A 144,179-nucleotide genomic window follows, 5' to 3' on the forward strand; every position below is an offset into this window, starting at 1 on the left:
TATGGGGACCATTTCAAATCCAATAGACCGGCGGGGATAAAACAAAACACCTCCGCTTAAAAGGCTTGTTGGAAAAGGAAAGGCAATAGAGAGAGGGCCTGACTGCATCAGAAGGGAAGTGCTGCAATGTTAAGGCAATTTCTGGCATCATGTGGAATGGACCTTCCAAGAACAACATTTTTGTAGGATAAGAAGGGAAGATGGGCCTGCTGGATTCAACCACTGGCCCATCTAACCCTGTTCTCACAGTGGCGAACCAGATGCCCCAATGAGAAGCCCACGGGCATGACCTGAGTGCAGAAGCAGATCTCCTCCCCTGTGCAGCTGTTCTTCAGAAGCATGGTGCCTCTGTTTGGAGGCAGAACTTAACCATCACGGGCAAATAGGCATCGAGAGCGTTCTCCACACATTCGTCTCGTCCCCTTTTGAAGTATCCGAGCTGCAATCGATCGATCGATTCTATTTCTATGCCGCTTTTTATTCCGATAAATCCCAAAGCGGCTTACAAACAAAAGATTAAAAAATTACATAACGGAACACCACAAATACAGTGGACGCTCGGATTGCGAACGTGATCTGCGCATGCGCAACCTCCGAAACCCGGAAGTAACACGTTCACTTCCGGGTTTCGGAGCGTCCGTAACCTGAAAAAACGCAGCCTGAAGTGTCTCTAACCAGAGGTATGACTGCACAGTGGTACCTCAGGTTACATACGCTTCAGGTTACAGACTCCGCCAACCCAGAAATAGTACCTCGGGCTAAGAACTTTGCTTCAGAATGAGAACAGAAATCATGCTCTGGCGGCAGCAGGAGGCCCCATTAGCTAAAGTGGTGCTTCAGGTTAAGAACAGTTTCAGGTTAAGAACAGACCTCGGGAACGAATTAAGTACGTAACCAGAGGTACCACTGTACAGCACAAATCATATAGAATGCTTAACACATCATCGGTAAAACAATCCCAAATCCCAAATAAAACAATTACCATTTATGTAACACTATTAACAAAGCAACTGAAAAATAAGCTAAACATCACAGTTACACCAAAATTCGTAGGATTCACAAAGCACGGCAGAATTCATATCTATGAAACAACATTAACAAAATAGCAACATGACAAACAAAGCCCTGCTGAATTTGTACAGGTGTTCTCCCCTCCGCCATGACTCATAAACTTTCATTCTATTCAACGCATCAAAATACACCTGCACATCACCTTCTTGGCAGCAACTCCCTTCTGAAGGATCCTTGCAATGGAGGTGGTCAGCGCAAAGACGCTCAAACACGGCTTTTTATTCAGATCAGTTTTTTTACAAGGTCAGCAGCGTGTAGCTGAGGGAGAAGAGACTGCAAATGTGTTGGCCTGGGGAGCTCGCCGTGATTTAGTAGAAGGAGCTAAAACTGTGAGATGCGTTTGTGCAAAATTAATGGACATTAGAGGGATGTTGGACAGAAATTAAGTGGTTACCAGCTGTAACGTAAAGGTTGAGCAATAAGTTATAATAAGTTATAATAAGTTATAATAAGGATTTGCTGAGTTAAGAATTTGAATTGGAATACAAAAGGGGGAGGTGAGAGGAGGTCTGGGAAACAACGGAAATAAGTAATGGAAACTATATTTGTTTTAACTGTTTTTTAATTTTGTATTTTTGTCATTTTTTGTGTATTTTTTTCTTTTTTCTATTAATTTGGAAACTCTAAGAAATATTTATTAAAAAAAAAAGAGATGCATTTGCACTGAAGAAGACAGCTTCTTAAATAAGAGACACAACACAGTATAAACAGGTGCTGCCCTCAGGCGGCTTGCTCTGTGCAATGCCACAACAGGAACTTTTATTCATTCATTAGATTTACACATCAGTAAGGACAAGAAAAGGTTTTGCGGGCCCTTCAATAGCATATGTATTACAGCATAAACCAGGGGTCATAGGACGCGGGTCGCGCTGTGGGTAAAACCTCAGTGCCTAGGACTTGCTAATCGTAAGGTCGGCGGTTCGAATCCCCGCGGCGGGGTGAGCTGCCGTCGTTCAGTCCCAGCTCCTGCCCACCTAGCAGTTCGAAAGCACGTCAAAGTGCAAGTAGATAAATAGGTACCGCTTTATAGCGGGAAGGTAAATGGCGTTTCCGTGTGCTGCGCTGGTGCTGGCTCGCCAGATGCAGCTTCGTCACGCTGGCCACGTGACCCGGAAGTGTCTTCGGACGGCGCCAGCTCCCGGCCTCTGGAGCGAGATGAGCGCACAGCCCTAGAGTCAGTCACAACTGGCTCGTACGGGCAGGGGTACCTTTACCTTTAAACCAGGGGTCAGCAAACTTTCTCAGCAGGGGGCCAGTCCACTGTCCCTCAGACCTTGTGGGGGGCCGGGCTATATTTTGGGAAAAAATATGAATGAATTCCTATGCCCCACAAATCACCCAGAGATGCATTTTAAATAAAAGGACACATTCTACTCATGTAAAAACACGCTGATTCCCGGACCGTCCATGGGCCGGATTTAGAAGGTGATTGGGCCGGATCCGGCCCCCGGGCCTTAGTTTGCCTACCCATGACATAAACCTTTGCTGACTTTGGTCTGCTTTTTCTAAGCATATGCCAATGAAAACTGGCTGCGCCCTCAGAAATTTATATTCCATACACGGGACGGGGGGAGCTTTTCGGTTTGATAGCCACATTCCCTTCCACGTAATCTTACAGGGGCCACACTGGAGTGGGTGGCTCCAGTGGCAAAAGTGGGCAAGCCATGAGCATTCATTTTAGCTTCTTCTTCTTCTTCTTCTTCTTCTTATAAAAATATATATTATTATTATAGTAAAAAAGTCCAGTCAAAGGAGACTATGGGGTTGTGGCGCTCATCTCGCTTTCAGGCCAAGGGAGCCGGCATTTGTCTGTAGACAGCTTTCTGGGTCATGTGGCCAGCAGGACTAAACCCCTTCCAGCGCAACGGAACACAGTGACAGAAACCAGAGCGCATGGAAACGCCGTTTACCTTCCCGCCGCAGTGGTACCTATTTATCTACTTGCACTGGCGTGCTTTTGAACTGCTAGTCTGGCAGGAGCTGGGACAGAGTGGGTCCAACAGTCACGGAGGCAGTTTCTGCATGTGCTGTAGAGGGAAGGGAGGGCAGGGTTAGAGCAAGGTGGGTGCGATGGGTGTGCTCCTCCCTGGGTGCCACCTCTGAGGGGGGGGCGACAAAATGCTGTGAGGCAGTCAATGTCTGTAAGAGACACTGTGGGTTTAGCATGCACAGCCTTCCTGCCGTCAAACCGGTTAGCCTGCCAACTCTCCCTCAGCTCTTGGTTGGCAGGCAGCCTGTCATGGTCCAGTTTACAGGCAGTCGAAGTCCTGGTGGAGGACGTCGGGACTGGGGGCAAGATGGCGGGGTGGGAGCAGGAACAGGGGTCCAGATGCCAGGAAGCCAAGAGTCCGAGGGTCAGCGAGCCGGGAGTCAAGAAGCCAAGGGTCAAAGGGTCAGGAAACCAGGAGTCAAGGGTCCGAGGGCCAGGAAGCAAGGAGTCACAAAGTCAGGGATCGGGGTCCAAGGATCAAGAAGCAAGGAGTCAAACACAGCAAGGGAAGGGAACATATTGCTGTGGCAAAGAGCCAAAGGGAAATGCTGATCCTATATCCCTTCCCGGCTCTTGCCACCAGGTGCAGCGAGTTACCAAGCGGCCTCACCTGTGCGGCCGCGCCTTGCCTCTTCAGAACAAACTTAGGAAAGCCCCAGTCCTGCGAGGGTCCACCTCCTGAATGCACTCCTGACACAGCCTCCTCATCGCAAGGCACATGATCTCCGCCAAAGAAGTTCAACAAGGTTAAGGGGGGATATGATAGCCATGTTCAAATATATAAAAGGATGTCACATAGAGGAGGGAGAAAGGTTGTTTTCTGCTGCTCCAGAGAAGCGGACACGGAGCAATGGTTCCAAACTACAAGAAAGAAGATTCCACCTAAACATTAGGAAGAACTTCCTGACAGTAAGAGCTGTTTGACAGTGGAATTTGCTGCCAAGGAGTGTGGTGGAGTCTCCTTCTTTGGAGGTCTTTAAGCAGAGGCTTGACAACCATATGTCAGGGGTGCTCTGATGGTGTTTCCTGCTTGGCAGGGGGTTGGACTCGATGGCCCTTGTGGTCTCTTCCAACTCTATGATTCTAGGATTCTATGAACTCCCCCTGAAAAGCTGAACAACTTTGGCTCCGCCCCCAAATAAATATGAGGGGCAGATGGGGCTTGTCCACCTGGGAATGGAACCCATATAGGAGAAGGAAAGCTCCGATCCTAAACCACCTCTGCCCTGCTTGGCCCCCCTTCCCCAAATTTTTTTGCTTGGCTGCGACACATCCTTGAACCCTCATCATTCCTCTGGCTTGTCTGGATGGCGCATAGGGAGGAGTATATAGGATCCATTCAACTGTCCAAAGGTAAAATATACATGTGTGCCATTTTTGCCTTTGGCAAAGTCCATGGCTGCTGTGGATGATTGACCGGAAAGGAATGCAGTCCTCAGGCTGAAAAAAGTTCTGCACACCTGTTGTAGAAGATGCTGGCACATGAACCATTAACCTTGGAGCATCCCTCTTGGGGTGGAAGAGACAAGGATGTGCCGAAGTCCTCAGCATACATGGAGCCAGGATGCTGAAGGACAATATCATACCTCCAGAGAAATGCAGGTATAACCTTATTATTCCCTGACCTTATCCACCCCCTTCCGCCAGCCGCAACAGGCAGTAGAGCCGACAGGTAAATTTCCAGTTGAAGCTAATGGTGGGTTTTATTAGGTAGGTGGGGGAATATAATTAACTGTATTTTATCCCCCTGCGGACCAACGTGTGTGGGAGCAAGAGAAAAATGCCTGCAAGCCTTTTGCAGAGTGCAGGGCTTTTGCAGACAGCAAGCGGCTCCCTTGCTAGGAGGATTGCGCTGAATCCCTCGCGTGAACTCCGAAGACATAAGCCTGCTAAGCTCTTACTCTCAGATGCTTGGAAGCCAAGTGATTAATGTGAACAAAAGACGTGAAAACAGACGAGCGCTGCTTGTTTCGAGCTCCAGAGCACAAAATGGCTTGCCCTCCCAGCCCCAGTTGCTTTGACTGCAAGTGCAGGATTCTCCGAAGGAGGAAAGAGCTGCTATGCTCATGCCTTGCTTGGGTTTGCTGCCGTGGGAAACAAGATGGTGCTGTAGATGGGCTTCTGGCCCAATGCGCCAGATCTCCTCTTATGAAGGCTGGTTGCTGCTCTTATAGACCCAGGCTGGATGCCAGACACATCAAAGAAGCGTTTCAGTTAATCTAAGGTTACCAGATTTTTTCCAATGAATCCTTGGACACTTTTCAACTTCCTAATAAATAGATGGATTTTGTCAGGGGACTGATTTGTAAATCCAAGGACTGTCCCTGGGAAACGGGGAAGTCTGGCCACCTTAGGTTAATCGCATTGCAAAATTTGTAAGAGAAACCAGGTTGGCAAAAACGGAACTCCACAGCGCCATCTGGTGTCACAGTGTTAGAATGCATAAACAACGCATATAAAGTGATTTTTCTTTACCCATGTAGCTGACACAGCCTCTTAAGGTTTTAACAGCAGTCTGAAAGGAAGTGGGAGACCAAGCGCATGCTTACCCCATAGAGCTCCATACTGAATACGGCTTCCCTGTTAGTAAAAGAGGCACAGAGGGCACGTGCCCTATTTTTTCAGGGCCCTCCCAGGAGGCAAAGCTAGAAAACAGGAACATGTCACGACAGCTACATGGAAGCTCCAGCTTCAGTCCCTGCCCATTAAAAACATATACGAACATTAAAAACACATTGCAGAACATTGGTGATGAAAACATAATTAAAAAGCATGCTGACAAACCTGCAAAGTGTCCCAATTTTCCAAGGACAGTCTCGGATTTACAGAAGCCATCCTGGTTTCTGATTTCATCCCAGAATGTCCTGCTTTTCCTTAGGACGTCCCTATTTTCACTGGAGAAACGTTGGATGGTATGGAGTTATGCGATCCTTGAGCCAAGGAGAAAAGTAACTACAGTGGTACCTCAGGTTACATACGCTTCAGGTTACAGACTCCGTTAACCCAGAAATAGTGCTTCAGGTTAAGAACTTTGCTTCAGGATGAGAACAGAAATCATGCTCCTGCGGCGCAGCGGCAGCAGGAGGCCCCATTAGCTAAAGTGGTCTTCAGGTTAAGAACAGTTTCAGGTTAAGTACGGACCTCCAGAACGAATTAAGTACTTAACCCGAGGTACCACTGTATACAATTTTTAGAAGACATCTGAAGACAGCCCTATATGGAGGGTTTCTTTTTTGGGAATTTTTTTTTAATGTTTGAGTATGCTTTAATATATGTTGGAAGCTGCCCAGTGTGGCTGGGACAACCCAATCAGATGAGGGATATAAATAATAAAATTATGGTTGTGGTTATGACATCCCTATTTTCATCGGATAAATTTTGGAGGGTATATACCGTATTGAGAGACAGCCTAATATTAAAATAGTCACCATAATACCAGTCACCACCCACTCACTTTTACAGGAGGTGTGTTGTCAAGCTGAAAGGTGGGATATACATAAAGAAAGAAATGTGGTACTGTATAATAATAACAACACATGCAAATAATAATATTTATTGACATGATTTTTAAATGCACAATTTATAAGGGGAGCTCCCTTTAAGCAGCAAACATGTTATTGCCCTAGCGCAATGCATTGTGGGCCATAGCATCCCTAAGGCCTTCCTCTTTTGTTGCTATGGAGACGGCCTCCCTGCCCCGCTTTTGTCACGTGACAAAACATAGAGCACGTGATGCATCTTTCCACCCCCCCGCCCACCCCAGTCCGGAACGCCGTTGGCTTAACCGTCTTTCACCACGTACCCCCGTCGTCCTATCGCGAACGGCTTCTTAAGCCTTCGGTCCCGCCCCTTCCCGAGCCCGCCGGCCAATGAGGTTCGGGCTCTGACTTCGCGGCTCTCAGGGCTTTTTGACAGAGGCGGCGTTTCCCTCCTTTCAAAGCCCCGCATACAAACAGCGGCGTCGCGGACGTCGGGTGGGATCGACGTTGCTGCGGGCCAATGAGAACGCGGCGTGGCGAGCCGGAGCCCCTCCCCTCCTCCGGCTTGAGCCAATTGGCGGGCGACGTGCCTCCGTCGGCGTCTTCCTCCGCGGTTCCCTTCTCGCCCAGCGGTGTGGGGCAGGAACATGGCTCCGTGAGGGAGCGAGCTGTCGGTCTCGGGCGGTTGAGGAGGCCGGTGAGGCGTCGGCGACCGTTCCTTCCCCCCCTCCGCCGTCGTCCTTAACCCTTCCGTGCCCGACGGTGGCGGCGAGGACCCTGAGGGAGGGGGCTCAATGCGCAGGCGCGAAGGCCGCTCCCGCCGGGACGCCCCCCGCGCCCCGCCAGCATGAGCCAGACCGCCGCCGTCCTCCCCCCGCCGGGCCCGGCCTCCCGCGCCCTGCATGCCGAGCTGCCCTCTCAGCAGGTGGGTCGCCGCCCGGGGTGCGGAGGGAAGAGGGGGGGGGGTTGCGTGTCCCGCCCCCCTTCGTGGCATGGGCACCGGGCAGGAAGAGGTTAATGGGCCCCGCTTTGGGGAGAAGGGCTTAGCAGCCTTGCAAGTAAGCTGGCGAAAGGGCAGCCAAAATGGTCCAAGGCCTGGAAACGATGCCTTATGAGGAACGGCTAAGGGAGCTGGGCATGTTTAGCCTGGAGAAGAGGAGGTTAAGGGGTGATAGGATAGCCATGTTCAAATATATAAAAGGATCAAAACAAAATAAAAAAATTCCTTCCAGTAGCACCTTAAAGACCAACTGAGTTAGTTCTAGGTATGAGCTTTCGTGTGCATGCACACTTCTTCAGATACAGTTACAGATAGGTAGCCGTGTTGGTCTGCCATGGTCAAAACAAAATAAAAAAATTCCTTCCAGTAGCACCTTAAAGACCAACTGAGTTAGTTATAGGTATGAGCTTTCGTGTGCATGCACACGAGCTTTCGTGTGCATGTATCTGAAGAAGTGTGCATGCACACGAAAGCTCATACCTAGAACTAACTCAGTTGGTCTTTAAGGTGCTACTGGAAGGAATTTTTTTATTTTGTTTCTTCAGATACGTGTGCATGCACACGAAAGCTCATACCTAGAACTAACTCAGTTGGTCTTTAAGGTGCTACTGGAAGGAATTTTTTTATTTTGTTTTGACCATGGCAGACCAACACGGCTACCTATCTGTATATAAAAGGATGTCACATAGAGGAGGGAGAAAGGTTGTTTTCTGCTGCTCCAGAGAAGCGGACACGGAGCAATGGCTCCAAACTACAAGAAAGAAGATTCCACCTAAACATTAGGAAGAACTTCCTGACAGTAAGAGCTGTTCGACAGTGGGATTTGCTGCCAAGGAGTGTGGTGGAGTCTCCTTCTTTGGAGGTCTTTAAGCAGAGGCTTGACAACCATATGTCAGGAGTGCTCTGATGGTGTTTCCTGCTTGGCAGGGGGTTGGACTCGATGGCCCTTCTGGTCTCTTCCAACTCTAGGATTCTATGAAAGCCACTCGCCCGCACGGAAAGCCAAGGTTGGCTGGGCTTCAGTCGGCAGAGCAGGAAAGTCTTCATCCCACGGCCACGGGTTCAAACCCCGCTTTGGGCAATAGGTTCCTGCATTGCAGGGGTTGGGGGCTAGATGGCCCTCGGGATCCCTTCCTAACTATGCAAATCTAGTTACAGATAGGTAGCCGTGTTGGTCTGCCATAGTCAAAACAAAACAAATTCCTTCCAGTAGCACCTTAAAGACCAACTAAGTCAGTTCTTGGTATGAGCTTTCGTGTGCATGCACACTTCTTCAGATACGTATCTGAAGAATACGTATCTGAAGAATTCTTCTTCAGATTCGTATCTGAAGAAGTGTGCATGCACACGAAAGCTCATACCAAGAACTGACTTAGTTGGTCTTTAAGGTGCTATGCAAATCTAGTGGTCCTAAGTACTAAATTAGGGGTCAGCAAAGGTTTCAGCAGGGGGCCGGTCCGCCGTCCCTCAGACCTTGTGAGGGGCCGGACTATATTTTGAAGGGGGGGGGAAATGAACGAATTCCTATTCTCCACAAATCACCCAGAGATGCATTTTAAATAAAAGGACACATTCCACTCATGTAAAAACACGCTGATTCCTGGACCGTCCACGGGCTGGATTTAGAAGGTGATTGGGCCTTAGTTTGCTTACCCATGTACAGTGGTACCTCAGGTTACAGACGCTTCAGGTTACAGACTCTGCTAACCCAGAAATAGTACCTCGGGTTAAGAACTTTGCTTCAGGATGAGAACAGAAATCGTGCTCCGGCGGCGCTGCAGCAGCAGGAGGCCCCATTAGCTAAAGTGGTGCTTCAGGTTAAGAACAGTTTCAGGTTAAGTACGGACCTCCGGAACGAATTAAGTACTTAACCCGAGGTACCACTGTACTAAATGGTGCAGAACTAATCTTCCGTTGGAGATTGGTTTGTTTGATCATTGTAGGGTGAAGAAAATAAGGCTGGTATGAATGGAGGCTGCACTTGCACCACGCATTTGTTGATACTGCTTCTGCTAACTTCTTTGCAGTCATAAAAGCCTCCCAGACTGGCTTTCAGCAATCAGAAACAAGGTGATTCCTATCCTAAGGCTTGCAATCTAAAAGAGAACACGAAAAGGAAAGCATTTAGAAGTGGAGGACCAGGGTGGGAAGTAAACGTAAAGTATTCTCTATGACAAGGGGAGATGAAGCAAATTATATACAAAAACATTGTCTATGTATCCCACCCACCCCAGCTTCTGAAACATTGGGCAAAAAATAGGGGAAGGGTGTAGCCTGCTAGTAGAACATCTGGTTTGCGTGCAGAAGTACCCAGTTTAAACCCATGGTAGAGCTGCTGCTAGACAATGTGGACAACTTGTTGTTGTTCTTTAGTCGTTTAGTCGTGTCCGACTCTTTGTGACGCCATGGACAACTAGATGGACCCAATGGTCTGACTTGGTATGAGGAAGCTTCCTATTTTCATGTAGGGCTTCTTTATTATTGAATACCTTAAGGAGGTATTTTGCCTCTCAATAGGTGGTTTGTTATGAAAATGACATTTGTTTGGATGATGCATGTTCTTTTACCATCTTCAAGTGGCACATTTTTTTCTTAACCAAAATTACCTGATTATAAAGGAAATGAGAGGAGAGCCATTTTTCCTCCCTTTACACTAACATTCTTCCTCCTCCCTCTTGTTTACTTGACGGATGTTTTTGTGAAGATCTTGTTGATGTGACTTGTGTGGTGCTGTGAAGCTTGTTTGGAAAGGGACACGGAGCTTAAGCAAATCTGCAGTTCTTCTGTTTGATGGCTTACCTAAATATAGCATAGTGTGTTTGTAGCTTCAAAGCTCAGCTATTGTCAGCTATCTTTTTGAAGTTCTGCTTCAATCAGTGGTGGAAGGGCTCGGTGATCAGTGCAGTTTCTCAACACCGTCCTTTTGAGATTTATTCTGTTGGCAGACTAAAGATATCTTTTTTCCATTCTGTTGTTTGGAACATGCTTTGTGAAATAGAATCTGCCACTTAGTGCCTTCATGCATGCTTTGAGACTGCATGTGTACCATTAAAAGTTTGCCAAGAGATGAAGTAGATACATGATACCTCAGGTTACAGACGCTTCAGGTTACAGACTCTGCTAACCCAGAAATAGTACCTCGGATTAAGAACTTTGCTTCAGGATGAGAACAGAAATAGTGTGGCTGCAGCGGGAGGCCCCATTAACTAAAGTGATACCTCAGGTTAAGAACAGTTTCATGTTAAGAATGGACCTCCAGAACGAATTAAGTTCTTAACCTGAGGTACCACTGTACTGGTCAACTTACTCTGTGATTGATCCCACTTTCCTCCCTTACCTACTCCGCAGTTGCAAGGATTTCATTTAAAGCTTGGTTGAGGAACCTGTTCCTCTCTAGGTTTTTCTGGATACCAGTGTCTTTCAGCCCTGGCCAGTGTTATAGTGGTAAGGAGTGATGGAAGTTGCAGCCCAGTAACATCTGAAGAGCCCTGAGTTCCCTATCCCTGATTTAAAGGATTAGGCAGAGTCTCTCCTTTAAAGTCTGGCAAGTCAGGTGTATGTTAGCTGCTTGGGTTTTGCTTTCAGATGCAGCACCTCTAGTATTTCCCTGACTATTGCTTATTATTTATTAGCTCTATTTCTATGGCAATCGGTTTTTGGCATCCATCTGTCTCGAGTGACAATGGAGTGCGCCTCTGGGGGTGAAACCACCAAAGCAGCACCAAAGTTAGTTCCCTGGGGTGCAAGCCTGGGCAGTATGTATGGAGGTCCTGGGCTGCCCAGATGACAAAGCCTACCTTGCTGATGTGGTCCAGAGCAGAGCAAGATGTTTGGCGTCAGCAAAATGTTGGGCCTCCTTCTGGCGCCATCCAGCTATCTTAGAGGCTTCACTCTGGATTTGTGTAGGGTTTACTCCTTAGCCTTTCCTTCTCCCGAAGATAACCTGCAAGGCAGCCAGCAGAGGATTAGGATAGTAGTTTTCCTTCTTCTAGATAAGCTACCTTCCCAGGTTGACGAACCCCAGCTGCCCCTCACTTCCTTCTGCAGTGTGTGCAGAAACCACCTTCTTCACCCACCATTGGTTTTGGCTGCTCAATTTGTTGGAGCCTGTCTTCACATGCAGGGGAAGTCCCAAACTCACTGAAAGTTTGAGACCCATTGGCTTACCCTCACTTGGTTTAGCGGGCCAGTCAAAGCCGTTTCTTGGGTGTGGCCACTGTCACATGCTGGCAGCTTCTAGGAGCCACAGGTGAGAGCTGAGTGCTGGGTAGGGACCAAAGGTGGACAAGCCACCCCAGAAGGAGCCAAACATGACCCCCACCAGTGGCACTACCCCTCCCTTAACACCCCACTCAATAGCTGCTTGGTTAATATCTAGTTCTAACGATTAAGAAAAAGCTGGAATTTCTGGGGCAGGAAATAGTTATAAACAGCATAAGGAATTGAGAATAACATAACGTCCCCAATTAGCCATTAGCATATTAACCTTGATGCTCACTTTACATTTTGTTTACACTGCCAAGCAACAAGCATTACTATAAGCAGTGAAGCATTAGATGTGTCTTTATATTAAAATGAATGTGAACTTCTGAATCTTAAGAGGTAATGAGGTTCTTACAAATCTTTGTTTTCCGATTGGCTGTGACTAGGGAGCCTAGTGGAACAAATCATCCCTATAGCTGCAATTCCCCTTGGAAGGATTTCAGTACAAATGTTGGGAGCAGTCACGCTGCTGTCAGTTGATCTCTCAGAAGTTGCAGAGCTGCTTTCGGATGCTTGTTTGACAGATGTCATGCATTTCTACTTAAAAACAACCCATTCCACGCTTGCTTTCTCTTAACAAAACACATTCCTTCCAGTAGCACCTTAAAGACCAACTAAGTCAGTTCTTGGTATGAGCTTTCGTGTGCATGCACACTTCTTCAGATGCTTTCTCTTAGTTCTGGTTGAAGTGATCACAAGTCTTTGCCATCAAATGTAGTTTGAGCATAAGATGGATCTCTAAGGTTTGTTCACACATTCATCTTCACGTGTGGTAGCCATGCTATAATCAGCCAGCCCATGCTAACTTGGTTCTGAGAATACTTAAGACTCCTAAATTTTATGCTCTGCTGTACAAACTGAACACAAGTACTTATACAGTGATTGCAACACCACTATACTACACACAACATTGAGATATGCTGACTTCAAAGGCAGATACAACAGTGTAAATATACAACAGTGTAAATATTTGAGATCTCCATCAGCTGCAACTATGGACAGTGAGTAGTTCTTGCACTCAAGCAAGTTAGCTTCCTGCACTGCCTCAACATTTCAAACTGAAAGTGTTGCCTGTTATGTAAAAACCAGTACAAGTACAGTGGTGCCTCGCAAGACGAAAAGAATCCGTTCCGCGAGTCTCTTCGTCTTGCGGTTTTTTCGTCTTGCAAAGCAAGCCCATTAGCGGATTAGCGCTATTAGCGGTTTAGCGGATCAGCTGATAAGCGGCTTAGCGGATAAGCTGATAAGCGGCTTAGTGGATCAGCTGGTAAGCGGCTTAGCGGCTTAGAAAAAGGGGGGGGGAGAAAACCCGCAGGAACTTGAAAGACATTTTCGTCTTGCGAAGCAAGCCCATAGGAAATTCGTTTTGCGAAGCACCTCCAAAACGGAAAACCCTTTCGTCTAGCGGGTTTTCCGTCTTGTGAGGCATTCGTCTTGCGGGGCAGCACTGTAATGGGAAAGAGAATACTGCTTGCATTAGAGCTACTTACCTTTGGTTTTTGGTTTTTTTCCAGTTGTGGGTGGAACATGGTTTCTTGCATGTTGCAATGGATTTCATGTCCTGAGTATCTGTGGGAGTTACATGACTGTCTATTATAGAACTAGACATCTCTAAATTGATGTAGGCATAACTTTTGTGATTTTCTGCAGATATTGTTGTGGCTATTCAAGGATTGCAAAATCCTTTGGCATAGGCGTTCTATTCTTGGGGTCAGTAGGTTGGAGCAGGGAACTGTGATTGTCTGCTTAACATGGTACAGTGGTGCCCCGCAAGACGAACGCTTTGCAAGACGGAAAACCCGCTAGACGAAAGGGTTTTCCGTTTTGGAGGAGCTTCGCAAGACGAATTTCCCTATGGGCTTGCTTTGCAAGACGAAAATGTCTTGCGAGTTCCTGCGGGGGTTGTTTCCCCCCTTTCCCCCCCTTTTCCCAAGCCACTAAGCCGCTTATCAGCTGATCTATCTGTTCTACCCTGTTTTAAAACGAATGGGCTTCTTAAAAAACAACAAAAGAAATAAAACAACAAAGAAACAAAAAACCCTAAGTACAGTGGTGCCTCGCAAGACGAAAAAACCGCTATACGAAGAGCCTTTCGGAACGGATTAATTTCGTCTTGCGAGGCACCACTGTAGTTAGGGTTTTTTGTTTCTTTGTTGTTTTATTTCTTTTGTTGTTTTTTAAGAAGCCCATTTGTTTTAAAACAGGGTAGAACATTTACCTGTTAAGTCCTCCTTTTTGTCTGGTGCTTGTTGGATAACAAGACTTTCAAGATGTCATGTTGAAAGTGTTGGTGTACATGGAAGAATATAGTAAACTTTGCATTCTTGGATCTAGGGAGCTTTCATATCCCTTTATTTTTTCTGTTAACAGGAAATGAGATTTCATTCTAAATGCCTTCTGCTTGGCTGGAAATTTGCCAGTCTACTTACTTAACTTTTGAGTCCTGTAAATTTCTTGAAGCCATTAGCAGGTTTTGGACCAGAGGAGGTTTGTTTAAAAACTTAGCTTGTAGCTATGCCTGGATAGCTATGCACATTGATAGTTGTCTCAAACCTCACAATTGTACGATATCCAGACTTGTTTTGTTTTGTTTTCTGGTGTTTGTGAGGACAGCTGTCAAACTACATTGTAGGTCACAGAGAAAACTGTGTGGTTTGGCATCTGGGCAAGGGACTGTTTTTGACACAGGAAGGTGTGGGAGGCTTTTGGAATCTGTGGGATATATGAATAAACTCGTAGCTTTCTGCTAAAGCAGCTTTCCTAATTTTTCTATGAGTAAAAAGTAGGTATGACGTCCATACATACCACTTTCACTTCCCTGCTAAGGTCTTTGCTTTAACTCTGCCAGATGGGCGGGGTACAAATAATAAGTTGTTATTATTATTATTATTATTATTATTACTATTATTTATTAACTTCACTAATATTTGCATGTGGAAAATATGCAGCACAATCCTAGGCATGCTTCTACTGAAGTAGGCCCCACTCATTTAGGGTTGCATTTTGTGATAGTTCCTGCAACTTGGAGTTAGCATTTTTGAAAGCAAAAAGTGGACATTGCCGCCTTTCTGGGGAGAGGGTTCTGGCATTCCTAGTTTAGAACTGCAGCATCTTCTGTGAGTTGAACTTTCCTGCCAGTTGGGGCTTATTTGTACTTCTGTTCCTCTGGTCTGTTAAGATCCCTGGGATTTTGAAAGAAATAGTTGGGGTCGTGTTAGAAACTCAGATACATCAGCTAGGTGCCAAATACCTCCTTAAGCCAGGGTTACAGTCGCCAAAACGGAATGCTTAGTTGCCATTTTGGGGCCAGACAGCTCGAAAGTTGTATTTTTCAATTCGACTTTTTGGTGCCCGAAATTCATTCTGATTGTGCAGATGAAATATAATGGATAGAATTCTGCAGGATGTGCTGCTAGTGTGTGAAAACAGTCAAGAACCATGCACCTTCACATGGTGGAGACATCAGGTGCCACCTGGCACCTGGGCATCTTCACTTGGTTGCAAGTTGCTGATAAAAGGTAAAGGTAAAGGACCCCTGACAGTTAAGTCCAGTCGCAAATGACTCTGGGGTTGCGGTGCTCATCTCGCTTTACTGGCCAAGAGAGCCGACGTTTGTCCTGTCCTCAGACAGTTTTTCCAGGTCATGTGGCCAGCACAGCTAAGTCGCTTCTGGTGAACCAGAGCAATGCACGGAAACGCCGTTTACCTTCCCGCCAGAGTGGTACCTATTTATCTACTTGCACTTAGACGTGCTTTTGAACTGCTAGGTTGGCAGGAACTGGGACCGAACAAGGGGAGCTCACCCTGTCGCGGGGATTTGAACCACCAACCTTCTGATCTGCAAGCCCAAGAGGCTCAGTGGTTTAGACCACAGCACCACCCGCATCACAAGTTGCCGATAGGTAAAGGTAAAGGGACCCCTGACCATTAGGTCCAGTCGTGACCGACTCTGGGGTTGCGGCGCTCATTTCGCTTTATCGGCTGAGGGAGCCAGCGTACAGCTTCCAGGTCATGTGGCCAGCAGGACTAAGCTGCTTCTGGCGAACCAGAGCAGCACACGGAAACGCCGTTTACCTTCCTGCCAGAGCAGTACCTATTTATATACTTGCACTCTGACGTGCTTTCGAACTGCTAGGCTGGCAGGAGCAGGGACCGAACAACGGGAGCTCACCCCATCACGGGGATTCGAACCGCTGACCTTCTGATCGGCAAGTCCTAGGCTCTGTGGTTTAACCCACAGCGCCACCCGTGTCCCTCAGGTTGCCGATAGTCAGGTGCAAAATCTCCCTAGCGAATTCTGAATGCTGAGTTGAAGTGGACTTTGCCGGTTTCCTTACTTCTTTCTCCAGGGGAGAAAGCAAATGCTCCAACATGACTCTGATACTGCAGCAGTCAACACATTTGACACTAGTATGAGGCTTCTGGTCGTTGTCTAGCACAATTCATGAGGAAAAATGAATAGAAGGAGTTGGCTACTATGATGAGAACTTTGATTATTAATTGGCCCAAAATGTACTGCACTTTTATCAGCAAACACCTATACAAAGTAACAGTTACAGTTTTTCAAAGCTGCATTGTAAACTTTCACTTACCTCTACAAAGCCACGAAGAAAGTTTAGCAAGAATGTTTAGTAGCACAATAATAAGTGTCATTTAAACCAGTGTTTCCCAACCGGTGTTGCCTGGTGTGCCTGGTGTGCCAGACGTTGCCAGACGTTGCCTGGTGTGCCGCGGGAAAAATTAAAAAATTCGAAAGATATCCGGAGAGGCGGCCTTCGGGCGAGTTTTAATTTTAATTTTCCTTCTCCCACTTAATGCCCCACACTCGCCCGAGCAGCTTGCAGTCCTCGGTAACCACGGCGACCCGAGGGAGGGGAGGGAACAGGGAAGTCGAGGGCGGCGGCGAGCCGCGATGACGTCAGTGGGCCGCGCCGCCTCGCCCTGGCACGGTGTGAGAGCCCCGGCTCGTGGCGCGAGCTTCGGAATAAGTGGGATCCGCGTGCGCGAGACCGAGATCGCGGGTAAGGAGCTCAGCCCTGGGCAGGAGGAAGCGGGGCCGCGCGTGCGGGCCACATCCCCACAGAGAGCGAGCCTCCCCCGGCCCACCACTCCGGGCAGGTCCACTCGCATGAGGGGGCGGCGATGGCGACGGCCGGCAGCTTGCCTGCAATGCCATCCCTCGAGCAGGCGAGGAGCCCGGAGGCTACCAGATGCGAGTCCTCTTTCCCACCCTGCTCGGGAGTCCAGAGCACTTGGTCGCATTCAGGATCTAGAGTGGGGAAGCGGGGCTTGTGTCTGGGCTGGACACATTGGGCTGCCTGTGCTGCTCGACCTGCGGGGAGAAATCAGGGTGGGAGTCACGACCGTGAGGCAGGGCTGCCAAGTGTGGCAGAAGAGGACACGGCCGTCGCACCTGTCCTTAGGTAGGAGCTTCTTCCGTGTCAACCTGCTGCCCTAAAGTCTTGGCTTTTTTCTTGGCTTTTTGGCGGTTGGCACAGAAGGAAGGCAAGGGGGAGGGGGGAAAATTGAAACTTACACTTTCGTGCATCCCTCCCGGTGTGACGCTGCGCGCTGACGTCACGGGGCTGTAATGGTGGTGTGCCTCGAGATTTTTTTCATGAAGCAAGTGTGCCTTTGCCCAAAAAAGGTTGGGAAACACTGATTTAAACTAAAGCTATTTTCAGTTGGTCTAGACAGTTGTCCGTAATTCCGGGAAATAAGTTCTGCAACTCTGCAGGATTAAGTGGTAAAACTGAGTGGCATGATTTTTGTCTTATGTAGTGACTACGAAGACATTGTGGCACAACATAAAAGCACGAGAGAGAGCTTAACATTGTGGCCCAGGAATTCTTTGTGATTGCAATGGGGAAACCTCTGTGCCTTTAGGAATGGGGACCTTGTGTGCCAGTGAGAAGCAGGTTCCCTGAGTTTGGTTGGTGCATTCTGGTCTGTCTACCCTCCTTCCTTTCAGATAGTGTTTAATCAAGAGGTGCCCGGGTTGAGCCTAGCTGTCAGTCATAACCTTCAGCAACCTGGGTACCAGTTGGTGTACTGTACTTCTGCATGCTTGAATCCCTAGAAGATCTAAATATTCAAATTGTGTTGCCTTAAAAGTTGAGGGGTTGGAAACTTGTTTTTGACAACTTAAAAAAACTTTTTTGAACAGTGATTGAGGTCTTCAAACAAGCAAGGAGGTAGGCTGTAGTAGTGCTGTCCAGGCTCTGTGGGTAAATCTGCTCTATAATTCTCATGTCCAAACCTTCTATAACTGATTTAGAAAAATCACACAAAGAGATTAAGGTTAAAATACCAAATTCTCAGCATGCACTGTACATTAGAAATATTCTAACAGGCAATAAAATTAATCAGGAGTATGAAGCATAATGAAATTAATATACGCAAAGAAGGACCAGTTGAGAATATTAATATCCACGGCAACACTGGCTAATTCGTTTTTCTTCAGATGCAATCACATTTTGCACATCAAACAGAAGACAGGATAGATAATGTTCCATAATAATTGTAGCTAAACCATGCTGTACTACTTAGTTATTTGATAACCACAATTTGTGCCCTGTAGAATTTCACCATGTGTTGTTCCAGTCAGACTTCAGATTCAGGCACATTAGTTGTCAGAGTGGTAGGGAAAGCTGGTCAACCAGTAACTTGGGTAGCTTAAAGATGTCAGTCTGTGGTGTGGTGTTAGTCATGGATCAATTGCAGCCTCAGATATTCTCCAGGCTTCCCTTGTCCGGCATCCGCATCCATCCAGTGCAGAAAGAGTTTTTTGTATTGATAGCCTCTGCATTTTACAGATGATGGAACATTGTGTTTACTACGGCTGAATTACAAAGAAAGCGCTCCGTCTTAACTTTTCAGCTTCAGGTCCTCATAGCCTGCCAAATGGTGACTCTAGTGTAATATGAACAATACAGGGGAAATGCCTGGAAGAATCTGATACTTCAAGGCACAAATTGCCAAAGAAGATACCCCAGAAGCTTCTCCAGCACTTATTTTGTAAGCCTATATGTTGCTTCTGGAATCCTCTTCATGAGATTATAGGAGTTCTGAGTTCACCCTCTGCAGATCGTACACCCCACCAGCTCTCTGAAGCTGGGTAATCCCCCTTCTGTTATTCTGGAACACTTAGTTGAAACCTGGTGGTGGAAAGTGAGGACAGAGTACTTCAGGAAATGGTTTGAGGAAGTGGCAACCCCTGAAAGGAGAGCCTTGAAGCGTAGGTAGGGGATAAGCTTGAGGGGCTGAAAGGGTTTGCACTGCTTATGTGAGGTTCCTCCAGGCAAAAGTCATAGAATCATAGAATCATAGAGTTGGAAGAGACCACAAGGGCCATCGAGTCCAACCCCCTGCCAAGCAGGAAACACCATCAGAGCACTCCTGACATATGGTTGTCAAGCCTCTGCTTAAAGACCTCCAAAGAAGGAGACTCCACCACACTCCTTGGCAGCAAATTCCACTGTCGAACAGCTCTTACTGTCAGGAAGTTCTTCCTAATGTTTAGGTGGAATCTTCTTTCTTGTAGTTTGCATCCATTGCTCCGTGTTCAAAAGTCAAAAAGAGAAAGTCAAAAGAGGACTCTGTTACTTGTAGGTCACCAGTTGAGTGCGGCCATATTTAGACAATGGCCGGAGACCGCAGAGAGAAAAGGCATTCCTATCCATATTGTGCTTCTCATTTGTGTGCAGCGTCTTTCAGATCGTACCAGGTGTTCAGGGATGTGTGTGAAATACTAATCTTTTCTTACCACTGTGGAAAGTAACACAACAGCTGAAGGAGGTAGGGGAAAGTGACGGTGGTACAGTGCTGTTGAAAAAAGCTGTTAATTCCTCTTAGGGCTCAACCAGACTTCCTTCTCTGCTGTGTTTCTAGGCACAAGTCCAAGTGGGATTTTGTTGTTGTTCTCCCGGTGCTTTCTCTGGGAAAACCCGTGTTATACCACTGATTCAGAGCAAACGGCATTCAAATTTTCCATGGACTGCCATTAGCATGGTAAAATACGGAGTTTTCCTGGGAAGGGTGGTGCAAATAGAAGTCTGGATGAGCCCCTACTCTGCAAAAATCCTGGTGGTTCCATCCTTGTGTACATAGAAAACGGAGACAAAATAGTTCTTCTGCCCTTTGGCTTACTTCAGCTTCAGTGTTGGTTTGTGAGATGCACCCAGGGGTGGCTAATGTTTTCAGTAAATGTGCAGCAAGTCAAGTCCACTGGGGCTGAGAGTGCCGCTCTGATAATTGGTGCAATTCTCTAGTCTAGGGTTAGCCAGTGTGGTACCCTTCTGATGTTGCCTCACTACAACTCGCATCATTTCTGGCCCTGATAAGGAATGTTTGGCAACAGTTGGGTATGGTTGGTGGCACTCTTGAGGAACCCTAAGAAATTTGAAAACCTGTGAGAAGTTGAAATCCTGTGCTTCAGTACTTTAAGGGAAAATTAGGGATCAAAGAGGTGTACGGTGCTGTGAAACATGCTGAAGTTAAGAGAATAAAATTACGTTTTACTTGGATAAAAAATCAGTTTTTACATGTTGAATGAATTGCGTGGCGAGTTCCCGCCTCCCCCCTCCAAAAATAAAGACACGAGACACAAGAATTCGAGTTAATGGGTCAAATTAGGCCACAACTTTATTGATTACAGGAATTGAGCGGTATTGGCTTAGGCATTGGTCCTAACAACTAACCGGCTGCAACCCGTTTGCTTGAAGACCGGTAAGGGGTTTTTTTTTTTATTGATTTTCAGTTTTAAAACAAACAAAACAAACAAAACACCAACAAACAAAAACATACACACATGTATAATTTCAAATCCATAATTTCATAAACCTTCTTTCTCGGACTTCCCCATACCTCACCCTCTCTGCATCCTTATTTTACAGTTTTTCAGCAACCCCTTAGTCCAATTATATATATAACTTATTCATTCTCTATTTCATCTTGGTTCATCAAATAATTTCCGCTGCAATTCTGCATCTTCCTTTCCCTGACATTTTAGCATTCATCAATTTTACAATAATTCTTAAGATAAACTTTAAATTTCTTCCAATCTTCTTCCACCGTCTCTTTCTCTTGGTCACGGATTCTGCCGGTCATTTCTGCCAGTCCCATAAAGTCAATCACTTTCGTCTGCCATTCTTCCACTGTAGGTAATTCTTGCATCTTCCAATACTTTGCTAAAAGTATCCTTGCTGCCGTGGTAGCATACAAAAAGAAGATCTTGTCCTTTCTTGACACCAGTTGGTCAACCATGCCCAGGAGAAATGCCTCTGGTTTCTTATGAAAAGTACATTTAAGTACCTTCTTAATTTCATTATAAATCATTTCCCAGAAGGCCTTAATCTTTGGGCAGGTCCACCAAAGGTGAAAAAAGGTACCTTCAGTTTCATTACATTTCCAGCATTTATTGTTGGGCAAATGATAAATCTTCGCAAGCTTGACTGGGGTCATGTACCACCTATAAATCATTTTCATAATATTTTCTCTTAAGGCATTACATGCCGTAAATTTAATACCGGTGGTCCATAACTGTTCCCAGTCAGCAAACATAATGTCATGACCAATGTCCTGTGCCCATTTAATCATAGCTGATTTGACTGTCTCATCTATTGTGTTCCACTTCAGCAGCAAATTGTACATTCTTGATAAATTCTTAGTATTGGGTTCTAACAATTCTGTTTCTAGTTTCGATCTCTCCACCTGGAAGCCAAGTTTCCTGTCTTGTTTAAAAGTCTCCATTATTTTATAATAATGGAGCCAATCTCATACCTTGGACTTTATTTTCTCAAAGCTCTTTAATTTAAATTTACCATTTTCTTGTTCTAAAATTTCAGAATATTTTGGCCATTTAGCTTCCATATTAAGTTTCTTCACCTCCTTAGCCTCCATTGGTGATAACCACCTAGGAGTTTTATTCTCCAACAAGTCCTTATATCGAGTCCAAACATTGAATAATGCTTTCCTAACCACATGATTTTTAAAACCTTTATGAGCTTTAACCTTGTCATACCATATATAAGCATGCCAACCAAACCTATTGTCAAACCCTTCCAAATCCAAAATGTCAGTGTTCTCAAGAAGTAGCCAATCCTTCAACCAGCAGAAAGCTGCTGATTCATAGTACAGTCTTAAATCCGGCAGGGCAAACCCCCCTCTATCTTTTGCATCAGTTAATATCTTAAATTTAATTCTGGGCTTTTTGCCCTGCCAGATAAATCTAGATATATCTTTCTGCCACTTCTTGAAACAGTCTAGTTTGTCCACAATCTGTAATGTCTGAAACAAAAATAACATTCTTGGCAAGACATTTCATTTTGATCACAGCAATTCGACCTAGCAAGGAAAGCTTCAGGTTCGACCATATTTCTAAATCTTTCTTTACTTCTGTCCAACATTTGTCATAATTGTCTTTAAATAAATTCACATTTTTAGATGTCATATTGATCCCCAGATATTTCACTTTCTTAGCCACCATTAACCCAGTTTCGCTTTGGAATTTCTCCCTTTCAACATCTGTTAGATTTTTTTCCAAGACTTTAGTTTTTTGTTTATTAAGCTTAAATCCTGCAACCTGGCCAAAGAATTGAATTAGTTCTAAAACTCTTTTTGTACTAGTGTCTGGCTCTTGTAAAGTCAGTACTAGGTCATCTGCGAATGCCTTCAGTTTATATTGTTTGGCTCCGACCCAGATTCCTTTTACCAGCTGGTCCCCCCTAATCATGTTTAATAAAACCTCCAGAACTGATATAAAAAGTAATGGTGATATTGGGCACCCCTGCCGTGTCCCTTTTTCTATAGGAAGTTCATCAGTAACCACATTATTTACAATTAATTTTGCCTTTTGTTCAGAATAAATTGCACCTATACCATTTTCAAACCTTTGGCCTACCCCCATCCCATGGAGATTCTTCTTCATAAAGTTCCAAGAAATATTGTCAAATGCTTTCTCTGCGTCCACAAATATTAATACTGCCTTTGTATTAATATTTACTGTCAACATTTCTATAATGTCAATTATATTCCTTACATTATCTGATAAATGTCTTCCTGGGAGAAAGCCTGCCTGGTCCTTATGAATCTCCTCCACCAACACCCTCTTAAGTCTTTTTGCTAAAATGTCAGCAAATATTTTATAATCCACATTAAGTAATGATATTGGGCGGTAGTTCTTAATCTGATTTTTTTCAGTTTCGGACTTTGGTATAAGTGTAATGAAAGCTTCTTTCCACGATTCAGGTGCCTTTTTCCCCTCTAGTATTTCGTTACAAACCTCCTTCAGCGGCTGTATTAACCATTCCTTCAACGCTTTGTAGTATCTGGAGGTTAGTCCATCTGGTCCTGGAGATTTACCTAGTTGCATATTTTGAATGGCTCCCTCTATTTCTTGGTCTGTTATTTTCTCATTTAAAATCAGCATACTTTGTTGCGAGATTTTTTGTAATCCATATTTCTTAAGAAAGTCTTCTATATCTCCTTCGTTTTCCGGCCCCTGTGCATATAATCTTCTGAAATAACTCTGAAAGGAATTTCTGATCTCATTTGGTTTAATGACATTCTTTCCATCCACCGGTAAGGGTTAACCACCAGTAGGGGGAGTCCTGCTGAGGCACGTCAACTAGGAGCTCCCCCCGGAGTTACCAGTTGGGAGCATGTCGTGGGCCCACAACTCCATAGGCTTAGGACAAGGCCACGCCCCCCGGAATCCTTTATCAGATTACCCTTTGTTTCGGGGGAAGGTGATGGCGCTGCCTCATCTGCATAACAATAGAAAATACCCACACCAATGCCTAACCGCCAATACCGCGGAGTTGTGACAGATTGCTACGAGGTAGGCGAAAACCAAGTGGCCGGTGCCAATCTGCCAAATGGAAAAATTCCTACCAGGCCCCTTGACGGCGACCGACTGGAGTCCATAGCAACGTCAGAGAGCCTAGCCTAACGGGTGGGAGGGAAGGGGAAATAACCTAGCTGGCTGCTGCGTGGAAAAGAGGGAAAGCCTCAGCCGTGCCAGACCTAAGAGCAGCGAAGCCACGCCCCCCGGCCAGCCGATTGGCTGGCCTGTGGATGACACGCCCGAGGCTTCCCTGGAATGCGGGGGCTGAAGCCAGCCCCCGCGAGTGTGGGGAGGGGCGTGAAGCCCGCAACCTCACCTCCTCTCAGAAATGGCTTTACGTAACAAAGACTCCTAATTTTGCTATAATGTATGTTGTGCATTTTCATCATCACGCTTATGTTGCCACTTCCATTCTTAAAATTTTGTTAATGTTTCTTTTCAGCGGCGTCTTCGTCACCTGCGGAACATAGCAGCACGGAACATTGTTAATAGGAATGGCTATCGTCTCCTGGACACCTACTTCACTCTTCACTTGTGTAATAATGCAAAGATATGTAAAGGTACATGTAAGCCAATTCCCATAATTTCTCTCTCTCTTTCTTTGTCCTTATATGATCTAATCACAGTTTTCCAAACTTTTCATGTTGGTGGCGCACTTTTAAGACACGCATCATTTCGCGTCACAGTAATTTAGTTTTACTAACAAGCCGGAGGTTAAACTAACCCCTTATAAGAGCGTTCGCATGACACACCTACACACTGCAGCCGACGTGCTAACGTGTCGTGACACACAGTTTGGAAAGCTCTGCTCTAGGTTAATGCTTAGGCTGAAACTAGATAGCATGGTAATGTCTGCTGCTGCAAATCAGTTCACGTGATATGATTGCAGCATGAATTGCACCTTGCAAGGGGCAAGCAAGGAAGTAAAAGAGGAAAAACCAAAGTAGGAAAACAATACTTTATCCATCACAGGCCAGGGGAGAGCAGGAGAAGGATGTTTGGGGTGGGTGGTTTCAGCATCTCTTGTTCCTTATCTCTTGTTCAGTTTTGGCTTGACATTTATGGACCACCCAGTGACTTCTTGGCAGAGCTAGTGTTTGAATCTTGGTCTCACAAGGCCAAATCTGATTCAAAGAAGGAGGGAAAATAAGTCTCACTGTGTGTATGTGTTCCTAGGGAGTTGATGCTGTCTGGGCTTGAGAAAGTATAGGAAGTGTTGAATCCTGATCAGTGAAGTTTTAGACTTTCCTAATCTTTGAACGAGAAACTTTTTAAAAACTGAAATCCTTCAGATTCTGCTCTGATTGAATTCTGTAGTTTGCAACCCAAGTCCGTTTTACTAATCCCCAAGAAACCTTATAGCTTGATCGCTCTCAACAGCCACAGTAGTAGCTACAAAAGGATTAACAGATGCCCATATGCCGCTTAGTGTACGATGTCTTTGGGTGTTTACATCTTTTGTTTCTGTGGTCTGATGTCCCTGCCTCTGTATACTGGCAAGTAGATGAAAGTTCATCAAGCTGTTGCAGGTAGCTGCAATTTGCTTTCCTGTCTGCTGTGGACACAAAGAATTTATACCGTGCCACCCCTGTGCCTCTGACCTGTCCCCAGACTCTGCCCAGTCTTTCTTAATATTTTTCTAAGGTGCTTATCTCCATGGTAGCTAAGCTTTGAACTACCATTAAGAATCCAGAATATGACCTCAATGCTTGTGTTCATAGTCTTTGCCGCTGGATTCTGTGGCAGGATTGAGGCCTAAATATTCCCACTTACACCAGCTCTCACACTGAAGAACTGAAAGATAAGGGACTGGAGCTGCTGAGGCAGTAACCCTAGCAGTTTGTCCTTTTAAAGAGACTCTTCCTAACATTCTTTTCAATTCAGGGTGGAGGAGCTATTTTTTTCAAAGTCTCAAAAACGATACTGAAGTGAAGCTAGGAAATCATTCCAGGGACTGTTCCTTTTGGAATGCTTACTTTAAGTAGTATTTGTAGAATATGTTGCAATGCCATCGTTTGACATTTTGGATGAATTTGATTCCCCCCCCCTTCCTAAAATAAAATAATGTAGCATGCTTATATTTGGAGTTGAAAAGATTCAGTTTCTGCTCATGGAAAATGTAAATGTTTTGCTCAGAAAAAGTAGAAACAGTGTACGTTTCCCATAGTAGTGTCAGGCTCACTTGTTTCATTATAAACTCCTATTTTTATATTTATTTTTGCAGATTTTCTCACCCCCCCCCCCAAGTAGGCATGTGGTAAAACAATATGGTGTAGAGTGTTGGACCTGAAAGATCTCACTTCAGATCATATCTTGGCCATGCACTCACTCTAACTTCTGGTTCCTTAGAGAACAATCCTATGCTGCTCGTTACGATGGCTTTATATTACCTCCAGCATCAGAGACAGTATGCTCCTGAATACATAGCTGGCATGCACAAGCGGGAGACATCTGTTGCCCTTTTTCGTGGCCACTATGAGAACAGAATGCTGGACTAGAGAGGCCTCTGGTCTCATTCAGCAGAACTGCTCTTATCCATATTTACTCTTAACACAGTCCCACTGTGTTAAATGGGCATTTCTCCTAGGTAAATGTGTATAGGTTTGCAGGTTTCATCTGATTCCTCACATTAAAAAAAAGAATGTGACAAAAGCGTGTAGAGGTTTTTGTTCCTAGCAGCCAAATAATTTTAGCTTAAACTAACGTCTGGCTGAAGCAAATGAACATTCTTCTTTGAGGCACTGCCTGCCTTCTGGAATAAAAGCCAAGCAACTGTTCGGCAGTAGTATTTAAGTTTGCAGTTCAGTAGACCTAGAATGAACCTAATTCCAGTGCTCTGTGCATGCATGCCTAATTTTTAAAATTATTTTAAACCTTAGCATTTGCAATTCCTGAAATATATTTGTAAAAACAGACTCTCACTTAGGCTGCTAGTGCCCCCTTCCCCGTCCACATTGAATCCTGCAGATTTGTCTGTTTACACTGTGTTCAGCCTGCCATTTCCTTTCCCTTTTTGGTGCCATCATGATGTGGCAGTGATGGATTTTGTGGCCATCTGTGCTTCCCATTCCCCTGGCACCATGTTCCCCTTGTTCATGGTCAGGGCAGCTAATTTTCCATAAGGGTCCTTCATTATTATTTTGAATGAATCCTTATCAAATTTCTCCCTAGAATAAAATATTTTTTTTGGTAAGCGTTACCTTTCATACAAATGTGAAAATCTTTTCCCATAGCATAAGTATCTGCTCTGTATCCCAGACCTGCACAGTCTGACCTCTAATGCTCTCTTTAATTTTGTTTCCTTTTCTAGAATTTTATAAGAGTGAAGTGATAAAGAATTCTCTGGTAAGTTGCCTTCACTATGAGGCTTCAGCCAAGTTCCAGATTAATCTTTTCTCCAAAATGTCTAGATATTTGAGTGAAACATTGTTCAAACTGTCTCAATGTTTCCATTTGGCATTATGTGCAAGTTGGCAAGCAGTGTGCGTCGCTGCGTTAAACCAGAGACTGGCATTAGTTTTTTTAGGGCAGCTGAACGAGGCTTTGTTTCCTGTCATGTAAACACAGAGCTGCTTCTGGTCAGAGTTTAAAACACTGTTAAAACTTGCAATAAATGTTTGGTGACTGTGCATGCTGCAAGGAGTGATCTTCTGGCAATCTCTTCTCTTAGCTGGCCTTAGATTTTCCTTTTTAGCATGAATATCAGTAATGTCAAAGGATTGATAGGCCCTGTTCACCAATTGGAGTGTCCCACCAAGAGTGGGGGAACCCAGGATCCTGCCGACCTGCCAATCACATCCAATTCACCAGTCATACATTGGGTTACGAATGCTGTGGGTTGGGCGTTTTTGAGTTGCGGACTGCGCCGAACCTGGAAGTACCGGAACGGGTTGCTTCTGGATTTCGGCGCTTGCACTCGTGCACAAACACAAAATGACGTCACGTGCATGCGCAGAAGACCAAATCACGTCATGCATGTGCGCAGAGGGTTGTGAACACTGCGTGTTGCGAATGTACCTCCCACGCGGATCACGTTCACAACCCGAGGTGTGACTTTATTCAGGAAAAAACCCAAAACAAACACAAAATAGGCTCCAGAGAAGAAAAGCAAGCAAGCAAGCAAGCAAGCAAGCAAGCAAACACACACACACACACACACACACACACACACAGAGAGAGAAAGTTCCCTTCCTTCTTTTTCTGGGGTTGTTTGTTGCTGCCTTCCCTTTCCCTCCCCTGCCCATCTGTTCCCTCCTCTTCAGCCACCTTAATCTTTTTTTCCAGAGCATTTTCCCTCCCAGTTCGCTTTCTGCTCTAGGGCCTGTCTTACTGTAGAAAACTAGAGAGTTTTGTGTGTGTGTGTGTGTGTGGAGCGCAGAAACTTCATGGGCACTGGAAACTTTCATAGGCACCATTGCATGCCTGTGCTGAGACTGCTAGATAGAGCACATTCTTTTAAAAACATTGGACTAAATGGAACTAAGTGGAAGGAGATTGGAAGAAGTTTAAAAACTATTTACAAAAACATTGCAAAATCTTTGAATGTTGAGGACATTGAAATGAGAAGAAGAGGTTCAAGTGATTAAGATAAATTAAAAAATGAAAGAAGGGATAGATATTGGATGAAAATTTGAATAAATATAATATTTGAAGGAATTTTCAAAGGTTAAAATTAATATAAATGAATTTCCTAAATTAAATTTGAAGTGGAATACAAGAAAGGAGGGCTGGCGGAAGTCAAGAAAAGAAGGCTATGAAGGATATGTATTTGAAAGGAGCTTTTTCTTTTTTCTTTTCTTTTTCTTCTTTTTTATGTTAAGTGTTTATATTTTTCTATTTTTGTACTTTTGTGGTTTTGTATCTTTTTTGTATTTTCTCTACTTATTGTTTATAATCTTTTTATTGTGAAAATTCAATAAAATATCACTTTTTTTAAAAAAGCATTGGACTAAATGAATCAACAGTCTGTCTGTATTGGTATAAGGCAGCTTAATGCATGGTCAGGTAAAACCTTGAACATTTTCAGTATACTGTAGCTGTCTCTCTCGTTTCACAACAACAGAATCCAACATGGCGAAGTCTTGACTTTGGTCTTATGCCCGATCGCCTCGATACGTCCGTTTCCTGCTTTGTGGTGAGGATATGGGGTGGCAAGAATGATGCCCATCAGCTGCTGATAGAGTGGAAGGTCAATCTCGATGGACTCAGATATGTGGGCCAGCAGGTAAAATAAAAACATGCTGCTTTCACTAAGGGTTGGCTTGTTAGAGGAAGTTTCAGCAGACATCTGTTCTTATTGGGCTATCTCAACAGATCTCTTTTAAGAATCATTTTAAGGACAAAGTTAGTAAATGCTGGACAAAATTGTAATGGGACAGTGGGATTCTGTTGCTCATCTTGACAACTGACCCTCCGCACTGGTGAATGGTCGACTACTCATGGTTCAGTAATTTTACACTTTCCCGGGTTTCAAAAGAATAGCCTTCATGTTTACTGCAGTGTTTTGTATCATCTTCTTTTTTAAAATAAGAATAATACTTTATTTAGAATTCAACAACAACAAAGGAAAAAACCACAGTAATTGCTACATCAATTCATTACAATTAACCAATTTTAACAATATATAAATAGTAATAGAAAAATTAGACAACACCACTTTTAACTTACTGTAGTTTTCATATTTATCTCTTTATCTATTTCTTAACAAATCAAAGAAAGACCAAGAAAGGAGGCCCAAAAAAGAAAAAAAAGAGGAAGAAGAAGGGGGGGGGAGAGGAAGGGGAGGAAAGGAAAAAGAAAACATAGTAGAAATAATAACACAATGAGTCTAATTGGAAGTCAGATGTGTTTATTTTGTTTCATTTTGTATCTTCTTTTGAGACTAACCTTTTCAGTTTTGTTTTTTGGATTTAGCTTTTGTGAAGTAGGCTCGGACCCAGGAAAACTTAGGCTGCATTTCTTATTTCTTTTTAGTCTTTTAAGTTGCCACAATACTTGCTTCTGTGTTTGCATTTTGTGACATTTGGTTCGGGAAGTGAATGCCTGGGACCGTATTCCACATTCCTCTCCTCTGTTGGGCAGATGGTGACCTTGGATAATTGAAGGAAGTCTGTATACTGATTATTCCTGTAATGAATGTTACCTTAACTTCTAGGAGAACTAATGAAATTCAAAATCAAGTTCACTGAATCTATGGCACTGTTTTAATTAACAGATACATGCTCGTAGCCCCAATGAAATTATTTTTGGGCTGAACGATGGCTATTATGGAGCCTCATATGAACAAAAGGTAAGGATACATATATTGTATATGTCATTAGTGTTGTATATAGGGTTCAATTTTTCACATGGGAGCTACAGGGAAGCCACAGATTGGAACCTACATAGTAATCCCTCTAGGGACAACCACCTCAGTTACCATTAAAAAATAAGTCTGGTGGTTTGGTATGCATAAAACAGCAGCCTCTCTGGGTTACAGCTCAAAGAGCTGAATACCGTATTGGCCTGAATATAAGCCTCATTTTTTCCCCAAATTCCGACTGAAAAGTTAAAGTGCGGCTTAAATTCGCGACCTTACAAAAACTGGCTTTTACAATATCGCTGCTGAAACAGACATATGGTAAAACGGAGCGGGTGTGAGTGCTTGCGGAATTTTAAGGGAGCGGCTTATATTCAGCTATTGTCTTTTTTTCTTCCTCCCCTTGAATTTTAAAGGAATTTTAAAGGCTTATATTTGGGCCAATATGGTATTTCTTACAATTATGTGTGACGGCTACTTGATAGAAGTTTCTGTCCTTTCTACCTGAGATGTGGATCTTGCCAAAGTCACCCAATCAGTTTACGAAGGCAGGGTTAGCATAATGCGCTGTCTTCACAGCTCGCCAGGGAGATAATTTTGATCTGTTTTACCTTTTGGAAGATCATGGGTTTCAAACAGTTTTGTTGAGCTGCTTTTAATCAAAAGTGGAATTTGGAGACTTCCTACAGCTACTAATTAAATGAATGGGTGTGTATGGGAGTACTTGCTCATTACATTTGGAATCTAAAGGGGAAAGCCAAAGGGCCATGTTAAGATCTGCGGACATAGTGCACATAGAAGCATTTCTGGTTTGCGGAGTGTCAACTTCCAGTTCAAAATGCAGCTACAATCCTTGGGCAAGCTGTTCTTATTTTATAGCTCATGTAAAATTGGGGTTGGAGGAGCTGTGGGAATAAAAAGAAGAAGAAGTAGGGCTGAGTGAGCTGGTATGAGCCTCATATATAAACTGACAAAAAAAGTTGTATGATAAAGCTTGGAGTATTTTCAATAGTCTTATTTTATTATTGGATGTGTGATTCCCCTTCAAAGTGGTCCCTATCTTGTACTGAATATGGGTGTAGCCTTCTGGCTCAGCCGCATGTGGGGATTTTATCAGAAGCAGTGAGCAGTTGGGCTTTTGAGAGAGTCCTCTGCTATTGACTCCTTCATTTATGCCCTACCATTCCCAAGCGCTTTCTTCTCTGGTGGGAAAATACTTGCGGCGGGGGGAGGGGGGCAGGAATTACATCATTGCATATATTGATCAGCTAAGCAGATTAAAAAGGGAAATTCTTTCCGCGCTTTCCTTAGGCAGCATGGGAACTGCTGTTTATACTTAAGCTGCAGATAATTAAATTTTTCCCTTGAACTCCCCTTTTGGCCTGCAGGTGCCTTACAGGGCTCGTTTCAAAGAAGTGTTCTCATTTAGCAACTGAGATAAGCATAAGAGATGGGCAGGCTTAAGTAGATGACTTCAAGATACCTAGATACCCTGGTGGAAGGGGGGAAAAAAATGTAAAAAGGCCTTTAATAGGGAAATGGGACCCAATTTCAGTGTTATAAAAAGCAATTGATCAGCTACCCTGTTTGCCTTTAAGGGCCTCTCAGGAACCCAGAAGAATAACCTCCTCCAGGTGGATCAGAACTGTGTCCGCAACTCATACGACGTCTTCTCTTTGCTGAGGTAACTCTCTTTAAATCCTGAAATAGAATTGCTGGCACAGATAGTGATATAAAAAGCATCACTGTCAACAGGCTGAACGTGCATAGCTTTTCAAGAGGTTTCCCCATCATGTCCATTATTGTGCATATAGCCTTGTTGAGAAGATGCCTGGATGGTGATTCTCAACTCCTAGTACATGGTCTTGGAAGTCTAACCTTGATGCTCCTTAGGATTACTGCAGACCTGTTCCTTCTACAGTAAATCTTTTAGAGAGTTGTGCTTAGTGGTTGGAGTTAACTGGTGAAGATTTCCCCACCACTGGAAGAAAATGGAAGTGTCATACTAAAACGAACAGTGTGGTGGTGGTGGGGGGTGGCCTGTGTTAGCACAAGACCAGCTGTGCTTCTCAGATGAATAGTAGCCTTGTCTCCAGTGTTTGCCTGATGTTGGAATGATGCATATTAGTAGCATAATACTCGATTCTTTGCTGCTGTTTCTTTCTTTTGCTCCCCTCCCCCCCGTATCGAACGATAAGTTCTAGCAAATATAAGTGTTTGAGTTTGGCCATCTCTGCTACCAGTGGCTGCAAGTTCGACACTTCCGTTGCGCACTCTGGGGAGCAGAAATATGGGTTGGAATCTCAAGTGGTACTTAGGTGAGCCTTTGCACTTGAGAGCGCTCAGTGAATTTCTGCAAAAAATATATGAAAGGGCCTCTTGTTGGATCACATTATTGGCCCACCTAGCAAAGTATTGTCTGCACAGTATTGTTCAGCCTTCGCCAGCCTAATGGGCTCCACATGTTTTGCACTACGGTTCCCATCAGCCCCAGCCAGCGTCTGATAGGAGTTGTAGACCAAAACCTCTGAAGGTTGGCAAAGGCTGGACCCATAGTAACAGCTCTCCAAAGTCTTGAATCTTTCTCAGCCTTGCTTGCTACATTTTGATGCAAACAGCGTAAAGTTCAGAGGGCAAATGTCCTGCTTCTCAGCAACCGACCCCCAAACCCTTCCCAAATCAAACACACAAGTCGTAGGAAGAAGCATCCCTGTCATGGCGCTACATGTGAAAATGATGGTGGCTGTATATTCAACCACAGGATGGTGTGATACTTAGTTGCTTTAATAGACTCGTAGTTTCCAAGACATGAGAAATAATCCCACTTGCTTCTGTACTACAGTGGTGCCTCGCAAGACGAAATTAATCCGTTCCGCGAGTCTCTTTGTCTAGCGGTTTTTTCGTCTTGTGAAGCACGGCTATTAGCGGCTTAGCGGCTATTAGCGGCTATTAACGGCTTAGCGGCTATTAGCGGCTTAGCGCCTTAAGAAAAAGGGAAAAAACTCGCAAGACGTTTCGTCTTGCAAAGCAAGCCCATAGGGAAATTCATCTTGCGGAATGACTCAAAAGACGGAAAACTCTTTCGTCTAGCGAGTTTTTCGTCTTGCGAGGCATTCGTCTTGCGGGGCACCACTGTAGTCTGACCTCATCTGGAATGCTGTCAGGTTCTACATTCCTCATTTTGAGAAATACTTGGATAAATCTGAATGAGGTCAAAGGAGGGCAATGAAGATGGTTCAGAGAACAAGCCCAAGGTTGAAGGAACTTGAGTACAGTGGTACCTTGGTTCTCAAACGGCTTAGTTGATGAACAAATCGGCTCCCAAACACCACGAACCCGGAAGTAAGTGTTCCGGTTTGCGAATGCTTTTCAGAAGCTGAACGTCTGACATGGCTTCTGTTTGAGTGCAGGAAGCTCCTGCAGCCAATTCGGAAGCTGAGCCTTGGTTTTTGAACTGCTTTGGAAGTCAAACGGACTTCTGGAATGGATTAAGTTCGAGAACCAAGGTAGCACTGTATGTTAAGCCAGGAAAAGAGAAGACACAGTGACGACAGTTAGCACTTCTCAAATACCAGATGGCAGGACTAGATCAGTAGGCTTAAGTCACGAGAGAATACATTTTGGTTGGACCTTAGGAGAAACTTACTGATTCTAGGAGCAATTTGAAAATGGGATCATGTAGTGGGCAGTGGGGTGTGGCTCTTCTTCGTAAGATCCAAGGCTTACTCTGATTCATGCAAGACTGAACTTGGTGTTAGGTTTCAAAGTGCCCACTATTTCTACTGATGATCTGCCACAGTTAGGGTAACTAGTGCCCTGATTGATTGATAGACTGAGTGTACTTATATGCCGCTTTTCCACAATGAGCTGTGCTCAAAGTGGCATACAGCAAATGTTCAAAACATTCAAATACAAATACACGAAATGCAAAGCATGTCAGTATATTCAGAAGTTGCCCAACTGAGCATTGCAAGTTCTGTATGTGTGAATGGATAGACATAACTGAAGTTTGATGGCCTAATAATGAGCATAGTATGTGTTGAACTCTGCTATAGAATATGCTCTGGACACAGCCTTGCTGAACTGCTTGTCCAACTTGCTCAGGCCTTTCTCAACACCTCTCAAATAATGGGTAGCCAACATGGTGTTGTGCACTAAATCCCATCATCCCTGACCATTGGAATCACCACACTGGATTAACCCTGTCTTAAATACTCTTCAGAATTGCTTTGGAGTTCAAAAACTCAAAAGTTCTATATTGCAGCTCTACCAGAAGGTGTCACTCTTGCCTTGCAAGAATTGGGCATTTTTCTTTTAATGAATGGGTGGTAGGGCAGAGCTGAACGCTGGCTGTTTTACTCATAAAGTTGTCTTCTACAAGCAGTTTAATATTAGAGTTTTGATTCTACAGAAACATTGGCTGTCAAATTCTCAAACAACTGAGCTTATTTATATAAGTGTACTTAAAAGCAGGTAGAATGCTTGCTGCCTAAGACAAAATTAACTTGTCAGGTATATGATACAAGTACTGTATTTTTTGCTCTATAAGACTCACTTTTTCCCTCCTAAAAAGTAAGGGGAAATGTGTGTGTGTCTTATGGAGCGTAAGCAGGCTGCACAGCTATCCCAGAAGCCAGAACATCAAGAGGGATTGCTGCTTTCACTGCGCAGCGATCCCTCTTGCTGTTCTGACTTCTGGGATTCAGAATATTTTTTTCCTTCTCCAAAAACTAGGTGCGTCTTATGGTCTGGTGCGTCTTACAGAGCAAAAAATATGGTATGTCATGCATTCACTTAAATGATCACCAAGGGCTTATTTAGTCTAGCATCCTGTTTCCAACAGATAGATGTTCCTGTGAAGGATGGCACTAACTCAAGATCCCTTCTCCCAAGTTTGTTCTGCTTATTCAGCATGGATTCTTCCAGGAAGTGCTACCACAACTAATAGCCCCTGGTAGAATTATGAGAGCCTGCTGGATCAGGCCAGTGGCTCATTTTGTTCTCATAGGCTGACCAGGTGCCCATGGGAAACCCACAAGCAGGATTCGAGCACAAGAGCATCTCTCCCCTCCTGTGGTTTTCTGGTACTCAGAAGCATTGCCGCTTCCACTGTGGAGGACAGAGCATAGCCCTCATGGCTAGCAGCCTTCAGTAGACATATCCACTTCCTATCGGAGGGAGTTTCGTTGTTTAACTATTAGCTGCAGAAAGAGGTACAGTGGTGCCTCGCAAGACGAAATTAATTCGTTCCGTGAGTTTTTTCGTCTTGCGAGTTTTTCGTCTTTCGAGGCATTCGTCTTGCGAGGTACCACTGTATTTTATTTTATCTATCCTAAATCTTTCAAAATTAAGCTTCATTGGATGAACACCATAAATACCTTCCATCCCTTTTAAAAAGCAGCTGAAGCTGGGGACCATCTCCCTATGTCGTGGGAGTGACTTTCATAAGTCAACCATATATATGTGTGAAGAAGCACCTTTTTCTGTCTTTCCATGCTTAAAACAAATCAGAATTCTGGCCTCAACAATGGCTTTTGGTAAGAGGAGGGAGGGATCTTCAGATTCCCTGGATGAGGAAGACTGTCAAACACCAAATGGGCCTTCTCTGAGGCCTTCTCTCACTCCCACCTTTAAATGAACATTATATCATGCTGCGGTAATAATTTCGTATGTAAAATAGGTGTGCCACATGTGAGTGTGCCGGGAGATCAAATAGGAGGGGGGCAGGGTTGGTTGGAGTGTCTCTCTGTTAGTTGCTTTGTAGAGGAATGCTGGTGGGTCTAATGACCCCCTAGCTCCCCACAAATCAGTGTTGGCTGAGGTATACATAAGCCTTCTCCTCTCCTGCTGCTTTGAAAAATTAACAGCAGAGAGCAGCACATGGATTCAAGCTCTCGGCTAGCCAGTGCTAGAAGCTTTGTGCAGCAGCTGCATCGTAGCCAACGAGGTTAATCTGAGGCGCTGTTACTGCTAATTGAAAATTTGTTTTATATGATTTATGCTGTACTTGTGATATTCTGTTACGTTCTTATTATTTATTGTTTGGGATTCATTTGAATGAAAAGCAGCGTAGTAATACAATCTATCCATAAAGGGAAGCAATAACTTAAAGGTGGTTTTTTTTTGGGGGGGGGGGAAGCTGAGCACCAGCAATGCATCTGAGAGCATTGGGTTCCCTGAAATTAATTTCTCATCTCTTCCTCCCCACCCCACAGCTTTAAGCTGCGAATAGGAATGCCTTACCCAACTTGAGGCCTATCTCAGGGGCCCAAAACAATTCATACGTTTTTCAGAAATTGTGAGCAAATTTTGGCCTTTTAAAAATGACCCCTAAACTTACTGGGAATACTAAATTCTACATGCTTCATCTCGGGAGAAATCACCTTGCCTATATTGCAGTGACCGGCTTCGTATGTGCCAAAGAGAGGAGACTCCAAGCTGTTTCCTGCATTTCTCTTCTTTCTCGCTAATAACTCTTGACAGTGCAGTTTTCTACTGAGTTTGTGAAGGGTGACCACCTCCTGGACTTCTTGCATGGAGTTAGAGCAGGAATTTTTAACAGCTGGCAAGTGAGTGCTGAATTCTAGCCTGCGGCTGCAGACAAACCTATATGAACCATGTGCATATGTGAGGGGATTGAGAGTCACAGGGAGATGGCTTAGTTTTCCGTGGGGCTTTAATGAGAACAATATTTGCAGGTAATACTCGACACACTGAGCTCTCATACCTTAAAATAAGCCTTCAGGGGGAAAAGAGCTTCAATTTTTAGGATATTTTAAAATGCCTTATTCTGTATATACCACATTGAACACTGAAATCTGTCATTCTGGGTTGAATAACTGAACTTTCATCTAACTGAGAAATACTCTGCCTTATGACAAAGTATAGTATCTTCACAATAGTTGCAGACTGGACATGGTGATAACTAGTCTCCTGCAAGTTGCCAACATCTTGAAATGCATAACTACACATGGAATGAAATGGGGGTTCTGCCAATAATGATCTCCCCTCCAAACTAACATGCAGCACAACTTGAATAATGTCCTGGTGCTAATAGGTTCCCCTTCCCAGTATCCCTGCCAAGAAAACTCCATGGACAAAGATAACAGGTATATAAAAGTTATGACGCTGGAAGATGAACCCCTCAGGTCAGAAGGCGTACAACATGCTACTGAGGAAGAGCAGAGGACAAGTAAAAGTAGATTCAGAGCTGATGAAGTGGCTGGGCCAAAGCCGAAAGTTCGCTCAGTTGCGGATATGCCTGGAAACGAAAGGAAAGTCCAATGCTGTAAAGAAAAATATTGCATAGGAACCTGGAATGTAAGAACCATGAACCTTGGTAAGTTGGATGTGGTCAAAAATGAGGTGGCAAGAATAAGGAAATCAGCCCAGAGTGCTCACTGGAAGGACAGATCCTGAAGCTGAGGCTCCAATACTTTGGCCACCTCATGAGAAGAGAAGACTCCCTGGAAAAGACCCTGATGCTGGGAAAGATGGAGGGCACAAGGAGAAGGGGACAACAGAGGACGAGATGGTTGGACAGTGTTCTCGAAGTGACCAACATGAATTTGACCAAACTGTGGGAGGCAGTGGAAGACAGGAGTGCCTGGCGTGCTCTGGTCCAGGGGGTCACGAAGGGTCGGACACGACTAAACAACAACAACCACCAATAGCTTGTGTTCCCCTCCATCTGCTACCCTCCATCTCCACCAGCCACATGTTGCTATCGTTCTGACTTGGGACACCAGATTTCAATTGGCATCAGAGATGGTTGTGCCTATGGCACTGTAGTCATGCGGTGATGAATATTTTTCAGCTTGTTTGCCCCTGGGGACATGGGTGGGCAAGCTGCTTGAAGAGGCGAGACCAGTTGCTTTCATGCTTGACCTTCGCCCCAATCAAGATAGACTGGCAATCTGACTAGATCAGGTTTCTCAAACTTGGGTCTCCTGCTGGTCTTGAACTACAGTTCTCATCATCCCTGATCACTGGTCCTGCTAGCTAGGGATGATGGGAGTTGTAGTCCATAAAACAGCCGGTGACCCAAGTTTGGGAAATCCTGTCTAAGAGAGGTGATCAGTGCCTCAGTCAGAGAAGGCATGGTTCCTGCATGTTTGTGAGAGGCTGTAGTGAGACCCCTTGTGAAAAAAAATAAAATGTAGAGCCAAGTAATGTGAATAGCCATTGGTCCATCTCACATTAGCCTTAATTTGAGCAAGGGTTTAAGCATGTGACTGTATCTCAGCTCCAGGTAGTCCTAGGGAGACCTGATTACTTAAATCTGTTACAGTCTTGTTTGGGGTCATGGAAGCTGCCTTGCTTGCCCTGGTAGATGAGCCTGTGCTGAAAGATGCATAGAAGTGTGTGACTCTGTTGATTCTCTTAAATTTCTCGATGGCTTTTTGTTGTTGTTTTTTTGTAGCATTGGACATGGTATCTGTAATGGGAATTAGGGTTGCTTGTGCGTAAGTGGTAACTGCTCCAGACAGCGTTGTCCGGCTAACCTTTCCCTGGCTGCACAGCCCTTACTCCGTGGCTGTGTCAGTCGCTGGCAGAATCCGTCAGTGGGCGTTTCCTGAACTTCTTCCAACATAAAAGCTCCTTGACACCAAGTCTCCGCCTAGCTTCCCTGCGCGGAAGCTTTCTGCGCAGAGTGGGAGTGCCTAGCGGAGGTCCTGCGCTCTCCCCACTGGTCTCGGTGGAAGAGTCTCGGAGCCCTCCCTCCGAAGCCCACTCATGCTCCCCTTTCTTCCTGGTGTCATGCTGATTACCTTCCCCAGAGGAAGTGCTCTCTCTCTCTCTCTCCCTCTGCTGGGCTCTTCTCCTGCATCCCTGGGGAGCCTTACCTCCACTCTTGGCTCCGATGGCAGTTCCCTGACAGTATCCTCCTGTTCTTCAATGGTTCCAGACATTCCAGTCTCACAAGGTAGTTCTGGGGGATGTTGTTCAGCCCCATGACCTTTGGCTTAACAGGGTGCCAAAGTATCTGTCTTGTCTCTTACTCTGTTTCACGTCTGCATGAAACTACTTGGCGAGATCATCCAGGGGCTTAGGCCGAGGTGTCACCAGTATATTGATGGTGTGTGACTCTACCCCCTTTCCCCTATAGTCTAATCCCAGGAAGTCTGTGGAGCTGCTAAACCAGCGTCTGTCAGTTGAGTGGGCCGAGGGAGGTGAATAAGCTGAAATAATGCAGATAACCTGGAAGAATGGTTGGTCAGGGGCTCTGGCAATCTGGGGAAGGTTGTGCAACTTGCTCCAGATGTGATTGTGCTGCCTTTGAAGACGCAGGTCTCCCATCTGGGATGCCTCTGGCACCCATTCTTGGCAGACATTCTTGAATGTGTAGGTGGTGATGGTAGCTAGCAGTGGTTTTTTTTTTACCAGCTTCAGCTAGTTCACCAGCTGTGGTCTCTCCCAAACAAGATGGCCCTGATACAAATTCTTCATGCCTTCGTTGCTTCTTGGCTGATCTACTGCGATGCTTGGTAAAAGTTATTTTCTTTTAAAGTATTGAGTGATCTTTAGGTCACTTGTGCCCAAAGCAACTTACAGGTATTGACAAAGTTACTACTAAAACCAAGAACGAAAGATCCACACAAATAAAACAGACTTGGAACTTGAGCAGCATAACCGTTCTCCACCCTCCATCCAGTGAGCGAGACACAACATTACCCAGGAAAAGCCAACTGAAGCAAACGACTCTTTCAGGCCTTCCAAAAAGCCTAATGCTTAGCTGGTGTAGCTCCAAAATAATTTGGAAACTTAAATTCTCAGCTCCAGTTATGGTGCCAAATTATTGTCTGGTATCCATCGATGCTATTTTATCGCTGTGGTCCTATTCCAGCTCTGCTGGTTTCCTGTTTGTTTCCAAGCTCAATTTAAAGTGCTGGTGTTAGGTTTAAAGCCCTAACAATGGTCTTGGAAGCAGGTTGTTCTCAGGACCATCTATTCCTATATGAACCTTCCTGACCAGTTAAGATCAGGTTTGGAGGTCCTGCTCTTGGCCCCATTGATATGTGGTGTCAGGTGGATGAATATAAAAGATGGGGCCTTCTTGATTGGCGGTGACAATGTTTTGGAATGTCCTCCTTTTGGGAGCCTGTCAAGGTTCCTCACTCTTGGCTTTCAGGCGTCCTTTAAATGCCCCCTCCATGTTTCAGGAAATTTAGACTTTTTAGAGATCTTTTATCTGTTGCCATGAGCTTATTAAGATTTTATGCTGCAGTCCGTCTGTGACTTTGTTTTAAATTGCAATTTTATGGAGTTCTTTTTGGTGTGTTTTAATTTTGTAAAAAGCTTTGACTCCTTAGAAAAGATACATAAAGAATCACATCAGATTATTAAATAAGCTCTACTGCATGCTATGGAGGAGAGCGGAGGAATCTGTCCTCTTTTTGGCAGCAGATTTTGTAAGTTCTGACATCTAGTGCTGCTGTCACATTTGCTGAGAAGCTTTTATTTTGTGAGACAAGTCCTGAAGATGGCAATTTGCTGGGTAGGAGTTAGAATCTGCCAATATTTTAGTTGGTGTGCTTGTGAAAGCAATTATCTAGGTATCTGCTGGCCATCCTAACGAAGAGAAAAACAGTGATGAATTTTGAGGGGTGCATCATTAGTACTCCAGTCGGACCTCAGAAGTTGAACGGAATCTGTTCCGGAAGTCCATTCGACTTCCAAAATGTTTGGAAACCAGGGCGCGACTTCTGATTGGCTGCAGGAAGCTCCTGCAGCCAATCGGAACCTACGAAACCTGCGTTGGACGTTTGGGTTCCAAAGAACATTTGCAAACCGGAACACTCACTTCCGGTTTTGCGGCGTTCGGGAGCTAAAACGTTCTGACTCGCAAGGTGTTCAACTTCCGAGGTACGGCTGTATATCGAAGAATCCTTTCTGTATGATTAGGCGCACCAGAATGTAGTAGTTGCTCTTGAGTGGTATTGAATTGCATTTTAGTTGCGCTAAACAAGAGATGTTGTTTATTGGTCCCTAAAGGAAAAGAGATGGTGACTCTGCAACACCCAAGTGGGTTTAAGACACGTTTCTGCTTGTTGGCTTCTGAGAATGGTTATTGGACCCCTCTGGGGTTGCATCTTACTGTTTGGAAAGAGGACTGGGAAAGCTTGATCCTTAAATGTTTTTCTGCTTTGGGAGCAGAGTTCATCCAAGGGTCCCGAAAACCCTTGGAGCATTTTGTCTTCATGCACTGTCCCTTTTGTATCCTGAGCTGTTAAGAACACTTGCCTTATGTTGCACAGGAAGCTGATGGCTGGTCAGGATAGACTCGTGGAGCCCTTCTCCATTTCTATCCTCGTTCCTCTTCTTGGCTCCTGTCTTATTCTGGCGTTGACTATTTGTCACATAGCTTCAGGAACTGGGTGAGGATGGGGTTGCATGTAAACCTGAAAAGTCCATCGGATGTGTTGGTGGGGAAGGAAATTCCCAAAACAAAATGTCAGATTAGTTGTACATGTGTAGATTTGGGGGTCTGGATTGGAGGCTGCTGCTTCTTCATGGCTAATGTAGCCGGACCTCTTTAGAATCTAGTCTCTAGATAAGCATAAAGACTTGTTTGTTCAGGTTTCATATTTTTTGTTTTAAAATCTGTTTAATAGAAGCTCTTTTAATAATAGTACTGGGTGTTTGCAATTTGGGTATCCCATATCTCTCACTTTGCCAAAAAGCTCTCGCTCTGTTTTCTAAATCCCCAGCGGTCATTACTTTGTTTAAATAAACCCAGTGTAAACTAAGGTTGTTTTGGCAAATCTGACCTTCCCTGTATTTATTTCTCTTGTGAGAAATAGCTATAGGATGTGTGACTGTAGTATTTAGTCTGTGCATTCATGGCTTGTGACCAAGAATGAAATAAATGCTGTACATTGGGGGGGGGGGGGAGGAAGGAGAGGACAAAAGAGGAAGAAAGTGAACAGCATCCAGGCATTCAAGAAGATGGATGGAAAACGCTTCAGGCGATTGACCGCAATGCATGTCAAAAAGCCATAGATCTGGATTCTTTTATAAGCACCATCTGAGAACAGTGACGATTCTCTAACTGACCAGTGTTTGCTTTGTTGATTTGTGACTAACGTACCTAAAATGGCTTAAATATGCCAAACAAAGGGGCTGTGGGGCTGGAATAGATCATTTATTGCTGCCTCCTCACATTGTTGCTTCTTAATAGTGGAAATGTGATTCAACGTGCATCTTCTGCATTGTTAAATTATCAGAACTCTCTGATGAACCTAGCAGAGAAATTGGACTCCTGGGAATTGGTTTCAGTTTTAAAAGGTTCCTGGCCCTTGTGATTTTTGAGACTTTACTGAAAATGTATAGGTAATGTCTATAAAAGACTCTTAATGCCCAAGAGATGGCACTTCTGTAGCCTGCATGGCTATTGCTGCTCAGTGATTTCTGGTCATGTTTCGCCTCTATCCGAAAAGGAAAAAAGAAAAGAAAGGGGGAAGAGACTCACAATTAGCTCCAGATTCTTTGAAAATCAATCATTTAAGAATTTGTGCTTGCAGTTTAGGCTAAAGGTAGGGGAATAACACTTGGAATGTTTCCTGTTGTGGACTCCCTGTAAGTAATAATAATGATAAATTTAGCACAACCTTCTGTTTTAGTCTTCTGCATGTTAGGGTTGTTTACAAAACACTAGGAACTTTCAAAAATGTGATCCCCCTACCTGTAGAGTGAAGTGGTATTTTATCACCTCATTTAGACCTGCTGTGGGGTTTTAGAGTAAAATGGGACATTTCCACTTGAGGGGCTAGTTTGCAGCCAAAAAGTACCAAGAGAGTAACAGTGTTTGGGCACAAGCACTCCAATTAATATGCAGCAGTTCCAAAGCCTTTGTGCTAGACAACTCCGCATTTACGTGCGACCGTGCAGAAGCACAGTGCCAGGTACCCGGAAGTGAGGAGCATCTTGGAGACCCTCCCCAGAGCCCGAAAAGGACCTCTGTGTAAGCCAGAGGGGCAGCAGGGCTTCTCCAGCTGATTCGCAGGGAAGTGGCTGCTTCTGCTGCTGTGCTACCCCTTACACCAGCTGTTAGTTGGGGAGGCTAAGCAGCCCAGCAAAGCTCCGCTGCCCCTCCGGCTTGTGTGGAGATCCACTCCGAAGCCCCAAGAGATTATTCTCTTTGGGCTCTGGGGTGAGTCTCTTCCCAAGCCGGGAGGACTCTCCAGGGTGCTCCCCATTTTTTGTGATTTTGCACTTGTGTGCTGGTGCCCAAATGTAACCCCCGTGTGAATGGGAAGCCACCTGCATCTAAACAAAAGTTTCCCTTTTTGCTTGGTATACGTCAGAATTCAAGAACAAAATCAGTCATAGTTAACATAATTAACATTTCCATGTCTGAGTGGGTGCCCGTCTCTGGTTATGAATGTAAACTGTTCATTGAAAGATCTGAACTGATGTGTGCTGTATTAAATTCTCTCTTTTTTATAGAATATTTATTAAAGTTTTCAAAAAATAATACAATGTAAAATAAAAAGAAAAAATAACAAAAATACAAAAATAAAAACAATTAAAAACACATAGAATTTCCATTACTTATTTTCTTTTAACTTATTTTCCAGACCTCCTCATACCTCCCTTTTTTGCATTCCAATTTAAATTGTTAGTTCAGCAAATCCTCACCATTAGTTTTTGCTTATTTCTAAACCTTTTTTTCATATTCTCTTAAGCATTACAGCTGGAAACCACTTAATTTCTGTCCAACATCATTCTAACATTCCTTAATCTTACAATATTTCTGTAAATAGTCTTTAAATTTCTTCCAGTCTTCTTCCGCCGACTCTTTTCTCTTGGATTCTGCCAGTCATTTCTGCCAGTCCCATATAGTCCATTAAATTCTCATCCAGTTAGTATCAAACATTCTTTTTGATAGCTTCATTTTGGAGATATTTTCGCACTTTGTCAATAGATGTGAACTTAGTGAACTGTTTTACATGAAAATAAAGACAGCTCAGAACAACCTTTTGTATTCTAATCCATGCAATTAGTTTTAAATCCTGCATGGTGATAACTTTCAACTGAATTGGGTCACAGCTGGCTTGGTTCCAAGCCATCACAGTTTATCAGGGAAATCATTTATTGTCGAGAAATAGCTGGTGGAATCTGACTGTGATTGCTTGATGTTTGGTTAATAGCAGAACCTATTCCTTTAACATAAGCAGAATTGATTGAGGAACAAAATCGGATGAAATTATTCAAGAGAATATCTGGAGTGGATTTGAAAGGTTGCTTACTTAGCAGGCAATCATCTATGGCTGTGAGGAGCGGGGAGGAATCTTCTCCAAAATCTGCTGTGTATATTCGGCATTCATCATCAATCTGTTTTTCGAATTACGTTTAAAGAAAGCATTTCACTCCTCTAAGTTAAGCTCATGCCCGAAGACAGTTGAAACAAGTAACGCAAGAATTTCACGTGCACCGATGTGAGTGCATGTCCCTTTTGGGGTGGTGCAACAGCACACATTGTACAGTAGTACCTCAGGTTACATACGCTTCAGGTTACGTACGCTTCAGGTTACAGACTCCGCTAACCCAGAAATAGTGCTTCAGGTTAAGAACTTTGCTTCAGGATGAGAACAGAAATCGTGCTCTGGCGGCGTGGCAGCAGCAGGAGGCCCCATTAGCTAAAGTGGTGCTTCAGGTTAAGAACAGTTTCAGCTTCAGTACATACCTCTGGAACGAATTAAGTACTTAACCTGAGATACCACTGTAATTGTGGGATGTGTTCCTGGAGGAGAGCAGCTACCTCTGTTCTCCTGGGCTGGGCTGCAAGCAAGTTTGTACAAAATGCAGTGTGTTTCCCCATATTCCACCTGTTTTGGTCTTCAGCCACCAGATAACAACCCCATATGGGACCGCTGCATATTCCTGCATTGCATGGTCCCTTCCAACTTTACAGCTCTATGTAAAGAACTGATGTCTGATCCTCAAGCTAGCCAACATAGAAACCAGACCCGAGTGAAAATCTAGTCTCTTATATGTTGTAAATCTGTTAATGATCTGCACAAATATTGTGACAGTGTCATGTAAGAAGTGCTCTTCCAGACACAGGTGAGGCTCAGTGTATTTCTATATTTAAATGACAATTTTTTAAAAAGTGGATCCAGGAAATATGAGTTAGTCAGCTTTATGCTTCTTCCGGATAAACTGGTAAAAAGCAGTATTAAAGAGAATTAGTAAGCCTATTGAGGAAGAATGCTTCCTTGCTGAGAAAGAATGTGGGTGTTTTAAAAATAAAGCATAATGGGAAGAAAGTGAAGGCTTTATTCCTCTCCTCCTTATACTAGAATTGAATTAGGGGCTGGGAGTGGTTGTCCAATCAAGTTGGCCTGTCTTGAATTTCCATTTAGGGCTTTAAAAGTAATAATACCTGGAAAGAGACTCAGTAAATCAGCAAAGGAGCAACATGATTCCAAAATTCTCCTCTATCTGACGTCTCTAAAAGGTCTCCAAGGGCAGCCCCATGTACATCATGTTTCAGTAATCCAGCCTAGATGTAACGAATGTAGGCTTGACTGTGTCCAAGTCTGCTCAAGGAATGAACGCAGTTGACAAACTAGCACTGGTCTCGAGCCTTCAGGAGCAATGCCAGAACAAGAGTGCTTCCAAACTACATGACTTCCACGTTCAGATTGTGGATTTATGCCAGTTTCTCTCAGACGTTGGCGGTTGCTGCTGTTGCATTTGCGTCCTGCTTGTGGTCTTCCTGGAAGGATTTGGCTCAGCTGCTGTGCCAGGCTGAATGGATTTCTTTTTTCTTTCTATCTATCTGACCAAACGGAACTGCTGTTAAGGTGCATCAGCTAAAGCGTGGGTAGGCAAACTAAGGACCGGGGGCTGGATCTGGCCCAATCGCCTTCTAAATCCGGCCTGCAGACGGTCCAGGAATCAGTGTGTTTTTACATGAGTAGAATGTGTCCTTTTATTTAAAATGCATCTCTGGATCATTTGTGGGGCCTGCCTGGTGTTTTTACATGAGGAGAATGTGTCCTTTTATTTAAAATGCATCTCTGGGTTTTTTGTGGGGCACAGGAATTTGTTCTTCCCCCACAAAAAAAAATATAGTTCGGCCCCACCCACCACAAGGTCTGAGGGACAGTGAACCGCCCCCCTGCTGAAAAAGTTTGCTGACCCCTGTAAAGGGATAAACGTTTGAAAACTCTGGACACAGAGAAGTGCTGCCAGCTGGACGCAGTGTGCCATTACTTTTAGCTGGCAGGACTTCATCGTGTCCAAAGCGGCTCCAAGATGAGGCAGAGGTCTTGTAAGCCACAAGGTTCACTGGTGGTCTTGGACGAGTCAGAATCCATCAGGATGATTTGCTTTGCAAGGTTGTCATGCAGATAATGGGATGACCGTGGACACATTCAGCTTATTTGGGAGAAAGGCGGCGCACACATGGGGCGAGGGCTTTAAGGTTCGGCTTTGACTTAATTTAATCAGCCAGATGAAATGTGCATGCGTATGAATCTCTAGTGTTAGTGATTGTTTCAGTGACTGTAGTGCGCGATCCATAATCTCATTTTGCTTGGGATAATGTGCAATGGTAGAAGCAATGAGAACCCAAAGACTTGAAACATGTCCTATAGAAGTTGATTGCTTTGTGGATACTGAAAAATCTTGATCAAAATCTTTCAGATAAACAAAATTGATTTGGGCAACAAGAGAGCCTGATATATCTGGGCATCATGTTTAACATTCTTTTATATATTATGGGTCTCTGCTGGCAAAGCTTCCTTTGCTCTGCTTTAGCTGCATCTGGAATGAGGCATTTTATTTTTAGTCTTCCTGTTGGAAACATATTAGCAAATCCTATGAAAATTTTGCCAAACACGACAGGATGTGAGTGTTTTTACAAAAATTTGGGTAAATGTACACAAGTCTGATATGGCCAGATGACCACCGACTGGCCTCTTCAGTTGCACCTACCACAGAAAACCCAGATGTTTTGAATCAAACTGCACCTGTTTTCTGCATCTTTACAAGTATCTGTGCATTTGGCATTTGAGATGTGTAGTAGTTTCTGGTAAAGCACTCAACAAACTAAAACTAAGGTTTGGGGAGTATCCTAATTTTTTTGAACACTTTAGTCTTACAAATTGTTTGAATAAAATGCAAGGAAAGGACTAACAATGCCTGCTCGGGGAGTGGAGGCCATTATATAACCAGCTGTACTTCCTGTGGGGGTTCATCACTAATGGGGCCACCACCGAGAAGGTCTCTTTCTGCTGCTCACGAGCCTGGTGAGCCCAGAAGAAGGGCCCAATTTTACATACGGGCCCAATCTTACATACGCAGGCAGCATGTTTGATTTTCAGACGTATCAGCAGTAGGTGGATAACTATTTCACTCCAACATCTTGCCCTTATGCAGGATATAGTCATATGGGAGTTGTCCTGAAAGAGTAGTCCTTATTTTACATGAAGAGGGAATTCCAAATTGTTCAGCCCCCCCCCCATCTTCTCGCTTTTCTTGGTTGCTCTTGGATACCTGAGTGCTTCCAAAGACTTTTAAATTCTGTTTCCGCAACACCCTTGAGATATAATGACCTTGTTGACTTCTCCAGAAGAAAAGAAGAGCAGAGGCTCTTGATTATCTGTTGCTTGTTTTCACCTCGGCTCAACTTGGCTTCTTTGTCCATGTCTGACTGTATAATAGAGTCCTTTTCTGCAGTTCTGTGCAGAGCAAAGGCATTGGGTGGTAGGCCTAGATTGTATAGGGTCCTCCTTTTTGGCATGTAATGCTGTCAGACCTTGAGCTTCTTGGGTAAGTTGCAAGTGGAATTACCGTGCTGGAGCTGGCAGCACAGCTTTACTCTGCGCACAAATATGTTTCAGGAAATCTTGGCTTCAAAACGCTAGCTGGGCTCAGTATTTATAGGTATGTGGAGAATAATATTGTCATGATTGACAGCTAAATACAAGGAAGGCTGGCTTTAGAACTGCAGTTGCAGATCTTTAGGGACTTTTAAAAATCTTATTGAAAGCAAAAGCATTTCGGGTGACTGTGCTGCAAGAATGGCGTGTAGATAATTCTGAGGCATTCTGCAGAAAACAAGGTCTACCGGGGCTGAATATATTTATGTAGTGTTTTAAAACACGCTGTGGATGGTTTCTTGCTCTCATCTCTTTATGGCAACTCTTTCCTATCTGTTAAGGCACAGAGAGAGAGTATCATACCGATACCACCCAGTGAATACTGGGGGTGTAAATGGGGTTTGCACTCCAGTTTTCCAGCTCAAAATCCAACCCTTAATTTACTAGCAGGTTTTACAATGGTTAAGCCTTGATTCTAGTTCAGCCGCTGTGCTTTTGAAGGAAGTGGCATGTTCAATTCACATGTGGACTTTTTATAGGCTGCAACAAGGAAAGGGCAAGTGGGAAGGAGGGCACTAAGGTGGTCCTGGGTGTAGAATTTTGGGTGCAGACTTTGGAGACTTGAGTTCAAGTTTCAGCTCAGCTGTGAACTTGAGTTACCTCGAGCAAAACCTCTGTCTCAGTAAGTTCCCCACATGTAAAATGGAAATGATATTGACCCACCTCCCAGGTCGCTGAAGACAAATGAAATGAGGTTTCTGAAGCGCCCTGCACAGCTCAAGTGCTCTTTTGCATTATAAATAACAGCCTGCCTCAATGGATCAAGCAAATGAGCTGTGCTGCACAGGAAGGCCAAAAGCGCCCTGCAGGCTGACCTGCCAGACTGGCCTCCAGTGGAAAATGCCCTCAAATATGTCAGTCGTGGAGGTAGCTCTAATGCCTCTAAAATTGCTACATTTTTGGATCATTCTTTAAAAAACATCAACGACTCATTTCCTAAAAGAACCAAAATGTGTTCAGGAAACAGTAGGGAGACGTTGTATCATAAATCATCTTCTGCTAACTTCAACCTGTTTCTGTGCTCTTAAACTGCAGGGCATACACTTCTGTGTAGTGTAAGGAATGAGGTTTGAATTAGTGCTGCAGGGCTGGGCATCCCAGATTTGAAGCCTCTCCCCGTGTGTGTCACCCGGGAGAAGTCTTTTCTAGCAGAGAGTGTCTGCCTTGCATCAAATAGCTTGGGTTTGGGGAGTGACTGAAACTTACGGCATATTAAAACACTTCTGGTAACTGTTGCTGCTGCCCTTTGGAAAGTAAACCACTGAGCCTCTTGGGCTTGCCGATCGGAAGGTCGGCTGTTTGAATCCCCATGACGGGGTGAGCTCCCGTTGCTCGGTCCCAGCTCCTGCCAATCTAGCAGTTCAAAAGCACAAAGTGCAAGTAGATAAATAGGTGGGAAGATAAACAGCGTTTCTGTGCACTGCTCTGGTTTCGGTGTTCCGTTGTGCCAGAAGCGGCTTAATCCTGCTGGCCACATGACCCGGAAAAACTGTCTGTGGACAAACGCCGGCTTCCTCGGCCTGAAAGTGAGATGAATGCCACAACCCCAGAGTTGTCTGAGACTGGACTTTACTGTCAGGGGTCCTTTACCTTTTTATTGCAATATCAAAATTGGAATTTAAAACATTTCATGTTCCTTCTATCTTCCTCCTTCAAATATTTGCTCATTATTTCTGTTTTAATACAGTGCCATCACTGTACATGATGCTTTAGTTTTCCCCTTTCCCTTGCAAGGAGTCTGTGCAAGGGAGCACTCAAAAATGGTTTCTCCCACCTGCAGCCAGAAGTGATGTAGACCATTCTCTACTGCAGGCTTCCTCAAACTTGGCCCTCCAGATGTTTTGAGACTTTAGTTCCCATCATCCCTGACCACTGGTCCTGCTAGCTAGAGATCATGGGAGTTGTAGGCCAAAAACACCTGGAGGGCCAAGTTTGAGGAAGCCGGCTCTACTGCCTCCTTCTCTTCCATGTGTAGACCAAGCTTAAAACTTTGCCCAATTTGAAATTGTAATTGAAACCAGTGGCTTCTTTTCTTTTCTTTTCTTTTCTTTTCTTTTCTTTTCTTTTCTTTTCTTTTCTTTTCTTTTCTTTTCTTTTCTTTTCTTTTCTTTTCTCTCTCTCCCCCCCCCCCCCATGAGACAGAAGTATGAAGTGTTGCCTGTTTAGGATCCAGCTTTCCATATCTGGAACAACTCTTTGGGATGGGTGTCAGGGGCACTTTTAGAGAGTAGCATTGCGGGGAAACCCCTTGACCTCCTGACATTTGTGTTATGATGTGCCATGGGGCACAATTTTGTCCTCAATGCTATTCAATTATTATTGATTGATTGATTGAATTTATATACTGCCCTATACCCGGAGGTCTCAGGGCAGTTCACCAAATAAAATCAAAATATAAAACCACAAAATACATAATCGAAATAAAAACAACAACCCAATAACCCCCAAATGAAGCCATTGGAGGCACTCATTAGAGCAGGCATGGCCAAACTTGGCCCTCCAGCTGTTTTGGGACTACAACTCTCATCATCCCTAGCTAACAGGACCAGCGGTCAGGGATGATGGGAGTTGTAGTCCCAAAACAGCTGGAGGGCCAAGTTTGGCCATGCCTGCACTAGAGGATTCAGAGCAAAATGTCTCCAGTATGCTGAAGACACGCAGCTCTAGCTCTGCATAACATCTGAATCGGGCATGGACCAAGGTCTGGGTTCTGTGATGAGCTGGTCGAGGGCCATTAAACTTGAGTTGAAACCCTGTGGGTGAATTCACACCCATTTTCCAAGTAGGAGCTTAGTACAGTGAGCACGGACCCATTTGAATCCCAGTTCACCCCATTCCTTTGCTGTGTTGATACTCTGTTGATACCAGCGGGAATTGTTATTATTAGTTATATAGTCTATTTATCACCCACCCTTCTCCAAAAGGAGGGAGGGTTACAGCAATTTAAAAACACACTATCAGCATCATTTTAAAGCAAAGACAGTCGAGAGAAGCATTCAGAAAGTAGCTTCCAGCATGTTCAATGCAGCGTAGTTTATTTCCAAAGGCTGTTTTAACTCTTCTGTGTGTGTTTGTTTGTTCGCAGGCTCCACCGGGCCCAGTGTGCAATTAAACAGACTCAGGTAACTGTTCAGAAAATAGGAAGGGAGATTGAAGAGAAACTGAGGCTTACGTCGACGAGCAAGGAGCTGGTAGGTTTCCGGGATGTATTTGTTTCTCTCACTTTATTTCAAATGCCCTAAGTAAAACATTGATGGGCACATATAATCAGAGGGCTTTCAAAATCTGAAGGGAGTACCTTGTTAGAGAGGTGTGAGCAGTTGTTAGGGCGCAGGCCCTTTCTGTGCCTAGGTCTCAGCTAATGTAAGAATGATCTGGTGGACAGAACCCCACCGCTGATCATCCTATGTCCCTTATTCACAATTTGAAGCCAACCATTTATTTATTTCTGTATTTAGGTCTTGATTATCACTTAGGAGACCCGAATATAATGGAATTTGAGGTGCCTGTCTTGAGTGGGGGCAAACATGCAAACTAAAACCTGTAACCAATGAAATTCAGGAATATATTTACAAAAGTTAGGAAATGCGAACAGTAAAAGGTTTGGGGAATCCTAGTCTGTGGAGTACAGCGATTCTCAACCAGTTTTCTCTCACTTTGTGCAGATAATCTCTTCCCTGATAGTTAGGCGTGATTTGATCTGCAGTGACGAGTTTTTCACGTGCAGGAGAAATCACTCGATGTCTTCGTGTAATAATTACAGATGTATGGACTTTCTCAAGCACTGTCACTCTTGCGTGTAACTCAACCCCCTTTTTATTATTAAATGGAAATATTTGTCTGGAAAGTCCCAACGTCTTGATGTATTGGATTAAGCCTAAATTGCTGAGAGGGAAAAACCAAATTAATAGGCCTCCTAATGCTCTGCAGTTGTAAAGCATCAACGCTGGCTCTGTGGCGAATGAGCAAAAAGTGGCTGCCAGGAAAAACAAACTCTTACAGATTGGGATTAATGAGCTACCAGTGGAACGTGTGGTGAACCTTGTAATTGTTTGGGTCGAGTGTAATAGCTGAGCTTGCTGACACTCCAAGCTTTTGAGGATGAGCAAAATGCATGTAATGACTTCTTGGGCACAGTGACAAACATTTTAATTGTCAACTTAGGCTCAGTTTTTTGTTTTGTTTTTAAAAGAAGAATTTGGAACAAAGCAATCGGTTGGCGCCGACTAATGTCAAAGGGCTCAGCACGGTCTAGAATGGGGACCAGTATAGCTAGTGTCTTAATTTGGAAATTTATATTGGCACAGCCTGGCAGGCACCTGGTGCCTCGTATCAATTTTAAGAAGCCAATCTGCTTGTATCCCATTCTCTTCATGATGTTATGCTTGGTTCGGATTGGGGAGTCCTGCATTTTATTTCAGTGAGGTTCTCCAGTGAGTCTGGAAGGCTTGACACATAATGGAAAATTGAAGTCCTTCATAAAGCTGGCTTTAAATGATGAGGAACATGGGGAGTTCTGCTATCTCTCTGGCCAGAGGATTACTGTACCGTTGTGGGCCTCTTTCAGCACTGAACTAATTTTCTTCCTTCGGCCCCAGTGCCTTGTGTTGAGGCAATCAAGCCTTCTCCACTGGGTTTACATGCAAGTTGGGCACAGAGCATAGATGCATATTCACGATAAGCCCATAAATCAAATCTACAAATAACATAACAAAAGCCACATTTCCTTATCACTTTAAATAACTCTTCTCCATGTTCGCTTCGGTCCCCAAGGTAAAGTGAAGCCTGTCATCTTTATGTTGGCTTGTGAGCTGCTTGGAATGGGAACACGTCAGGCATTCTGCCTTTGTACAAGCAGGGAGGGAAAGGATATTGATAGCTTAATCTCTGAAGAGATTTGTGGACTGCAAAAGCCTCATACTTTGCTCAGGCTGCACTGGGAGAAAATGTAGTTGCAGAATGCAGCAAGAGGAGAGAGATCTCAGACTTTGCCTAGAGTTTTGTTATTAATGAAGACCGCTCACTGGGAGTGCCCAAATTGCAGGTGTGCTTGTGCAGCAGCTTTAGCACGTTGTGCATTGAGCTCTCCGTTGAGGAGCCCTGGGATTTTCTTAACCCCTTGAGGCTCCCAGTGCAGCCCTTTCAGGGACTGCATTTATTTATTTTTCAACTTGTCTTCCTGCCTTTCCATGTGGGATGCCCAGGGCGGCTTACAATAAAATAATTAAAACAGCAATATTGTAACAATCAAATAACAATGCCCAGTTAAAATCACATTAAGTTGTAATCTTAATGTTTAATTCAGGGTAAAAAGGCATGGCAGCAGATAAGAAAATAATTCGGCTCACTATGGTCTGTTTGAATGAAAAGGGGGCTGATGATGATGATGATGATGATGATGATGATGATGATGATTTTATTTACTGGACCAGGCACCCTCAACCTGCAGCCCTCCAGATGTTTTGGCCTTCAACTCCCATGATCCCTAGCTAACAGGACCAGTAGTCAGGGATGATGGGAATTGTAGTCCAAAACATCTGGAGGGCCGAAGATTGGGGATGCCTGTACCGGATGATGACATAATTGAGGGGCTAGACAGGCTTTATGATCCCGGTGTCCTTCCATCATGAGATTATTACAAGCCTTGATAGCTATTGCATTGCAGGAGGCTCTACTGCTCCCAGGCCTTGACATCTTGTAGTCCAAGTCGGGTGACTTTGGCTTTGCATGGGTGCTTTCAAGAGAGCCTCTCAAGAATTTGCTCTGATCTCTTCCTAAATGGCTCTCTCAATCCTCAAGCTTTTCTGAGCCTATCATGTTGTGTTCAGTGCAACAGTCAAACCAGAATCCTAGAATTGTAGAGTTGGAAGGGACCCCAACGGTCATCTGTTTCAACCCCCTGCAATGCAGGAATCTCATCTAGCTCATACATGACAGATGGCCATCCTCTGTGTCAACATATTTGATGAGCAGCCCTCTTATTAATTTGTTTAATAGAAAAAAGAGAGTGAGTGTTTACAGTTGAAGATTTTGGTGCTTCGGAATGAGCTAGAAAGGCAGAAGAAAGCCCTGGGCCGAGAGGTTGCCTTGCTACATAAGGAACAAAGTGCACTATTTGACAGAGGTAAGTGTGAATTTACATTTCAGTTATATATTATAACTCTATACTGCACGTACAACCAATTTAGCAGATGCCTTCCCATGAAAAGTAGGTGATCAAAGAAGGATGAGCCATCAGAGGAGCTTGATCTGTAGCTGAGCAATGGGTTACTCCTATTGAGAAACAGCTTTGTAGCATGAGGTGGGACTCCACTGGCCTCTTGTTTGCTCCCTTGATATCCATCTGCAGTGGTGGTGCTGTAGCACGGGGAGGGCAGGTCAGTGGCTCCCCCCTTTGGCAAGCTGCCACTGTGATGCAGTTCTTCATTTTAGAGCTGCAAGTCTTTCCAACCAGTTGTCTTAAGGTACCTGTGAGGTCTTCTGTTGATTTGTGAGCTCCGAAGAAGGAAGAAATCCAAGAGCACACCAATGGTGCAATTAGGAGAGATCACAGAAACTAGCAAAAAGCTTGCATAATGTCCTGGCTTTAGCTCCTTAGTGATGCATTTAGGTGTTCTCCAAAAGATGGGTTCACACTTGTGGTAATAGAGATGGTTCTAAGGTGTCTGGCAACAAGAGGCATTCCTTAAAACCATATTTCATAGTATTGCTTTCTTTGTAAATACTCCAAAAATAGTGTTGCGATTGTTGCCAGTATTTAGTGCTGAAACACACAAAAACCAATCAGATACTTTCTTCCAAAAATGTCCCTGGTAGGAAATGCGTTTGAGGAAGAATATCAGAAGCTCCGACTGGACAAAGAACCCTTGCAAGAGTTGAGAAAAGAATGCACCGCTAAGAGGTAAAAGGAGTTTGTCTTTTTGGTTGTAGTAGTTGGATTGGTTGTAGTAGTGAAATGCTGACCTTATCTTTCGTTTGTCGGATTTCTACCCTGCCCTTCCGTCCGAAAGGGAGCCAACAACATAAAAATGCTATACACAATAAGAGTTCAAACATTACTGAAAAGAACATTTTAAAAAAACAGCTGCTAGTAATAATAATAATAATAATAATAATTTATTATTTGTACCCCGCCCATCTGGCTGGGTTTCCCCAGCCACTCTGGGCAGCTTCCATAAAAACCAGAAATACATTAAAATATCACAGATTAAAAACTTCCCTGAACAGGGCTGCCTTAAGATGTCTTCTGAATGTCAGGTAGTTATTTATCGCTATAGTACCTTCACTGCAAATAGCAGCAGCAAAACTAGCTCTCAAAGGCCTAGGCAAATAAAAGGGTTTAACATTCTGCCAGAATACGGCAGTCTGGGGGAGTGTTTGACTTCTCCTGGAAGGGGCACCACCACAGAGAATGCCCTGTTTCTTGTCACCATCCTTCTGGCCACTTCAGCAAGTGTGGTCTCTCCCCCTGATAGGAAACTGTGGGTTGCAAGGTACAGTGGTGCCCCGCAAGACGAACGCCTCGCAAGACGGAAAACCCGCTAGGCGAAAGGGTTTTCCGTTTTGGAGGCGCTTCGCAAAACGAATTTCCCTATGGGCTTGCTTCGCAAGACGAAAATGTCTTTCGAGTTCCTGCGTTCCCCCCCTTTCCCCCCCTTTTCCTAAGCCGCTAAGCCGCTTTTCAGCTGATCCGCTGATAAGCCGCTTAACAGCTGATCGCTAAAAGCCACTAAACCGCTAATAGCGCTAATCCGCTAAGCTGTCAATGGGCTTGCTTCGCAAGATGAAAAAACCGCTATACGAAGAGCCTCACGGAACGGATTAATTTCGTCTTGCGAGGCACCACTGTACTGGAAAAGCAGCTCTTCACAAGTATTGGGTCCCATGCACACCAGTACTAGCAGTGAACAGATTGTAGCTAGGCATAGACATTCCTTGCCATGGAGGCTCTTTGGGCCTCCAGTAATAACTTGGAATGTCCTTGCTCTTTCATGGGGAATACTGCCCCATTGAGAGCAGGCAGGCATCACGATTGACAGACCTGAGGAATGCTTCCATAACAGCGCCGCCATTTTCTTCACGCTAACTGGAGCATTATCCCAGAGAATTCAGGAATTCCGCAGATTCGATAAGTCTCAAAGGATGGAGTGCAGTAGCAAAACCCCACACCTGAGGAGCTGTCCATGGTCAATCCAAACCTGTACCCATGAATCCTGGGTTGAAAATTACCCTGTTCAGTTTGTACTTGTTGGTTATAACACTACATATTGGGAGCTGTGGGGCCAAAGACTGGACATTTTGCAGATTCAGTAGTTGGAATGGTGATTGGAGGAGGTGAAGCAAATGAGCTGACAGATTCACTAATTCTTCTTTGCCCATGTACCGTATTTTTCACTCTATAGGACGCACCCGACCATAGGACGCACCTTGTTTTAGAGGCGGAGAACAAGAAAAAAAATTCTCCCCCTCTCTGTGCAGCGCCCCTTCAGCGAAGCGGCAGGAGAAATGGAGCCCCTTCCATTTCTCCTCCCGCTTAGCTGAAGGGGCGCAGCGCCTTAGCTGAAGGGGCACATACCCTTCAGTTTAAGGAACCCGAAGCCTCTGGAGCTTGGCGGGTGTTCCCACTGCACTCCGGAGGCTTTGGGTTCCTTTCGCAGAAGCCAGGAGAGTCTTGCTCTCCAGGCTTCAGCGAAAGGAATCCGAAGCCTCCAGAGTGCAGCGGGAGCTCCCACCGCACTCCAGAGGCTTCAGGCGGCTATCCTTAAAGCCTGGAGAGCGAAAGGGGTCGGTGCGCACCAACCCCTCTTGCTCTCCAGGTTTAAGCGAAAGCAACGTGAAGCTCCCGGAGCACGGCGAGAGCGCTCCCACTGTGCTTCAGAGGCTTCGTGTTGCTATCGCTGAAGCCAAGGAGCCTGCATTTGCGCCATAAGACGCACACACATTTCCCCTTAATTTTTGGAGGGGAAAATGTGCGTCTTATAGAGCGAAAAATACGGTATGTGTCTCGTGCATACACACAAACACACAGAAGTGTCTTGCTGACGAGTTCTCATGACTGACAGAGGGACCTAGCAGTTGCTGCCACCGACCAGGAATCTCCTCTAGATTTTATAGTTCTGTCTGCAAGTCCGCTCCCTGGGGGAAACTTGTGAAGAGTCAATGTGTTTGCTGTCCTCAAACCTGTTAAGTCAGAGATCTCACCCGGTCTAGTGGCCTTAAGATGATTCTCTGGTCCCAATGGGTGACACTGCTGCAAGCTCATTCACTCAGAAAAAACACATACCACACCCCTGGTTGTGTGAGCTTTCAGCAGCAATTAGTTCCTCTGCCTCCTCTTGTCTAGGAGAAAGTAGATACAAAGGAAGGGGATTTCATTTCAGCTGGAGGCGTTGCTGAAACAAACACCGGTCATTTTTCTCTTAATTGTGCCAATGTATCTTACACTTTTATTAAAGGTGGCTCTCCTTTTTAGTCGTGTATATATTGCACTATAATCTGGCAGTACTGTGAATGTTAAACATAATTAAAACTACTGTGAGGCATTGGGAGCAGTGTGTGTTGACCCTTCAGGTATTCATTCAATTTTTGTCTTTTTCATCAGAGAGCAATTCTTGAAGACCAATGCACAGCTGACCATCAGATGCAGGCAATTACTTTCAGAGCTTTCCTATATTTACCCTATTGATCTGGTGAGTTTCGCATTCTCCAGTAACACCAGCTTCGGAAGCTGTAGTCGGGATACCACATTCAATTGTGGAACCGTCGGCATGTCAAACCAAAGATATTGTAGTCTCCTATAGATAGGCCCCTACCTATAGCATGTGCAAGGCTCCAGCTTCGGCCTCCACCATCTCCAGATAAAAAGAACTTTGATCACAGGGCTGGAACAGAACTGTGCTCAATGCACTGGGGAACTGCGCCTGCTGAAGCAGATGCACTGAGGATCCTGAGATCAATGATCCCTCTGTTAAGGGTATGGCACGGTGTAGCAATCACCCCCTGTTGAGTGACTCTGGGGACATAGGATAGGTCCTTTAAAATATTCTGCACTAGGATTCTCCTGTAGGCCCACCTTCAGTTCTCAGAAGCAAAGAATACCTTTAGGCCAGGAGCGTGTTTATGGGGCCATCGATATAAGTAATGAAGGCAGCAAGCAAAATGCAGAGCGGTGCAGGCTGCTGTCAAATCAGGAATGCTAAAGTGAAACGTGGCTTTTGATTTCTTCTGACTCGCTTTCCCACTAAACGTTCATGGCACATATTCGAAGACCTGCCTGCTTCCATTACATGCTCAGATTTTGATTCTGTTGTTTACAATTCGGGTTTTTTATTCTCGCATGGGCACCCTTCCAACCTCACTTTCTGCTATTAAATCCACAGAATGATCAAAAGGATTATTTTATTTGTGGAGTCAAGTTGCCCAATTCTGAAGACTTTCAAGGTAATTGGCTATTTACCTGCTTGCTTTTGATACCTAATTGCCCTGTGCAGGCACGCCAGCAGAGAAACCCAGACAGCAAATTTCAGTTGGGGGGTGTGTGTGATTCCATTGTTTCTCAGGAGACAGTTTTCAAACGAATGTTCCTAACAGCTCCATGATGGGTACCCATATTTTAAGAAAACAAATTTACCGTATTTTTTGCTCTATAAGACTCACTTTTTCCCTCCTAAAAAGTAAGGGGAAATGTGTGTGCGTCTTATGGAGCGAATGCAGGCTGCGCGGCTATCCCAGAAGCCAGAACAGCAAGAGGGATTGCTGCTTTCACTGCGCAGCGATCCCTCTTGCTGTTCTGGCTTCTGAGATTCAGAATATTTTTTTTCTTGTTTTCCTCTTCCAAAAACTAGGTGCGTCTTGTGGCCTGGTACGTCTTATAGAGCAAAAAATACAGTAAATAGTGACTCACTTTGATTTCTTGCAGTAGTTTGCCCTATTTTGCAAGCCCATCATTGTTGCTACTTGGTAGCATTTCTTACTAGCCCAGATTTCCATATGAACCTTCATTACATTGCAAAAGAAAGAATAGTAGTGATTTCCCCCCTAAAACCTCTCCCCCTTGTCACATAGAAGTCATTTTTCTTATCCACGGTATAGATTGAGCATCAGTTTAGATCAGGGGTCAGCAAACTTTTTTGGCTGGTCCACTGTTCCTCAGATCTTGTGGGGGTCCGGACTATTTTTTTTTGGGGGGGGAGAATGAATTCCTATGCCCCACAAATAACCCAGAGATGCATTTTAAATAAAATGACACATTCTACTTGTGTAAAAACATGCTGATTCCTGGACCATCTGTGGGCCGGATAGAGAAGGTGATTGGGTCGGATCCGGCCTCCGAGCCTTAGTTTGCCTACCCAAGGTTTAGATGATTGAATTCTGAGTTAGCGGTGTGTCAAACATCTACCAAACATCGTGTGATGTGGCTCTTCTCTGACCTTAATAAAAGTTAAATGCTAATGTGCACCCAGATGTAGCTGTCTAATCAGGGGGTATCTTATGCACCAATTTAAAATCTTCGTAAATAAATACTATTCCTTGCTCTTTTACAATCCTGTCCAATGGCTCCCCTTGTGTCGAGAACTTTTTAACAGCCCATTTTTTAGGTTGTCACAGCTTGCTAGTGCCCGTGAAGTGATTACAGTTCTCAGCAAACTTGTCACATAGAATTAGGTGAGCCGCCCCCCACGGCATAGCTGAAAATTGAATGTGGTGAAACGAAATTGGCAGGTTGCATTGAAAAGAGTGACTTTCGTATGATTTCCTGGAAGTTTAACGCCAGACAGGTTGTGGAAATTTAAATTCAGGCAGGAGAAGATGGGGTTAATCCGTGACACCGAAATAGTTTGCTGTAATGAAATACATGTTTTTCCCCTCCCCCATTTTATATAAAGGGAGCAATCTCTCTACCCCCCCACCCCCCTGAGTTTGGATGTCTTGTCTCCGCTTACCAAAAGCTTGGCATGAGTTCATGGAAGCCGGGTGTGACTGATTCTCAGAAAGCCTAAAAAAAATGGGAAAGCAGAACCTCTTTTTAAAAACCAAATGCATAGGAGATGAGAACATCTGTAAGCCAGGATAGTTAGCTCATGTGCCCTAATGGGAAGGAGTGGGAGAGCAGGAGATATTCTCTCAGGAAAGGTGGATTCTTAAGTGTGGGCTGAAAGGGGTAGTCTCTTCTCTCCCACAGAGGAGTTCGGACATAAGGGTTAAGGTGAGAGTGAGGGCTTCAAGCTGGTGGGGAAGAGTCGGTTAGGTAGGAAGTGGGGGAAACCTCCAGTTGGTGACAGATGCGGTCTAGGCCCCACGTACCTACGGGACCGCCTCTCCTGGTATGCCCCGCAGAGGACCTTAAGGTCCACAAATGACAACACTTTGGAGGCCCCAAGTCACAAGGTGGTTAGGCTGGTCTCAACTAGGGCCAGGGCCTTTTCAGTACTGGCCCCGACTCGGTGGAACGCTCTGTCACAAGAGACTAGGGCCCTGCGGGACTTGACATCTTTCCGCAGGGCCTGCAAGACAGAGCTGTTCCGCCTGGCCTTTGGTTTGGACTCAGTCTGACCCTTATGTTTCCCTCCCCTTACGGTTTTGATCTATGGGCTACTTTTAAAATGGGGCTGCATTTTAAATTGCATTTTAACCTGTATTTTAAATTGGGGTCCCCCCCCATTATGTTTTTACTGTAATTTTACTGGTGTTAGCCACCCTGAGCCCGGCTCTGGCAGGGGAGGGTGGGGTGGGGTATAAATAAAATTTTATTATTATTATTATTATTATTATTATTAGATGTGTCGGAAAATACGGTATCAGAAGAGGTTGGGTGTGATCATCCCTGGCAAAGAATCGAGAGGTGGCTAGGAGGGTCCGGGCAACAACACAACCCTCCATAGGGTTGACCCCTCCCCATAGAATCATTGAAATGGAAGGAATCCCCAAGGATCATTCAGTCCAGCCCCATGTCTATCAGCTCATTTTTTTTTCCTGCAGTGTTAATTGCTGCGACCCATTTAAAAAAAACACACAACAGAGTTGAAGAGCTTTGTGCAGTAAGAAATAGCCAATTCAAAACATGGCAATGAGCTGCCGTTTGGACCTAAATAGGGTGAAGTGACTCTGAACTGTGTGCTTGCTCTCCTTTACAGCAAAGGATGATGGCAGCAATGCTGTCGCTTTGGGCTACACTGCTCATCTGGTCTCCATGATTTCCTTCTTCCTGCAAGTGCCACTCAGGTATCCAATAATTCACAAGGGCTCCAGGTCTGCAATCAAAGATAATATTAACGATAAACTGACCGAGAAAGAGAGAGAGTAAGTGTATTTTATTTTTGTTTTGTTTTTTTGTGGTGGGGGCTGTCAAATCTTGGTCAGAGTAACTTATTTTTCACACACAATCCAATGCACTTCATAAAATCCCTCCAAAGTTGTGGCTGACATCTTGTTTTGTTCTCTTATCTCCCATGAGATGTTGGGACCAAATAACATTAGCACCCAGACTTGGCAGAGCTGGCTGTTTCAAACAGTGTTTCCCTCAAACGTAAATTCAAGCCATTTCCTTACATACATGTTTCTCTTCAACATTTGAGCCGCTTAGAGTGCATTCAAGGAACATCTAACCTGGCTTGCTCCAGCCTGCTCAACTGTGAAGAATGTTTCTGTTGTCTTTGGACTGGACAGATTCTGGGTTCCGTTCCATTCCCAATGCTCTCATGAGGACACAACATGATAGTCCCAGGAATGCTGCCATGGGATTCTCAGAGGAAGAACAGGGTTACAAATGTGATATTAACTATTTGCCAAACGGGTGGCGCTGTTGTCTAAACCACTGAACCTCTTGGGCTTGCCAATCAGAAGGTCGGCGGTTCGAATCCCCGGCGACTGGGTGAGCTCCCATTTCTCGGTCCCAGCTCCTGCCAACTTAGCAGTTCGAAAGCACGCCAAAAATGCAAGTAGGTAAATAGGTACCGCTCCGGCGGGAAGGTAAACGGCATTTCTGTGCGCTGTTCTGGTTCGCCAGAAGTGGCTTAGACCTGCTGGCCACATGACCCAGAAAAACTGTCTGCGGGCAAACGCCGGCTCCCTTGGCCTGTAAAGCGAGATGAGTTCTGCAACCCCAGAGTCGTCTGCGACGGGACTTAGCTGTCAGGGGTCCTTTACCTTTTAAACAGTCTTTTAAAATCTATTGAACACAAAGAATGAATCAGTAAAACTGTTTATTATATTACATTATGTTTATTATATAATCATATTACTGAAGGCAACTGCAGTCTCTAAAATACTTTAAATCCCATGTCTAAAATGGCCAGATTGTGTGTGGACCCAAGGTTCAACCTATTTTCTGCCTGGCGGAATGTTTGCAAACATTCAAACTCCTCCGGAGTTAGCTTTCTGCGGGAGAGCGTAAGATCAGAGGTTGTATGTGTTGTCGAGAAAGGATAGGAAGGCACAGGGTGGGGGGGTGGAGATGATTTTAGAAAAAGTCACTTCCAATAAACCTTTCTAGAAAGGTTTCAGTCGCTTCTACTTATGTTTCATAAATCACTGATGCAGCACTATAAAGAGCAAAAGTGTTTTTGGTGTGCTTTTAGCAAAATGCTTCATTTTCATAAAATAGCACTCACCACCACCAGGCTGATTTGCAGGATTGCCTCACCCTCCGTTAAAGTGCTTTGTGTACTGTTGAGCAGAGCAAGTATCATTTTGCTGCTTATTGGCAGTCATGCTAAATATTTTCCCCCTTAGAATTGTTGGATTTCCCCTTTAACCACATACTTATAGTGAAGGCTAAAGTCAAGCGTGTGAGCCAAGGCAAGGTCATTCTTTCCTCACAACTTACACCCCGTCAACTGGGATCACCCGCCTTCCTCTAGCCTCCAATGGACTGGAGATGCATCAGAGAAAACAAATACACACCACAGAAGAAGGAAAAATTCCTAGGGTTTCCAGTCAACTTTCCTGGTGGGAAACACCTTAATAGGGTGATAAGGGACGTGGGTGGCGCTATGGTCTACACCACTGAGCCTCTTGGGCAGTTCGAATCCCTGTAATGGGGTGAGCTCCTGTTGCTCTGTCCCAGCTCCTGCCAACCTAGCAGTGCAAAAGCACACCAGTGCGAGTAGATAAATAGGTACCGCTGCGATGGGAAGGTAAACGGCGTTTCCGTGCGCTCTAACTTCCGTCACAGGGTTCTGTTGCGCCAGAAGAGGTTTAATCCTGCTGGCCACATGACCCAGAAAGCTGTCTGTGGACAAACGCTGGCTCCCTTGGCCTGATAGCGAGATAAGCGCTGCAACCCCATAGTCGCCTTTGACTGGACTTAACCGTCCAGGGGTCCTTAACCTCCAGGGTGATCCTGGAGTTTGGGAGAAATGCATGCACTGAGTTTTCCAAGAGGGAATCTTTGGAGCTCTATGCTAGTCTTGTGTTTGAAGATAGAGTAGCCCTCCTGATGTTTTTGGACTGAAACTCCCATCATCCATCACCATTGACCTTGCAGACAGGGTCTCATGGGAGTTGGAGTCCAACAAGATCTGGAGGGCATCACATTGACTATCCCTGTTTTAAGAGCCTAAGAGCCTTTCTGGTTCAGACCGAAGGCCTACCCAGGCCAGAACCCCGTATCCCAGAGTGATTAACCATATGTCTCATTAGGGTAGATCTTGATGGCCTGAAGCGAGTGGAGAAATGCAATGCACGTTATCTGGAAAAGTTGCTACCTTCCCTGTTATATGTTACTAACCTGAGCTCTTAGCTGAGCAGCATACTGTGATGACTGGCCTTGTGTTTATCTCGAGCCCAGTCCATGTTGCAGCATGATGTTACTGCACCGTGGAAAGTTAGGAATGAAAAATGGCATCAAGAGAATCGATAAGGTCTATCAGATGCTTGTCTTGAATACCAGCCACACATGGCAGCAGAATGTCATCGTGTGAATAGCAAGCTTGGTGTTGTTCAGGTTTGGTGGGCAAAGGCTGAGCAGTGCCTTGGCCAGCATGGTTAAAAACATCAAAGGAAAACCTTCCAGACCCTCCCACGTTCTGGCCATAGCTGTCAACTGCCCCTTATTTGGCGGGAAACTCCCTTATCCCAGCGTCGTTTCCCGCTGCTGTCCCGGATTGATGATGTCCCTTAAATTTCCCGGGTTTCACGCTCGCCCGGCTCGGGAGGGAAGCAGTGGCTTGGGGTCCTCCGCCTCGAGAGAGCACGTGCATGAGCTGCCGCATTTCCGCTCTGCCTTTCCCCCCTCAGGGGCGCGTTGTGAGGAGACGGGTGGCGGCAGGCGGGCAGCCCCTCTCGCGCGAGACTTCCTCAGCGCTGCCAGGGGAAGCCGGAGGTGGCAGCGGTGGCGCCAGCGGCTGAGGAGGTGGCCTGAGGGAAGAGGAAGGGGAGGGGATGGGGAGGGACGCAGAAGGGTGGCGCTTCAGCGGCCGCCGTGGCGCTGCAACCGCCTCATGCCGTGCTGGCGGGTGGCGTGGGTGAGAGTCTCTCTCCCTCCCTTTCTTTTGGGCAGGGAAGGGCCAATGGAACTCCTGGCGCCAGGACAACGGCGGCCCCAACGTGCTACCCTCCAACCAGTGCAGCATCTTAATGTAGTGATTTCCCACTCTGCATCCCTTTCATAACTCTGTTTTTATAAATCATTTGTCCATCCATGGTTCAAATTTTTACTACAAGTTTTCTGTCAATCCTACCAATGTATGTAACTCTTTACAATAGCTTTTCAACTAAATTATAAACTTTCCCCATTCTTTATTAAAGAGGTCCTCTTCCTGGTTTCTAATTCTGCCTGTAAGCTTTGACATCTCGACGTCGTTCATCAGTTTTGTCTGCCACTCTTCTTTGGTCGGAGTTGTAGACCCTTAGGATCATCTAGTCCAACCCCCTGCAAAACACAGTCAGTCGCAGCAAAAGCAGCCTGGCTCCATCAGTGCCAGATTTCTGTATAAGCTAAGCAAAATCTCTTATTTTGGCTGCTGATCCCTTATTTTCGAGGCTGCTGGTCCCTTATTTTCAAATCTGTAAGTTGACAGCTATGGCTCTGGTCAAGAGCAGCCACTCTACTCTAGAGAGCAGCTTGGTGGCCGTCTTTAAAGCAGAATGTTTGGGCTGAAAGCTCTGATGGCACTTTAGCAAGGTTGGGCAATAAAGCGAGTGAGAGACTATACTTGGGGTCTGTTGCTTGCAAATCTCTGTAACTTCTAGAGATGGAATATGGTATGAATTATTGTGTGCTACTGGTTGCTGTACAGCCCTCTCAGATCATATGCAGAAGTTTAAGATTCCTTAATGGGCAATTCATGATAAAGTTAGCTGCAAGCCTGGCTTCCATTTTTATATTGCATGTCTGTTGATGTAATATTACAAGGCTAATTTCTTTCATAAATTTCTCAGCCTCTCCATGTTCATGGCCCACTATGTGCCTCGGGGAGGGGGGGAGTCATTTTCATCAAGTACTTTACACATATATATATTTACTATATTTCCTTGTTAACGGCCCCTCATAAACTCTAGGAAATTTACTTAAGACTACACCCTTGCTGCTAGTTGATTGGGCGTCTTTTCCACAGCTGAATTTTTGTCTCAGCTTGTCTACAACCTACTTTGTTTTTGTACTGGCAAAACAAAAAACTACTTTGTTTTTGTACTGGCAAAACAAAAAACTAAACAACAAAAAATGAGCTAGAAGTGGAATTTGGTGCATATGCACATTGTTTGCATTGGGTTAAAATGGGGGGGTAGCTCAACTTTAACTCTCCAGATGTTTCTGGAATACAATTCCCATTGCCTCTGACCATTGGTCATGCTGGTTCAGGCTGATGGGGGTTGGATTCTAGCAACATCTTGTTGGTTGGCCAGGAAAAAAAATGGTATCATGAAAAGATAATTCCCTGGATGTCAAGATCCAGGTTTGGGGCAAATACTCTTAGGTGAGAGAACCCTAGCAGAGATGTAAAATCACAAAATATGCAGCAAAGTAAAGTGTGGAAATATAGGCTTTTAAAATATGTGCTTCAGAGTTCCAATTAAAGTTTCCCTCTTCCCCTAGTATAGAAAAAGACCACCTGTTTGGTAAGTTAAAAACTGGTTTACTTGTAAACTCTTCAAAGGTCAGGTTCATGTGCTTTTCCATTCGTCAGTCAGAAAACACAGATAGTAAAACTTGGCTTAGTTATAATGGTGAAAGCTCCTAAATTATTGGTATAGGAACACAAGGACGGCTTATAAGAGCCATGTGGTCTGAGCCGCACTAACCAGCTCAAAACCTCTTCACTTGCTGAGCTGCTCAGATAGGCAAAGGTACAACAATAGGCTTGATTATCTTCCCCTCATGCTGATGAAGAGTGACCTAGCTAAGCTTGGCAAGGACAGCTTACTCTGTGTTATTAACCCCTTCATGCATTAATTAGACTTAAGCATGTTGGTTATATGAGGCTGGTTACCCCACATATCTGTAAGACTACAAGTTAGTCCCTCCTGTGTTAAAGTTCGACGATGTGGCAGGATGCAATGGCACAAGCAAGGGATTGCAAAAGATCCTCTCTCCGCAACAGAATCTGCATTGTTGGTTGTAGTACTCTGTTCTCTTGGAACGCAAGGGGATATGGCTCTGAAGGCACAAGATGGAGCATTATGAATCTCTAGGGGACGCTTCCTTTACAGAACATGTGTCACAGCCAATTCACTTCCCAGTCTAAGGAGGTCTCTGCCACTCTGGCCTCCAAGCTGAGTGGTGTCCAGTGGCTATCCAGTCCATCAGATTTATTTTCCAACCAAAAGAGTGAGGAGTTACCCGTCCTCAGGTATGATGCAAAACATCTCATCTAAGCTGCCAGGAATAATCAGATGACAAATAGATTGCCCAGGGGCAGTATTATAGTGGACTAACATGTACCATATTGGCCTGAATATAAGCCGCACCCACAAATAAGCCATACCTTTAAAATTCAAAGGGGGGGGGGAGAGAAAAAAAGACAATACCTGAATAAAAGCCGCTCCCTTAAAATTCTGCAGGCATTCACACCCGTAAATGGCAGGTGTAGAAGAAAATCCTACAGCGATATCGTGAAAGCCAATTTTTGTAAGGTTGCAAATTTAAGCCGCACTTTAACTCTTCATGGTCAGAATTTGGAAAAAGTGTGGCTTATATTCGAGCCAGTACGGTAATATGTGGCATAAATACATCTGAGTAACTTAAGATTCTCCTTGTTCTAGTTTCAGACTTCATAAAACCTTTCCTAGTCTGAGAGGTAGATGTGCATTGTGGTGATTCTTCATTCTTTTCTAGTGTTTCTCATTCTGGGACTGAACTTTTTCTTCTGTGAGGATCTCTGTCCATATCTTCTAGTCTCACGTTGCTTCATCTCCAGTGTGCGGAGGCAAACCCTAGCTTGACTATTCCTGCCTTCTGTCTCTGTCACCCATATAGCACCTATTTCACAAGACACTTCTCTGGTTTGCTTCGTACGTTACATTTTTTTTTTAGAACCAATTTTTATTTCCGTGTTTGGAAACACAGTGTGCGGCGCCATGATTGGCATCTAGGAACAGATGCATGTGTTGGTTTAGGTGACTGAACACTCATGTGTCCGACTACCTTTCCAACTGTTACGGAAATTACCGGGGGGGGGCACATCTTTAAAGTTAAATATTACAAATATTATGCCTGAATGTATACTTTCAACTTGACAGCTCAGGGAAGTCACCTAGCTTTAAAAATAATATAAAATCATCTCCTTTCCCAGTTTCCTCCATTCCAAAGCTATTTTCCCCTTGAAAAAGGACTCCAGGAAGTTCCCAGAGGTGACAATTGCTGGGCTCATTGTTAGCCAAAGGAAGCCAAATCTCATCACCTGACTCGTCTCAGGCTCCAGACATGCAAAGGAACTTCTTTCTTTTTTTTATAAGATATTTATTGAAATTTTCCAGAATAATACATTATAGAACAACAACAAAAAACACAAAAATGCAAGAAAAAATATATAAAAACAACTAAAAACACATAAAATTTCCCTTTACCTATTTTCTTTTAACTTATTTTCCGGACCTCCTCATACCTCCCTTTCTTATATTCCAATTCAAATTATAAATTCAGCAAATCCTCACCATTAGTTTTTGCTTATTTCAGAACCTTAATTTCCTTATCTCTTAAAGCATTACAGCTGGAAACCACTTAATTTCTGTCCAACATCATTCTAACATTTCATTAATTTTACAATATTTCTGCAAATAGTCTTTAAACTTCTTCCAATCTTCTTCCGCCGACTCTTTTCCCTGGTCTCGAATTCTGCCAGTCATTTCTGCCAATCCCATATACTCCATCATCTTCATCTGCCATTCTTCCAGAGTGAGTACATGCAAAAGAACTTCTATTGTACTTTTGGGTGGTGGGTACTTGTCTATGCAAATCTTATACCTGAGTCTTGCCCTGCCATGTCTGCTTATGCTAATCTTGTACCAAGGATTTGTCTGGGCATGTTTGCCAAGGTTAACCCCTCCCCTTTTGTGACATGTCAGTGATGTAGCAATGATGCTGTATGAACTGTATTCTGGGATATGGCGGGAAAGTTTTAAAAGTCTTTGTCACCCCATCCTCGGGGTTCAAATTTGCTCTTTGAACCTATTGCGCAATAAACTTTGGTCTACAGCTATTTGCTCCAGTTGACTGGACTCCTTCCTTTATTCCGCAGGGACCCGCGGGCTCTGCCCGACCAGCTGGGGGACTGAGCAGCCTTGCACCTAGATTTTTTTCCTTAACACTACCCATTGATCTGATGCATCATGAGAGCACCAGGGCACACATCTCCATAGTAGAAGGGGAATTGCTGATGGAGTTTATTCTGAGTACAAGTAGCTTCAAGTTACTTGAGTCAGCTCTGGAAAATGTTACGGAAACCTAAGTCTTCTGCTTAATATTTTTATTATGTATTAAAATAATAATACACTTTAACTCTGCTATGGTAATGGAAGTATTCTTTCAGTAGTTCTGAAATCTCAGGGGGTGGGGAGCGTGTGTAAAATAATACGCCTCCAGCAGACGATGCTCAAGGGCACATATAATATATCAAACAAAAAATAACGTGACTGTGGCCTACTTAACCCTAGTTTGTAAAATTCTTCCATAATCTAAGCAATCACTCACAGTATCAATACTACTAATCAGGAATTATAGCAATTTTCAAGTGAGTCCAAATTTCGCACTTAAGTAGTTTTAACCCTCGTGACCTTTCAGGGATTAGGTATTTCAACTATATCCGGTCTCTTGTAGACTTGAAATGAGCCCAGGCTTTCCCAAGCTGCATGGGTAATTAGGTCAATTGGCCGAGGCCCCAGAATTCGCCCATTCTAATTGGTATAATTCGAGCGTGTGCTAGTGAGTATTCCTGAACTGTTGGCTTCTCAGTTAGAGTTGAGGGCTGGCTCCCTTTTGCTGCAGGGGTATTAACTAGTGCTGCAGCTTACGAATACTATGACATCTTATGAAGAACAGTTTTTAAATTTAAGTGGAAGGCACTGTTTTTAGAGGAAGTCAAAAGGATTGAAACAAAACAAATTCCTTCCAGTAGCACCTTAATTTGTTTTATTTAATTTGTTTTGTTTTGACTATGGCAGACCAACACGGCTACCTATCTGTAACTCAAAAGGATTGCTTTGCCTTTGCCATTCAAGCTAGCCACCTAGTTGCAGACTGCATGCCTGGGCAATATGCTGATATGTGAATAATGACCCACAACTAAGTTGACTTGTTATAGATAGATGTGGATTGAGCATGATTTTGGCTGTGGTGCAACAGTTTTGGGGCTAGAGGGCCAGAAAGGAGGCTCCACATCCAGTTTTCAAGCTAGAATTACTTAAAGCAGCTGCTCTAAAATACTCTGTAGTCTAGGGTGAGAATGAACAATCATCCCTTGCCGGTGACCTTGCTAGCTGGAGCTGATGGGAGTCTAGAGGACTACAAGTTGCCCACATTCTAGTCACTGAAGAGTAGCTGTTGAGGCTGGATTTGTCCTACCTATTTTGTGAGCTTGCTTTGTGGCCTTGGGGTAGGTCACAAGTTTCAGCTCTAGATTTCTACCTGTATAATGGAGACCAGCACGAGACAAGCAAGATACAGTGGTACCTCAGGTTAAGTACTTAATTTGTTCCAGAGGTCCGCTCTTAACCTGAAACTGTTCTTAACCTGAAGCACCACTTTAGCTAATGGGGCCTCCCACTGGCAGAACGCGATTTCTGTTCTCATCCTGAAGCAAAGTTCTTAACCCGAGGTACTATTTATGGGTTAGCGGAGTCTGTAACCTGAAGCGTATGTAACCTGAAGCGTATGTAACCTGAAGCATATGTAACCCGAGGTACCACTTTACAGACTGCAAAGCATTTTACAAGTGCAAAATTACTAAATAATGACTTGGTAGTGTTTGGTGCAGTGAAGTTCAATTGCTTCCAGTTCACCCAGCTCTAAATCTGCTTTGGGTAAGGTTTTCCCTTCCCAGCTTTTTAAAACTATATATTTTGCAGCTGGGGAAAAAAATTGCTATGCAGGTCTGATATGGAACACTTTGATAATTTTGGGGAGCTCTTTAAGTTCTTTAAGTGTTAGGTAAGGAAGGGAATAAATTTTAAACCCCTAGTGGGAAGTTCAAATCAGAGTTGGAAGGGACCTTGAGGGTCATCTAGTCTGACCCCCTGCCATTCAGGAATCCTGCCCACAGCCTTCCCTGAGTGGGCTCAAACCACCAGCCTTCTAGTTAACAGCCAGATACATGGACCCATTTGAGGATGAGAAAGAGAAAAGGCAGGAAGACTCACCAGGCAGAACAGGAGGAGCCAGCCCAAAATGACACAGATAAATTATGGTGCCTGGTGGCACTTGCTAGAACAGGAACAATCTCCTGCGTTTCTTCCTCCCTTCCTCCCCCCCCCCCCCCCGTTAGCCAGTTGGGTGTCAAAAGCAAACTACAGTCATACCTCGTGTTGCGTCTTTCCGCGTTACGTCCCGCGGCAACCCGGAAGTAGCGGAATGGGTTACTTCCAGGTCTCAGCGCATGCGCAGAAGCGCTAAATCGCACTTCGCGCATGCACAGAAACTCCAAATCGCGCTGTGTGCCTGCGCAGACACAGCACTTTGAGTTGCAGGCATTTCACGTTACGGACGGGCCTCTGGAATGGATCCCGTCCGTAACACGAGGTACCACTGTACTTGTTTTCCTGAAGCACAGTAGATGTTGCAGATATATAACTCATGGGGCTACAGCTGGGAGACAGGCAAGGAAACTTGCTACTAACGTGTACCTTTTTCCACTTGCAGAGGGATGAATTGCTAGCCATGAGACTACCCAGTCTTTGCACTTTACTGAATCCCAAATACCTCAGGTTGAGGAGGCACCCTAGAAAAGCTCAGTCTAACCATTTTCACCTGGCAGCTCTTACCGTGAATTGGAATGTAATCCCTTCTTTGAGTGCACAGGGCTTCAGTTGCTGAAGCTTTCTTTTCAAGATGTGACTGGAAACATTACATTTTCAGCCATTCCACCCCTCGGTTTTGTGTGTGTGTGTGTGTGTGTGTATATTTGCAGCTCCTTACTGGGGTTTCTTCAATTCAGTTTGAAATGCAAGCAAAAAGTCTGATTAGAGGAAAATCAGGATCTAAACCACATGTTTTTCATGTCAGATTAGAAACAGGTGGGTACAGTTAAAAATCAATCATTTCCTTAAGCTTAAAAAAAATAGTTTGGATTAAAGGCAGGTGGCTATACATGGACATATGAAAAACCAGTCACCAACTTATTGGTACATATGAGATTGATCTCTCTGAACACAAAGAAGTTCATAAATCACAGAACTTGGCAATAAAGATGTTTAGGCTTGAGAACCTGGAAGAGCAAACCTTTGTATCTGAAAGGGTGTTTTTTGTTTTTGTTTTAAAAAAATAGCACCTAGATCCTTTTTAGCTTCACTTTAACAGTTAACATCTGAGTGACCTAAGAGGCCTGTGGAGACTCATTACAGCCTTTTCAAATATTGAAGCTGTCCCGTGATGCTGAACAGGTCGAGATTAGCCCAATAACATCATGTGGCTATGAAATGAAATGAGGGTGTGATTTGGGAAGTGCTTGTCTAAGGTCAGCATAAAAAAAAACAACCTGGGATAGGAGAAGTGAGCTTAGTTAACAGGAGATGGATTGTACCAAAGGTATCCTTTTGTAGTCATTCTTGGCTTTAAAAGTGTGGCGGCTTAAAAAAGAAAGATTGCAGGATGTTCTTAGTTAATTTCTGCTGCTATGCTAAACTGTTAAGGAATCCTCCTACATTTCTGTTAACACTGAGCTAAGAAATACCGAGCTTATAGTTAATGAATCGCTACGCTGCCAGGACAATGCTATTATCCACAAAGTAATAATCCACGAGAAGGAGGAGAAAAAATGAGCCAGCCTAGTCCCGTTGACTTCACTGAATATTTCTCAGGTGAAGTAAGCTTTTTAGATCTTCTGTTTTTAATATTTGGAGCTTGAGAACGCTCCTGGACAAAACACATCGCTTTTTAAGGGGAAGCAAGTTGTTAGGAAATTGGCTCACCGCTTCTGCTTCGCATGTGATCCCAGCGGCTGGAGGCTTCAGCTGAGATATTGTCTATTGCCGAAGTTTTGACACTTGATAACGGTTCAAGAATTTGGTATTGGGTTGTACCATAATCATGGGAAGGGATGAGAGATAGGAGAGTCGCATGCTTGCCCACCATAGTGGGCTTTTTTAAAGAAATTAACCAAGAGAAGGAATCAGTAGTGGGGTTTTGTGTGTGTAGATAGATAGATAGATAGATAGATAGATAGATAGATAGATAGATAGCATTGGAACATTATCTTCCTTTGTGTTGTCATTCAGCTCCCACCAATGTTAGAAACTCAGATATAAAACCTGGGTGCCAAATGGCTCCTTAATCCAGGGTTCCAGTTGCCAGAACAGAATGCCTAGTTGCCATTTAGGGACCAGATGGCTCGAAAGGCGTATTTTTCAACACGACTATTTGGTTCCTGAAATTCATTCCGATTGTGCAGATAATTAAAGCCGATATTCTTAAATTCACTGGTTTTCCCCTCACGTGTTTGATGAAGTGCGGAGGGTCGCTAAAATAGAGAAACTAAAAGGATTTTTTTAAAAAACTTAACAATATGAAGCTATCTTAAAATGAAGTAGGAGGAAACGGTTGAGCCCTCTGTATCGTTCGACCATTACGTGTTCTTTTTTTAAAAGCTTTTTGTTTCTAATTGTAGCAAATACCACTCTTCCCCCGGCAACATAATGAAATACTATCACGTAACAAATTGCACAATGTTTTTAAAGGGCATATTTATTGTCCAGGCTGAATGAATTTTGTGCTATTAATTGTAATTGTATCCTTTTATAATCCAAATCCTGCTATAGTTGGATAAAGTAACTCAGTAGATATAGAAACAAATTCCATGTGATTTATACAACAACAGCAGGCAGTGGAATCTCGTATGTTCATTTTAAAGTGTGTTTTATTTTCCTGCACTGCAGACAGCTTGGATTTATAGAACTATTAAGTAAGGCGAGCTTAGATATATGGTGGTTAGAGTGATTTTATACTTCTCAACTTGAAGTGACCCATTAAGAATTTGAAGTATTGTAAAACTGAGACCTTGACGTTTTGGTGTACTGTAATGACGTCTGTTAAACCTTTGACTTTAATGGCTCTTGTTAGAAATAATATAGTTTTTGTCTTGGTTGCTGTAAAGAAATTGTTTAATAACACACAACTTCTGTCATGCATTACGATCTCATTTCAGAACTGAATTTCTGTTTTAAATTGTAATCCTGCTCTGTCCTGAAGACTCTTAGTAGAATCTGTTGATCAGTAGTTTTCTGATGTTTGTAGATATTATTGTTCAGCAAAATTAAAAGCCACTGCACTGAGGACAAAAGTAAGCTTTAGCAATCATGGAATAAGAGGGGAGGTTCTTTAATGGATCAGTAACTGGTTAAACCAGGAAGCAGAGAATAGGAATAAATGGGCAGTTCTCCCATTAAGGACTCTGGGGTTGCGGCACTCATCTCGCTTTATTGGCTGAGGGAGCCAGCGTACAGCTTCCAGGTCATGTGGCCAGCATGACTAAGCTGCTTCTGGCGAACCAGAGCAGCGCACGGAAACACTGTTTACCTTCCCGCCAGAGTGGTACCTATTTATCTACTTGCACTTTGATGTGCTTTCGAACTGCTAGGTTGGCAGGAGCAGGGACCGAGCAACGGGAGCTCACCCCGTCGCGGGGATTTGAACCGCCGACCTTCTGATTGGCAAGTCCTAGGCTCTGTGGTTTAACCCACAGCGCCACCCATGTCCCTCAATGGGGTTTGCTGTTGCGTAAATAGGTATAAGATTGCATCTTAATAACTTTATGCAATGGTCTGTTCATTTATTTACATCTCTTTCCCACCTTCCTTCTGTAATTCATAACACTGACTCTGCGTGTGTCTTGTTTTAAAAATCTGCAATCGCCCTTAGTTCAGAGCTGGGCTGAGTTGGTTAAATTTTACCATTTCTGGATTTATTTGTTTTTTTAAAAAGTTTGAATGCACATGTACTGGAGGAGAAGCTTTTATGGAAGGCAGTGGAAACAGCCGCCATAAGTCACTAATCTTTGGGTTGGTTGCGTAGACAAGTGTGCTCATGTTTTCCCCTCTTCCCATTTTAGATTTCCGTTGTATCCAAAGGGAGGAGAGAAACTGCAGTTTGACTATGGCGTCTACCTTCTCAACAAAAATATTGCACAGGTATGTAAGCTCAGAAAAGTACCCTTCCATAGCAGAACTACATGCATCCATCGTCGGGGACGACAGTAATGTAGTTACTACTTTATCTGTATTGCACACTTGTGGGAGACCATCCTAATTCACATGATCACTGATTCCCTGCATGCCTTGCAGAGAGTGTGTACACATTTGGACAGATTAACACACCCAACAATATAGGCCATCCCCATTTCCATCAGAAGACAAGAATCTGACGCCCTTCTTAGACTGCCATTGATGCCATAGGTAAGTTTTCCGGGAGCAGCCATATTAAGCTGGGCATAGGGAATCAGTAGATGGTCAGGCTGGCTGTGTGAGTGGTTCTTAAGGTCAGGCAGGAAGCACTTCATCCTGGATTTCCGTGATCTGTATCTTTCCCACAGACTCCGGGGGGGGGGGGGGGCAGCGTGGAGGACCGAGGCATACAAAGCAAAATCTTTGGGCAATCAAAACATGTCCCCAGAGGGAGAATGGAATCTCTGTGAAATTGCAAAATAAGAACAATGAAAGCCATATCTAACTCCTAGGAGAACGCAAGGTAGAATTATAAGCAGGTCAATACAATTTTCTGCAGATCATTATGGGCGTTGTTTTGACCCGGGAATGGTATATCGGTGTGCTCCATTTCAACTTGCTGGTAATGGTTTCCATCTGTTTCATCTATTTATTTATTTTTTAAAAGCCCAAGAATAAGTTTCTTTCTTTCTTTCTTTCTTTCTTTCTTTCTTTCTTTCTTTTAAAAAAGAAGCCAACAGAGCCCTGTTAGTATTTGGAACTGATGAGTTGCAAATATTCGGTTTTCAGCCCAATGTGAAGAGGGATTGATTGCTAATCCACTCTGGGAATTGTAGCTTTGAGAGGGAAACGGGTCTCCTGACAGCTCTCAGCATACTTAAAAAACTACACCTCCCAGAATTCTGTGGGGAAGCAATGGCTGTTTAAGCTGGTATCACAGTGCTTTAAATGGCATGCTGTGAATGTGGCCTAGTGGGAGGGGAGTATTATCTAGCAGTCATAACTGGCTTGCTCTATGTACTTTGAGCCTGGTAACTCGCAATAATAATAATAATAATAATAATAATAATAATAATAATAATAATAATACTTTTATTGTCAGTGTACAACCTGTGCATAATGAAATTAACTGAGCCTTCCCCCCCCCAAACACTCAATCTCATTGCACTCTGCCTGCTTGCTAATTTAATTTGATTGGACACGCCCTAAAATAGAATTGATTTTGCTTCCCATCACTGCTTAGGCTTGTGGGGCTTGGCTTTGCCTAACACTTCTTGTCCTTTAGAGTCAGCAGAACCAATTTTCCTGCACAGAAAGCTAGGGTGACAATTGCACACAAGAAACGGTTTTACCACTTAACAAATAAAACAAGCAGATACTGCATCATTCAGTTCCAGCTGGTCAGAAGGCAGAAAATTCAAATATTTTAATTTCCCCATTTTAAAAAAATGATTAGAAAATTATAGATGTGTAAGTATTCTCTCCGGCTTCTATGGGAAATTGCTGTTGGCCGCTGTTTTGCTTAGCTTCACCTGGGTGACCTTGATTTGGGGGCACCTGGGAAACTTTCAGCCTTTATTTACAGCTCAGTACTATATTACTTAATATCTAAACCACTGAGCCTCTTGGGCTTGCCAATCAGAAGGTCGGCAGTTTGAATCCCCACGATGGGTCCAGTTACAGATAGGTAGCCGTGTTGGTCTGCCATAGTCAAAACAAAAAAAATTCCTTCCAGTAGCACCTTAAAGACCTCCTGTAGGACCTATTTTCCTCCTGTAAGACCTATTGCAGTCGTTAAGAGTTGTCAACAGGCTCATCACAGCTATCTGCCAATCACCCATTCCTACCACCCTTCTGAGTAATACCCCTCCCCACCTTCTCACTATATAGAAGGGTCTGGAAACTTCTGTTTCAGTGTATCTGAAGAAGTGTGCATGCACACGAAAGCTCATACCAAGAACTGACTTAGTTGGTCTTTAAGGTGCTACTGGAAGGAATTTTTTTTGTTTTCCCCACGATGGGGTGAGCTCCTGTTGCTCAGTCCCAGCTCCTGCCAACCCAGCAGTTCGAAAGCACGCCAAAAAGTGCAAGTAGATAAATAGGTACCACTCCGGTGGGAAGGTAAACAGCGTTTCCATGCGCTGCTTTGGTTTTGGTGTTCTGTTGTGCCAAAAGCGGCTTAGTCATGCTGTCCACATGACCCAGAAAAACTGTTTGCGGACAAACGCCGGCTCCCTCGGCCAGTAAAGCGAGATGAGTGCCGCAACCCCAGAGTCGTCTGCAACTGGACTTAGCTGTCAGGGGTCCTTTACCTTTATCTTTTTACTATATTATAACTCTGAATGTCTTCAGACTTGGGTTAGGCTCTGCTGCTGGGATGAAGTGGGGGCCTACCTGGGTCTTTGCTTGTGGATAGTGTTTGTTGGTTTAGAGCACTATTACCCTGAAAAGGTCCCCAAAGTAGTTTACATACAGTCAGTGAAAAGAAGGCAATCCCTGCCTGAAGGATTACCATCTAAAACACGTGATGGGGTGGAAGCGGCTGGGACCATAAATAGACAGTAGCTTTTATAATGACCAAATGAGGTGGAAACAGATAAGAGACAGGTGGAGCCTGATGGAGTGGGTCCTTCAGCCTGTGTTGGCTAGAGGTGGAATTAATTTAAAAAGTAAAGGATCATATACTGGACTCCAGAAAGGCAAGACATTCCTCTCATTCCTCAACACATAGCCTATTGCTTCTAATCGTTGATGCTTTAGGTGAGATTCCTGCATTGCAGGGGGTGGACTAGATTAGCCTCAAGGTCCCCTCTAACTCTACAATTCTGTGATCCTGCGATCAGAAATTTCCTGGGTACTTAATAGATGTGATGCAATTCAAGAACTCATCTATGCTTAACCTGATGACATCTAAGACTAAAACAAAATCCCTGCCTATGGGTTATTGATTATCCAAAGCACCCGTTTGCTCTATTTCTCAATGAGTGGTATCAAGTCACTCGAGAGTTAACCAATGGAGCTAATTCTATTGATCTCAATGGGTCTGCTATGTATAACGGTGGATATTACCTCTTGTTCATTGAGCAGTTGTCTGTTGGAGAAAGTATTCTATATAAATGCAAGCAGTGCATTGCATATTATTTATAGAAATCTAGAAATGCCCGTGTAGTGTCCCACCAGTCCATAGAAGTTACCGGCGTATAGCTGTGCTGTATGAAGTAAAGAACCTCAGGCTGGCTGCGGTATTTTGAAGCATGAGAGCTTGTCACTTTTTTACCCTTAACACACTTGGTGTGGATTTCTGGACCAGAGAGCTAATAATGCATGGAGGTGAGACTAGGATTTTTCATAGTACGTTGCTTTGCTATAATGTGTTAAAATAAAAAGGGGCGCAAATTTTAAGCAATCAGGGAATAACCGCAACTTCAGCTGCACCACACCAATCTTATGCTTTGGTGTTGTCAGGTTTTAAACTTCAGTTTCCCTTGACTACAGTAGACACTTTATCAAAGCCATATGTGGAGACTGGCAAGTAAACGAGCACATTCACACTTTTAGTACCGGGTGAACTTGTGAGAAGCAGGTTCACAGGAGTCCTTGTGTATTCCTAGCTCTTCAACCTGAGAATCCGGTCCTGTTTTAATGAATATGAACTTGTTCTCCCCCACAACACACACACGAGAGAGAGAGAGAGAGAGAGAGAGAGAGAGAGAGAGAGAGAGAATTGTAGCTGCGCTACCTTTCCACGCTCTAAGTGTTAGGAAAATGTTTGCCTTTCATTTCTTTATTGTAGTTAAAATCAATGCAGTTTGCAAATGCTAAATAAACCCACAAAGCATAATAAGGAAATGATCCGGTAAAAGGTTCAGAGATCTTATCAAAATGTTTGGCTCATCCTGAGCCATTACTATAACCTATGCAGATGATGGATGTCAAGGAAGGGAAATCCAAAGTAGCCGCTTCTTTTTAGCCCTCTCTGGTGGTCCTGATACATACAAGGCAGAGCCACTCTCTTATCAGCAGTAGGGAATCTGCAGCCTGGACTCCCCATCTTGCCTGTGCCGCTATCCTGGCCAAACAAAGCCCACATGTTCGTGACATCAGGGGCAGGGCAGAAAAAGATACAACTTGGCCAAAAGAGGGTTTGCAGGCACTGCCAATCAACTGAAAGGGCTGTTCTTTTGCGAATGGATTGCATGGCATCATTGCGATATCAGGTGATTGACAGGTGGCAGCCCCAGCCACCTTGGCTGATGGAGATGGTATTGGGATGCATCCCGCCAGGTGGATCTAGTTGTTCTAAGACGTGTTGGACTGTTTTATATAGGGCTCGATAAGAGTCTAATACCATCTTGTATCAATCAAACGTCTCATCTAGTGGCCCTCTTGAAATCAAGGTTTTCTTTAGAGAAATACTGTTTTTGTTTTTACAGTAGGTAATGTTTTTGGAATTGTCCCTAGCATCAGTGTTCTCTGATACACAGACAGCAGTCTTAATGATTAAGGCATAAGTGCTTTTGGGAATGTGATGGGCAGAGCAAGATAGCATTGGATAATCATGTGATGAAAGCTGGAAGGAACCATATCCATTTACTTGCCTACTGTGGCAGCTGAGGAGCAACACACCGAACCGTGGTTTGGCACTCCTTTGCAGACTACTTCACTCTGGTTCGAATTTTAGTGCAAAATCTGAAATTTCAGACGACAACATTTTTAGATGTGTTTTTGTCCTGTTAACCCTCTGTTCTTTATGGGAACAAGAGTTGGATTAAGTTTCCTCATTGGGCTAGTGAACTTCTAACCCTTGAGAGAGAGAAAACAATCTCTTGATAGATATGATTGTTAGATTAATGTTTAAGCTGCCTCCCAAGTGAGGTCATACAAACCAAATACGCCCATGTCTTGGAAATCTGATAAACATCACTTCACGGTACTGAAGAGATTCAATAAATACAAAGGCATAAACTTTGGGGTGTTTCAGGTTTACAGTGCAAGACTGTGGCCTGATGGTAAAAAGAATTAAACATTGATATTGTGGTTTGTTTGGTTTGGGTTTGAAGTCCTTAATGATGGCACTGCCCTCTAAATTGCCCTCTTTCAAAAACTCACTTTGGGTAAAATAGTGCTTGAAAATGAGGCAGCTTTTCATGGGTCTCCTGCGCTTCTTCTTAAAAGCGGAACTCACTCTAGCAAGCATTAAGTTCACTCGTGTAAACGGTTCCCTTACAAATACAGGTAAAACTCGGAAAATTAGAATATCGTGGAAAAGTTCATTTATTTCGGTAATTCAACTTAAAAGGTGAAACTAATATATGAGATAGACTCATGACATGCAAAGCGAGATATGTCAAGCCTTTATTTGTTATGATTGTGATGATTATGGCATTCAGCTGATGAAAACCCCAAATTAAAAATCTCAGAAAATTAGAATATTGTGAAAAGGTGCAGTAGCTATTCAATCCATAACACCTACAATGGGTTCCCGAGCCTTTAAATGGTCTCTCAGTCTGGTTCAGTAGGAAGCACAATCATGGGGAAGGCTGCTGAGCTGACAGTTGTGCAGAAAGCCATCACTGAGACCCTCCATAAGGAAGGAAAGCCTCAAAAGGTAATTGCAGAAGAAGTTGGATGTTCCCAAAGTGCTGTATCGAAGCACATTAATGGAAAGTTATGCGGAAGGGGAAAGTATGGAAGAAATAGGTGCACAAGCAGCAGGGATGACCGCAGCCTGGATCGGTTTGTCAGGAAAAGACCATTCAAACGTGTTGGGGATTTTCACAAGGAGTGGACTGAGACTGGCGTTAGTGCATCAAGAGCCACCACACACAGACGGATCCTGGAGATGACCTTCAATTGTCGTATTCCTCTTGTCAAGCCGCTCCAGAACAAGAAACAACGTCAGAAGCATCTTACCTGGGCTAAAGAAAAAAAAAACTGGTCTGTTGCTCAGTGGTCCCAAGTCCTCTTTTCTGATGAGAACAACTTTTGCATCTCATTTGGAAACCAAGGACCCAGAGTCTGGAGTAGGAATGGGGAGGCACACAATGCCAGATGCTTGAAGTCCACTGTGAAGTTTCCACAGCCTGTGTTGATTTGGGAAGCCATGTCATCAGCTGGTGTTGGTCCACTGTGCTTCATTAAGTCCAGGGTCAACGCAGCCTCTACCAGGAGATTTTGGAGCACTTCATGCTTCCTTCCACAGACAAGCTTTATGGGGATGCTGACTTCATTTTCCAGCAGGACTTGGCACCTGCCCACACTGCCAAAAGTACCAAAACCTGGTTCAATGGCCACAAGCCCAGCATTGCCAGATTTATTTATTTACTGGATTTATGCTATAGTGACAGGTTACAAAGAGTTTGAACAACCACAAAACAAAGCAGAGCAAAATATAAAAATACCTAAATATAAACGTGCTCTGTTTAAAATGGTGTGGATTCTGCACTTGGATGAAATTATAAATGGCAAGTTGAGGGTTGTATCCTGCTAGCATTTGTTAAAAAACCCACAGCCAGACGTGGAATTTTCTCTTGTTTGTGTAGTTACACCTGACAAGTTTAATGACACAGCTTTGTATCTGAAGAGCCTTTAGCAGTTGCCCCCTTTTAAGCTCGCATTTTTGAGCCTACCTGTTTAATGGTTGGCTATTCTGAGAACAGGATATGGGACTTGATGGATCCTGCAAGCCTCCTCCTAGGTTCTTAAGGATGTGTGGCAACTATGTGTGATAATTTGCATTCTCCTATGGTGGATCCAGAGGCCCATTGTGGGCTTCATTTTCATGAAAGGGGCTAATGGGAGCAAGGTGGTATTCTTCCTTTTCCAGGACTTTTATTATAACTTACAGCTTTGCCATCCTCCCAGAACTGAAGCCTGCATAGTTCCTTCAGCTTACTTCAGTATCCCAACAACGGATTTTTTTTTTGCATTCCTTTTCTGGTGGCCCAAGAACACCTTAGCCGCCCTAGCCTCCTATCCTGCCTCTGCTCTAATATAATCTATGGGAATGTGCCTTCGGAGGTCTCTATTAATGGAGGAATCTGCTATGCATTGGACTTGGCTTTGAGCCATTCCTTCCATTGGCCAGCCCATAACTGCCCATCGTAATGGGGACCCTTTTGGCATCATAAATGCTTTCGTAGCTGCATCTTCACAGCTGCTTGAAGTGCGTTGACTGCATGTTAAAACCGCTTTTACTGTTCCCACTGAGAAAGATGTGCTGATTCCGCCCCACCTCTGGTAAAGTATTGCACTTAAAAGGAAGAACTTAAATCTTGAGTAGAGTCAGCAATTCCACTGTGATACCTAAGAGAAAGCTAAAATGATCTCATATATGGAGCCAAGAAAGCTTTTATCTGACTTGAAGGCTTCTTTTGGACGGTGCTGTTGAATTCCCTTGACAACTCCAAAATTAAAATGATTAAGCGAAAGTAGTGCACAGTTGTTACGTTTATATGGAGAATAGCCTCTTTCCCGTTGCGTAGCCTCCCAGCCTGCCTATGTTTGGAACTGATGCCTGCCTTTCTCAAGTCCCTTAATCCAGTTATTTATATGCTACAAACCATTAGGAGTTGAGGATGGGCTTTTAAAAGTAATTCAGATATATAATGAATCGGGATTCAAGATGACCTTAACAGATTGCAGAACTGGGCCCAAGCTAACAAAATGAATTTCAATAGGGACAAATGCAAGCTTCTACACTTAAGACAGGAAGAACCAGATGCACATATATAAGATAGGGGATACCTCGAAAAGGATCTAGGCGACTTAGTAGACCACAGGCTGAACATGAGTCATCAGCAAAAAAAGCTAATGCTACCCTAGACTGCATCAACAGAAGTATAGTGTCCAGATCAAAGGAAGGTATAGTCCCAGTCTATTCTGCCTTGGACAGATCTCACCTGGAGTTCTGTGTCCAATTCTGGGCACCACAATTTAAGAAGGTTATTGATAAGCTGGAATGTGTGCAGATGAGGGCAACCAAGATGATCCAGGGTCTGGAAACCAAGCCTTATGAGGAATGGTTGAAGGTGCTTGGGATCTTTAGCCTGGAAAAGAGACTGAGAGGAGATATGATAGACCATCTTCAAATAGCTAAAGGGTTGTCACAGGGAAGCCGCATTAGCTAACCCCTCCCCAGTTTGGTGTCATCTGCAAATTTAATGAGCATCCCCTCAATTCCTTCATCCAAGTTGGTTATGAAGACATCGAACAACAGCGGGCCCAGGACAGAACCCTGTGGCAACCCACTTGTCACTTTTTCCCAGGATGACGAGGAACCATTAACGAGTACTCTCTGGGTTTGGTCCGTCAACCAGCTACAAATCCAACTAACAGTTACTTCATCCAGCACACATGTCACCAGCTTCCTTGCAAGAATATCATGGGGGACTTTGTCAAAAGCCTTACTGAAATCAAGATACACTATGTCCACAGCATTCCCCTGACCCACCAAGTTTATTACTCCCATCAAAAGAAAAAAAAGAAATAAGGTTCGTCTGACATGACTTGTGTTTGAGAAACCCATGCTGGGTCTTAGTAATCACAGCATTCTTTTCTAAGTGCTCACAGACTGACAGCTAAATTATCTGTTCTAGGACCTTCCCTGGTATTGATGTCAAGCTCCCTGGTCAGTAGTTTACCTGGGTCTCTCCCCCCCCCTTTGAAGATGGGGACAACATCTGCTACCCCAATGTTGCAGGCACTCTCCTCCTTTTGCACCCGGTGGTTCTTTCTCTCCTGCTTACAAGCAAAGCCCCATTTTCCAGCTTCCATAGTCTTCCTGTCCATTACTGTTTCTGAGCTCCAGCTTGCAGTTATGACAAGAGGTTCCTGCAGATTCAGATGGGCAGGAATGGCTTGTGAGAATCAAGCAGTGTCTGTGAAGCATAAGCGAACAGCAGCCCCTCGATTAGTCATGCTGAAAGGCAATCACTCCACAGGCACAGTTGTTTAAATCGTACTAAATCTTCCTTAATCTAAACTCCCTGGAGCATCAACTTCTGAGTAGTGGGCCAAGGAAAGACCTGTGAACAAATGCCTTTGAGCTTTGTTTCATTTGCACTGCTGCAGTTCGCAGTTCGGATTCTTCTTCCACCGGCTCAGCCTCATTGATTCTAGTTCACCTGAGCGCCCGAGATGCACGTTCTTGTTCTGACCGTTATTATTCATTGAATTTATATACCACCCTATACCTGGAGGTCTCATGGTGGTCCACAGAATAAAATCAAAATATAAAACCACAAAATACATAAATGCAAAATAAAAACAACAACCCCCCACATTTTAAAAGGGCATAGGATGTCAATCAAATCAACAACCCAAGTCCTGGTTAAAAGGGAACATTTTTGCCTGGCGCCTCAAGGTGTATAATGAAGGCGCCAGGCAAACATCCCTATCATTTACGTGTTTTAGGTACAGTGGTACCCTCGGGTTACATACGCTTCGGGTTACAGACTCGGCTAACCCAGAAATAGTACCTCAGGTTAAGAACTTTGCTTCAGGATGGGAACAGAAATCGTGCTCCGGCGGCAGCAGGAGGCCCCATTAGCTAAAGTGGTGCTTCAGGTTAAGAACAGTTTCAGGTTAAGAACAGACCTCCGGAACGAATTAAGTACTTAACCCGAGGTACCACTGTATTTGCGATGGTACACAAGCACCTCAGAAGTGTGATGTGCAACATGTGCCCTAAGGCAAGGGTGGGGAGAAGGATAGACAAGGATCTTCTGGTAGATTGATTGGTAAATGTTTCTCCTCCTCCTCTTCTTCCACCACACCCACCACCACTTTGCTGGACAAGAACGTTGAGTGAGTTTTTGTGTGAAAGGACTTGTGATCTTGGGAGCTGGTAGTGATTACTATTTCCTGGCTAAGCACCAAGCCTTTTCATTCTTCGTGTACACCTGCCTGTCTGGGCTGCTATTTTGCAACTGGTGCCGGTTGGTGGACCTTGGGGTTCTAGTTACAGATAGGTAGCCGTGTTGGTCTGCCATAGTCAAAACAAAATAAAAAAATTCCTTCCAGTAGCACCTTAAAGACCAACTAAGTTAGTTCTAGGTATGAGCTTTCGTGTGCATGCACACTTCTTCAGATACACTAACTTAGAACTAACTTAGTTGGTCTTTAAGGTGCTACTGGAAGGAATTTTTTTATTTTGTTTTGACTTGGGGTTATAGATTACAGATTTGCAGTGTAAATCTCTCCATATTTCCTCAGAAACAAGAGTCATGGTGTTCAGTGGTGCTCTTTCTATGTGTATTACTTCAAAGGAAGTAATAGTGCCACTGTATTCTGCTCTGGTCAGACCTCACCTGGAGTACTGTGTCCAGTTCTGGGCACCACAGTTCAAGAAGGACACTGACAAACTGGAACGTGTCCAGAGGAGGGCAACCAAAATGGTCAAAGGCCTGGAAACGATGCCTTATGAGGAACGGCTAAGGGAGCTGGGCATGTTTAGCCTGGAGAAGAGGAGGTTAAGGGGTGATATGATAGCCATGTTCAAATATATAAAAGGATATCACATAGAGGAGGGAGAAAGGTTGTTTTCTGCTGCTCCAGAGAAGCGGACACGGAGCAATGGCTCCAAACTACAACAAGAAAGAAGATTCCAGCTAAACATTAGGAAGAACTTCCTGACAGTAAGAGCTGTTCGACAGTGGAATTTGCTGCCAAGAAGTGTGGTGGAGTCTCCTTCTTTGGAGGTCTTTAAGCAGAGGCTTGACAACCATATGTCAGGAGTGCTCTGATGGTGTTTCCTGCTTGGCAGGGGGTTGGACTCGATGGCCCTTGTGGTCTCTTCCAACTCTATGATTCTATGATTGCATTCCTCAAACAGCAATCTTCTTCTCTGGCATGCAGCTTGCAAGGCAGCTGTCCCGTCTTAAGCCCATCAAGGTTTACTCAGGTGTTCAGAAGAACCATGTGCTAATTCACCTTTTTCTCTCTCCATAGCTTAGATACCAACATGGGCTGGGAACTACAGATCTAAGGCAGACACTTCCTAACCTGAAGAACTTCCTGGAGCACGGCCTCATGGTCAGATGGTAAGTTCTGTCCGTTGCAGTAATGGGAAGGTGGGATAAATTATTAAAAGTTTGTAGAACATACGATATACCTAGGAAGTTGCACTTAGAGCTCTTTCTTGTGACTTTTTGGTTTGGAGCATGTCCCACCTCAAATCTTTTGCCACTTGATGGTGACGGGGACCGGGAGCCTCGAAAACATCTGGATTGGATGTGCTTTATAAAAATAGGAGCTGATCTCTTGCAGGAGAATTAGAATATTGTGCTAAAGGATCTCTTAATTCATCTGCAACTGAATATGAAGCTACATATTCAGGCAGTGTTGTTGTTCAGTCGTTTAGTCGTGTCCGACTCTTTGTGACCCCATGGACCAGAGCACGCCAGGCACTCCTGTCTTCCACTGCCTCCCGCAGTTTGGTCAAACTCATGTTGGTAGTTTCGAGAACACTGTCCAACCATCTCGTCCTCTGCTGTCCCCTTCTCCTTGTTTCCCAACATCAGGGTCTTTTCCAGGGAGTCTTCTCTTCTCATGAGGTGGCCAAAGTATTGGAGTCTCAGCTTCAGGATCTGTCCTTCCAGTGAGCACTCAGGGCTGATTTCCTTCAGAATGGAGAGGTTTGATCTTCTTGCAGTCCATGGGACTCTCAGGAGTCTCCTCCAGCACCATAATTCAAAAGCATCAATTCTTCAGTTATCAGCCTTCTTTATGGTCCAATGGTTAAATGTAAAACCCAATAAAGATCTGAAAACAAGCAATAAACATCTGAAAACAAGCACTTCCATACATCACTACTGGGAAAACTATAGCTTTAACTATACGGACCTTTGTCGGCAAGGTGGTGTGAGGCAGTAGCTATAGCTTTTAAATAGCTAAGATAGATTTTCTAACACCTCTGGAACTTGGGGAGGGGTCAAGAGATTGTGGGGGCTTCCAGTTGTGAGATGGCTGCATCTCTCCCCCCCATTCCATATTTCTTCAAAGCCTCCCCCCACCCCAAGTTTCTATTGATCATATTTTTGGTACATTTCAGCCCCAGATGTGATGGCGTGATAAGTCCAAGCCTTGGTTAATATTATGCTGTCTAGCATTGTTATTAGCCCTGCCACCAAGGCTGGATGGAGCATTCCAGCCACCTAGCAAATAGATCAAGCAACACCACGCGGTGTATGTCATTTGCATAGCTTAATTTGCCGGTGGAAAATATGCAGGATTTGACTTTCCCCGCTGTGGAATTCTGGTTTCCAACTTGAGGTAGACCCTCGTCCCTGGGTGGCTCCTTAGAGTGGCATGTTCTCATTATCAAGACAAAACACATTCTTTGCCTGGCTAATATTTCAAAACATGTGTGGATATTAGCCCTGCCTCTCTGGGACTATCGCGTTCCCCCTCGGCGCATGTCTATGGCTCATTTCTTTCTCACCTCCAAGGCTCAGATAGGTCCGATGATTCTGAACGGTTCCTCTTGGTACTTCCTTACAGTATAAACAGTAATGAGGCTTTTCATAGATCCTCCCTCAAGAGGAAGATTAGGGGGGCCATATTTCCAGCTAGGGAAGTTGGGCGCAAGCACGCTTGAGTGCCAGAGCCCGATTCACATGTGCATGTGCGGAATGTTTGCATGCAAATGACTGTGCACAGATGGTTAAGTTGATCTCCACAGGGCCCCAGCTATTAAAATTTATGGCAGCATATATATAAATGTATGTGCGGCAGGTAGGCCACACTATGGACTGCAAGAGTCTCTTGATCCACATGGCTGACAAAGCGTTGCCAGATGCCCCTTTGCTTCTGTCAGAATGAGATTGGGGAGGGTTAAGCCCCTCTGTGTGAGTTTTCTTGTTTACAGCACTTGCGTGGGATTCCTTCCGTTTGATAATTCTTCTGTGTTTGCCTTTAATGCAGTGTCTTTTGTGACAAGTGGGGTGAGATTGACAGGTGTTATGCATATGCGTTCCCACCTTATCCCCACCCCGCCAAAAAAGAATTTGTGAGGGAAGCACCCTGTTGAAGGATGCTCTGGCCCACAAAAGCTAATGCTGCAAATACCTTGGTCTTTAAGTTGTACAAGACTCCTGCTGCTGCTGCTGCTGCAGGCACAGAGTGACTTGGCCTTCAGGACGCATTTGCAGACAACTTTGTAGCGCAAAGTTGGTCGGCCAACTGGCCTGGTCCCGGAAGCCAGTTCCCCGTAGAGCATGTAGATAATGTACAGAGTTACTGCTACAAGATACAATGGCTGCTAGCCTAGTTCGTTTTAGAAGGGATTAGACAAATTTGTGGAAGGGAGGTCCATCAGCAGTTGCTAGGCATGATGGTTGGCAGATGCAAGATGCTCTCAGAAGACCAAAGGAGATGTCTATGGGGGGAAGTCCATGAGCATGACCTGAATGCAGCAGCCTCCTTTTCATCCATGCTCTCCAGCAACTAGCTTCCAGAAGCATTCTCCTCTGATGCTGGAGATAATACTAACAGCCATTTGATAGCCTTGTTCTCTGTGAATGTGACCAAACCTCTTTTAAAGTTTTCCAGCTCGGTGGCTGCCATTTCATCTTGCATAAGTAGTGCCTGGATTTAATATTTAGAGACGTTTGTTAAGTGAAGGGCGATACCCTTTTCAGATTAGAGATTTTTGCTCGGAATTTTGCAGATTCCACTGTTCAGTCCTGAGGCTGCCTCGCATAAGTACCCCTTCCCATTCATATATTTGAGCATTCTTGCATTCGCTTCACACTTTCCTCTGGCAGAATTTGCTTTCAGTTACATGGTGTAACATATAAAGTGATTTACTGGTTCATATTTTTTTTTTGCATCTCAAAGAAGCTATTTATTACTTTGAACTTTCTCTTCTCCATATTGTCATCCTGGACATCCATGTGTATTCTGTGTTTACACGATTTGCTGATGAAATAGGCAGGCAGTGAAAGGAATGCGCTGAATGCTCCTGGACCCCACTTAAGTCTTCCTCTGGGGTGGGGTGGGGGGGCTGTAATATTGCTTCTTCTAAAATAAACGAAAAGATACAGATTTGGTTTGAGGATGAAAGCAGATGAGGTTTAAGGCTCACTTTTTGTGTATTTATGATGGATGCACTTGCAAGTCAGTCCTTTGTAGGGGGAACTTTGAGATGGGATTTTTGTTGTTGTTGCCGTAAGCTCCCTGATCCCATTTACTCCTTTCCCCCCCTTTTCTGCTGCCTGTCCATGGCAGGTATAACTGTGGTTTCTGCTCCTGCTTGGTCCACATTTTACATCTTGAGAGTAGAAGAGGGGGTTGCTTCCTTTCCTTGCTGCTCCAGTGCACTTCAGATGCTAAGTGGGACCGCAGGTTGTGTTCCAGTGGTGGCGAGGACCACAAAACCAGGAAAGCACCACTGGCATGGAGTGAGAAGAGGAGGAAACTCCAGGTGCTGGAAGGAAGGCCTGTTTTAGGACCGACACATTTTTGAAGGTAATATGGTACCTCCTCTGAGGGAGGCGTGGAGAGTGGCAATGAGAAACCAGGGCTCTTTTCAGTGCTGTCTTCACATTTGTGGGAATCTCTCTCCAGTAAAACCCGCCAGGCACCACCATTGTCATAACTGCAGTATGGTTATAGTCTGTGTGAGCAAGATGAGGCCTCCTTATTCTTATTCTTGTTGGATGAACACCTTTGAGGTTCCGTTCCATCTTTCCTGCACATTTGGTCTTCAGTGATCAACATGCCACATGTTTGCATGGTTGTAAGTTGCTTCAAGAGGGACGCAGGTGGCACTGTGGGTTAAACCACAGAGCCTAGGGCTTGCCGATCAGAAGGTCGGCAGTTCGAATCCCCATGATGGGGTGAGCTCCCGTTGCTTGGTCCCTGCTCCTGCCAACCTAGCAGTTCAAAAGCACATCAAAGTGCAAGTAAAGAAATAGATACTGCTCCGGCGGGAAGGTAAGCGGCATTTCCGTGCACTGCTCTGGTTTGCCAGAAGTGGCTTAGTCATGCTGGCCACATGACATGGAAGCTGTATGCCGGGTCCCTCAGCCAGTAAAGCGAGATGAGCGCCGCAACCCCAGAGTCAGTCACGACTGGACCTAATGGTCAGGGGTCCCTTTACCTTTACCTTTAAGTCACTTCAAGGCTTCCTGTGTTTGGGCATGCGGAAAGTAACAGCGATGGTGATTTAGGCACTTGGGGAGAATTGCTATTCAGAACATGCCCCCTGACAGAGGCTCGTTCCAAAATGCATTGGGCTTTTTTTCTTCGAAACAGAATTTATAAACCTTTCTCTTCCTGTGTGCCATACTCATAATTTTGTGGTGTGGGTACTTCACAAGAATCCCATAAGTGCAGTGGCCTGGATTCTGTGATTCTTTGCTTTCAGCATGGGGGAAGAAATAGTGAGAACACCATGCAAACTGACCTGCACCCTGCGCAGTCTTCTTCAGCATGGAGCCTCACATTGCCTGACCATATCCTCTACTCCAGTTGCTGCACCGGTCCTGGGACCAGACCATGGCATCTTAGCTTTCCCCTCATCTTCCAAAGGAGAACTGCTTTATGTTGTAATTTCTGCTTCCCCTTCTTCATTACTGGCCATCTCCTTCTGGCACCTTTCAGTGACCCCGTCATTACTCTGCATTATTTAAGCTATAATCTTTAAAGAGGTGTGAGATTTTTTCCCCCTCCTGCTTTTCTGTACTTGACATGATACTGGCCAAAGGGTTTGCCTGAAGTGTCAGACTTTTTGGATGGCTGTAAACCAACTTAAACACCTTCATTTTTTGCTGCCATGATGTCATATTCGCAACCAAAAAAAGAAAGTGGGGGGGGGGGAATCAAATGTTTAAGTTACATTCCCGCCCTCCCCCCTTAAAGTATTCTCATACCATTGGGCTCTATAGCTGTGCATCTTGGCAGGGGTCCAGACAATCACGATTTAGTATTTTAACCAGCTGCGATCAAGTAATGTCCCTCAGAGGGAACATTTTGTACAGAGGGAAAGATACATATTTGAGACTGTGAATTGTACTCTGTCTTTACATAGGTTTTTGCAGGCCTTTTGCAAACATATTAAATAACAAGGCAATCTGTTTTGGGGGGGGCGTTTAATCGAGGGTTTTGTTTTGTTTTAAAGAAGGATCTTTTGACCAGGAAGTCGGAGACAAGCCTTGAAAAATGATAGCAAAAACAGTGAGACAGAAATAAGTGCACTGCTTTCGTAGCGCCAATTCTTCTTAAAATTGGTTTCTGTTTGCCAGTGGCTTCACCTCAAATAATTGTTCAGTGTGGATGGCATTGTTAGCTGTTCTGATGTTGCCCTCCAGATGTTGTGCGCTACAACTCATCCATCCCAGCCAGCATGGGCACCAGGTTGGAGAAAGCTGGGTGGCGCTGTGGGTTAAACCACAGAGCCTAGGACTTGCCGATCTGAAGGTCGGTGGTTCAAATCCCCACGACGGGGTGAGCTCCCGCTGCTCAGTCCCTGCTCCTGCCAACCTAGCAGTTCAAAAGCACATCAAAGTGCAAGTAGATAAATAGGTACTGCTGTGGCGGGAAGGTAAATGGCGTTTCCTTGCGCTGCTCTCGTTCGCCAGAAGCGGCTTAGTCATGCTGGCCACATGACCTGGAAGCTGTACGCCGGCTCCCTCGGCCAATAAAGCGAGATGAGCGCCTCAACCCCAGAGTCGTCCACGACTGGACCTAATGGTCAGGGGTCCCTTTACCCTTTACCTTTAGTGGAGATGAAGTGAGCTAAACATCCAGTTGACTTTGCTTCCCAAAGTGGAACTCCTCAGACATTGCCCAAATAAATTATGACACAATGCGTCTTTTTAGACACTATTTATGCCAACCCATCCCCACCCCCACTCCCCAAAATTTGTATTTAGGAAGAGGTTGGGAGCAAGTCTTGGCCTTTCAAGGATTCTAGCTCTTGCTACAGCATGTCAAAGTCATCCGGAAGTTCCAGCATTTATTTGAACGCAAAATTCTCCTCTGAAGAGGGTTTCATCTTCCAGGGTCTGGGGAGATACAAACGTAGGATCTCTTGGCTTAGACTTGAGTTACAAGGGAGAAAGTGACTGAGCCCAGGGCTCACTTCTGATCTCTCCCTTGAAGCAATTTGATGATAGTGAGAAGATAAATTAATACAGGCAGCCCCTCATTTATTCGCGTTCAATAAGTGCATGACTGCCCATCATTCCGAACCCGGAAGAGACTCGAAAAGTCACAAAAAGGGGCGGGGGCAGAACAAGGTTTTTGCAGGCATTTTCATTTTCAAATATACACAACTTTACTTAGACGCACGGTGCCTCGGAGTGTAACCACCAAGTAAATGGGGAGTTGTAGGTACCTTAGAGCCAGCTCTGGAATTCATCAGAAACGGAGAATGCAGAAGCAAAAGTGAATGGCTTAGGATGCATAATCCAAAGTTGAGACTTGCATGTGGCACTGTCTGTTAACATCAGAACGTGCAAGCTTTCAGGGTACCAGGACTTCAAATAAGCTTGGGACTTCTGTAAAAATTTAAAACCTGGCCAAGTTGGATAAAGTTGGGAGTGACTGTGCCCATGTTGCTGGTAAATTGGCATATGAATAGTCAGGTTTCCCCTCTCGCCTGCCCCATAGCCATACATTCAGTGCCACCCTTAGCTTTTGAGCCTCATAAATGAACTAAAACAAAACAATACTAAACGGTGGTGCAATGGATAGGGAGTGCGGCTTTCATGTAAGAAACTTGGGCTCAGATCTCCCCTGAATTGCAAAGCCAGGGAGAAGTCACTGTTTTCTTGCTGCATGAATTTCTTCATGGTTTTGTGGCAAGGCTAACAGGAAGCTATGATGCTCCAATGGCGTAGAAATTAAATAGTGAGCCATAGGAGTAGGCATAGATGCCTATATGGAGAGCCAGTGTGGTGTAGTGGTTAAGAGCGGTAGTCTCGTAATCTGGGGAACCGGGTTCGCTTCCCCGCTCCTCCACATGCAGCTGCTGGGTGACCTTGGGCCAGTCACACTTCTCTGAAGTCTCTCAGCCTCACTCACTTCTCAGAGTGTTTGTTGTGGGGGAGGAAGGGAAAGGAGAATGAGACTCCTTCAGGTAGTAATAAAGCGGGATATCAAATCCAAAGCTACAGGGAACCAGGCAGAGGGCCTTCTCGGTAGTGGCGCCCACCCTGTGGAACGCCCTTCCAGCAGATGTCAAAGCGATAAACAACTACCTGACATTCAGAAGACATCTTAAGGCAGCCCTGTTCAGGGAAGTTTTTAACGTGTGATATTTTACTGTATTTTTGGTTTTTATGGAAGCCGCCCAGAGTGGCTGGGGAGGCCCAGCCAGATGGGCGGGGTATAAATAATAAATTATTATTATTATTATTATTATTATTATTATTATTATTATTATTATTATTATTATTATTATTATTCCTCTTCCTCTTCTGTTACTAAAATAAGAAATTGTAATTGCAGATCTGGAAGGGATGAACTGACCTTAGCAGTGCTTAGGTGAGATAACCTTTCACTGTCTTTATCATTTCTCCCCATAGTGATCGGCACCACATTTCCAGCGCCATTCCAGTTCCAAAGAGGCAGAGTTCTGCGTTTGGGGGTTTGGATATTGGGTTCACCAGCAGCCATCCTTCTCCAGACAAGGGACTCCGAAAACGGGCCAACTCTGAGAACGAGAGACTTCAGTACAAGACTCCTCCTCCGAGTTACAACTCTGCTTTAACACAGCCCATTGCCATTGCGGGGGAGCCGAATAAGAAGGCCGGGTCTTTATCCTCCTCTTTAGATACCTCCATTGACTTCTCGAAAGAAAACAAAAAGGGAGGGGACCTGTGCCACAGCTTGAACGGCGAAAACGGGGGCCCAAACACCTCCCGAGACCAGCCGGAGTCTTTCCTGGGACCCTCTCGTGCAATAAATGGCGCGGCGTTGCCCAGCGAGCACCCCAGCACGGCCACCAGTGACCAGCTGTGTGCCTTCCGCAGCGCCCTCGGTGCCAACCTCCTCTGCACGGTTGAGCAGGCGGAAGAGATCATGGGCATGGAAGCGACGGGCTTCGGCACCGGAGACCAGCTCGAAGCCTTTAACTACATCCCGGTGGACCACGCCGTGGCGGTGGAGTGCGACGACCAAGTCCTGGGGGAATTCGAAGAGTTTTCACGGAGGATTTGCGCCCTGAACAAGGACGCCCCCACGTTCCGCAGGCCGCGGAAGGGTTCCGACAAGTGAGCTTTTTGGGGACACGGCGGAAGTGGTGCCACGTTTCACAAGGTGAAAACCATGTATCTGGAATGAAGATAAAACTTGCACTCGTAATCCCTGATTAGTTATCGGGTGGGTGGGTGGGGGAGAGAAGAGAACTGTCTTTATAGTTTTTGGGAAGTAGATTTGGGTTACACACAATCATGGTCTCGCCACAGTCCAGGTAAACCTCTGCTGCTTCCTCTCCTGGTTTTCCTAGTATTTACAGATTGCTCTGGCAATTGGATCAGGCCACTGGAGCATTGACTGCTTTTAAGTTTTAGATTTCTTTCAGCCCTTTGACAGGTTGGGGTGGAGGAAAATTAAGTCAAACACTTAGCTGAAGACATACAGGGGTGAATGTGTGCGCCGTTCGACACACGTTCTCTCTCCTCCTCAACAGCTTTTTCCCTTCTTCCAGGTCTTGCCGCCCTTCCTGCTTCAGGGGCAAGATGCCCTGTCAAATCCAGAAAGAACGCCTCTCCCTACACAATGTTATCTCCTTCCTTCCTTCCTGCACCACTCTTGCCGGCGTCAGTCACTGCACACGGCCCAGTAAGCGCCCCATGCATTTCAGTAGGTCATGTGCAGGAGATGTGCCCGGCATATTGCTCCCATTGCTTCTAGGTAGAAAACTTGAGTGGGGGTGGTGATGGAGAGGGAAGCCCTGTGGGCTTAGGTCTTACCCCAACCTTATCGCTGTGTGGCTAGTTTAGGAAGAAATACAATTCTGGCACTCAAGCCAGACCTGAAAAACTGAAGACGCTGCTTCTGCAGTTTAGTAGCTCTCACGCTGCTTCTGCAGTTTAGTAGCTCTCTGGAGCACTTGGGACTACAGGTGTGTCTCATGGGACCAGCAAACTGCAATAAATCAATCCATAGGCACATTGATTATTTCCCCCCAGACCCTATCAATCTGTGAAGCACTATACAAACACGCAAGCCAGATGTTATATATACAGTGCAATAGGTTTTGAGATGATGTGAATGGACTCTTAATAGTGCTTGCTGTTGGCCATACTTAATAATAATTTCATTTGGTTGAGGTGGGGCAAATCAACCAAACCTTCTGTACTTCTCAACTGGAGCTGTCCAACAATTTGTTTTTTTTCCAGTGGAGCAAGTTCGACTCCAGATGAGGTAGTTTGCCACTGGGGCATGTGTTTCCAACTGCACTAACATACAAGCGGATTTTGTGGTCTGCTTGAGATTCCCGACGATATGCATTTATTATTTTTATTATTTTTTGGAGTTCAGGTGTGCCTGGCTCTCGCTTTCTACATTGTATACCGATGTCTGGGCTCGGTTGTGAGCTCACAAATAAATATATATATAAATATAAATAAATAAATATATATATATGTATAGCAGAATAAAAGTTTAATTTACTTCATGGTGTGGTGCCTGACAACTTCTTCCCTCGGCTTGCCTGCTCCTTTGAACCTTTGCTCTGGCGCATTTGGCAGACATCGTAACAGAGTTAGAATCATAGAGTTGGAAGAGACCACAAGGGCCATCGAGTCTAACCCCCTGTTGAACAGTTGAAGCCAACTGTTAAGGAAACAGCGGAACATGGAGGACAAATCGGCACACTTTTGGTAGCTCTGGCAGGCCGTGGACGACTGTATTGAGATCAATTGTGTTGCTTTCATTTAACCTTCCTTGGTATGGAGACTTCCAGCTGTTCTGTACTCCCATAAGCCCCAGCCAGCTCTGAGAAACCAGTAGACGGGAATAATAATAATAATAATAATATTTAATTTATATCCCGCCCTCCCCAGCTGAAGCCGGGCTCAAAGCGGCTAACGACAGTAAAATAATACAGCATTATAAAATCAGTTCATATCAAATTGATGGCAACCATTGGGCTATAGTTCTGTGAAGAATTACCAAAGGAGGGGGTCAGGCTGTGCCTTGGCCAAAGGCCTGGTGGAACAGCTCTGTCTTGCAGGCCCTGCGGAAAGATGTCAAGTCCTTCAGGGCCCTAGTCTCTTGTGACAGTGTTCTACCAGATCGGAGCCACAGCCAAAAAAGCCCTGGCTCTGGTTGAGGCCAGCCTAACCTCTCTGTGGCCCGGGATCTCCAAGATGTTTTTATTTGAAGACCGTAAGGTCTTCCACGGGACATAGCAGGCGGTCCCATAGGTACGAGGGTCCTAGGCCGTATAGGGCTTTAAAGGTTAAAACCAGCACCTTAAACCTGATCCTGTACTCCACTGGGAGCCAGTGCAGCTAGTATAGCACCGGGTGAATGTGATCCCACGGTGCGGACCCCGTAAGGAGTCTCACCGCGGCATTCTGCACCCGCTGGAGTTTCTGGGTCAGTCTCAAGGGCAGCCCCACGTAGAGCGAGTTACAATAATCCAGTCTACATCTACATCTAGGGGAAGCCAAATCTGTCTTACTGCCAGTCCAAGTAACTTGTACATGTTTTTGGTTTTTTAAAAACCCCATCATTCCATTTCTGCATCGTAATACCAAATCACGTACTTTGATACGTTTCGAACCGCCTTGCAACGTTCAGAGAAGTGTGAAGTCTTGCGGATAGCAGAGTTCCAATACGCACATGTGTCTGAAACGTGGCTTAGGTCACTGCCTGTAGGAATTTGCAGAGATCAAAGCATCCCCAATAGGCGCCTTGATAGTTCTCATTTCTCGCCGACTTCCAGCGATACATGCAGGAGGGAGCCCTGTTTTAGGAGAACATTGTGTTTCCAAGATGAAAGCAGATACGAAGGGTCTTTCTGCGCTGCCTGCTCCAAGGCTGTTCATTCAGGCTTGAATACTGGCACTCGGTTCTGCTATTGTTGCCATCGCAAAGTGATGAATGGGGACCTGCCAGCTGGCCCACAGCCAACGAGGCTGCCCCCCTGTAAGCGACCTGAATCTTGCCCAAGGTTTTGGAGCGTAGATCGCACTGCTGTGCGTCTGCCAGACGAGTCTGTTCATTTGTCTTCCACCCATGTAATCTATTCAGTCTGTCGTCGTCATCTCCTTCAACGTGCATTTGCGAGGAACCAAATAGTAACGATTATATCCAATTCTATTATAGTTACTTGCATTTATATCCCCCCACTTTTTTCTCCAAGGAGCTCAGTGTGACATAACATGGTTCTCCCCCTCATTTAATCTCCTGCTTACAATCCTGGGAGATCGGTTAGGGCGAGAGGCAGTGACTGCCCGATGTCACACTCAGTGATCTTCATGGCTGAGTAGGGATTTGAACCCTGGTCTCCCAGGTCCTAGTCGAACACTCTAACCATAATACTATGCTGGCAGTTCACTTGTACAACAAGAAACAGGGACGTGGGTGGCGCTGTGGTCTAAACAAGTGAGCCTCTTGGGTTTGCTGATTAGAAGGTCAGCAGTTCAAATCCCTGTGACGGGGTGAGCTCCCAGCTCCTGCCAACCTAGCAGTTCGAAAGCACACCAGCGCAAGTAGATAAATAGGTACCACTGTGGCGGGAAGATAAACAGGGTTTCCGTGCGCTTTAGTTTCCGTCACGGTGTCCCATTGCATCAGAAGCGGTTTAGTCCTGCTGGCCACATGGCCCAGAAAGCTGTCTGTGGACAAACGCCAGCTCCCTTGGCCTGAAAGCGAGATGAGCGCCGCAACCCCATAGTCGCCTTTGACTGGACTTAACCGTCCAGGGGTCCTTTACCTTTTACAACAAGATGACTGCTACTACCATGATTCCTTTGTCTCTGACTTGCCCTTCACCCGCAGATCCCAGGGCAGGTTACAACAATTTAATTTAAAAAACAGTTCAGACACATTTCATTCACAATAATAAGGTTGGTCCTAAAGCCACATGTCTTGGGTGTCAAAGATCAGGATAAAGAAGTCTGTGTGAAATCTCTTGACTTCTCGGGTACCACTGGACAGATCTCAGAGGTTGGTGGCACAGCTAATGGAGGTTTTCGAACAGAAAGCGTGTGACCAATTCCTGCATTCCAGGGGGCTGGACTAGATGGCCTTTGGGGGTACTTTTCAACACTATGATTCCATGTTTCCTTCTCTAGTTAAGGCTACGCATCGCTTTTTGGACCTTCTTCCAGAGATGCCGCGCAGCTGGAATAACAGACCCACAGAGCATTCTGGTGCAAGGTGCCATATGGGTTTGTGGAGCTTTATGGAGTGTGGAAATGGGATGTTCGCACATGGAGGCAGGTTTTCTTAATCTTCCGGCACTTCCTGAGATCCAGGCAACGGTATGTTTCTGCCCCCCTGCCTAACCCCCCACATTTGCTTCTGATATATCCAGACAGTAAAAGCAGTCGAGAAATAATCTTTAGCTGATGTGAAGTGGTATATGCCTCGAGTAAAGAGGGGTGGTGGCTGAACTGTGTCACCCAAAAGTTCGGAATGATAAAAATCAGAAAAGGAGATTGCAAAGGGCTCTAGGAGGGTCTCTGCAAAGTGGGCGAATTGGTCATTAAAACGACAAATGCAATTCAGCTTAAGGGGCGGCGGGGATCCTTCTAGCATCAGAAATAGGTGAATAGAATCTGAACCAGCGAAGACTGACCATGAAAAGGAACATGGGATTGTAGTAAGTAGCATGAACCTCGACCCCATGTTCAGGAGCCATGAAAAAGGTAAATCCCATGTTAGGAATAATTAGTTTGGAAAGGAAGTTTCCTGTATTACAATGCTGTATGGCTGCACTTAGATTGCTGTGAGCAGGTCTGGTCGATGCACCTCAAAAACTTGTGACAATGGAAAATAAACAAGGCAGTATTTAGACACACATGTGTACACACACACAGTCATTAACAGTGATCCTTATTTAAACAAAATAAAAAAATTCCTTCCAGTAGCACCTTAAAGACCAACTGAGTTAGTTCTAGGTATGAGCTTTCGTGTGCATGCACACTTCTTCAGATACACTGAAACAGAAGTCACCGGACCTTTCTATATAGTGAGAAGGTGGGGAGGGGTATTACTCAGAAGGGTGGTGGGAATGGGTGATTGGCAGATAGCTGCGATGAGCCTGTTGACGACTCTTAACGACTGCAATAGGTCTAACAGGAAAAAGCAAGGGGTGAGAAGGTGAAAAATGGCTTTGTCATGTATAATGAGATAAGAATCCAATGTCTTTGTTCAAACCAGGTCTCTCTATAGTTTTAAGTTTGGTGATAAGTTGCAATTCAGCAGCTTCTCTTTCCAGTCTATTTCTGAAATTCCTTTGTAATAGAACAGCTACTTTGAGATCTTGTATAGAATGTCCTGGGAGATTGAAGTGTTCTCCTACTGGTTTTTCTGTCTTGTGGTTCCTGATGTCGGATTTATGTCCGTTTATTCTTTGGCGTAAGGTCTGGCCTGTTTGTCCAATATAGAGAGCTGAAGGACACTGTTGGCATTTGATGGCATACACAATGTTAGACGATGAGCAATTAAATAGTCCCGAGATGGTATGTGTGATGTTGTTGGGGCCAGTAATGGTGTTGTCCGGGTGTATGTGGCAGCAAAGTTGGCATCTGGGTTTATTGCAGGCTCTGGTGCCAGTATGCCAACATCTTCATGGCGGATTTAGAACAACGTTTCCTAACTCCTACCCACTCAAACCTCTCTTGTACCTGCGATACATTGATGATATTTTTATCATCTGGACACATGGTCAACAGACCCTGGACACCTTCCACCAGAAATTCAATGATTTTCACCCCACCATCAACCTAACAATGAATCAATCTATGCAAGAAATACATTTTTTGGACACTACTATAAAAATACAGGATGGGCGCATAGACACCACCTTATACCGTAAACCAACTGACCGACAAACATATCTACATGCCTCTAGCTACCATCCCAAACATACCAAACAGTCCATTGTATATAGCCAGGCACTACGTTACAGCCGCATCTGCTCCAATTCTACAGACAGAGACTCTCACCTAAGAGATCTACAGCAAACCTTTTTAGAACTAAAATACCCAACAGATGAAGTTAGACAACAGATCAACAGAGCCAGACTGATACCCAGAGAGAACTTGCTGCAAGACAGACCCAAAAAAGAAAATAACAGAACACCTCTAGTCATCACATACAGCTCCCAAGTTAAAACAGTACAACGCATCATCAGAGATCTACAACCTCTCCTGGACAATGACAGTTCTCTTTCTCAAGCTCTGGGAGGAAGACCTTTCATTGCCTACAGACAGCCACCCAGTCTTAAACAACTCCTAACCCACAATAATACTACAACCAGACCTAACACGGACACTGGCACCAGAGCCTGCAATAAACCCAGATGCCAACTTTGCTGCCACATACACCCGGACAACACCATTACTGGCCCCAACAACATCACACATACCATCTCGGGACTATTTAATTGCTCATCGTCTAACATTGTGTATGCCATCAAATGCCAACAGTGTCCTTCAGCTCTCTATATTGGACAAACAGGCCAGACCTTACGCCAAAGAATAAACGGACATAAATCCGACATCAGGAACCACAAGACAGAAAAACCAGTAGGAGAACACTTCAATCTCCCAGGACATTCTATACAAGATCTCAAAGTAGCTGTTCTATTACAAAGGAATTTCAGAAATAGACTGGAAAGAGAAGCTGCTGAATTGCAACTTATCACCAAACTTAAAACTATAGAGAGACCTGGTTTGAACAAAGACATTGGATTCTTATCTCATTATACATGACAAAGCCATTTTTCACCTTCTCACCCCTTGCTTTTTCCTGTTAGACCTATTGCAGTCGTTAAGAGTCGTCAACAGGCTCATCGCAGCTATCTGCCAATCACCCATTCCCACCACCCTTCTGAGTAATACCCCTCCCCACCTTCTCACTATATAGAAAGGTCCGGTGACTTCTGTTTCAGTGTATCTGAAGAAGTGTGCATGCACACGAAAGCTCATACCTAGAACTAACTCAGTTGGTCTTTAAGGTGCTACTGGAAGGAATTTTTTTATTTTTTATTTTTTATTTTTTTATTTATTTTTTATTTTTTATTTTTATTTTGTTTTGACCATGGCAGACCAACACGGCTACCTATCTGTAACTTATTTAAACATTTATATTAATATAATAGGGACGCGGGTGGTGCTGTGGGTTAAACCGCAGAGCCTAGGACTTGCCGATCAGAAGGTCGGCGGTTTGAATCCCCGCGACGGGGTGAGCTCCCGTTGCTCGGTCTCTGCTCCTGGCAACCTAGCAGTTCAAAAGCACGTCAAAGTGCAAGTAGATAAATAGGTACCGCTCCGGCGGGAAGGTAAACGGCGTTTCCGTGTGCTGCTCTGCTTCGCCAGAAGCAGCTTAGTCATGCTGGCCACATGACCCGGAAGCTGTACGCCGGCTTCCTCGGCCACTAAAGCGAGATGAGCGCCACAACCCCAGAGTTGTCCACATAATGGCCAGGGGTCCCTTTACCTTTACATTTATTAATATAATAAGCCGTCCATATGTCTGAATAGAGACTGAAAAGAGATTAATGATAAGATACACGTTCAGTTGTAGAAAGGCAGCAAGTTCTTGAGAGCAGCGAGGAATGAACGGAAGATTCTTTGCCTCCAGGGCTCTCGCAGGATCACACTTCCATTGCCCATCTGTTAGTCATCACATCGCAATGATATTAAAAGGGAGGAATTGTTGGCATCCGTCTGTCTTGAAAGACAATGGAGTGTTCCTCGTCTCTGCCGTGCAAGCCTGAACACTATGAAGGTCCTAGATTTCTGAGACACCACTGATGTGATCCAAAGGAATGCAGAGCAAGACGTTTGGCAGCAGTTGGGCTGCAGGTGTTGATGGAAGGATACGTACAAGGCACCATCCAACTGCCTTAGGGACTCCGCTCCAGATTTGTATAGGGTTTACTCCAGAAACTTTTCTTCTCCTGCTTGGACTACTGCAATGTGCTCTACGTGGGGCTACCTTTGAAGGTGACTCGGAAACTACAACTAATCCAGAATGCGGCAGCTAGACTGGTGACTGGGAGTGGCCGCCGAGACCATATAACACCGGTCTTGAAAGACCTACATTGGCTCCCAGTACGTTTCCGAGCACAATTCAAAGTGTTGGTGCTGACCTTTAAAGCCCTAAACGGCCTCGGCCCAGTATACCTGAAGGAGCGTCTCCACCCCCATCGTTCTGCCCGGACGCTGAGGTCCAGCGCCGAGGGCCTTCTGGCGGTTCCCTCATTACGAGAAGCAAAGCTACAGGGAACCAGGCAGAGGGCCTTCTCGGTAGTGGCGCCTGCCCTGTGGAACGCCCTCCCATCAGATGTCAAAGCGATAAATAACTACCTGACATTCAGAAGACATCTTAAGGCAGCCCTGTTCAGGGAAGTTTTTAATCTGTGATATTTTAGTGTACTTTTGGTTTCTATGGAAGCCGCCCAGAGTGGCTGGGGAAACCCAGCCAGATGGGCGGGGTACAAATAATAAATAATAATAATAATAATAATAATAATTATTATTATTATTATTATTATTATTATTATTATTATTATTATTCTCCCAAAGATGTCCCACAAAGCAGCAGGTATGGATTCTACAGCATGTGCAGAAACAGCCTTCTTGACTCTTGGACCCACTCTTGGTCTCGTCCACTCGTCCACCAGTGCCTGTCTACACATGCAGGAGAAGTCCCTAACTCACTGAGGGTTTGAAACCCATCGGCTCCCCTCAGCTTTCTTTAGCCAGCCAGTCGAAGCCATTTCCTGGGCCATGGCCACTGTCGCCTGCTGACAGTTTCTATCTTTATTTGTTATTTCTTTATTAAATTTATGTACAGTGGTACCTCGGGTTACAGACGCTTCAGGTTACAGACACTTCAGGTTACAGACTCCACTAACCCACAAATAGTACCTCGGGTTAAGAACTTTGCTTCAGGATGAGAACAGAAATTGAATGGAGGCGGCAGCGGGAGGCCCCTTTAGCTAAAGTGGTCCTTCAGGTTAAGAACGGTTTCAGGTTAAGAACGGACCTCTGGAACGGATTAAGTTCTTAACCAGAGGTACCACTGTACCAAGCTAAGGGACACGGGTGGCACTGTGGTCTAAACTGCTGAGCCTCTTAGGGAAAGCATCCAGGACAGATGGCCAATGAAGGAGATTCCGCCAGCTCCCAAGGGAGACCGTTACACATCTGAACAGCCCATGAAAGTTCTTGCTGACGTTGAGTCGGAATATCCTTTCTCGTAACTGGAAGCCACGGGTTCGAGTCCTACCCTTCCACAGCAGGAGAAAACAAGCTTTCTCCATTTCTCACGTGACAGCCCTTGGGATATTTGTCGATTTCACAACAGGGCAGTTGAGAAAGGGAGGAGGAAGGCAGGAAGAAGCGGCAAACTCGCATCCATCCCTTATTGGCAGGGACACTGGGCCCTGATTGTTGCAGGATTTCCCCCTTTGCTATCTGGCTAGCCTCAGTCCTGAGTTCCTGACAAGCCGCCCCAGGGTATATTAAGACACAAGCTTATTTTTATGCCGTAATCCAAATTGACGGTCAGGGTTAGGCTGCGCAATAAATTTGTTACCGCTAACCCCTCCATTGGGCGGCTGGATTTCCTGCTGGCGAGTCGAAGACGAGGAGATTAGCCCTCGAAGCAAAGGCTTCGGAAAATACGTCTCCAGGTAAGAGCTTAATTTTAATAAGTAGTGTCAGTGTTTATTCCCAGGAAACAGCTGGAATTTCAGGGTTTACCAGCGGGCTGAAAATGGTGTTTATGGACGCGGTCCCATCTCCAAAACCTTAGGGCAGCCTTCGGTTTGCTGAGAGGCCCCAACCCGCGCCTGTTTACTCGAAGGAAATCCCAGTTCGTCGAGAAATATCGAGGCTGTTTCGGGGTCCTCTCCATCTTTCCAAACATCGTGTCAAATGAGCATTTTTCCCAAAGTATAATTTATCATTTTTATATACACTATTAAAGCTGAGCCAAACATGCTTAGAAGGCTGGGTTGTGCGGGATGTGGAACTGGCCTCTCTTTTGCATTATGGGATGTTTTTTGGGGGGGGGGCAACGTAGATTTCCACAATACTTAACCCCCCTCCGTCAGCTTGTCTCAGAAACTGGGCAACATTTAAATTCCCCTGAAATGCTGCTTAGCATCACAATTTCAAGTCGGGGTATTCGAGGAGAAAATGACGACCGTTACTCTAAAATTCATTTTAGAGCAGATTTGGGTGGTAAATGTGTTTATTGGCTCTCAAAGAGACCTGTATGGGGCTCTGATTTACTATTTTAGATAAGGTCCCCCCCCCCCCGCCCTGGTTTTTGTGTTCAGTGTTGCTTTGGAAAGCAGAACATAAGCTCTGAAGAAACTGAATGTTATGGAACTACGTGGTTTCGATCCTCGTGTTTTTAATCTCAAGGTATACGGCCAACACAGCTTTTTATGTGGGGGTAGCCAACGTGATCAGATGAGATCGGGCGTGTTCAGGGTAGTATGGTGGCGCTGTGGGTTAAACCACAGAGCCTAGGACTTGCCAATCAGTAGGTCGGCAGTTTGAATCCCCATGACGAGGTGAGCTCCCGTTGCTTGGTCCCTGCTCCTCCAACCTAGCGGTTTGAAAGCACGTCAAAGTGCAAGTAGATAAATAGGTACCGGCTCTGGCGGGAAGGTAAACGGCGTTTCCGTGTGCTGCTCTGGTTTGCCAGAAGTGGCTTAGTCATGCTGGCCACATGAGGGTATGGATTTGCTGAACAAATTTTTAAATGGAATACAAAAAAGGGAGGTGTGAGGAAGTCATGAAAACAAGTTAATGAGTGGTAAGATATTAGAAAGAGGGATTTTTATTTTTTATTTTTTCTTTCTACGTTTAATTTTGGATTTTGTATTTTCTTGTGTTTTTCTTTACTGTTTTGTAACCCCTTTTTTCTTTTCTTTTTGTTAAAACTTAATAAATATTATTTGTAAAAAATGAAAAAATATATAAAATAAATGGAAGTTGTCTGCAGACAAACACCGGCTCCCTCGGCCAATAAAGCGAGATGAGCGCCGCAACCCCAGAGTCGGTCACGACTGGACCTGATGGGCAGGGGTCCCTTTACCTTTACCTAGCCAATGTGATGGCCTTCCAGATGGTTTTTGTTGGACTACAGTTCCCATCACCCCTCACCATGCTGGCTGATGGGAGTTGGAGTCCCCAAAACATCTAGAGGACACCATATTGGCCAGCTTTGATTTCTGCAGATGTGTGAATCCTACATATTTAATAGCTGATGCTCTGTTTTCTCCTCCTATCCTGTGGAAGTGAGCCATGGCTATCATCAAAATAATTAATGGTGATCAGAAATGCAGAGTCAGGGACTTAAGCTAATAGCCACAACATGTTACTGTAAGGTGCAATTTAACATATGGAATCGATCATCATTGCCTAAAAGCACCCTGAAGCAGCCAGTTTAAATGCATCAATGAGCCTCCTCTACGTTTACTTTAGATGAAGGAGAAGGGATTAAGGAACATGGAAAGAGAACAGGAATATTTTTTAATTTTTTTAACATGAATGGCCCCTGAAATTGAAGGCCTTTTTGTTCCAGACGTTGACGTCTTTCGAGTGAGTTGAAGTGTCTGTGTTCAAATCGGTGTACGAGATTCTCCTTGGGTGGGTCTACACACAGGAAAAAGCCGCTATAAATAAGTCATAAATTAAGTTGTCATAACAAAAGAAAGTAAAGAAACACTATGTAAAATTGCATAGAAAAGTTTTGTGCTCTACAGCGCCATCTGGTGTTGCATATTGGCAATGCATTCAAAACACTGTGGTTATTATTATTTTTTACTAATGTAGCTGAGAGACCATATAACACCAGTCCTGAAAGACCTACATTGGCTCCCAGTACGTTTCCAAGCACAATTTAAAGTGTTGGTACTGAACTTGAAAGCCCTAAATGGCCTCGGACCAGTAGACCTGAAGGAGCGTCTCTGCTCCCATCGTTCAACCCGGACACTGAGGTCCAGCTCCGCGGGCCTTCTGGCGGTTCCCTCGTGAGGAGTGAGGTTACAAGCAACCAAGCAGAGGGCCTTCTCGGTGGTGGCGCCCACCCTGTGGAACGCCCTCCCATCAGATGTCAAGGAAATAAGCAACTACCTGACTTTTAGAAGACATCTGAAGGCAGCCCTGTTTAGGGAAGTCTTAAACGGTTGATGTATTATTGTGTTTTTAATATTCTGTTGGGAGCTGCCCAGAGTGGCTGGGGATACCCAGCCAGATGGGCAGGGTAATAGTAATAATAATAATAATAATAATAATAATAATAATAATAATAATAATAAATTTGAAACAAAAGACCCTCAAAGGAGCTGAATTCACATTAGCAGAAGGAATGCTTCCAGCTCCATCTAGCACATCCCTGAACTGTATCCTGGCAACAGCTGTTTCATCAGTCTCTAGCAAAGTAAGGGACTCTATTGGCTCAAGTGGAAGACCACCAACTTGCACTCTTCTCTCCTTGAACCAATTCAATTCCTGCTGTCCATTTATACAAATTTTGTGACTTAAGTTTGCTTTCCCCCCTCCTCCCTCCCATCCGCTTTTCCTTTTGTGCCATGACTTTCCGGCTGTAAGCCTGAGGACAGAGACTTCCTTCTTCCTTCCCTCTGTGAACTGCCCGGGGAGCCTTCTTGCAGCTGAAGCGTGGGCCAAGAAGTACGTCAAATAAATGCATTTTAAAATGAGTATTTGCAGTCCAGGGGTAATCAGAACCAGGAGGTTTAACTGCCAAACCCTCAAACTAATGCACAATCCGATTTTTCTGAATGTGCCAGCTTGTATCTCTTCCAGTTCTCCAAATCGCCTTGCCGCGACTCGGCCTGCCTTAGCGCTTAGACTTGGCAGCCGTTTGTATACCTGTCCCTTCTTCCTCCTGGTCGAGACTGCAAGAAACGGTTGTGACGGGCTGGAGATGACCTGGTTTCTGAAATATCCATCCCTGGTATTAATCAGCCTGGCAGGGTAGGTGGGCGGGAATTGCCTAATGGGAAAAGCAATCATCTCTTCTGAATTTGCTCGTGCGATGGAAAGAGAAGTGGGAGGGTGAATCTCATGCGAAAGTGTCATCCTTGGGCTTCTTAACATGGAAATATGCTGTGGCCAACACTGCCTCACGTGATGAGACACAGGAATGTAAGACGAACCTGCTGGATCAGGCAAAAATTGCTGGATTCCAACTCCCAGTGGCCCCAATTGTTTGTTTGTTTTCAAATGTTTATTGGGTTTTACGTTTAACCATTGGACCATAAAGAAGGCTGATCACCAAAGAATTGGCAAATAAAACTCTTATTGTAGGTCTGGTAAAGGTAAAGGGACCCCTGACCATTAGGTTCAGTCGTGACCAACTCTGAGGTTGCGGCGCTCATCTCACTATATTGGCCGAGATCAGCATGACTAAGCCGCTTCTGGCGAACCAGAGCTGCGCACGGAAACGCCATTTACCTTCCCGCCGGAGCGGTACCTATTTATCTACTTGCACTTTGGCGTGCTTTTGAACTGCTAGGCTGGCAGGAGCAGGGACCGAGCAACGGGAGCTCACCCCATCGCGGGGATTTGAACCGCCAACCTTCCGGTCAGCAAGCCCAAGAGGCTCAGTGATTTAGACCACAGTGCCACCCATGTCCCTTAGCTTGGTACAGTGGTACCTCGGGTTAGGAACTTAATTTGTTCCGGAGGTCCGTTCTTAACCTGAAACTGTTCTTAACCTGAGGTAGCACTTTAGCTAATGGGGCCTCCCTCTGCCGCACAATTTCTGTTCTCATCCTGAAGCAAAGTTCTTAACCCAAGGTACTATTTCTGGGTTAGCGGAGTCTGTAACCTGAAGCGTCTGTAACCCGAGGTACCACTGTATCTGAATAAGTGTGCAAGCATACAAAAGCTTATACCAAGAACAAACTTAGTTGGTCTCTAAGGTGCTACTGGACAATTTTTTTATTTTTATATATATTTAGACTGTGTCAGACCAACACGGCTATCTACCTGAATCTCTCCCAAATGTACCAGTTGCAGAATCACAAGCAGCAAGAGTGCTGCTGCTTTCAGTTCCTGCTTTGGCCTTTCCTAGAGGTACTAATAATATTAAGAATCGTCGGCCAATTGGTGCGAAGGGAGAATAGAACTTTTTTTATGTACGCTACAACAGCAGCAAGAATACTCATCGCAAAGTATTGGAAGACACAAGATTTACCCACCCGGGAAGAATGGCAGACGAAGGTGATGGAATATATGGAATTGGCTGAGATGACTGGCAGAATCCGGGACCAAGGAGAAGAGTCGGTGGAAGAAGATTGGAAAAAATTTAAAGTATATCTTCAAAAATATTGTAAAATTAAGGATTGTTAGAAAGATGCTGGAAAAAGAAAATTATATGGTTTTGGTAGAAATGATATAAAGGATTAAGTAAAAATGAATTGATGAAATTGATGAAAGAGAGAATGTAAAATAATAATATATTAAGACAAATTATTAAGTTAAAAACAAGGTTGGAAGGATTTGCTGAAGTAACAATTTGAACTAGAATACAAAAACGGGAGGTGTGAGGAGGTCAAGGAAATAAGTAAAGGAAGAAAGTTAAGTTAAGGTTTAATCTGTTGGTTTTTTTTTGTCTTTTTCAATGATTGTATTTTTTCTTTGTATTTTTTATTCTGTTTTTTTGTATTTTTCTTTTTTCTTTTTGTAATTCTCAAATTCTGAATAAATATTATTAAAAAATAATAATAATATTAAGAATCATAAAAAATTATTTGTATCCCGTCTTCCCCGGCCGAAGCCGGGCTCAGAGCAGCTACCTGGTTATCCACAGTGAGAATGCAGGCCAAGGGTTTTCTTATGTTCTTAACAGGTTTGGGGAACGTGCGGCCTTCCAGACATTGTTGTACTGCAACTCCCAGGACCCGCAGCAGTTAGCTACACTGGCTGAGAGCTCAAGTCCAAAAAAACTGGAGAGGGGCGCATCCCACACCCAAACGTTGCAACAATAAGGTCTAGAAACATGCTTTTTAAAAAAGAAAAGAGAGAGTCAGTTCTCAAGAAGACGAAGTCTTTCACCGCCACACACACTGCAGTTTTTCAGTGCTTTCCTAAGCCTCGCAGTCTGTTTTTGAACCCATATCTTTCTGGCTGAGCTCCTAAGCTGCTACTCTCTACAGCAGTGTTTTTCCAAACTTGGGTCTCCAGCTGTTTTCGGACTACAATTCCCATCATCTGACCACTGGGTGATGGGAGCTGTAGTCCAAAAAGCAGCGGAAGATCCAAGTTTGGGAAACAGCCACCTCAGCCAAAACTCGGGGTGCGATTTGGCAGCCTCTCTTTCTGGTGGTGCAAAGAAAGCGGAAGAAAAAATGCTCTATCAAGGCAAGTCTCTGTTACCAAATTTGCTAGGGATTGAGAGATCCCTAGCCGGGATTTCACTCCTGGCTACGGAGACTCTGCAACGCTTTCACCAAGTTGGTGCCGGTGAAATTCTGGAGCTGCCTGTCCAGTGCCAGCCTAAATACCCCTTGGTTGCTGTGCTGTGCCCAACAGAAGCCATACCGTGGTGCCACTCTCGTGGGGAGTGAAAAATGACAGCAATTTCCTGAACACAGGCAGAGAAGCAGGCTCCTCTGCGGAGCTTTCCCAAGGTCACAGACCCTGGAAATTTATTAAAGGCAAAAAACAGCTAATGGGCGCGTTGGGAGATGGGGAGTCAACTTGAAAGGGAACAAGCATCTTCCTGAAATCCTTTATATGCCCGGGGCTGGTTTTGACCTCTGGTGACAGCGGGTTCCTGCCCTGGGTGATCTCTGGAGCAGGATTGGAGCGGGAAGTGGAAGACATGCCGAGAGGCAGATGGCGGAGTGAAGAGGGCTTGTGTCTACACAGCAGGGGGGACTTAGGCAGGGCCTGCTGGAAATTGAATTTTTTACTGCACTGAGAGAGTGGCTGGAGCTTAGGACTTCTTGTTTTTAATCTTTTTTTCTTTTCTTTTTTGCATAAGAGAGGGATGGGGAATCTGTGGGTCTTCAGAATAAAGCTCCCATCGCCCCTAACAATTGGGCATGCTGTGCTGCACCTTGAAGGAAAATTATATGAAAATGATGTATCGTTCGACCACGCTGCAGGTCCGTGGCTTTTGCAACAATGCCACGGTGGAGGCCGCCATCTGTGGCAGAGTTTTCCTGACCGCTGGTCCAGCTAGTAGTGGATAATAATAATAATAATTTAAAAAATTATTTATACCCCACCATCCCCAGCCAAGACCGGGTTCAGGGCGGCTACACCAGATATAAAACGATTGATTGAAATACAACTTAAAAAACAAGATTAAAATACAACATTAAAATGCAGCCTCATTTCAGAAGAAGCTCAAAAACTTTTTTGGGGATGAAAACATCAAGTCTTCACCAAGGCTAACTTTCCAGACTGGTCCTACATGGGCCAGAAAAAAGCCAGGGAAGTCCCCAAATAGGAGTTCCATCACAAAAGGAAAAAGGAAAGAGGAAAGAGGGGAAGGGGATCAAGTTGATTCCAAGCCAAAGGCCAGGCGAAACAACTCTGTTGTCAGATCCTGCAGGGCCCTGGTCTCATGAGACAGACTGTTCCACCAGGCCGGGGCCAGTGTTGAAAAGGCCATGGCTCTGGTTGAGGCTAATCGGACTTCTTTAGGGACCTCTAGGGTGTTGCTATTTATGGACCTTAAGGTCCTCCGTAAGGCGTATCGGGAGAGGCGGTCCCATAGGTACGAGGGTCCTAGGCCGCGAAGGGCTTTAAAGGGATGAGGGTAGTCCACAAACAGCTGGAGTCCCAAGTTTGGGAAACCCTCATCTATGGGAAAACATGGCTTTCTTGTAATGAATCGTTGTCTTCCTACGTTCCCCTCTCCTCCCCCACCCTTGGAAAAAAGTCAGCCAGACAATGTTCCATTATCATAAGATATATGGGGACCCCGGGAAGGACCTGTAATAATTGCTACCATTTGAGCCCCGTTCCTTCATTTGAGCAGAGAGGTTCTCCGTCGCTATCAGCATTCCAAAGAGAGGCGAAAGTGCCTTTCCGCCGGGGCCGATAATGCCACACGGCTTAATTGCCCCTGACATTTTTCTTGGCCTCGTCAAGGACTTCCTCGCTATATCAAAAGCCCAATGGAAATTTATTGTACGTTGTCAAGAGACCGGGGGGTGCGGGGAGGAAATTAAGACCTGTGTCATCTCCAAAGAAGCTTCGATAACCAAGTTGCGTTTAAAATAAATCAGCAAACAGAGCTTCTCTCCTGGGAGCAATAGCCTGCAAAATATTTCATCAGGAGGCCCAGACGCCGTTGTGATGGTAATTAATCTTCCTGGTAATAACGCTGATGATGTTTTCCTGTGACCCCAAAAATTGGACAGTTCCTAAAGGGGCCACAAGGTGGCATTGGGGTACCCTGCTCTGTGGAAGGAATGGTGTGTTTAGAAAAGGACTTTTTAGAGGGCTTTGGTACCTTTCATAGGCTGGGCTCTTAAATTTAGATCGAAACCCCTTTAGATGAAGCTCAGAACATCTCAGGATGAAGGTGTGGTTTGGGAAAGACCGGCCGCATCTGTCGAGGAAGAAGACTTGGCTGGAGACCAAAGGTACTGTATTTTTCGCTCTATAAGACGCACCTAGTTTTTGAGGAGGGAAACAAGAAAAAAAAGATTCTGAATCTCAGAAGCCAGAAGAACAAGAGGGATCACTGCACAGCCTGCATTCACTCCATAAGATGCACACACATTTCTCCTTACTTTTTAGGAGGGAAAAAGTGAGTCTTATGGAGCAAAAAATACGGTAAGTACAGTAGTACCTTGGTTCTCAGACTTAATCCGTTCCGAAAGTCCGTTCCAAAACCAAAGCGTTCCGAAACCAAGGCATGCTTTCCCATAGAAAGTAATGCAAAACAGATTAATCCGTTCCAGACTTTTAAAAACAACCCCTAAAACAGCAATTTAACATGAATTTTACTATCTAACGAGACCATTGATCCATAAAATGAAAGCAATAATAATACAGTACAATAATCAATGTACTGCACTATATAATAAATAAGACAGTATTGTAGATGATCAAAATAAAAATTATTTTTTTCTTACCTGCACTGATGATAGTCATTGTTCGGATGGGGGGCTTTTATCCATTTCCGCAGCCACACAATCTATCAGTAGCTGAACGGGGTTCCACACAGTCACAAAAACACATTATCCAAAAAAGCCTGAAAAACAAAAATGCAAAATAAATAGCAAAAACAAAAGCACCAAACTTAATCCGTTCTGGAAGTCTGTTTGACTTCTGAAATGTTCGAAAACCAAGGCACAGCTTCTGATTGCTGCAGGTGCCCTGTAAACAATAGCCGACAGCTGCATCAGACGTTCAGCTTCCAAAACACCTTTGAAAACACTTACTTCTGGGTTTTCAATCTTTGGGAACCAAGGTGTTTGAGTACCAAGGTACCACTGTAGCTGCTCAAAGAAAGGAACAGTAGATGCTGCCTTTACCAAATCAGATCATTGGTCCATTTAGCTCAATATTATCTTAGAATTATAGAATCATAGATTTGGAAGAGACCACAAGGGCCATCGAGTCCAACCCCCTGCCAAGCAGGAAACACCATCAGAGCACTCCTGACATATGGTTGTCAAGACTCTGCTTAAAGACCTCCAAAGAAGGAGACTCCACCACACTCCTTGGCAGCAAATCCCACTGTCAAACAGCTCTTACTGTCAGGAAGTTCTTCCTAATGTTTAGGTGGAATCTTTTTTCTTATAGTTTGGAACCATTGCTCCGTGTCCGCTTCTCTGGAGCAGCAGAAAACAACCTTCACACTGACAGTCTTCACACTGACTGGCAGGGACCTCCTGCATGCCAAACAGTTCTTCTGCCACTGAGCTATTGTCCTTCTTTAAATATCTGGAAGCCAAAGGAGGGCCAAAGTTAACATCTCAAGTCCAGATCCTGAAACAGGCTGGATACACCATTAATTTGCTGCATCGCTTTACTGCTTCACTGCCAATGATCAAACCAAGCTGCAGTGATGTACCGTATTTTCCACTCTATAAGACGCACCAGACCACAAGACACACATAGTTTTTGGAGGAGAAAAACAAGAAAAAATATATTCTGAATCTCAGAAGCCAGAACAGCACGAGGGATCGCTGCGCAGTGAAAGTAGCAATCCCTCTTGCTGTTCTGGCTTCTGGGATAGCTGCGCAGCCTGCATTCGCTCCATAAGACGCACACACATTTCCCCTTACTTTTTAGGAGGGGAAAAGTGAGTCTTACAGAGCAAAAAATACGGTATAAACTTACAAGTCAGCAAGGGAAACAGATTGCCGAAACAAGACTGATAGGATGACGCTGCTAAATGAAATGAAAATGGGTTGAGTGTCGATGGCAGCAGCCTTGAAATCTGAGATCCATCTTGGACACACACAGAGACGGGTTTGCTTTAATTAACCATCTACAGGTGAGCCGTGAAGACAGTTGGCAAAAGTCCATAGGAGGGCATTCCATGGCACCACTGCAGAAAAGACTCTGCTTTCACTGTGCTTTCACTATACAAAAGGTAAAAAGGTCAAGGACCCCTGGATGGTTAAGTCCAGTCAAAGGCGACTATGGGGTTGTGGCACTCATCTTGCTTTCAGGCCGAGGGAGCTGCCGTTTGTTGGCAGACAGCTTTCTGGGTCATGTGGCCAGTGTGACTAAACTGCTTCTGCCACAATGAGACACTGTGATGGAAGCCAGAGCGCATGGAAACACCACTTTAATTTCCTGCAGTGGTACTTGCACTGGTGTGCTTTCAAATTGCTAGGTTGGCAGGAGCTGGGACCAAGCAACGGGAGCTCACTCCATCGTGAGGATTCAAACTGCTGACCTTCCAATCAGCAAGCCCAAGAGGCTCAGTGGTTTAGACCACAGCCCCACCCGCATCCCTTTCACTATACAGATGAGCATTTAACCAAGTCTCCCATGATATTTTGGTTAGCAAATGATTTAAATGCTGGCTAGGTGGTAGTCATGTTGGCAGGGGGTGTTCACAGATTGTTGGAAAACCCTACTCAAAAAGTCCTCATTGATAGCTTCTAGAGCACACTGCAGGGGAGTTTTGCATAGATTGCCATAGGGGATGTCAGTTACGGGTCCAGTGCTGTTAAAGACATGTACTTTGCAGTTCTAGGCTGCATTGAGGGAAATATGGTGTCGAGATAAAGGGAAGTAACAGTACCACTCTCCTCTGCCTTGGGCAGACCCCACCTGGAATACTGTGTCCAGTTCTGGGGACCACAGTTTAAGATGGGTGTTCATATCTATGTGCTGTCTGAAGAAGCTTGCCCCAAATCTTCTAACATTTCGGCTTCGTTGCATGGCCCACAATTGGGTTCTAGTATTGTCACAGGCATGGTTGTCCCCAGCCACTTTCTCCAGACTATGCAATGCCATGGGCTGGCTGGATTCAGAGGAGTGGTGGGACAATAATGAGTAGTCAGAGGGAGAAGAAGGTGTCAGAACAGGGTTAAGTGAGCAGGGAGAGTCAGTGGCAGAGAGCAGTCCAGAAGTAGAAGAGGAAGCAGAAGAGGCAGAGATAGGTCAGCCTACTAAAGAAAACAGGGTGTCTCCCCCTCCTGCTGCGACAAGCTCCCCCGCCCTGGTTTCCCAGAACCGGAAGAGGTATGAAGAGGGAGGAGCAGAGACAGGAACACTGGCCGAGTCTCAGATTGCTTGGGAAGGACCTGGGAGAGGAGGCGGCGGCATAGACAGCTGTGGGAAGGCAGGGACCTTGAGTCCCCACAATAGTTCCCATGCTCACTAAGCCTGGCCCTTCTGAGCAGCGTGTTTTGTCTAATAAAGACTTCACTTAATTCAATGTGATTTATTTCTGACCCACTTCTGACACCTGCTTCTGACATGCACCAACCGTAACTCAAATGATTCATCTATACTTGTATAGATATGATATCTATACATAGATATGAATGTGAAGGGGCGTAAGAAAAGAAGACCTTTTCTGCTGATTCAGATCAAGTAGTAGAAGAAGAAGAGTTTGGATTTGATCTCCCACTTTTTCACTACCTGAAGGAGTCTCAAAGCGGCTAACATTCTCCTTTCCCTTCCTCCCCCACAACAAACACTCTGTGAGGTGAGTGTGACTGGCCCAAGGTCACCCAGCAGCTGCATGTGGAGGAGCAGGGAAGCGAACCCGGTTCACCAGATTACGAGTCTATCGCTCTCAACCACTACACCACACTGGCTCTCATCTGGTAGTCATCTAGTCTTATATCTTCTCCCCAGCAATGGTGGTTTATTGTTTATTTAAATCCCACCTTTTCCTCCAAGGAGCTTGAGGTCGTGTACATGGTTCTTCCCCTCCTTGTTTTAGTTGGGATACTGCCAGGGAGACATTGGCCATGGTGCCTCCATGTCGTCTCCCAGTCTCCCGTGGAAACAGTATCAGTCAATTAGCGACACAAGCCTCAGAAATAGCTGTCCACATTCCAGGACTCATGCACGCCCTTTTCGCAGAGTTCGCACAACGAAAGATTCACCCAGGAGAGCAGCAGTATCCCCCTGTTGTTGGGAGTTTTATCCCCACAAGAACCCTGTGAGGTAGGCCTGAGAGAAGGCCACCTAGCAAGCTTCATAGCTGAGTGGAGATTTGAACTCTGGTCTCCCCCCGGGCTCTCGTCTGACACGCTACCCAGCCTTTTCCAATCTCGGATCCTCAGATGTTGTTGGACTACAACACCCACCACACCTGTCCATGGATCATGGGAGTCATAGTTTTCAATATCTGGAGACCTGAGGTTGAGATAAAGGCTGCTCTAACCACGACACCATACTGGCTCTCACACAATGGCAGATGTCACTGAGAAGCTTGCAAGTATAGCTCAGTCGGTAGAGCATGAGGCTCTCAATTTCAGGGTTGTGGGTTCAAGCCCCATGTTGGGCAAAGGGTTCCTGCATTGCAGGGGGGTTGGACTAGATGATCCTTGTGGTCCTTTCCAACTCGACAATTCTGTGATTCTAGGTAAATGTAAAGGGACCCCTGACCATTAGGTCCAGTCGTGACCAACTCTGGGGTTGCGGCGCTCATCTCGTTTTATTGGCCGAGGAAGCCGGCGTACAGCTTCTGGGTCATGAGGCCAGCATGACTAAGCCGCTTCTGGCGAACCAGAGCAGCGCACGGAAACGCCGTTTACCTTCCCACCGGAGCGGTACCTATTTATCTACTTGCACTTTTGACGTGCTTTCGAATTGCTAGGTTGGCAGAAGCAGGGACTGAGCAATGGGAGCTCATCCCGTCGCGGGGATTCGAACCACCAACCTTCTGATCGGCAAGCCCTAGGCTCTGTGGTTTAACCCACAGCGCCACCTGTAGGGCTTAAAGTCAGCATCCCTATGAGCATGCTGGACTCGGCCAGTCCATGCGCTCTGTGAAAAAGCACTTAGTTCTTTCTTCCCTAAACCTTCCGACATTCAACTTCCTAGGATATCCCCAGGTTTCAGGATTAGGAGATAAGGAGGGAAAATGTCTCCCAGCTCACTTTCTCAGGCACCTTGCCCCGCCCAGAATATAAAAGATATAACTTTAAAAAATGGAAGCAGGAATGTCACGCTGACCTTTTTCTCTAGGCCTGTGGAAGGGAGCCAGTGAAATGTCACAAAGACCTCTGCAAACGGGCCGAGGTTGAGAGATGTGCCTCCTTTTGGTACCTTCCAGTGCCCACTTGTCAGAGGTATGTCCAACTCCTATCACAAACCGCTAATAAACTTATTTTTCTCCCCTCTCTCCCTCCCCACTTTTGAAACTTTCCCACTGGCTTAATCTCTATTAGACTGGGGAGGCAGGCAGAAAAATGGCTTGCCCTCGCATCGGAGAGGTTAGAGCCGCCCCGCCCAGCCGGGCTGATTTAATAGCAATCAATTAATAAAGCAATCTGCCCGTGTTATTCTTCTTCAGCCGGCCCCGTTCTCAGGGCCGTGATTCAGTGCTGCTCAGCGCAGAAGCCATTCCTGCACATTGTCTGAAGCACCCGCCGCGCTAAGTGCCCAATTAATCAGCAGACAGAACGGCCCGGGGCCATTGTCACAGCCAATTCTTATGAGCCCAGCTGTGGAAGGATACTTTTAAGGAGGAGCTGATGGATATATCATAGGAAAGTGCTTCATTCTGAGTCAAGGCTATTGCCCGATCTGGCTCAAAATGGTCTGCAATGCCTGGCAATGGAATTCCAGCAGGGATCATGGACAGCCCCCTGAGGAGATTCCTTCTGCAGGTCTTCTTCTTTGGCGATCACTCATAGCCGAGTAAGATTGTGTTATGTTAAATGTTCATAAGTGTCCCAACCAAGCACGTACATAGATCAGCACAGGAAGACCGACCTGGAACCATTTTTGATTCCCAAACTGTCCCAAACTGACCAAATGTTTTCTCTGCAAGGTCAAAGGAAAATGGAAAAGCCTCCCCATTGTCTTTTCCTTCACAAATCCTGTCTGAAGGGTATGTCTGTGTATGACTAGGGTGAGCCTGTGACCTGGACTCAGGAACTAAGTATTTGTCATTACAAAAGACTGGCCAGGCTCCCCAGGCAATCCAATCAAGTAAGCATTAAACAGGTAACCTGTCAGACGAAATAAACAAGTCATTCAGATTTCTGTTTTAGACCGCCTTTTCTGTGATGTAGGTATGATGTATCTGGGGGTGGTGGTCTTAGGTTACACCCCTTCTGTGACGTATGTATGATGTATGGAGGGGTGGTCTTGAGCTCCAGGGCAGGGAATTTAAATTGTCTTTATAAGGCCTTGCATGCCATTGTTCTGGGTTCCTCTTCCTCTCCTGCGTGTGAGGGGAGCACCCTATTGCAACAGATCAGTAAAGATCAAGCTTACGAGCTGCTTGCTTCTCAATATTCTCTTGTTGGCCTCTGTTATTTTCTCCTACCAATAGGGAACCTATGTAAGGACTCTATATGGGCTCTTGGATACCCCATAAGGGAAAAGGGCAGATTTTGTTTACAACAATTGTCTTCCATAAACACGGTTTTAGCAGTGAGTCCGTTGGTGACTGTGGAGGCCAATTCTGAATCCACACGTCCTTCCACAGTAGTGACACAGATTTCCGGGTGGGAGTTGATCACGGTGAGGGTTTGCCAAGCGTGCCTTCCTCTTAGCATGTTTTTCCCTTGCGTCCTGAGTTCAAGCGTCTTCCAAGCCCATGACACCTTTGGTAAAGTCTGTTCTCCAATTGGAGTGCTCGCGGGCCAGTGTTTCCCAATTGTCGGTGTTTATACTACATTTTTTTAAGATTTGCCTTGAGAGAGTCTTTGAACCTCTTTCGTTGACCACCGGCATTACACTTTCCATTTTTAAGTTGGTAATAGAGTAGTTGCTTTGGAAGGCGATACCTTCTGCAGGTATCTCCCATGGAAAGGATTGAGGAAACATGTAGCTCATGCAAGATCAATTTTCATTTTTTAAAAAAGGAATTCAGGGGAGATCCTGTAAATTATAAGCCAGTTAGCTTAATGTCTGTCCTGGGGAAACTGGTGGACCTCTGGAGAGTAGGACTCAAACCAATGGCATCAAGTTACAAGAAATGAGAGTCCGACACAACACATGGAAGAACTTTCTGACAGTAAGAGCTGTTCGACAGTGGAACGGTCTCCCTCGGGAGGTTGTGGACTCTCCTTCCTTGAAGGTTGTTAAGCAGAGGTTGGATGGCCATCTGTCATGAGCTGAGATTCCTGCCTTTCAGGAGGTAGCACTGATCAGTGTTTCTCAACCTGTGGACCCCCAGATATTGATGGATTACAACTCCCATCATTCCTAGCCAGCATGATCAATGGTCTGGGATGATGGGAGTTGTAGTCCAACAACATCTGGGGGCCCACAGGTTGAGAACCGCTGCACTAGATGATCCTTGGGTCCTTTCCAACTCTCCTATTCTATTATTCTATGAAGAGAAAATAACCGACCACAGAGAAGAACAAGCCTGGCTGAAGCGAAGTGTGGCTTCTGCAAAGACAAGTGCTATCTCATGAAGCTATAGGAGTTCTTTGGGAGCGCCAGCAAGCATATAGAGGTGATCTGACTGACAAACAGGTAATTGGGCTTTCAAAAAGCTTTCGACAAGGACTCCAGAGTAAGCTTAGCAGTCGTGGAATGAGAAGAGAGACCCTCTTGTGGATCAGGAATTGGTTAAGTGACAGGAAGCAGAAAATTGGAATAGATAAGCAGTTCTCTGAACTGAATGGAGAGAACAATATCCGTTTAAAATGGATATAACAACAACAACAACAACAATTTATTATTTATACCCCACCCATCTGGCTGGGTTTCCCCAGCCACTCTGGGCAGCTTCCAACAAAACAGTAAAATACAATAACCTATTAAACATTAAAAGCTTCCCTAAACAGGGCTGCCTTCAGATGTCTTCTAAGAGAGCCAGTGTGGTGTAGTGGTTAAGAGCGGTAGTCTCGTAATCTGGGGAACCGGGTTCGCGTCTCCGCTCCTCCACATGCAGCTGCTGGGTGACCTTGGGCCAGTCACACTTCTCTGAAGTCTCTCAGCCCCACTCACCCCACAGAGTGTTTGTTGTGGGGGAGGAAGGGAAAGGAGAATGTTAGCCGCTTTGAGACTCCTTCGGGTAGTGATAAAGCGGGATATCAAATCCAATCTCCTCCTCCTCCTCCTCCTCCTCCTCCTCCTCCTCCTCCTCCTCCTCCTCCTCTTCTTCTTCTTCTTCTTCTTCTTCTTCTTCTTCTTCTTCTTCTTGTCTGGCAGTTATTTTTCTCTTTGACATCTGGTGGGAGGGCGTTCCACAGGGTGGGTGCCACTACCAAGAAGACCCTCTGCCTGGTGATGTCATGTGAAATATTAATGTATTAATGAATTACATTCCCCTCCCCACTTTTCCTCTGTAAGGTATTATGTACTGTATATCTTTATTTGCTAAAAGTCGCTTGGAGGCCCTCAAGTGACAAGCGGCAAATTAGTCTAATAAATGAAATGAAATTCATTGCGCAGCCTGTGTTTGCTTCTGGCCCTTTCCCACCTCTGGCATGTGACCCTCAAATGGTGGCCCAAAAGGGAATATGGACCTTAAAACGTTTCCCCACCCCTGGTTCTGTTCTCATATAAATATACAGCTGAGAAAGCATTTGGTTCAGCGATAGGTTAGAAAGATTTCGAGATGGTGGCCATCTTGGTTCCCCTCGGCCTGCATCTCCCAGGGGTTTGCTTGGGCTCTTCTTGAAGTCTTCCCCATTCTCGACAGAGCTGCGCCTTTTGACTTGTAAAAATAAAAGCCAGAGAGAAAGGAGAGGGTCTTAAACGCCAGAGGAAATCTCTTCCTCCAACTGCACACCACCACAGACCAAATGTGCAAAAACGGTGTGTGTGTGTGTGTGTGTGTGTGTGTGTGTGTGTGTGTGTGTGGAGGATCACTTTTCAAGATGCCCAGGTCTCCTGATGGAGGCGAGCTCCCTTTGCCTCACCAGAGAGTTCAAAGTGTCTCTGCTGGATCTTGGCTTCTCCGCAGGATTTCTCCGCCCAGATAAATCTCTCGGTGCCGGTTAACCTCCTCTCTGCCTCCTTCCTCACTCCTGGCGTGTGAAACTCACCCGCCTGCGAGAGATCAGAGATGGCCTGGAGTTCACGTTAAGGAACAGATGTCACAGGTCTAAGCGCTGAGGTGTCGGGCAGCATGGCGGTCGAGACACTGAATTAATTAACTAGATCCCTGCAGGCGAAGCCAAAGGACTTGTCCACTTAGAACAAGCCCGAGTGTGAAATTCAGCCCAACACCCCAGCCTGCTCCTCTCTGGCTTTTGCCGCCCCATGTAGGACTTACTATGGACCCCTCCAGAGGTCCTTTTATTTCTGCATCCATGGTATTTTGTGTTCATGATGGCAACAGGGAGGTTATACACAATGCTGTTTGCGCTTGCAAAAGTTTTGGGGTAATAATAATAATAATAATAATTTATTATTTGTACCCCGCCCATCTGGCAGGGTTTCCCCAACCACTCTGGGCGGCTTCCACAGAGACCAAAAATGCACTAAAATGTCACACATTAAAAACTTCCCTAAACAGGGCTGCCTTAAGATGTCTTCTGTATGTCAGGTAGTAAGGTAAAGGTAAAGGACCCCTGGACAGTTAAGTCCAGTCAAAGGCAACTATGGGATTGCGGCGCTCATCTCGCTTTCAGGCGGAGGAAACCAGCGTTTGCCCACAGACAGTTGTGATGACCTGGGACGCGGGCTCAGACTCGGAACCAGAGGAGTCTCACTCTACACCGGATCCTTTGCCTCAGGCATCATCTGAACCAAGCCTGGGGCCTGATCCTGAAGAGTCCCAGTTTGCACAGGTTCCCCTGCAACAAACCAGCTGGGCCGAGTCAGGGGCCTGAGCCTGCCCTGGCTCCAGATGCGGGGATCACCTTGTTGCCTCCAGCTGGGCCATCACTTACAGCTGCTCCACTACCGGTTGGGTCAGGGGAGGTTGAGGCGGCCCCTGGGTCTAGAAACCCACCAACGTCTGAGAGAAGGAGAGACCTGAGTACTCGCAGGAGGAGTGCTCGCCTTCGGGCGAAACAGGGAGGTGAGTCGCTGGGGGATCAGGACCAGCCGCTACCCCGACAGAGATAAAAAGCTGTCAGACCCTGCCCCAGGTTGCGGGAGCAACATTGCTGTATACCAGACCCTGCCTGAGATTCTGTACCTGTCCTTGCCTGGTTTTCTGCCTCGTGTCCTACATTGACCCTGTCAGACTGACTCCTAGCGGAACCTACGGATTCTGGACCGGACCTGGACCGCGGTTCTCGGGTTACCCCGGGCCCAGCACAACTGCTTTCCGGGTCATGTAGCCAGCATGACTAAACTACTTCTGGCGCAACGGGACACCATGACGGAAATCGGAACGCATGGAAACGCTGTTTACCTTCCTGCCAGAGCGATACCTATTTATCTACTTGCACTGGTGTGCTTTTGAACTGCTAGGTTGGTAGGAGCTGGGACAGAGCAACGGGAGCTCACCCCGTTGCGGGGATTCGAACCGCCAACCTTCTGATCGGCAAGCCCAAGAAGCTCAGTCGTTTAGACCCCAGCGCCACCCGTGTCCCCTAATGCTTCTGAATACCAGTTGCTGGAAGCCACAGGAGGGGGGGGATTGCTCTTGTGCTTAAATACTTTTTTCTAGTTTCCCACAGCTCAGCCACTGTGAGAATCATTAGACCACAGCGCCACCCGTGTCCCTATTTCAGGGTGGACACACCACTTATAGTCAGAGCAGGACCTGTAACTTCTGGCTAAAGTCATGTAGTCTTTCACATACCACAAATGTTCCTCTTTTCTGTCTGTGTGTGGGGGTGCTTTTTATTTATTTTATTTATTGATTATATTTCTGTGCCCCTTTTCATTCACGTGAGTCCCAAAGCGGCTTGCAAACAAAAAGTAACAGCTTAGAGCATTTTTGTTTTTGCTTTTTATACCCCGTCCATCTGGCTGGATTTCCCCAGCCACTCTGGGCGGCTCCCAATAGAATATTAAAAACACATTAAAACATCAAACATTAAAAACTTCCCTAAACAGGGCTGCTTTCAGATGTCTTCTAAAAGTCAGATAGTTGTTTATTTCTTTGGCATCTGATGGGAGGGTATTCCGCAGGGCGGGGGCCACCACCGAGAAGGCCCTGTAATTTTGCTTCTCGCAGGGCGGGAACATTGCAGTAATCCAACCTTGAGGTTACCAGAGCATAGACAACAGCAGTTAGGCTATCCCTGCTCCTCATCCTCTTTCGATAATCCCACAGTTTCATTCTGGAGGTCATCGCCAACCAAGCACAGTCTTGTCTGTCAGTCAAAGGGAAGTTGACAGAGGGAACTGAGCTTTTTTATTTTTTATTTCAACCCCCCCCCAAATCACAAACATCAAATTCAAAATCCATATTCATTTTTTAACATAAGCCTATTACATAGATTACCTAAATTAAAATATATATAATTTCTCTAGGCTTCCCTTTGCTATATGTAAATACAATGCAATCAACAAATTAAATAACAAATGATATTCTAGGTTCCCATATACCCCCACTCCCCTTCACCCATGTGTGATCTCAATATTTTACTTCTTCCATCTTGTTGTCTTGTTATAATTTAATAATTATTCAGATGATTCTTTTATTATTTCCTTGATCACCCCTGCACGTTTTACACACTCTCTATTAATATTTCAATTCCGGAACCATATTTTTTCATGTATTCCTTCACTCCATCCCACTCTCTAATTATTCTCTGATTTGAGCGGCCTCTAATAATATTATTGGGACACGGGTGGTGCTGTGGGTTAAACCACAGAGCCTAGGACTTGCCGATCAGAAGGTCGGTGGTTCGAATCCCCGCGACGGGGTGAGCTCCCGTTGCTCGGTCCCTGCTCCTGCCAACCTAGCAGTTCGAAAGCACAACAGTGCAAGTAGATAAATAGGTACCGCTCCGGCGGGAAGGTAAATGGCGTTTCTGTGCGCTGCTCTGGTTCGCCAGAAGCGGCTTAGTCCTGCGGCCACATGACCCGGAAGCTGTACGCCGGCTCCCTTGGCCAATAAGATGAGAGCCGCAACCCCAGAGTCGGCCACGACTGGACCTAATGGTCAGGGGTCCCCTTTACCCCTTTACCTAATAATATTATTAGGCTCTTGAGAGACCCTTTGTGGACTTCATTGGATACAGTCCTGCTTTCTCCAGAAGATCAGAGGCATCCTTTATTTTTAAAAATGTGACCAAGCTGATGTAACTTACTCCATGAATACACTCTGGCATGGGGGATGAGTCATGTCGTGTGTCAGTAAGCTGAAGCAGGAAGTGGCCACTTGGCAGGTAAACAGTAGGAGCATGTGGCAGAATTTCCCTTCTAATCTCTGGCAGCGGCTGAGCAAACATGATTGTTGTGGCCAGACACAGAGCAGAAGCAAAAGATATGGCACACTGTTGCAACCAGAGATGGATGCCAGCCTTTCCCAAAAGAATATCCTACCGGATTGGGTTTCTTCCTGGTACTAAATGATAGTCTCCTTCCAGAGAATCCCATCATTTAAATTAAATTAAATTATAAATTATAAAAATTAAATTATAAATTATAATTAAATTATAATATTTTTTTATTTATACCCCCGCCCTTCCCGGTTCAAAAACCGGGCTCAGGGTGGCTAACAACAAATTTAAAACACTTAATTGTAAAAGCAGCATAAAAGACAGTATAAAAATGTTATATATATCATCATTGTATTTAGGGCCCTCGTATCTATGGGACCGCCTCTCCTGATATACCCCGCAGAGGACCTTAAGGTCCATGAATAACCATAGTTTAGAGGTCCCGGGCCCTATGGAAGTCAGACTATTCTCCACCAGGGCCAGGACCTTCTCAGTGATGGCTCCGCCCTTGTGGAATGCTCTGTCCCATGAGACCAGGGCCCTGCAGGATTTAACTTCCTTCCGCAGGGCCTGTAAGACATCTATTCCGCCTGGCCTTTAATTTGAATTCAGCCTGATCTTTTATTTCCCTTATCTTCTCTTCCCTCCCCCTCCCCTTTTATGAAGATTACTCACTCTGAGACCCCACAGCTAATTCTTAGATGCTCACGAGCTCTAGTGAGAGGGAGAAAAACCCTCGTATTTGAGCCCTGCTTGTGTAAATATTCATTTAAGCATTCCCATTCTTTCTGTACCGTAGTTTTGGATTTGTGTCTTATTAAATACGAAATATGAAAGTTTGGTTGTGCTTAGACTAACCTTGTGAAGAATATAGAGAACACAACGATTTGATGGACTATGAAAGAACTCTAAGATAGGATGTGACTGAAGAACAGATGTAAACTAAGAGGCGTGTGGTGAATGCGGTGGAAGTCTTTCAGAATATTTCAACTAGGATTTATGTTTTGTAAAGTTTGAAGTATAAATTTGGTATTATTGATTATGAAAAGTATTTTCTTTCTTTCATCTTTCGTCTCTTTTCTTTTCTATGCATGTTGGAAAATACGTAGACAAATGTGTTTACAGTGTTATGTATTGATTTTTGTTTCTATTTCTTTTCTTGTAATATTTAATAAAAAATCTAATATTAAAAAACAGAGAGAGGGGGAGAAAAACCTCTCCCCATCCACTTCCTTCCTGTCCCTCTGGAATTTGCCAGGAGAGGCTAAGATCCAGCAGATTGTGACCAGATTCCCAACGCCTCCTGTTACACATCTTGATTTTAGTGTAAGGTGTAATGGGCTGGGACGTGCCATGAGACGAAACCATTTTGCGGTTCGTGCGCCGCCATGCCACAGTCCTCTCTGGAAGCTCCTCCGCCATCCCTCAGAAGGGCTTCTGGGAGTTCTCCGACATGTGCAGAATCGATCTCCTTGGGCCACGGAGCACAAGGAAGAGGGAGACGTCTTGCAGAGCCGGGGAATCACAGGGCAGTTCGGCGGCCGCGCCATCGATCACTTCGCACCAGCTCCGACATGACAAGCCCATCATAATATTTGTGAAGGATCGCTTCCTCGTCAGCGGCAGCGAGCGCCAAAACCAACGCTTTACGGTTGCAGTGGGAGCGTCGGGGCTGCGCCGTGCTAACTCGAGGTCACAAAACACAACAATCTGAAATATTCCCCCTCCTTAAAAATAACAACTCGGGGTTAGAAGACTGTTTATTACAGCTGGGAGGGGGAGTTTGGTGAATGGTGGTGGGGGGGGGAGAAAACGCCGCAGATGGGATGGAATTCAGATGTCTGCATTGGTGGAACTCCTGCTGTTGTCCTGCAACCATCAAGGATTATAGAGGGCAGTTGCTTAGAGTCAACGTTGCCCTGACTGGAAGAGATTTGTGGGAGGCATTTTTCATTTGTACAAGCAGTACAGCATCTGAAGTTTTTGCGCATGTGTCCACAAAAGCGAGAGAAAGAGAGAAAGAAATCCCTTTTGATGGCCACCCCAAAATGTGCAATTTTCGGGCTGCGCCAGGAATGCGGAAAATTTTGACTCCCCCCTTTTCTTATTTCCCAAGGATTGTTTCAATGTTTGGGAATGGCAAAGGCTGACAGAAAATGGCTAGACAGAAAACATAGCTGTGTTGACACGGCTTAAGATCCAGCCATTTCTCTTGTTTACCGAAACGTACTTTCATCTCGATTCATCTTCCCAGTTTGTAGCTAGGGATGAGTGAATCGGTCAATTTCAGCTTCTCCTTTTTCTAGGCTTAAGTTCAGCTCTCCCCAGTTCTTCAGATTTCCACATCAATTTACAACTGAAATGAAAGAAAAGTCCTCAGGAAGAATCATCAGCGTGTTGACACAATTTCCCCCCGTTATACACCTTTGTGTGCAATTTTGCTTGAGGCACAAAAGCTAAGGAATTTCCCCCCAGTTTCATTTCTGCATGTTTGAGTCACTAAGATATGTATTTTTATGTACGCACCACCCTGTTATGTTTATTTCTGCACATGTTATTTGACCGGAGGACCACGTTGCAAAATTCGGAGAAGTTCAAATTTAGGAAATATGGCTTTCTTTTTGTTTGCGTCTTGTCTCGGAAAGCACAAATTAGGTAGGTTTTCCTTTGAATGCAATCTGAATCAACGTTTCCCCCCATCCCTGTGTGCATCATTTATTATTTCAGATTTCTAACGCACCTGCCCACCCCAAAGGGAGCCCAGGGAAGCTCACGATAATAAAGACAGCAGTTCAAGCCAGCGGTGTGAAAACTTCATGCAACGAGAAGCCCAAAGCCTGGATAAATAAGAAGGTTTTTACATGCACCCTGAATGCTGAGGGTGACTACCTGAGTTCTCTTGGGAGGAAGTTCCACAACTGGGAAATAATATGATTTATTGGTTGTTTGACATATAGTCTCCATAATCAAAAAGCATAACATTAAAAAATGCATTACAATAAAATAGCCCAGCCGTTGCCAACTTGGCACCCTCTACATGTTTTCAATTATGACTCCCATCAGGGCTGGGGCATCTGTGGTTGAGCAGCTTCCTTGAATGTGGAAGGTCTCAGGTTCAAATTCTGAGCATCTCCTGGTAGGGCCGGGAGACATTCCATCCTGAAACCCTGGAGAGATTCTGCCAGTCAATGTAGATGTGATGAATTGGCTGGACTTGGAATGCTGGAATGAGGGACCCCTCAAGGGAAGGAAGCTCAGAGTGGTGGCGGGACAATGATGAGTGCTCTGAAGGAGAATGGGGAGAAGACAGGGGGGAGGAGGTGTCAGGAGCTAGAGAGGCAACAGGGTTTAGTGAGCTGCAAGAGTCTGTGACAGAAAGTAGTCCAGAATCAGAGGCAGGAGCTAAAGCAGAAGAGGAAGGAGGGCAAGAGGCAGAGAAGAGTCAGGCTAATGAAGAGTCTCCAGTGTCTCCTCCTCCTGCTGCGACAAGCTCCCCTTCCTGCTGTTCTTCCAGGACCAGAAGAGGTATGAAAGAGGAGGAGCAAAGACAGCAATGGCACCATAGTCTCAGATTGCTTGGGAAGGATCTGCTGGAGATTCATTCCCCGTGTCTGCAGTCATGGGATTGTTGTCTATCACATGACGGTGTATGTTTTCATTCCACAATGTGAGAAGTGACGGAGACAGGATGTTTTGGTATTACTATGTCCAGTGAAGTGGGACTATGGTCCTTTGTTCTTTCTCTCTTTGCTGTCTGATGAGAAAGAAGGAAGGAGCTAAGGCAGAATGCTCTGAGTGTATTATATGTAAATGAACGTAGATTAGCCAACATGCTGTGCTATTGAGGTCTGTTATGCAAACTGCGGATCCTCTGCGGATCCCTAAGCGTGCTAATGCCTTTTGGTATCTGTCTCTGTGATGTTTGGGCTGAAGAAAGCTTTTGAAGCTCCCAAACAACCGACCAGGAGGGAGAGAACATACCAGTCGGGCATGCGTCTCTGCCAGGGTCTTACACGAGAGTAGGGTGCTCCTAACAGGATCACCATCAGATCCTCATAGGGGGCAAGATCTACTGAGAAGAGTTCCTGTGCTCATTAGGCCTGGTGAGCTGTTTGTTTCTTTGAAGATGGGACATGGGTGACGCTGTGTCTAAACCACTGAGCCTCTTGGGCTTGCCAATCGGAAGGTTGGCAGTTTGAATCTCCGCGACGGGGTGAGCTCCCGTTGCTCGGTCCCTGCTCCTGCCAACCTTGCAGTTCAAAAGCACACCAGTGCAAGTAGATTAAAAGGTACCACTCTGGTGGGAAGGTAAACAGCGTTTCCATGCATTCTGATTTCCATCACGTTGTCCCTTTGTTCCAGAAGCGGTTTAGTCCTGCTGGCCACACGGCCCAGAAAGCTGCCTGTCGAAGTATGCCGGCTCCCTCGGCCAGAAAACAAGATGAGCGCCGCACCCCATAGTCGCCTTTGACTGGACTTAACCATCCAGGGGTCCTTTATGGGTTTTTTTACCTCTTTGAAAATAGAGTTAACTTCACTGACGCCATGTGAGTTATTGCTCTTGACTTCCACTCCTGACATTTGATCAGGTGTGGGGAGCCTTTTTCGGCCCATGTACCTTGTGCCATTCTGGGCAACATGTGGGCGAGACACTGCTGTGGGCGACACAATGATGGTGAGCTTTACCTTTGCACCGCAGGCAAGGTGTCGTTGCACTCTCCTCTCCATCCAGACAAGCAGGAGACATTATCTGAGTTCAATGAGATATCTTAGCTAGGGAAAATGCACTGTGACGTGTTGTAAACAAAAATCTGCCCTTCTTCCCTTATGGAGTATCCAAGAGCCCATATAGAGTCCTTAGGTAGGTTCCCTATTGGTAGGAGAAAATAACAGAGGCTAACCAGAGAATATTGAGAAGCAAAGCAGCTAGTAAGCCTGATCTTTGTTGATCTGTTGCAACAGGGTGCTCCCCTCAGCCGCAGGAGAGAGGAGGGACCCAGAAAAATGGCATGCAATAAAAGTCTTATAAAGACTTTTGAAATTGCCACCCTGTAGATCAAGACCACCCCCAGATACATCATACCTACATCACAGAAAAGGCAGTCTAAAACAGAAATTTGAATGTTGTTTTTCTCCTGTTGTTGTTTATCTCCTGTCTGGCAGGTTACTTGATTGGATTGCCTGGGGAGCCTGGCCAGTCTTTTGTAGTGATAAATACTTAGTTCCTGAGCCAGGTCATAGAATCATAGAATCATAGAGTTGGAAGAGACCACAAGGGCCATCGAGTCCAACCCTCTGCCAAGCAGGAAACACCATCAGAGCACTCCTGACATATGGTTGTCAAGCCTCTGCTTAAAGACCTCCAAAGAAGGAGACTCCACCACACTCCTTGGCAGCAAATTCCACTGTCAAACAGCTCTTACTGTCAGGAAGTTCTTCCTAATGTTTAGGTGGAATCTTCTTTCTTGTAGTTTGTCACAGGCTCACACCCTATTCAAACACAGATATACCCTTAAGACAGGGTTTGTGAAGGAAAAGACAATGTGAAGGCGTTTCCATTTTCCTTTGACCTCGCAGAGAAAATATTTGGTCAGTTTGGGACAGTTTGGAAATAAAAAATGGTTCCAGGTCGGTCTTCCTGTGCTGATCTATGTACGTGCTTGGTTGGTACACTTATGAAAATTACCATATATCTAAAACCTCAAAATTCCTATCACAGAAGCAGGGCCAGTGAATGGTGGCAGCAATATTCACATCCCATACTTGATGTTCCCCACTCCTAGTATAGATGATATTGAGCTATCTATGGACCAGTGGTGTGCCTTCTATGGTAGAACACATGCTTTGAATGCAGAAGATTTATCCATCTCTGACATCTTCAGGTAGGGAGAAGAGACGCTCCTGTCTGGTAGCCGCTGAGGAGCTAGATGGATGAATAGCCGGGCTCCGTTTAAGGCAGCTTCCTAATCTCCTTCTCCAGAGGAAGATTAGTTTAGCAGCTGGAAGAGAAGCACAGCCATGTTTGGGTGTTTTGACATGACAGAGCTCTGGGCTTTGATCCCTTCGCAATATGGATGTGAAAGGCTCGCCGATAAGACCACTCATTCATATTACAAAGGCCTCCCCTCTGCTTTCTCCATTGTGTGAGCAACGACGGGATGGTCAGATGTTAACATAAATTACAGGAGAGGCGCGAGAAGAAACAAAGGATGAAATGGATTGTGGCAATGGAACTCTCTTTCGCCGTGGGAGTTGGCTGGTTGAACATTTAACATGCTTGCCTTGAAACAAACCCCATAGTCATTATCCATCAAATATGAAGGCCTTGGTACTTCTAAGCTCATCAACACAGTTTAATTAGGCAAATGCGTGGACGACAAGGCCAGCCAAAGCTGCAATGGCTTTGTTCTCGCTCCATCGTTGGAGGTGACATGTGCCTCTGAGGACCATGAATCACGAGAAGGGAGAGTTGTTGTGCTGGTCCCGGGGGGCTAACAGAGAGGCGAGATCCGAGTTTAGTCCAAGGTCGATGGTGTGGTATGGAGGCCGTCCGTCAAAGCTGTAGCTGGGTCCAAGGGGGGAGTCGGGTGGGGTCAGGAACTCTGGCAGAAGAGCAGGACAGGGTGCAGGCAGGAACAGGCTAGCAACAACGTTGCTTCCGCAACCTGGGACTGGGGCTGGCTGGCTTTTATCTGCCAGACATGAGGCGGCCCCGATCCTCAGGTGACTTGCCTCTCCTGGCCTGGAGGCGAGCACTCCTCCTGCGGGAACTTAGTTCCCTCCACATCTCTTTCCTGAGCCTCTACAGCTCAGGAGAGGCTGGAGGGTTACCAGACCCAGAGGCAACCTCAGCTTCCCCTGACGGGGCTGAGAGTGGAGCACCTTCAGGCAATGGGTCCTCCATCACCTCAGGAGCCAGAGCAGACTCAGCTGGTGCCTGCACCTGAGGATCCAGCACAGGTGAGGACCCTTCGGGCTCAGGCCCCAGCCCCAGCTCAGCTGGTTCTGGAGGCAGGGACTCCTGTGCAGGCTGGGATTCCTCAGGTTCAGCCTCTGAGTCTGAATCCCAGGCCATCACAGTTGTTGTTGTGTTCAGATCTTCTTTGTGGGCTTCCTAGAAGAGGAAAGCTTGTTGGGGGGGGGGAGAAAACACCCCTGGGTGCAAGAACACCCTTCCCACTTGTGATCCACAACAAATGACCTTCAGAGACATATTGCCTGTAACACTGAAGGCACCATACAGACCCTCCAAGTGTCCCTATTTTCTAGGGCAGTGGTTCTCAACCTGTGGGTCCCCAGTTGTTGTTGGACTACAATTCCCATCATCCCTGAGCTCTGGCCTTGCTAGCTAGGGGTGATGGGAGTTTTAGTTCAACAACATCTGGGGACCCACAGGTTGAGAAAGGCTGTTCTAGGGAACAGCCCTGGATTTGCAGAAGCCGTCCCAGTTTCTGATTTGATCCCGGAAGATCCCGCTTTTCCTTGGGGTTTCCCTATTTTCACTGGAGAAAAGTTGAAGGGTATGGAGTTCTGCAACCCCAGAGCCAGGGAGCTAGGTAACTATACAACCTATACAAAGCATCTGTTTAGGAAAGCTTTCTGATGTTTAATGTTTGATCATGTGTTTATATTTGTTGGAAGCTGCTCAGAGTGGCTGGGGCAACCTGGTCAAATGGACGGTGTATGATAATAATGATGACATTATTATTGTTGTTGTTGTTGTTCAGTCGTTTAGTCATGTCCGACTCTTCGTGACCCCATGGACCAGAGCACGCCAGGCACTCCTGTCTTCCACTGCCTCCTGCAGTTTGGTCAAACTCATGCTGGGAGCTTCGAGAACACTGTCCAACCATCTCGTCCTCTGCTGTCACCTTCTCCTTGTGCCCTCCATCTTTCCCAACATCAGGGTCTTTTCCGGGGAGTCTTCTCTTCTCATGAGGTGGACAAAGTATTGGAGCCTCAGCTTCAGGATCTGTCCTTCCAGTGAACACGCAGGGCTGATTTCCTTCAGAATGGATAGGTTTGATCTTCTTGCAGTCCATGGGACTCTCAAGAGTCTCCTCCAGCACCTCAATTCAAAAGCATCAATTCTTCGGCGATCAGCCTTTTTTAGGGTCCAGCTTTCACTTCTGTACATCACTACTGGGAAAACCATAGCTTTAAGTATACGGACCTTTGTTGGCAAGGTGGTGTCTCTTATTATTATTAATAGGACATCCCTATTTTCATCAGAGAAATGTTGGAGGGTATGAGGGAATAGCCATCAATAGCCCTCTCCTCCATGAATGCATCTAATCATCTTTTAGAGTCAATTTGCTGGATCAAATCCTTCTAAAACAGAACTGTGTGAGCCAGTTCTTCCTTTCCACTATCCCAAATCTCCCAACTCATCTGTCAGAAATTTGTGGCATGGCACAGATTCACAATTGCCTCTGTCATCACCGCACACCTTTCCTCCCCCCCCCTTAGAAAAATAAATAAATTCTGTGCCTACCAACCCATCACATCCTTGTGCAAAGTTTCACCATGACAGTCTCACCCTGATATATTGCACCCCCTTGGAGAGCACCTGGAAAGTGTTTCTATCTCATTAATCTGAACTTTGAAGTTTAGCGCTCCCCTGAAGAAAAATAAATCATTTGCTGAGGTAGGCTGGAGTGGCCGGCATGAGATTTTCCTCTCAGGAGACCGGCGTCTGATCCTTCCTGGCTCTTCTTTCCCCTCTTCCCTGAAGGATGGAGGGGCAATACGTTCACCATCCATGAAATGAGCAGTTTCACATTATCTTTGAGGTGTTAATTCTGCCTGTCTCGGGAGACACTGGAAGGCCTCAGCAAAAACACTTCCTTTTGAGTGTCTCTCACAGAACATTGCACCTCCCTGTCAGGAGCTCATTTTATAATGTGTTTATTTCATAACATTTATACACCGCTCGATTGTAAAACAAAAGCCCAAGAACCTCAAAGCGGTTTAAGAAGAGAATAAAAGAATAACATTATTAGATATATATACAGTCATACCTCGGGTTACAGACGTGCCAAAACTCGGAAGTACCGGAACGGGTTACTTCCAAGTTTCGGCGCTCGCGCATGCACAAAAACACTAAATCACACATGCGCAGAAACACAGAAGCGCCAAATTGTAATCCATGCGTGCGCAGATGCGGCGCTGCAGGTTGTGAACACTGCGGGTTGCAAACATGCCTCCCGCACGGATCACGTTCGCAACACGAGCGTCCACTGTATATAAAACAACTATTTAGAATAGTGGTTCCCAATTAGCTAATTAGTGAGGACCCCCTATTTTTCAAAAGCCAAGCCACACCCTCCTTTTGAAAATTCTGGTAATTCTATGGTAGTTACATGGGACTTGCTCACCATGTAAGGCTGGACCATGTATCTCGGAAGAAGCAGCTGAGCTAAATTCCAGTCATTGTAAATTCCAGGTTAAGTACTTAATTTGTTCCAGAGGTCCGTTCTTAACCTGAAACTTTTCTTAACCTGAAGCACCACTTTAGCTAATGGGGCTTCCCGCTGCTGCCGTGCCACCGGAGCACGATTTCTGTTCTCATTCTGAAGCAAAGTTCTTAACCCGAGGTACTATTTCTGGGTTAGGGGAGTCTGTAACCTGAAGCGTATGTAACCTGAAGCGTATGTAACCCAAGGTACCACTGTATCAGCATACAGTCGTACTTTGGATCTCGAATGCCTTGGCCCCTGAACAAATTGGCTCCCAAACAATCGAAACGCAGAAGCGAGTGTTCCGGTTTTCAAATGATTTTCGGAAGCATGGCTTCCGATTGGCTGCAGGAACTTCCTGAAAAGACCCTGGTTGTGGCCAATCTAACCTCCTTGGGGCTCGGAACTTCCAAATTGTTGTTATTTAAGGAGGTAAATATGGAGGTAACATTTTGGCCCAAATCCTGATGCAAGAAAGCTATTGCAATTGTAGACTGCATCAACAGAAGTATATTATCCACATCAAGAGAGGTGATAGTGCTCCTTGACTAGACCACAGCTGGAGTCTTGTGTCCAGTTCTAGGCACCACGGTTTAAGAAGGATATTGATAAGCTGGAACAGGTGCTGAGGAAGGCAACTGTCAGGAATCAGCCAGCTCCAAGTGAAGAAAGCAGCCAGGAACAGAGAGGCTTAGATGTGAGTCAGAAAGGAGAGAGCTGGGAGCTGCAGACTTCAACTCTTCCTAACCTTGACTCAGCCCTAGCTGAGAGAGGGCTGGAACACAGCCAAAGCTCTCTGGCAGCTCAAACAGGCGCAAACAGAGACAGAGAGATTCTCTCAGAAAAGGAAGAGGTTGGAGCTGATCCAATAAGTCTGCAGAGTTGGCGAATGGGAGGGCTGTTAGACAGGAAGCAAAACAAAAGACGTAAGGTGCGAAAGTTCAATATATTCTGTAGACACCGGAAGGAGTCTTCAGAAGGGTCATCTTGAGTAATGATACCGGAGGCTTTGTTGGAGCCGTCCGAAGTTATTTGTTTGTTTTTGCATTAAATCCTCCTTTTTAATTATCTGTGCTTACTGTGTTATCAAGTGGGGAACCTGGACAGAGACCTAGATGATGAAGGGTCTGGTAACCAAGCCTTAGGAGAAACAGTTGAGGGAATTGGGTACATTTGATCTGGAAAAGAGGAGACTGAAAGGAGCTATGCTAGCGGTCTTCAAATATATCAATGCATGTCATATGGAAGATGGAACAAGCTTGTTTTCTCCTGCTCTGGAAGGTAAGATTCAAAGTTACAAGAAAGGAGATTGCAACTGAACATCAGGAAGAAATTTTTGACACCATGAGCTGTTCAGTTGTGGAACAGACACGCTCGGGAGGTGATGGACTCGCTTTCCTTGAAGGTTTGCAAGCAGAGGTTGGATGTGTTGGGCTTTTGCCTACGTGCAGCTTCACACAAAGTAATTAAGAGTTGTGGTTCGAGGACCCGACCCCCGCAATGTGGAATGAATACACAAGGACACGATATATATGGTTAATGGGCAAGAAAAGGCCACAACTTTATTGATTACAGCGGTGAAAAGGTATTGGCTTAGGCATTGGATGTCTAAAACAAGTGGGTTTATTCACCAGTAGGTGGAGCCTGTTGATGCTAATCCAACTATAGGCTCTCCCCTGATGTCACCGAGGGTCGTGTCATGGCCTCCCGCCAAGCAGGCATCGGACAGAGTACACGACCGCCAGATTCCTTTAACGGAATACCCCAAAATTGAAGGCATAGGCGATGGCCACACCTAGCCCTTCGACACACCACAACACATTATTCCAATGCCTAACCTACCCACCAATACCACGAAAGTTGTGACGATTGCTACGAGGTAGGCGAAAAAACCAAAAAGCCTAATGCCAAATGGAAAAATTCCTACCAGGCCCCCTGGACAACCAGGGCGACCAACCTAAGGTCCATAGCAAGGCCAAGGAACTAAGACCCTGAGCTCAAAGGGAGTGGAGGGTGGGTGACTCGCGACTCGCGACGGAGAGGAGAATGAGGCCAAGGAGGGGCTGGCTCCGCAGCATATAGGCTGCTGTAAACACCCCCTCGGAGGCACCTGGTTGGGTGCCTCCCGATGGGCGTGGGCACCAGCCAGGTGAGTAGAGGAGGCAGGGGGCTAACGCCCCCTGCTAGGGGCGGAGCTCAGGCTCCCGCCCACAGCCACTCCCCTCTCTTCCAGGGAGGAGAGTCTTTGGCCGAAGGCCAAGAAGACTGAGCAGAGGGAATTATTCTGCCTAGAGATATGGGACCTTGGATACAGCTCTACTATAGGTCGAGGTCTCCACATAGGCATGATGACTCATAACAAAACAAATTCCTTCCAGTAGCACCTTAAAGACCAACTAAGTCAGTTCTTGGTATGAGCTTTCGTGTGCATGCACACTTCTTCAGATACACTGAAACAGAAGTTTCCAGACCCTTCTATATAGTGAGAAGGTGGGGAGGGGTATTACTCAGAAGGGTGGTGGGAATGGGTGATTGGCAGATAGCTGTGATGAGCCTGTTGACGACTCTTAACGACGCAGTCATCCATTCCCACCACCCTTCTGAGTAATACCCCTCCCCACCTTCTCACTATATAGAAGGGTCTGGAAACTTCTGTTTCAGTGTATCTGAAGAAGTGTGCATGCACACGAAAGCTCATACCAAGAACTGACTTAGTTGGTCTTTAAGGTGCTACTGGAAGGAATTTGTTTTGTTTTGACTATGGCAGACCAACACGGCGACCTATCTGTAAATGATGACTCATGACCTTCCTAGGCTGGATAGTTGGTTGGTCAGTGGTGTTCTGAGAGTCGTTTGGAGTTTGTTAAGAGAGAGAGTTTAAGATCCGTGTCTGCATCTTGTATATAGTAATTGTAGAGTCTGCTGTAAATAATAAACACCTCTAAGTAATCAAGTTACTGGTAGCAGCGACTTGTTCCTGCTTCGTCCTTCCTGCCTGCAACGGATTGTTCCTGGAAGTCTGTGTATGCTCTGCTATTATGCTGGTCCCGAGGGTTAACCATGCGGTGAAGTCCAAGTCCAGTCCAAGGTCGAGGGTGCGGTATGGAGGCTGTCCATCAAAGCTGATGCTGGGTCCAAGGCGGGGAGTCGGGTGAGGTCAGGAACTCTGGCAGAAGAGCAGGTCAGGGTGCAGGCAGGAACAGGCTACCAACAATGTTGCTCCTGCAACCTGGGACTGGGGCTGGCTGACTTTTATCTGCCCCAAGGCATAGGGCGGCCCCGGTCCGCAGGTGACTCGCCTCTCCTGGCCTGGAGGCGAGCACTCCTCCTGCAGGAACTTAGTTCCCTCCGCCTCTCTGCCCTGAGCCTCTGCACTTCAGGAGAGGCTGGAGGGTTACCGGACCCAGAGGCAACCTCAGCTTCCCCTGACGGGGCTGAGAGTGGAGCACCTGCAGGCAATGGGTCCTCCATCACCTCAGGAGCCAGAGCAGACTCAGCTGGTGCCTGCACCTGAAGATTCAGCACAGGTGAGGACCCTTCAGGCTCAGGCCCCAGCCCCGGCTCAGCTGGTTCTGGAGGCGGGGACTTCTGTGCAGGCTGGGATTCCTCAGGTTCAGCCTCTGAATCTGAATCCCAGGCCATCACAGCTATATTCAGCTGGGTCTGGCTAAGATCCTGCAACTGGCCAAAGTTGCGAAACACCAATAGGATGCCCATCTGTCAGGAATTCTTTAGCTGAGATTCCAACATTTCATGGGTTGGATCAGATGACCCTCCAACTCTATGATTCTGTTGTCCTGGATGATTCTGCAATCCTCTTTTATTGCATCAACCTTTTCTCTTTTTTTCCTTTTCTGGAATGTTTTTGTATGGGCCAGCTGTGCATATGGGCACCAAGCACACAGAACAGATCTTATTTGGAACGACATGAAGCGGATCCAGCAGAGGGATGGAGCAGCAACAAACTTTAACAAGCCGTCAGAAACCATTCCCTTTTGAGAGTGTCCAGCCGTAAGCAGACAGCATAGCCAGGAGATGTCAGATTTTGCTACCATCTGCTGAGCGACGTCGGGTCTGGAGGAAAATAACAAAGCCTGCAGACAAACGGACCCAGCCCCTTTCTCGACAGTGACTCTGCTTCCCGCTGAGAATAAAAACGTCTCATAATCGTTGTGGAATATTCCTCCTCCACTGCCTGCTGTCTCTGCTTGAGGATAATGGTTTCCATACCCAAGCCGTGTCTTGATGAGCCAGTGGTGCAGCTTGCAGGCTGTCTACTCTGACTTGCAGTGGGTCCCCAGAGTAGGGAAGACGTGTCACCGGAAAAGGGAGCAGAGGTGGGCATGACAGTGCAAGATTTTGCATTTGCTAATTGATAGGATTTATATCAAGGGACGCGGGTGGCGCTGTGGGTAAAACCTCAGCGCCTAGGACTTGCCGATCGCATGGTCGGCGGTTCGAATCCCCGCGGTGGGGAGCGTTCCCATCGTTCGGTCCCAGCTCCTGCCAACCTAGCAGTTCGAAAGCACCTCCGGGTGCAAGTAGATAAATAAGGACCGCTTACCAGCGGGAAGGTAAACGGTGTTCCGTGTGCTGTGCTGGCTCGCCAGATGCAGCTTGTCACGCTGGCCACGTGACCCGGAAGTGTCTGTGGACAGCGCTGGCTCCCGGCCTATAGAGTGAGATGAGCGCACAACCCTAGAGTCTGTCAAGACTGGCCCATACAGGCAGGGGTACCTTTACCTTTACCTTTTTAACAAGGAATGGTCTACAATTAGAAAATAATAATAATAATAATAATAATAATAATAATAATAATAATAATGTGGTACCTGTGGTTAAGAACTTAATTCGTTCCGGAGGTCCGTTCTTAACCTGAAACTGTTCTTAACCTGAAGCACCACTTTAACTAATGGGGCCTCCTGCTGCCGCCACACCGCCAGAGCAGCGCCAGAGCACCGCCAGATTTCTGTTCTCATCCTGAAGCAAAGTTCTTAACCCGAGGTACTATTTCTGGGTTAGCGGAGTCCGTAACCTGAAGCGTATGTAACCCGAAGTACCACTGTAATAATAATTATTTATTATTTGTACCCTGCCCATCTGGTTGGGTTTCCCCAGCCACTCTGGGCGGCTTCCAACAAGGATTAAGAATACATCAAAATGTCACACATTAAAAACTTCCCTGAACAGATGTCTTCTAAATGTCAGGTAGTTGTTTATCTCTTTGACATCTGGGGGGAGGGCGTTCCACAGGGTGTGTGCCACCACCAAGAAGGCCCTCTGCCTGGTTCCCTATAGCTTTGCTTCTTGCAGGGAGGGAACCGCCAGAAGGCCCTCGGCGCTGGACTTCAGTGTCTGGTCAGAACGATGGGGGTGGAGATGCTCCTTCAGGTATACTGGGCCTTTGAGGCTGTTTAGGGCTTTCAAGGTCAACACCAACACTTTGAATTGTGCTCGGAAATGTACTGGGAGCCAATGCAGGTCTTTCAAGACCGGTGTTATGTGGTCTCGGCGGCTGCTCCCAGTTACCGGTCTAGCTGAGGCATTCTGGATTAGTTGCAGTTTCCGGGTCTCCTTCAAAGGTAGCCCCACCTTTAAAAAAGAAATAGAGCAAGATGAATTACACATCTGTTTAGAAATCATGCTGAGAAGAGAAAACCAAACAGTAGAAATGAAAAGGACAGTGAAACAATCGTGGGCGGCCTTTGGAAAACTCAGTTTCATATTGAGTTTCCTTAGAGTTGATCGCTGAAGTGTTTGATACGTGCATGTTACTTGTGATGTGTTATGGAGCGGAGAAGTGGACCATGACACAGAGAAATACCAACAGCTTATGGACAACAAAGGTAAAAGTTTAAAAAAAGGTAAAGGACCCCATGACGGTTAATAATAATAATAATAATAATAATAATAATAATTTATTATTTATACCCTGCCCATCTGGCTTGGTTTCCCCAGGCACTCTGGGCGGCTTCCAACAAAATATTAAAATACAATAGTCTATTAAACATTAAAAGCTTCCCTATGATCCAGTGTGGTGTAGTGGTTAAGAGCAGTGGACTCGTAATCTGGTGAACTGGGTTCGCTTCGCTGAGTGAACTTGGGCAAATCACACTTCTCTGAAGTCTCTCAGCCCCACTCACCCCACAGAGTGTTTGTTGTGGGGGAGGAAGGGAAAGGAGATTGTGAGCCGCTTTGAGACTCCTTCGGGTAGTGATAAAGTGGGATATCAAATCCAAACTCTTCTTCTTCTTCTAAACAGGGCTGCCTTCAGGTGTCTTAATAATAATAATTTATTTATCTTCAGATAGAGGTGGGATGTGGAGCAGAAACATCTTTCAGAGGATCCTGATGGTCAAATAGACACACACAGGCCGCACATGGCCTGTTTCCTGTAGCGTCCAGAAGAGAAGTTTCTTCCCATCTTGAGACGTAAGGACACACCACCAAAATAAAAAAAGCTCCGTGTTGGGGTTTCTAACATTGTAAGCTGAGGTTGCATGATGATTATTCATTGCAAGAAAAGTAGGGGGGAAACCACAGCATTGCGTTATTGAATCATGCACCACAAGGGATGTTTATCTGTTACGGGGTTAGCGAGACTTCAATGTGTTTCGAATCAGTCCCTATTCCAGTAAAAGTTATGAAGTCTCACTTAATCAAGACACCACCCACATTCCCCATGGCGGCTGCTCTGGAAATGCCTTCTCAATTCCTGGATAAATCCAGATCAAGGATATGGGCAATCTTCTTGTTGCTGTTGAGGACCATATTCCCTTGGGTCCTCAAAGGAGTGGGGGAGGTGGAACATTCTGGAAGCTTTCAAGGCTGGAGAGAAACATTATGGGGCCATCCCCTTCCATCCCTTCTTTATTCTCTTTTTATCACTCTCCCTCCTTGCCACCCACATGAAATCAGGGCAAGGGATGCATGAAATTGGCCAGTTGGTGGCGACGTCCTCACAGGGCCTTCTTGGTGGCGGCTCCCCATTTGTGTGGAAACACCACCCCTCCAAGGGAGTTGCCTTTGTCTCCCTCACCACTGACTTTATGGAAGAACCTAAATCTATTCCTGTTTACCCAGGGACTTGGTGGATGAAAGACCAGTTCCTGGCAACCCTGAAATTATTATTATTATTATTTCCCCAAATTTTTTATTGATTTTCTGAAATTTACGAACAAACAAAAATACTAACTGTAATTATTGCACTCTTAAAAACATTGTTACATGGCTTCCTTGAATCCTCCTGGCTGAGTTTCAATATATATCATTATAACAGTTTTCCAAAACAAATTTCTCATAAAATTTACTTAATCAATTAACATCTTTCTTTCTTTTCATTTTAAATTTAAACATGTTATTCTATAACATCACATATTTAAATCCTAAGCCTATCTAGATTTTGCAAGTATTTCTATTTAAATTATCTTAGCATGTTTAACTAAATAGTCTTTGAATTTCATCCATTCCTCCTGGTACTCCTCCACCTTCTGGTCGCGGATTCTTCCGGTCAGGTCGGCTAGCTCCGAAAAGTCCATCATCTTCATCTGCCATTCCTCCACTGTTGGGACTTCTTGTGTTTTCCAGTTTTTAGCTAACAAAATTCTAGCTGCAGTTGTGGCATACAAAAACAGTCTAACATCTTTCTTGGGCAATTTCAAACCTGTTATTCCAAGATGAAAGGCCTCTGGTTTCTTAGTAAATGTATATTTCAACATTTTTTTCAATTCATTATAAATCTTCTCCCAAAAGTCTTTCACCTTGGGGCAGGTCCACCTCATATGATAAAAGGTACCTTCTTTTTCTTTTCATTTCCAACATAGATTATCACTATTGTGATATATCTTTGCTAATTTTACAGGGGTTAGGTACCATCAATAGCAACCCTGAAATTATTAGCTGGGATTTCTTCAACTGTTTTTAAAGGAGTCTTAAACTCCTTTTAGAAGGTTTTTTTTTAAAGAATTGTTTTTGAGACGTTTTTATTGCATTCTCTTTTGGTTGGGTTTACTCCTTCGAGAGGAAAGGGTGTGTGTGTAAATTTAATAAATTTATATGTGAATAAGATGGAGAGCTGCACACAATCCTAGTTGTGTGGTGAGTCCCCCCCCCCCAGTAGAAATAAAGACACATGACACAGTTATTAAGGTTAATGGGCTAAATAAGGCCATAACTTTATTGGTTACAGGTGATGAGCGCTATTGGCTTAGGCATTGGTCCTAACCGACTATATCCGACTTCAGCCCTTCTGTTTGAAGTCTGGGAGGGGTTAACCACCAGTAGGGGGAGACCTGCTGATGCACATCAACTAGGAACTCCCCCCCGGGGTCACCACTAGGGGGCGTGCCTTAGGCCCTCACCTCCCCAGGCTTTGGACAGGGCCATGCCCCCCAGAATCCTTTATCGGACTACCCTTCAATATATGGGGCAGGTGATGGCACTTCCTCCCCTCTTCCATCTACAAAACAATAACAATACCAATGCCTAACTGCTAATACCAAGAAAGTTGTGACGATTTGCTATGAGGGAGGCGAAAACCAAGTGGCTGGTGCCAATTTGCCAAGTGGGAAATTTCCAGCCAGGCCCACAACGGCGACTGACCAAGGTCCATAGCAAGGTCAAGGAACGAAAACCTTATAGGGTGGGAGGGTGGGAAACAGGAACAGCTGGTAGGCGGCAAAAGAGGGAGATCCCTGGCCGCATCCTGCCTTAAATAGGGCATGCTATGCCCCCAGAGCCAGCCGATTGGCTGGCCAGGGGGAGATGCGGCTGGAGATTCCCCCAATCGTGCGGGGGCTGGGCCCTTGAAGCCCGTAACCCCACCATCTCTGCAGGGTGGAAGTGGCTTTCCACTGGGTGCCCATCCTCAATCAAGAATGTCCAATTTATCCTTCAGTGCCTCTGAAGGATTTCCTCCTTCCATCTCCAGCTGTGCTAACCTTTGACCAGTCAGTTCCAAAATTCGGGGAAATGGCAATGCTCTGTCTCCCCATTCACCGTGATCCACCGCTGGTGTCCTTCACTCGCCATTGACACACGTGTTTTGGAGTCTTTCCCAGATTTGGCAGGTCAGTTCTCGGAAGGGTGGAAACTTCTATTTTGACTACATACATAAATATGCAAAAAAAAACCTACCAAATTTCTGAAGCGTGCCAGCCTGCGAGCTCTGACACAGCGGCTTGCGGGTTCTTAATAACTTATTATTACACACACATGTTTACGCGGTTACTGGGAGCGTATTATATTACTCCACTGGTTTATAGACTTTTAATACTTTCCCCCCTCTGAGAGTCTTACGGTTTTCAAGGTGCTGAGGGTCAAACTTTGTGTATGGAAATGGGAGGCAGAGGGAGAGAGATGGAGGACTTTAGAATAATAGAATCGTAGCGTTGGGACACCAAGAGTTGTCCATTTCCTGGAATAAAGGAACCACAGATTTTTTTTAAAAAACCTGACAGATGGCCTTCCAACCTCCAAGGAAGGAGATTCCATCACTCTTGTGGGAGTCTGTTTCACTGCCGAACAGCTCTTACCTTCAGTAAGTTTTTACCCGAAAGTTTAGTCGGAATCTCCTTTCTTATAACTTGAAGACAACACCTCGAGTCTGAACTTCCAGAGCAGGAGAAAACAAGCTTGCTCCATCTTCCATGTGACAGCCCTTGAGATAGTTGAAGATGTCTATCCTATCTCCTGTCAGTCTCTTCTTTTCCAGACTAAACATACCCAGCTCCTTCAACCGTTCATTATAGGGCTTGGTTTCCAGACCCTTGGTTATCTTGGTCACCCTCCTCTGCACACGTTCCAGCTTATCAATATCCTTCTCAAATTGCAGCACCCAGAACTGGACACAGGTATGGTCTGACCAAGGCAGAATCTTCTTCTTCTTCTTTGGCGATTCCTCGTAGCCAAGTAAGATTGTCTTCCATAAACACGGTTTTAACAATGAGTTCGTAAGTGACTGTGGAGGCCAATTCTGGATCCACACGTCCTTCCACAGTGGGGACATTGGTTTCCGGGCAGGAGTTGATCATGGCGAGGGTTTGCCAAGCGTGCCTTCCTCTTAGCACGTTTCTCCCTTGCGTCCTGAGTTCGAGTGTCTTCAAAGCCCATGACACCTTTGGCAAAGGCTGTTCTCCAACTGGAGCACTTGCAGGCAAGTGTTTCCCAGTTGTCAGTGTTTATACTACATTTTTTTACATTTGCCTTGAGAGAGTCTTCAAACCTCTTTTGTTGACCCACTAGCATTACGCTTTCCAGTTTGTCAATATCCTTCTCAAATTGTGGCACCTAGAACTGGACACAGGACTCCAGGTGAGGTCCAACCAAGACAGAATAGTGTGGAACTAATAACTGAGTCACAGACCATCACCCAGAATTCTTTTATTATTCTGAAAGACCACCATGAATGAAAAAATGTACCAATGAATTTAAGAAAATGCTTAAAAGAAGCTTTCCAAAAAACCCCCAGAAGCTTTCCTCCTGGGAATAATAACAACAGAAACAGCCCCCCACCCCAATTGAACTACTTTATGGATGTGACTAGTAAAGGCAAAGGGACTGGACCTAATGGTCAGGGATACCTTTACCTTTACCTTTAAGAGTCAAATAAATTGGAGGAATAAGTTATGTTGCTATTATTATTCATACATAGGTTTTATATTTATGCTATCCTTTTCTTTCTGTCTTATTACCATGTGTTTGACTGTAACACAGTATACATTGTACATGGATGATATGATAAAATAGAAAAGCAAATGAGAGAGAGAGAGAGAGAGAGAGAGAGAGAGAGAGAGAGAGAGACTCTATTACTTCCCTTGATCAGGACACTATACTTCTGTTGATTCACCCTAGAGTACCATTAACCTCTTCTTTTTTACTGCACCATCACACAGGTGAGAGCCGAGTGCACCTTTGACCAAAGCTGGACCCACTACCCCAAAAGGAGCATGACGTGTCCCTCAACAGAGG

At 45.1% G+C, this 144,179-nt stretch overlaps 1 protein-coding gene across 1 annotated transcript; it reads left to right on the forward strand.

Moving 5' to 3' along the window:
• Positions 1-7,139: 7,139 nt before the first annotated feature.
• UVRAG (UV radiation resistance associated) lies at positions 7,140-93,956 on the forward strand. The gene is made up of 15 exons (XM_081860380.1): positions 7,140-7,465; positions 24,091-24,208; positions 26,959-26,993; positions 28,711-28,872; positions 29,863-29,937; positions 31,545-31,630; positions 50,926-51,031; positions 53,838-53,964; positions 54,657-54,741; positions 57,442-57,529; positions 58,220-58,280; positions 60,974-61,139; positions 74,534-74,612; positions 85,596-85,687; positions 93,179-93,956. Exons 1-15 carry the CDS (start codon positions 7,388-7,390, stop codon positions 93,867-93,869), a joined length of 2,049 nt encoding a protein of 682 aa, XP_081716506.1. The 5' UTR covers positions 7,140-7,387; the 3' UTR covers positions 93,870-93,956.
• The last annotated feature ends 50,223 nt before the right edge of the window (positions 93,957-144,179 follow it).

The sequence above is a fragment of the Podarcis erhardii genome (genome assembly GCF_964252035.2).
Source record: "Podarcis erhardii genome assembly, chromosome: 4".
In the NCBI taxonomy this organism is placed as follows: Eukaryota; Metazoa; Chordata; class Lepidosauria; order Squamata; family Lacertidae; genus Podarcis; species Podarcis erhardii.

Coding starts and splice junctions, on each gene's coding strand:
- UVRAG (XM_081860380.1), top strand. CDS start 7,388: ATGAGCCAGACCGCCGCCGTCCTCCCCCCGCCGGGCCCGGCCTCCCGC. Junction 53,965..54,656: donor AAGTGCACTATTTGACAGAG/GTAAGTGTGAAT, acceptor TGTCCCTGGTAG/GAAATGCGTTTGAGGAAGAA. Junction 58,281..60,973: donor CAATTCTGAAGACTTTCAAG/GTAATTGGCTAT, acceptor TCTCCTTTACAG/CAAAGGATGATGGCAGCAAT.